Here is a 118,044-nt window from a genome sequence, read left to right on the forward strand (position 1 = left end):
ACAGACACATTTTCAGAATTAGGCAACTAACAAAAGATTTACTCGGTTGTGTAATTTCATACTTGTTGGGTGGGCAGGCACAACAGCGAACAACTGAAAGCATTACATCCTTGGCGGCGGTAACAAGGGTTCCCATGCGACTAAACTTCTTGTGTGAATGAGTCCATTTTCCTTACCCGTGTTTGATGCTGTTTATATACTGTATATAAACACAGAAGCCGCTTTTTCTCCCTCCGTCCTTGTCCCCCTCTTCTGTCATCTCTGTATTCGTAACGCCGTACATTGTGTTCTCATTTGGGAGGCTTTGAATTCATCCAGTCATGTGATGTGTTGTTAAGTCCTTTTTTGAAGGACTAGTGAATGTGTATCCTGTCAGCTGGTTTGTTGTGACACCTTCAGGCATTTACAAAAAAGAAAAAAGAGAGGGCTGCGGTCATTCATTGACACAAGGCTTGACCTGAACATGCCCCCGCAAGAGAGGGAGGAGAAAGTTATGCTGCATGCTAAGTCACAAGGCTAATTAGTGATTTGCACAGCCCGATGCAGTGAATCTTCCCTCTCAACTTAAATAACCTCTCACTTTTACTCTCACAAGCCGACTTCTCCTGTATTTTTGTGATATACTGTAATTTCTCGTCTATAATGTGCACCCATGTATAATACGCATCCCCCAAAGTTGACCAACATTCTGGAAAACTCTTCTACCTATGTATAATGCATTTTTACAATGCATGATTGTGCTTCTACTCATATGGTCAAAACATGAAGTATTTTCCGTATTTTATGAGGTTTTTTCAAAGAATTATTCTGAAGTTAAGCACTTAATTTGAACACGTAATCCTTTTTTTAATTCACTTGCTCTTATTTTGAAATTCACAGCCCTACTTTTTAAAACACACAGTTGTGCTCATATGTTTGATTACCCAGGCAGAATTTGTAAGATGGGTACAATTATTTAAACATGAAGAGCCAGGCGAAAGACATTTAATTTTATTTTAATGGGATTAAAATTAAACTGTCAAGCATTTAAGAAAAGCATTATCACTAAACAAAACATAACCATAAAGAAATGAATGATGGTTGCTGTTCAGTCATCAGGCATATTTAAAAAAACAATATTTCACAAATTCTGCCATTGTATGTAAACGTATGAGCTCAACTGTACATATATGCAGTCATACGAACCCCTGTCATATTGGAATGAAAGTGTAGGCTACACTTTTTTTATAACCACTAGGTGGCGGGGGCATTTTGGAATTAAAGTGTATAGCTTTTTCGTAACCACTAGATGGCAGCATATATTTATAAAATGTGGGGGGAAAAAATCCGTTTACCCCTATACTTATGGATAATGCGCACTATTGAGTTTTGACAATTTTTTTGGGGGGGGGGGAAATGCGCATTATACGTGATAAATTACGGTACTTCTTGCTGCATTTGACCAGACTCTGCCATTCTATACTGGAGCAATAATAATAATAATAATAATAATACATCACATTTCTAGAGCACTTTTCATGGTACTCAAAGGCACTTTCCATTGTGAGCGCTTATTGCTTTCGCGCAATACAAAACACCATCGACGCATGACAAAACTAGCGTTGATGTCTCTTCACTATAAACATTTAACCAATTAGACATTTGAAGACAAACAATAGCAACACATGCAGACTAAGAATACAAAAATACTCACAGGTAGGGCTGCACGATTATGGCCAAAATAATCATCACGATTATTTTGATCAATATTGTAATCAACAATTATCAATCACGATTATTCCTCACGTTTGGGGGAAAAACTAAATTTTTATTGCACTAAGTTTCAACAAACAATATGTAACAGTTTTAAGTGCCAAATTAATCTTTGAACAAGAATAAATGATAGCTAATAACACTTGTCACGTGTCCATCGGCCAGTTGTGCACGGTCACAAACTGCAGAGAACTCATCAGTTGTGATTTCCCCTCTCTATTTACTCGCAGCGTTTCGTTTTTTTTTTATTATTACTGCGGTCAGGCGAGGCAAAAAGTTGAAATCAAGGCAGCCGCTACAACGAGTGTAAAAAGTGTCGTACCGTGACTCTCCGCCAATGTGCGGAGAAAGCTAACTTCAAAATAAAAGCTTCATATATTACTACATTGGACATTAATGCCATTTTAAACTCTTATTTTGAAGTGGACCACGGAAGCCTTAACCACACATTCGCCCCCTAGTGGCTGGCTGCCTAGGTTGTGGGCACTGCGGCATATGAAGCACTTTTAATATGCAGCTTTGCCTGCATTTTAAATCTAAAAAATCACCTCCGATGAGGCTCATTTAACCATGGCAGCCAAATTTGCGATCACGATTAAAATTGAATCAATTTTGCAGCCCTACTCACAGGCATATATTCTTTATTCTCTGCAAAAAACGAATGATGACTGCAGTTTAGTTGAGACGATCATCTGTTACATAATCAAATCTACGTATCGTATTATACGGCCCCCTGGTGGCCACACAAGAACGAACAGCACAATGCTCATTGACTTACAGTGGACCCCTGCTTTTCGCTTGGGATATGGACGGATCGAGTTTGACCGAGACTCGTGACTGTCTCCAAATAATTGACGGTCCTTGTATTTTTTAGCACCAATAAGCGAGGGATCGTGTTTAAAAAAAAAAAAAAAAAAAAAAAAAAAAAAAAACTCAATTTAGCCCCCTAAAAAATCTATGTCTCAAAACATGAATATGCACAAACTTTGTATTTTCTTATTAAAATACACATTGCAGTATTGACCAAATCTATATCAACGGTATTTCCATTGTGGAAAATGAATGAATTTAGATACGGGTGTTTTGCATTATGAGCGTGATTGCGGATGGAACATATGAAACTTTGGAGTTAAGGCACCACTATACGTGAGGCCCGCTGTAGGGGAGCTGCCAGGCTGACTCGTTATGTAACACGAGGCTGCAGTTTATAGATGCTTATTGTGCGTCTGGTCTGTTTGGCCTGGATTTTTGGCTCACATGTCTGGTTTCTCGCAACAGTCAACATATATCACAGATATGAGCCTATGCCGTAAACAATGTTATGATTCAACAGATCATACTATACCCCTAGATGGGTAAGTTGTATTTTTCCATGTTATAGCTGCGCCATTTCTGAATAGATTTTAACACAATCATAGAAAAACGGCTACCCCACGTAGAAAACGATCCGATGTCATGTACTATATCGCAATTGACGAAATTTCCTTGATTGACTGTAGAGTGACTACACGCCCTCTCTGCTTTGTATAGTAGTGCGTCATCCAGTGATTGAGCGTCCAGGTAATTTGAAGTTAATCCTAATCTCTAATCGCATCGTACTAAACGCTCTCTGCCATCTGGCCCTGGCGAGACGACGAAACGCGCTGACACGCACCTCGGCCTGCCGGATGACATGCGAGAGGCTAATTGGGGGAGACGCTATTCAGGATCTCTCTTGACGTGCCCACTCACAATAATAATGACGATAATATTAATACTAATAGAGACGAAGCTCCAAAGTCCAATACTATCTGAGGGTGGCTGGGTGCCGTATGTGGGCGTAGTTTTGGTTGTGAGCGTGTTTTTGTGTTGTGTGTGTTTTTTGATTGTGTGTGTTTTGGGATATGTATGTGTTGGGGTGTGTGTTTTGTGTTTTTCAGTATGCATGTGTGTTTTTGCTGTGATTGTGTTGTGAGTATTTTAGGTTTTGCGAGTGTGTTTTTGTAATGCGTGTTTTGGGTTGTGTGTTTGTGTTTTGTAAACGTGTATTTGGTTGTGATTGAGTGCGTTTTTGGTTGTGTGGTTTTGCTTTCTTAGTATGTTTGTGGTTTTTTGTGTGTTTTGTTTGAATGTTTTGTGTGTGTGTGTATGTTGTTGTTTTATTTTGTGTATGCCTTTGTATTTTTTGTTTGCATTTGTGTGTAGTTTGTACTATACTCACCATTTGTTTTTGACATTCTCCCATTTACAACCTTTTAAATATTGATGTGCGTGTGTGTGTGTGTTTTGCAGTGTTATCAGGAACACAATTCGGAAGTTTCATAACTGCGCGGGAAACAACACTCTCAGGTGTGACTTACTCAGCCTTGCGTGTGGGCTTCCTTCACTGTTGGCATTATGGGTTACACACACACACACACACACCGATGTCTTTAAAATGTCCTGAAGTGTGACATACAGTCTCCAGCCAAGTGCAGGTTATCATTTATTGATGTGTGTGCGCGTTAGTTAGAGAAAGTGCTGCATGAACTCATTAAACCTCACGCGCGCGCACACACACACACACACACACACACACACACACACATTCTCCATCTCAGTGGTGTATAGTGGCCATAACAGATAAAAGTGTCATGGCGATGAGGAGAAGAAGAAATGTGATTAGATGAGGAAAGTCATTAAGTTTCATAGGTGCAGCGGACGCATGGTTGCTTATCGTCTCTCCCTGGTTGGCTCCAAGCCTCCTGGTCTCTGCTGCATATTTCCTCCTTGCTTATGTAATATGGGGCCGCTTGGTACTTTTTTCCTCCCTCTTCTCTCAGAGCATAACATGCCTGCCTGTTTTTTTTCCAGCCACCCAATGAACTGTTTTCCCAAGACACACAAACTCTCTCTCTCTCTCTCTCTCTCTCTCTCTCTCTCTCTCTCTCTCTCTGTCTCTCTCTGTCTCTCTCTCTCTCTCTCATCTCAGGTTGCTTATTTTAATGTGTATCTCATCTTTCTTTGTATCCACTATCACACCTCATATAGGATCTATGGTGTGTGTGTGTGTGTGTGTGTGTCTGCAAGTGAGACAAAGGAGGGAGAGTGTCTGGCTTTCCTCCTTTGTCGCGGGTGGGCGGCTGCCGACTCTTTTTCCCGCCAGTGCGGCGTTTTGTGGGAGTTTTTTTTTTTTTTTTTTTATGGGGCGGGGCGGCAACAAAGAGCCACAGCTTTCCCGCCTGATATGCAAATCTAGTCTGAGTGGGCGGGGCAGGGTGACTCCCCTTCCGCAGAGTTTAACGCATTCACTGCCGGCCACATCTAAGACGACAGTCTATTATTTTATTGTTTAAGTTAGAGATTTAAACCCACTTACCGCAGTATCCATGCACTGAAAGGCTATTTTAAGTGTTATGAGTTTAAAGGAGACATGCATTTTTTTTCTCAATATACAATAATTCACGGTAAAACCGTAGATTGTATTTTCACTCTTGGAGGCATCACTTCAGGCAACACTGTTCTCTGCATCCAACAAATTCAAACAAATTGTGGTGTGGCTGTCACTTGAAAATGGTAGATCATAACCCAGTTAGCTGCCAAGTGTGTCTACGACATTCCTTACCATAACAAACGGTGGCTAGCGGCTACTAATTAGCCCAAAGTGTGACAGTAAAGGCAGTGAATGCGTCAATTTTCAGTAGTGGATGCCGCACTTCAGGCAGCACTGTTCTGTACATCCAACAAAATTAAATGTAGACGATCGCAATGGCTTCAACGCATGAGTCAAGGTACCACTGGGCGTAATTGCTACAAGGTATGTTTTATTCATCCACGGGATCATGCTGAGTCGCCAGTGCTTTCTTCATAATGTTATTAGAATGTAGTCAAGAGTCTTGTCGCACGCACAATCGATATTTGTAGGAGAACGGGTCAAATACGCAAGGGGGCGTGTTAAAGAATCAATAGGATGTTGTGCAACTCTGGTGGATTGGATCAAATATCACACCTGTTGTAAGTCATTGTGTGATGCTGTTATCCAACTGTGTCTGTAATGGTCTCCATTTGTGTGAATATATGAGTTAAGTGTATGGGGAATGGAGGAGTTTCATTGTATGATGTATATTGGTCCCGCAGTCTGCCCCGCAGCTCAGCATGTCGGAGCACACACCTTCACATAATGCGGCCCTTTGTTGGAAACCAGGGTGATGAGAAAGTGCGCGCATGTGTGCCCGACAGCTGCAACCAGTCTCCATGGTGTCTGCTGTTACGACGGGTGTTGCGCAACACGCCTCAAACACGAGAAAGCCATGTGCCCTGGTTCAAAAACACAACTGGCAAAATGTACTGAGAGAGTACTTTATTGGGAATATATTAGGAGCAGCTCTCCTTATGAGGCAGTGCAGTTTGGAGGCACATTATGTTGTGTTCTCCATTTTTATGCATGTCAGATTTAAGTTGGAAAATTGAGTTTGATCCTTTCTGGGGATGTTTTCTTTTTGCATACAGTTCCCCCCCCCCCCCCCCATATTGTGTTTTTTAAAGTGATCTTTTTAAAAAAAAAAAAAAAAATTTATACTTACTACGCGGCAGGGATAAAAGGGTTAATGCCCTGGGAAAGGAGAGCCACAGTCACAGATGCACTTTTCAGCCCTTTATTGAACGCCGGGAGAATAACGGATTGAGCACTCATGCAGAAGCTGCTGTTGGCCACAGCGTACGCTCAGGCACTCACACGCAGACTTGCTGATGTCACGCGCCACCCCACCATGCCCCACCTCGGGTACATGCATCTAAAAAGAAGCTACAATATGTGTTTAAAAAGGTTTAAAGGTGCCATCATATCAATTTTTTTTCTCAATTTTTTATGTCCTGTTATTTGTTTCGCAAGATAATTTGGGTGGAAAATTCCCAGGATGGCCCTTTTCAAGCTATTCTAGTTGGTCTTTTACACCTGGCAATTGAGACGCCCAGATTTCTCCAAAGCTAGAACAAACTTAAAACATGTCACAGTCTCATTTTGACCTATGTTATGCATAAGACAGTAGAAAAAAACGTGGGAAGAGTAAAACTATTGAAAAAATATGTTTACTGTATTTTGTTTCTCATGTCTCTTCAGATAACTATCGATCTCAGGCAGGATTGATCATTAGTTTCCAAGATAAGCTCCCTTAAAGGAAAATTAGTTTACATTTTCACAGTTAATCATGGGGGGGGGGATCTTTCTGCTGATGAAAAGTGTGAAATAGTCTAATGCCAATCAATACTGTTAAAAAATGTAATCAAGTTAGTTCATTATGATAAAGACATTCAAGAAAGTTACTGTCAGGTATTAGAAGAGCAGCTGTTAAAAAGCCAGTGATGAGCAGCATTTCAAGCTGCCATTTTGTGGAATCTTGCGACCAAGGAACTATGTTGAAGTGAGTTCAAGAGCTTTATGTCGACAAAAGATGTGCTTTGCCACCACCTTGTTGGTATCTGAAGGCAATTCTGAACCCTTTTGGGGAGGCGTCAATTACCCGTAGATTTTTGTAAATAGTAGTGGGTCACCGTATGCCTACACCATCATCCCCCGACCTTAACCCTATTGAGAACTTGTGAATCATTCCTGAAAAGGAACCTCTATGAGAGTGGATGGCAGTACACATCCACACAGCATCTCAAAAAGGCAATTCAGTTGATTCGAGAAGTGTTTTTTTTCCCCCTTTTTGTTTCCTATGTCGACGGGTGCTTCAAATGTCATTCAGTGACAGGCGGGAAAGGGAACCTCCCTGAGGGAAACGGCTACGGACTGTTGATCAAATTAGGTGGTTCCCTCCTCCTCGGGGCGATCGGCGGTTAAAGTGGAACAAAGGGACGCTGCGGCAGCGCCACTCCGGGTGGCAGCACAGCTTCGGGGTTAGTGTGCAAAGCGTTTCAGTTGGACTTTTTTGAATAATTCAAAATAATATTGTGCTGCAGGCTTTTAACAATGCTTTCATTGCAGCCTACACTTTTTCCTCCGCACTTGTCTGTTATTGCTCCAGCCGATGAGGTTTTGTTAAGTTTTCTTGCCATTTGTTGGGCAGGTAGCATGACTAAACAAAAAATGTCATTTCCATGAGATTTTGTCAATAAGTGGCACATGCACAGCGTTTAAAACACTTCATTTATTAATGAGGCGCAGGCTAAGGAGAGAAAATATTGATGTCTTTGTATTTTCTCATCAATACTGTATCACTGTCAAATATTGATTATTTTAATGATGATGATGACAATTTTGACCTTTTAATGTGATGCCAATCTTAGTATTCTCCTTCACGCACTGTCACAACTGCTAAATGACCAATGACAACTGATGTTCTTATTAAATATTCATGTCATATTTTAAGCATAGGTCAGCTTAGATGCCATAAAATAAAATGACCACTTTTACTTGACATATATTGCAATGTACCATTATTATTGTTTGTCATTATTCCAATACTCTATTTGGACTGATGTGGTCGCCCCACCAAGTTTTGTGTGCAATTACATTCTCTCCACTTATCTTTGTCTTCAACTCCCTTTTCGCTTCACATATTGTTGTATACTGCTTCTGACATATGTTCAGTCCACAATGTTGTGTTCTGTTGAGTTCTCGCTCTGCATTTAATAGTCAATTTAGTTTTAAACGGCACTTTCACTTGACATATATTGTAACACAGTAATATTTTACCTTATTCGCAAAATGCATTTATCGGTAGACAAGCGGTCACTCCACAATTGTGTTCTCTTCGATGAATAACCATTTTTGTTTATCTTTATCTTAAACTCCACTTTCACTTCATATATCTTATTCTTACACACAAGCCCTTAAACTCACTTGATTACACTTACACTAGTGACCATGTTTTGCATCGCAGTTGCTTGCATGTGTGTATAAAGTGTGGTTTCATATTTTCCTGTGGGATGGAGGCGGTGTTTTCCATCTACAGAAGCACAGCTCACAAGTGTTTGTGTGCGTGTCCCCTTCCCTACTTTAACTTCTGTGGCATGTTAAAACCAACCGCAGCGATATCCCCCGAATATGATAAAATATAGTGTAAGGCGCCGATCCTCTCCAGCATTACTCATGAATTGATGTGTTGATCATGTTAAACTCTCACTGACTCCTCTGTGTGTGATGAGCAACTGAGAATCTGGAATCTTTTTCTAAAGTCCTTTGCTTCCATCTAGTGGCAAAAAGAATGAACGGAGCGAACTGTCCCTGGATCTTTTATTGTTATTATTTTTTTTTAATTTTTTTTTAAATCATCATACTTATTGTATTAATTTGAGGTTTGCTTTGAGCAAATGTGTGCATGTAAATGATCAGAGTTCATGTTTTGGTTCATAATTACAATAAGCGTTATTGTAATTAAATTTCCCTGGAGGGATTCAAATTAAGATAATACATTCAAAATATATCTACAAATACTACTCCTAATAGAAAAATCATTATACTCATATTGTACTCATAACAATTGTACATATTAAGTTCAACAGCACTGATGAGTGAATGGAAATTATACTGTACTATTAAAAATAGAAATATATAATATATGCATGTTTGTATCCAAAAAGCTAATAATAAAGGTTATTTATCAAATAAATGGCAAACGAAAAATATTCAAGGTAACCATGAGGTGAATTTAAAAATTGAATGACATGTAATAAATAAGTACTGTATGTATCAAAGCTCTATTTAAAAAAAGAAAATCTGGGTTCATAATCAAGATAATACATAAAAATCTTTATTAAAATAATAAAAATATTTTAGTGAAAAAAATTAAATTAAATTTAAATTAAATTAAACTAAATTAAAAATGTAAAATAATGAATGGTTTATGTACCATATAAATGTAAATTCAAAAACAATTATACAGTAACATAAAGGAGTCATTGAAATTATAAATTTATAAAAAGATGATGATTAACAAAATATTTAAGAAGCATAATATATAAAATAGTAAAATACGTATTGACTAATATAAAAAAATAACAACACAATAATATAATAATAGAGGATATATCTATCAAAGGCAAGGTATATCGAACATTTTAAATGTATCAGTAAAAGGTTCATAAAGATAATATATTTTATACATTAAAAATAAGAAACTTATTAAAATGGCAAATAATATAGAGCATTATATCAATAAAATGTGAATGTATAATAAATGTGTTTTTACTACTACAATAGGTTGTAATAACAGTGCAGCAACGGGTGAATGTAATAAATGACAAGTTTATTGTTGCACAAAATGTACAAAATAACAAGCAAATGGTCAGCCCCGCGCCCCCCTCACCCGCCCAGACACACACACGCACGCACACACCTGCACGCATACACTTTTTTCGCCCTTCCCCTTCCAGTTGATTTGCTATGATGAGAGCTGATTTCCAGAACAAAAAGAAAAAGAAAAAATCCCTACGACTACAGCAAGTCTGATGGTCCAATTAGGCAGACGGATGGTCAATGTGAGAGAGACGACACAATTCACCCATTTCAGCATCACTGAACAATTAAAAATGAATAAAAACACCTTATTTACACACGTTCGCTCAGACCTCGTATAACATGCCATCTACTTTATACAGACGATGCTGGTGCGCATACCCCTGTATTGGAAAAAAAAAACTCAATAAAATTGAAGCTCAAATCAATGGAGACTAAAAGCCTATAGACATCCAACGTACATCACTGCTTGAAATTATTTTTTGAACTCTCATTTTTCCCCCCTCAATTTTAGCTTGAATGTGCCTCTTATTGGCTGACTTTAAGCTGAAATAAATGAAAACAAAAATCTCTTAACTGACAATGTCCTTTTTTCTTGCAGCCATCGATGCCTGATGTCACATTTGATGAAGCATGTCTGCCCTTCGAAACCGGTGAGCGTGAATAATTTAATGATAATGACTTAACCCTCCTGTTATGTTGTGGGTCAAACTGACCCATTTTAAGTTTTTGGGGGGTTAAAAGTCGTTTTCCCCATGTAAAACTGTGGAATTGTTTTAACATGAATTGGAATTTTAACCAGTTAGGATATACTGTGGCATGCCATAATTTGAACGGGGTTGTGGTGTTTTAATTTTCAGTTTTTCCCTTAAATGCATTATATCAAATATAAATATGTGTGTGTGAACAAAACAGAAACGTGAATATTATACGAATTTGAGTTCATTAGTTTTGTATAAAATCCTACTAAATTAAAACTGGAAAAAAAATACATCAAAACTATTTCATAATAGTTAATAATTATAATACCTAATAATTAAACTTGTCCTGGGCCAATTTTACTCAGGCATGTTTTTGACATCATGATCTGTGAGAGGTAATTGAGAAAATCTTGATCACAATGGTTACTAATTCAATAAATGGGGAGCGATAACAAATGTTTGAGTTTTGTTTGTTTGTTTGTTTCCAGCACGTTTGGATAATTTAACATGTCCTGGGTCAAATTGACCCAGGAACATTTTAGACATTATGACCTGTCAGAGGTCTATCATGAAACATTTGATTGAAATTGTTGGTACGTAGTGAAGTTCATATGATCTGTGAGCGGTTAATCAATAAGTTTTTAGTTTTAGGAGGGGAGTTAATAATGAAATAGAAGCAATGTTTATTGGGGTTTTTGGTTTCGTTTCTGACATTTCTGGATAATTCAACCTGTCCTTGGGTCAAATCGACCCAGGAACATTATTGACATGATAAACTGTGAAAGGTAAATGATTAAACGTTGATTAAAATTGTTGTAGTAGAGGTAATATTGAGATAGAAACTTGTTTATTTTTTGACACTTTTGGATAATTCAACAAGTTCAGTGTCAAACAAGATTTTTGCAGGGTTTCTGACACTTTTGAACCTTTACAAACGCCCCAGGTCAAATGATTGCCGTCCCTGAGAACCGAATGTAACAGGAGGGTTAATACAGCGGTTGATGCATGTCCTCCTCGCAACTTTTCCGAAAAGGCAGAGAGCGTTGCTAAAGGCTTTAAACGAAAACCAGCACGTTGAAGAAAGGTTGAACAATGCAAAGTGCTCAGCTGGATGACGAGTAAGCACAGTGATAGCTAAAAGCACATTAGCACCCATGGAGAGAGAGACTCAACTAAGTTGTTCAAGTAAAAGCCTGCAACATGAAGGAATGGATTGAAAAGAACGAATGATTATATCCTTCCACTGCTCTGATCGTCAACACTCCAAATGTTGTAAAGCAATTCTCCGGAGAGCGTCCATCACATTGCTCCACTGTGCGTTTATGACATCAGCCCAGTGAAAGAACAAAAAGATGGTGTGCAAAATTACTTGTCAAGACTACTGCAGGAATTAAGTGTCAGCTTAGCATCGATCCACGCCTAAATTGGCAATAAAAGCGTCCTCTCTTGTCGTTAGTTCTACTTATTTTTCATCTGCGGCTTCTTTTTTTGTTTGTTTTTGTTTTTTTTAAATATATCTTATTTTCTGGCTTTTGTATCATCTCTATTTTCTTACTTTACAAAACAAGAGACAGAATGGTGGACAGCTGAGAATAAATATAATTCTTTTTCCTCTTCGAGTTATTATTCTGGTCATCCGGAGTTATTTGTCGTAAACAAATGTGCCCGTTTGTTGGCGTTCTGCACTCCTTTTTTTTTCTTTTTTCTTTTTGAAGTGCACGCCCATCCCCGGCTCCCTCGCTCATTGCAGCAGCGCCCGGATCTGTTTGGAGGTGCTGTCGTCGTTTAGATGTCGTGTCGTATACCTGAGGAGCACACGAAGAAACGCACGATTAACAGGATTGAGTACGTTTTTGAAAAAAATGATGTTAGGACTTATTTGATCATGTTATTTTGCCCCTCATAGAGTCATTGTCTTTCAAAAGCCCATTAGGACACATTGTGGTCGTCTCCAACCATTCATTTAGTGTATCGTCTGGTGTGCCATCATTTTGAAGGGTTATGATGTTTTAGGTTTAGTGATTTGTGTATATTGCAAAAAGATATGAAGAAATGAAAATATGTAAATATTTTACTAATTAGAGTGAATTTTCTGGATAAAATTCAACAAAATAATAATTGTCAAACAATTGTACTAAATGTAGAAGTATATACAGTATACATGTATATAATACTACTACTACTAATAATAATAATAATAACAACAACAACAACAAAAGTACAGTGTATTTTCTGTAGCATATCGTACTAAATATAAAGATAGTAGACTTAAATCCTACTCAATAAAAAACAAATACGAGATAAATTCCTAGTAAATAATAAATCATCATAATATCCCACTTAACTCTAAAAAATCTATATAAATTTGACTAAATTCTAAAATATTCTTATGATTTTAATACTGAATCCTGCTATATCCTTCAGAGATGCTTGTTTGATTAATTAAAAATGTTGTTTCATCTTATCATCCATTAAGATATGGTGAGCGATAAACTCACAGGGATGAACACTGCTGGCTCCTTTACCAGTATCACACACAGACACACACACACACACACACGGACGGACGGACGCACACCTCAGCGCATTGAGAAGTCCCTCCACACTGTTGGACGGTTGCTCTTTCAGTACCTTGATGCAGCCCTTCATCTGTGCGGGCACAAGGACAACACAGGCACTTAGAAAAGGTCAGCAATAATTCTTCCGATCCGCCACACTGCCAAGCAGCAGCCCAAACAATGACACAGCAAACGCTCGGCCCCGCCAGCACTTTGAGAAGCGTTCGGGGGTTGAAAAGCAACTCATTCAATTGTTGTGTCAAAACTTCAATGATTTGGAACAGATTTACGTTAAAAAAAATATTATTTTTAATGAAATACTAGTGAGGATAAGCGGTATGGAAAAGGAATGAATGAATACTCTTACGGGAAACAGGTTGACATAAAATTTTTATCTTGAATAGAGTATTAGAAAATAAACATTTCTGTAGTCACTGCTTCCTTGCTCAGGCCAAAGCAACACAAGTATTGTTATGTCGCCATCTTGGTGCCAAGGAACTAGATTGAAGTGAGTTGAGGAGCTTCATTTAGGCAAACATGTTGCTTTGCTCCCTTGTGGCTTCTGTAGGCAATTAGTTTCAGTGTTCCGCTATTCTCCGCAGTATTTTAAAACATGTTTTTAAGTAAAACATTTTTTTCCCATTTTATATTTTAACATTACTCAATATTGTTTTGGAGTTGATTACAAATATATGATGCACTTCAGTCAAGAATACAACCTTCTATTGTTTACCATTTTGCCTTCTATTATAATGAATTCTGTGTTCAGTAATTGAGTGTTATGTTAAAAAAGTAAATAAAACACCCACATCGATTTTGGAGGTCTTGGCGAACGCCCCGACGGGGTGGACGTGGTCGTAGAGGATGATGACGCCCACCATGACCCTCATGCAAAACAACATGGTGTCCGTGTTGGTGAACCGGCAGCGGTACTCCCTGAAAGACGCACACCATTAGTCCATTGCAGATAGGAGGACCAAAACCACCAAGGATATCAAATAAATGCTCAAACGGCTTGCTGTGTCTTAGAAGGCTTTTGTGTCCTAATAGGAACGACTTGAGGTACAGAAAAAAGTACTCACGGGGTCTCAAGCATGACACGACACACACAGGCCATGGTACTCAGACAGTCTGTGGTGTCCTCGATGGGTAAGGTCTTGTTCTGGAGAACACAAAGGTCACCATGGAGACTTGACACATTTATTTATTTAACGATTGTTAACAAAACCAACGACAACAAATGTTTCCAATTCTCAACACAAAGTGAAGACAAAGAGCAGAAACTCAAATCAAGCAATTTTACTGGATTATTTTACAAGTTACTAAAATACTAAAACATACACTCTCTGGCTACATGTTGGCTAATATTAGCAAACTAAACTCAAAGTGAACATAGACATTCAGAGGTAGTTATTGTTTGGATAATCAATGTAATACACACTCAGACAACAAAATACATTTGCTCGCTCTGGGTGCGTTTGTCCGAGTTTTGTCAGTTTTTATTTTGATCAGAAACATGACCCAAAAAAAATGTTTATTTGTTTTTGGCTACAAATGTAAAAAGACGCACACAATTTGGAGTTTGTTCCCCCCCACTGGATATTCGCTTTGATGAGAAATCATTGGGTACCTCTGAGACGAACTTGGTGGTGGCGTTGCTCAGGGTCTTCAGCATGGGCGTGGCCTCGGCGTAGAAAAGCGACATCCGGTTGGCCATCTCGTTGTTGACCTCATTTTCCGCTTCCAGCTGCGACACATTTGCCATCGTATAAAAGGGTTAGCGGCGATTACAGACATTTACATATTTGATAAAATATGAACAAAATAGAATTATGTCAAAGTTCTACTACTTACAGTTCATTTGCTATATAGTCCTATTAAATAAAAGGAAAATTTAAATAATTCAATCATTTTACTAAATTCTAAATAAACACAATAATAACAAAATCCTGCAAAATTCCAACTTTTTGAATTTAATGAATTTCAGATACAACAATAATAATAATTAATAATGCTACATTATTTTGTTAGAATGTTTTTAAACTAAGTTTGAAATGAATAAACGCAAAACATAATAACCTAATTAAAAAAATTAAAACCAATTAATAATCCTGAGTTACAAATAAATACAATTCATATTAACAATATTCCCACAAAATAAAAAAATATTTAAAATCCTACTAAATTTAAAAAAAAGTTTAATAATAACAATTAATAATCATACTAAAATCTAATAATATAGATTAAAACAAATGTATAATCCTATTAAATGTTAATTAAAATGAAGAATAATAACCCATATCTCTAATTGTTCAGAATTATTTTAAAAACGTATTTGGGAAAGAATTTGTTTTTTTATTACAGTGGCAAACTTAATTTTACATACGTACATCATTTTTATCTTTAAACAAAAACCCATTTTGTTGGAGAAAACAAAACCTTTTTGGGCTGCAACTATATTTTCACATTTAAATTCCATTTTGTAACTACAGTATATTAGCACACAAGATATGTACTAAGATGTATTCCATTTTACATTGACTGTTTTGGCAGTGTTGCATTGTTATTTTGCAAACTTTTGAAAACTGAGAGATATTGTATTTTTCTTACTAGCTTTCGCCACATGAGTGAACCAAAATATTAGGGACATCTCCGTATGTTAAAGTGCGCTTTACAAGGCCGTTACCTGCTGGTTGTTCAGCCTGTTCCTACTAATGGTCCTCCTGTAGTAGCTGAAGTCGTTCTGAATGGCTGGATTTGTCATCTGGATACAGACAGACAACAAATGTTTGTTCCAGAATGTTAAATGATGATCGTTTGTTGGTTTAGTGCTTTTGGGGCTTTTCATAGCTGTTCCTCAGTGAGGCTTATTTGTTATTAAAATTGCATGGCAGGCCCACAGGCCGTAGTATGCCCAACCCCTGTACTAGCCTAAGACAAAAAGTTGACATTTCTCACCTTGAGTTCATCAAAGCTGAGCGTAAAATGCAGAATCTCTGCAAACTGCTTGGCCAGGGCCTGCTCTCTTTCCAGGTGCTGCATGGGGGCGTAGGGCGGGCTCGTCAGCGCCTCCAGCAGGCTGCGCAGGGCGTTCTCTGCAAAAAAAAAAAAAAAAAAAGAACATGTAAATAATGTTCAGAAATGGAGCTGTAAGGATGCAGTAAACACGTTAATGTCCATCTGTGCAGGTGGGTGTAATACATTCTAATCTTGGTATGAAGTGTGTGTTTCAGACTTTGTGTCAGAATTGCACTTAATATTTGGGTGGGTAGCTTGGCTAGTTGACACAGTAGCGCAACCAAATAGGTAGGTAGGCCTAAGTGATAGTCGGTATGAAGCTAGTTAGTTGAAAAGATGGAGGTAACCAGATTTCTAACTAGCTAGCTGGGTAGATAGGCATGTTGCATTGCCTACCTATGTAGGGTGGTAAGTAGGCAGTTTGCTAGTTAGCTGGCTAGGTGATAGGATGGTAGGTGGGTGCTAACTACCTGGATAGCTCAGGAGGTAGATACAGTATAGCTCAGTAGCTGGCGCCAGGTGTTAGATAAAGTAAGTAGCTAGCTAGGTAGCGAGATGTTTGGGGCCTTGAATCTTAGGTGTACTTAATGGTCCGTCGCTCGCTTGTAACGAAATAAGGTCCTACTCGCTTATCAGTGACCGTGTGTGTCTCTGAAATCCAGCACCATTGAACCTTTGTAATGGGCTTGCTGCCTCAAAGGTCCTGAGAGGCTGTCTGTGTGGCTCATACAGAGAGAAAGAATCAAAGGGTCCCACCCGGTCCCCTCCATTAAAAATGTATAGGGGCCTTCTATAAATACAGGGTGAAGTGTTTCATCTAAAGGGCCCTCTCCCTCCTCCGACGTCCCTCGGCCATGATCGCTGAGAGACGCGCTACCTTCTTGTTTGCTGGAGCGTCACTCAAGAAGAAAAGGTTTGGGTAGGTAGGTTCTATCGATCCTTGATGAAATAAGGTCCAGCTAATTAGGTAAGGAGGTAGGTAACTAGGTTGGTAGGTACGTTGGTTGGTTGGTTGGTTGGTAGCCAGGCAGGTAGTATCTTACTAGCAAGGCGATAGGTAGATGGCGAGAGTAGACTAATTTGTCCCATGAGGGAAACCAACCATACGGAATCATGCATGGAAACATTAGCGCCAACACATTAGCATGAATTATTGGTGAGTGTTCGGGCGATACAATGGAAACAGGATGTTCACTGTTCACCGTGTTATTAGTAGGCAGAGCAGAGGAGGCAGGTGGGCAGGCTAACTCCTTCCCTCTGCTCTCTCACTGACACTGTTACTGTAGCAACTGAGAGTGTGTCTGTGTGTGAATGTGTCTTAGTGTGTGTGAGCATGCGTGTGTGTGTCACATTAAATGCATTTTCCTTACGTGAGCCCTTGCCTTTTTTGAATGCACGTCGACAACTAATTTCTTTTTCGCTTACCCAGGCGCAGTGAGAACTCGTAGAAGCGCTTCAGCTTGGCCACCAGGGGGCAGACTGCGTTCCAGGCCTTCTCCTGCAGAGCCAGGTCACCTGGGTTCTGAATGGCCTACAGGTGGATGTCAGGTACGTGTTATACGTCCACGCATTATCGTTTACAGTGTTATATACCAACACTGAGCCTTATTTGTCGTCCGTCGGCACTTACTTCTCGTATCTCCTGCCCGGCCCCGTTATAGGACTGCAGCTCGGCCAGAATCCCGTGGGCCTCCTCCAGTACGGCGCTGACCTGGTTCCACACGGCTGTCTCGGCCTCGGTGGGCTGGGCGTCTGAGACGAGATGAAGGAAAGGAGGACGGGGAGGAAGCGAAAAAAAAAAAAAAAAGATTTGTGTGAATAGAAAAAGATGAAAGGGTGATATCCCCTAAAGAGCAAGATAAAAGCCTTATTTGTCAAGACTTCACAGCATTCATACATACGGTATATCAAAACACACATAATTAGTATTTTACCCTGACAAGTGCATTAAAAATCCAATTATCATGCTCAGTCATTCTAATGTGAGAGGGAAATATTTCCTTTCTGTAACCAATGCAAGATGCATTGAGATGAATGGAAACAATTCACTAGTTATTGTGGAAGTCCACTTTGAATGCTTAAAACCGTACAAATTACATTTGTGGGACTAAATCTGTCCTTTTTTTCGAATGTTTTATGAATCAGTTAGATGTGAAATAGTTTCTTCTTGCACTTGTATTTAAAAAAACAAAAAAAGTTAACCGTCAGATCATATTTTTATGACAATAAGAGAGATAAGTGTAATTTTTATTTTCTTTTTATTATTTATTTGATGTATTGTTTTACTATGCGAGTATATATACAATTTATATTGTAAATGTATGTATTTATTCAGTCATGTATTATGTATTATTTATATATTTTTCAATCCATCCATCCATCCATTTTCTGAGCCGCTTCTCCTCACTAGGGTCGCGGGCGTGCTGGAGCCTATCCCAGCTGTCATCGGGCAGGAGGCGGGGTACACCCTGAACTGGTTGCCAGCCAATCGCAGGGCACATACAAACAGACAACCATTCGCACTCACAGTCACACCTACGGGCAATCTAGAGTCTCCAATTTATGCATGTTTTTTGGGATGTGGGAGGAAACCGGAGTGCCCGGAGAAAACCCACGCAGGCACGGGGAGAACATGCAAACTCCACACAGTCGGGGCCAGGGATTGACCCGGGTCCTCAGAACTGTGAGGCTGACTCTCTAACCAGTCGTCCACCGTGCCGCATATTTTTCAATATACATTTAAAATCTATATTTATATACCCGTTATACAGAATATATATTGTTTTATTGTGCAAGATGAATAGTGTAGTTTCTATTTTGATTTTATTTCATTTTAGGTATTTATTTCTGTATTTCCGACAGAAAATACCTTTTATTATGTATTTTATTAGTTTATTTTATTTTTAAAATATACTTATGTATGATGATAAATATTGTAAATAAAAAATATTTGTTATAGATATTTGTCAGCTTAATTTGCAAGAATAAAAGTGTAGTTTCTATTTTAATAAGTTTTCGTGTATTTAAAAAATTCATTGTGTTATGAATAGTTCTTACGTCATTATTTATAAATATTTTTTTGTATTTTCTTTAAAACAATTAAATATAATTATTTTTAATTAGGTTTCTATATTTACTTTTTAAAATATGTTTTAGTTCTCTGTTAATTTTTGAGAGATGTTTTATGTGCAAAAAAATATGATATGTGTTCCTTTTAAACTAATAGGTTTTTGATTTCCAATTACATCAGTCGGGGTGTATTTTGAGTTATTCTGTGATTCCCAGTTGTAGTAGTAGTAGCAGCCCCTCCTCCGGTACCCGTTTTAGAGTCCGTGTCTGGCAGCAATTTATTAGGTGTCATGTTTGTCATATATGCCAACTTGTTTTGCCTTACTCCTGCAAAACAAGAATTATGATGCCCTTAACGGTAAAGTTGCTATGCCCCGCTCGACTGCACTGGGTGTTATCTTAGCACATCCATCCTTTTCCTCTTGGTTTTAGTTCAGGTGAAGATAATGTTTATTTCACGTGAGCAGCACTCAAGCTGTTAACATCAGCTTTGTTCTCGCCGTGTTCCCATGTGGCCCGCTGCGTGCACACAGTGGTGTGTGGGAGGGGGTAAACATTTAAGGGAAACACATATAACAATGGATGAGGCCTCTTGAGTCATCCTGCTGTTTGTTTTCGCGCTTTCCCTCTGCTATCTGTGTCGCATGTGACTCAGGTAAAAATGAGGGTAGCCCATTTTCTTTCTTGCACCCTGCAGCTTTCCCCTCCCTGCTGAGGAATCCTAATATATGCTAATATACACAACAGCGTCACTGTTTTAACTGACTCATGAATGTGATGCCACTATTTTGTCGGGGTCTAATGGTGCGCCTAAAAAATGTGGTTCAGTATGTACCTTGGAATTGGTTCAGTTCACTTTGGGTAAAGGACACTACTCACAAAATGTTAGGGGCTTTGGCTGAAATATCAGGATGAACCTAAAATGCACCATAGCCTTTACAGGTTAAGTTCTCTAAACTTTTTAATATACATGTCCACCTATTTCATTACTTTTTGCACAACTTTCTGTTCTCCAGCAAGGAGCGGAATGGAAAAATTCACAACAGTTGTTTGAGCCATACATTTCCTGGTTCAGATAGAATTGGTATTTAAACAGCTTCACCATTCTGTTTACATTTTGATATCATGAGACCAAGGAGACGCCGGATATTGGATCAAACAGGATGTTCTCAGAGGGAAGGGGCCACTGAGCTTCGCGTTACAACGGAGATACAGAGGTACTGGAAGAGTCACCGAAAGGCAAAGAAGGTGACTTTCTTGGGACTTTAAAAAAGAAACCTGTGGCGATAATTGGAAATTCACTGTAATGTTTGATCCTTTGGGTATTTTGATAAATTATTTCTATTATATACAGTAGTACAATAATACAGTCGTACCTCGACTTACGAGTGACCGGACTTTTTAGTTTTTAAAGATATGAGCCGTCGTTCAACCAAATTTTTGTTTTGAGTTGTGAGCAAATAAATAAAATAAAAAATTGCGCTAGATGGTGCCAGTTAACTACCCAATAAGCAGCACTTTGGCTGATATTGAAAAAATGATAAAAAGAAGTGTCAATTGTTTATTGCCACTCCCAGTTGAAGTTAGCTGTAAAATTAATAACATTAGCATTAACATTAACATAAAACAAAGACCATTACACTTTGTGTACTGTATGTTAAACAAACCACATAACTGGCTTACTAATGTCTGCTAGCTTAATGCTAACGCACAATGCAATACGTCATAGATGGGCTAACAAAACTTGCATAAATTTTGCGGCGTTATAACCCTTTAAGTTATGAATACTTGAACACAAACAGTGCAGCAACACATGCAGACAGACAATATAACAATACTCAGAAGCACGAATTCTTTATCCTTTGTGAAAAACATCTAATATTACTGCATCTTACTGCGTTGATGTGGCCGTCTTCTTTGTGTATGGACGGATTATATAAAACACTGCCTCCTGGTGGCCATGGCGTGCACACCAGAAAGAGCCAGTTAATGTACCGGTATTAAAAGCATCAATTCATGATGTTTTATTTCTGTACATTATACTTAATTATGTTATTCTCGTATAATTTTATAAAGCGCTTACTTTTCTTGTTAGTGTTTTATGGGGGCTGCAACGGTATTTGTATTCATTTCATCAGGGAAAGATAATAAGAGGTACGAGCATGGTCATGGAAAGAATTAAACTCGTAAATCAAGGCACCACTGTATTCAGCTTAGAGAAAAAGTAAACATTTTAAAAACTTAGCAGAACCTCATTGAACATTTTGACTCCATTTTGAAATGACTGATAACAAGGACATTGTTTTGCGGATGTAGAGTTGAAAAGGCAACCCATCAAGGAAAAATGGGAAAAGGGAGGACAGAGGTGGTTTCATTTGCCCGCATCTTTGTTATTTTCTGTCATTCCGCTCACACACATTAATTAGCACAACACATATACACAGATTAGACACACACACACAGATGAGGAGGTGGGAGGATGCTGACGGACTCTTTTATGCTAAGCCAACGGCATCCCTGAGCAAGACAAACCCACACAGGACTGGCATTCGCTGCTCTTGTGTAACCTCATTGTTGTCTTGCCATTACGCTATTGTGCATCTGCCAACTTTTGTGACGTTTAGAACGAGAAAAAAATTCAAATACTGAAAGATTCGCAAATGCCAATCCTCGGTGGGAAAGAAAGAAGTGGTTTGAAGGCATAGATGGTCAGCTCATTTGGATGCATGATGTGGGGGAAAATTAAGAAAAAGCCGACAGAGAGTAAAAAGCGATCCAAATAAAAAAAAAAAACATAAGAAGCGGATGGTCTCACGTTCAAAGTCAAGGAAAACTATTGGGCCATGCTCAAGTTCGGCGCAAGCCAGCACTTTCAGGAGGTTTCCCATGAGCCCCCTGGAACAGAAAGAGGGGAGACATCGGTGGGTGATGAGGGGATGGGTGTCGGGGTGGTGTGCGCGCTTGTGTGTTTGTGTGTATGTGTGTGTGTGTGTGTGTGTACATACTGTATATATATGTGTGCGTGCGTGTATGTGTGTGTGTGTGTGTGGGAGCGGGATGAGTGAGCTGTTGGGATGGCATGGTGGGCGCATGGCAACATAGACACAGAACTTCTTTAATCCCACTCACATTTGAGTTATAGCTTGCTATCATACAGAGTAAAAGGTAGAAATAATTGTTTGTAATAAAAACGTATATAAATTTGCACACTTATGTACTGTATTAATTGATAGCCTCGGTTTTTGTTTTGGTCCATAATTCATTTATTTACCCACTTGATTTTTGGGGATTACAGCTTTAGCATCTTTAGCTGCATTGAAAATTTTAGAGGTAATTATTAGTTGTATTGATGTGCTTGTAGTTTGAAGTGCATCATCAATGATTTTGGTTAACTCATTAGGGAAGGGCGAGTACTGATACCAAGTAACGGCCTTATTTGAAAGTCATGTTTGTCTCTTTGTGCATGGGTCGGTCAATATGTCTAACTCTTTAGCCTTAAAAATGTAAAACAATATATATAACAGCACATATTAAAGTAAGAAAAGAATAAAAGTTTTTTTATGTTTTAACAGTTGAATGGGTAAATCACCCACTGAATGTTTACCCATGAGAAACATCATTATTGTAATATCGTCAAAAAAACAGATTTATTGAAAGATTATTATTTGTATTTTTTTTACCCATTTTTTGTTTTATTTTGTTTTTTTACTTTAGAAATATGTTTTCCTTTATTTTTTTAAACTTCAGAAGGGGTTGATTTGACCCGCACTGTAAGAGTAATGAAAACTGTCAAAAGTCAAAATCAAAATGTGTTATACGGTTCTTGTTGTGGGGCTCATCAGATTGAGCGGGTGTACCTAATATTGCGAGAGTGGGACTAGAGAGGGTCTTATAACAACAAACAACACCCACAACGACACTCCATCACACCATCAGCAACCCGGTAAAGTGCCTCCACCCTGCAGCCTCCCACAGTGCACCTCTACTCCACATAAACACACACACCACACACACATACAGTTTAAACACACCCACGTGCACTCGCATCCCAAGCATGCGCGCACACACCTCTTACTTACTTTCAAAGTCCAGGAAAAAATGAGGACAGTTCTCTAAATCCTTGCCAAGGACCTTAATGAGGTTCCCCATGGCTGGTGACCTGGACGGGAGGAAACAGCAAACAAAAACAAAAAATGCACACAATGCGCAAAAACCCGCTAGAAAATACAAAAATCACATTCTTATTTTCCAATCGTCTGTCTCTGGAAAAGGCCATAAATGATGTTGAGTTTGTGCCTAATAGTCCTATTTGATTAGGGGGTGGGGGGTCTGAATCCAGCAGTGAATCATTTAGCTCGCTCGCTGGGAGCTTTTAATCCGTTTACATGACTATAGTAACCTAATAACAGTCTTCTATGCACACTCTTGTCTCCCCCTCTAATGCTCCTCACTGTACATCAGTCTATAGATATTTCATAACAAGCACTGTACACTTAATACCCTGCGGTGATGTGCTAATGCTTTGTAACAAGCCAATAATATCAAGGCGTTGTTAGGCGTAATGGACCAGCAGACTGGGACACAAAATTAGGTACAAATGCACAATGGAATGAGACCGCATACAAGAAATGTGTCACAAATGTTCCCAGTATGAAGTTAGTAATACTCAGGTTATATGGTTAAATTAGCCATTGGTGGCTTTGAGCGAGCGCCATTCATTTGCAGTTTGGACATGGACAGTCTCAGTCTTCAGAAGTCTTTGATAACACCACAAGAAAACACTAGATACGATGTTGCTCATCTCTTTACTAAAGAGGTTGGAGAAGTTGCTGAAGTGGCAACACCCTAGCTCTTCCAAATCTAATGAGATGCAATACAAAACCTATATCACAAATTCTCCATTTACAAAGATAGTATTTAACTTAACTCAACTTTAGTAACTCAACTTTATTTTAGAGCACAAACGTCAACAAAGTTATATACCCTAAATAAAAATCTAACATAAAGGTTTTAAAAAAAACAACAACAATAAATTCAAAAACAATAAAAGCAAATAAAACACTAAAGCAAGAGCAGAGTCTCATGCTGAGCCGAAAGTCAAGCAATAAAAATGGGTTTCAAGGTGAGTTTTAAAAACTGTCCAACAGTGGCAGCAAATACAAAGAAAAAAAACAGGGCCCTAAAATTGAACCCTATGGAACCCCATAAGACAATGGAGGAGAGTGGGACTCAGAAATAATAATGTAATATAATAAAGTAAAAAACAAAAAGGACCTATTATGGAAAATTTACTTTTTGTTGGTATGGTATACAAATACTTGAGTCTATTGGAGTCCCTGCCCACCCGTCAAGTATGACATTAAACATCCGAGTAAAAAAGTTAAATTAGCTAGTGGTGGCTTCGCATAGGCGACATTTATTTGCAGTCAGGATTTGGAGTGAGTCTCTGAGTCTCCAGAAGTCCTATTACGCCACAAAAGTCATTATATTTGTTCAACTATTAACAAAAATTAAGCATTATCACCTTCGCAAAGGCAGCTCTTGAATTAAATATCATATTTGTGTGTGCCAGTGTACCATGGAAGAGACAATAAAGCATTACACATCAGCTATCACGCTCTGATGCAAACTGTAGTATGGACCCGGTGAGGAAATGAAACCGTCTGGTTCAGTTAAAAGAAAAAAGGAAAAAAGAACCAGAGATGCAAGTTGCTCTGACACTGACATTTAAGTCTAACTGTTGATTCACTGTTTTTTTAGTGAGTTGCATTGCACCAGGAAAAGGGATGGGCATTAGACTACATTTCCTTGATTGACAAAACTAAACAATAAGCAATACATTTTCTCAATATTATTCCTAATAGGATGGAAGAACCTACAGTATCTCTTAATGGTCTCCTGTTTCCATACCAACAGTTGTGCCATATAGTGGTTGGGGCTCAATTTCTTGTAGCTGATGTCATGTTTTTGCTTCTTTACACCGCAAACTTGTTGAGAATGGATCAACAGTAGTGCCTCCATTTTACCTCACTTGCATGTAGATATGATCAATTCCACACAATCTGCAGTGGTTCTCAAATGTTTGAAAATTAACACTGCACTTAAATGTAGTCATGAAAAAAAACTATACTTGAAAGATGATTCAATTAAAACGTAACGCACATACAGTGAAAGTTAAATCAGTTGTACCTAAATAAATGTTTGAAAACAAGCAATTCTAAAAGAAAAAATAAATAAATACGTGCAAATGTATTGTACTTAAGGTAAAGACAACTCAATTGTACTTAAAATGTAATTTACTGTACTTAAAATAAAGTTTAAGCCACTGTAACATTATGCACAGTTTGATTTAATTCAGTGATTCTTTCGCATACCAATAGAGGGAGCCCAGTTCAACACTTTTAGAATCACTGATGTAATGACTCGATTATTATGCCCATTCCTAGAAGGTGTACCTAATGGTTTGGCAATTGTATGTAACCTGCATCGTGAACATGCGGCAGAACAAAAATCCAGCCTCGTATGAACGATTACGAGACACCACAGCAGGGGCAGAGGCAGTTTACAATGCAGCACTTGGTGGACGATGAAGACGAGCAAGAGGAAAGAGTTGAGTTACACGGTCAGTTGCTGACACCGACTGCAGCGCTTTCATATCATTTCACATTGAAGTTCCGGCCTGCCTCGCGTGTTGTGCGTCCGCTTCTGTTGGACCGTGTTAGCGGGACGAGCTGAGCTGTACGAGCTGAATCACTCTTGCTTCACTTTCAATGAACTCTAAGGTAGTCACTGTGGTGGTCTTTTTGTGACTGACCGCCTACTTTGACCTCATGAATACATGAATAATCTATTTTTTTTACCCAACCTCACGAGATGATGGCATAGACCAGGTTCTTTTTGTATTGTCGCAAGGATAAATTTCTGGTCAGTTCGTGATGTACACCTGAACAGTCTAAAGAGATAATACTACTCAGATTGAACGTTTTAAGTTACTAATGTGTGTATTAATGCCTGCTTAATGTATATATTAAAGTCCTATTATAATGTAACTAAGAAGCCACATTTGGGTTACAGCATTCATATTGGATTGATAAGGGGTTATAGATGGAGGGATGGATGGATTATGTGTAAATGATGATAGAGGATGGCTAAAAAATGACAAATGATGGGTAAAAAAAGACGGATGATGGGTAAACGATGAAGTGTGATGGGTAAAGGATGAAGTATGGTGGGTAAAAGACAATGGGGAAAGGGTGATGGGTAATCGCTACAGGATGAAGTATGACTGGTAAAAGATAATGGATTATGGGTAAAGGATGAACTCTGATGGGTAAAATATAGATCAAAGATGTAGCGTGATGGTAAACAACGAAATATGACCGGGAAACAATAATGAATGATGGACAAAGGATGGAGTAAGATGGGTAAAAGATGCCGCTTTGTCACCTAAGTATGATGGTAAAGGACGATGATGATTGTTAAATAATATAGTATGATGGTAAAATTTAATTGATGATGGAAGGATGAAGTACTGTGGTAAAAAAAAAGGGTAAATAATAAAGTATGATGATAAAAGACAGTGAATAATGGGTAGAAAAATGAAGTAAGATTGGGTATAATATGAAGGGTAAACTGAAGTATGACGGGTAAAGGATGATGGCTGATGGGTAAAGAATGAAGTATAATGGGTAAAAGATGAAGTATGATGGTCAAAGATGACCAAAATATGTATTTCCGTGGTAGTAGTATCATACTCAAACCTCATTTAGCTTTATGAGAGGGTCAGAATATTTTTTAGACTTCTCTCGGTATGATGCAATGCACCACTACAAACCACACACACAATATTATACATAATAAATGACTACCTCTCTGACAAGCAACCAAAACTGAGCGTTAAAAAGCCACATTGTTATGCAAGTATACCTAATGTAGTGGCCAGTGAACGCACACTGACAGAGCAGCAGTATGCGGTCCAGGCTGAGAGCAGCGCTCGGCTTACGGTTGCCAGGTAACTGTTGGCCTGGTGATATGGTCCATTCGCCTCACAGCGAAGGATGCTGGAGTAATGAGGAAAAAAAAGTCTCCGGCATGTTCACGCTCACGCACTGCACACACTTACTTATCTGATAACGGCCATTTTTAATATTTGCCTTCTAAACACAAGCGCAAAAGCCACTTACCCTGTTTTTTTGTCCCTTTTAAGATGTCACCTCTTCTTCACTGGGAAGCTTTTAAGTCTCTCCCGTGTGTGTTATCCCACGGAATTGTGGTCTCTCGCTGGCATTAGTTTGTCACTCTTCTATTACTCAACACTAATAACGTCCACTCCTGCCTTGTTTCGCTTTGCGTCTCTGTGTGTCTCCTTCCACTTCACACTTCTTCTTTTCAGACATCTATTTAAAGACGTGGGTATTCTCTGGTGCTCTTTTTTTTCTCAAGTTTGCTTGTGAAAACCGAAGCTCTTGGGACACATTGATCCCAAATACAGTGAACCCCCGTTTATCGCAGGGGATACGTTCCAGACCTACCCGCATTAGGTGAATATCAGCAATATAGCGGGACCACATTTAAAAAAAACAAAACATAAATAAATACATACTTTTTTTTTAATAGTATAACCCCTCCCACGCAATTTAAACACTTATAAACTTATGAAAATACAATTTTGAAACACATTGTAAACTACAAGCATAAAATGTATATAAAATACTGTACATTTCATAGTTTTTGTGTGTTGGCATCGGTGAGTCTGTGTGTGAGTGTCTGAGCGTGAGCTGTGGCCGACGGCAGCTCCTGCGCAAGTGTGCTTATTGTGTTTTAGTGTTCCACTGTTCTGCCAGCGTTCCATAAATGGCTGAAAAGTGTATCAAAGACTGTGGCTGTCCTTTCCCGCACGTGAGGGCATGACAGTAAGTGAGCCGCTAATGATGAAACAAGAAAAAGCGAGCAAACACCGCATATTTACTACTATATCTACTTTTTCTGTTTTCCCTCCGCTATTCTTTTTTTGAAGCAAACACGTAAGCATCTCTCTTTCCTTTTTAAGCTGATGACAAAAAAATAAATAAATACCCTTCAGCTCGACTTCTCTATTTTAACTTCCCTCATGTTCTCGTGTTGTCACTGCGCATCTCCATCAAGCTGCTTTTTAGTCTCACTGGTGGCCCGGAGGTGCGAAAGCAATCCGAGTGGCAGAATGGAAATCGCCGTCCGTAATGCGTGTGACGTAAAGGTCATGGGGTGTGCGGTGTGTAAATGTGTTTGTGGGCCGTGTTGGCTTCCACAGCAGCCCTCATCTGCAGTCTGCTGAGAGAAAGCAGGCCTTCAGACAGCAATTGGGTTCCCACATGGCGGCTGAAAAGCAAAAAGCCGGGGCCCAGACAGGAAGCCAAGCGGCAAAAGCCACGCTCCCGGCCTCCTTTCAGCTCTCCCTGAAAGATCCCTCCTGTCACTGCCTCGGGGGCTGCATTTCAAACCAGTTCTGCTCGCCAACATGGCCACCGAGTCGAACCTCTAATCTCCATATGGGTCTCTCGCTACCTCCAAAGGATCCGAATCTGCATATGCATTTTTTCGATACATGTCAATCATCCTCCCTAAATTATCCATTATATTGATTCTTATTGCCCCCACCATATGTTCTGTTTCCTTATTTGACTACTTCCCTGCCCTTGTGTGTGCTTTTTACCTTTCGTTTGCGTCGACTCCCGCGGAACACTTCACTGCATCAACCAGGGCTTGTCGGCTCAACGCGACGGTCCGAACGTCAGCAGCCAGCACCTGATGACAACAACACGAACAGGAGAAGGATAGGTGAAGTGAGGCTGAGGAGGTGGTTTGAAGTCAGGGATACACGCGGTCATTTAGAGGGCAGGAGGAGGTACACGAGGGTCCAGGAAAACAGGATTTACCTTCAACTAAATTGTAAAGGGTCCGTGTCTATTGCTATCCTATGTTGATGATGATTAGCAAACCTACTACCAGGCTATTAGTACATCCTCCGAATGCAGTGCACAATTTTACTCTTACTAGACATTGCATTAGATACAACTGCACAATCTAAGGACAGCCAGTGTAAGATGTGTATGAAAACTGCATTGATAATTGATCAAATATGGTAGTCAAAATGACAATAGATGGATGGGTGGACAGTGGATGGATGATAGGTAAAGGGCCATATATGAAGTGACAGAGGATAGACAGATGGATGGATGATGAGCAAATGATGGTAGACAGAGAGGATGGATGCATGACTGACCAGTTATGATAGCGGATCATAGGCAATGTGATGGTTGATGGGTACAAGTGGATGGAAAATGGTAAGGGATGAGTTTGACAATTGAACCAAAGTTGACTTGATGATTGGTTATGAATGAAGAATGAGGGGTATAGATAGATGATGGGTGAAAGATGAAGGATGATGGGTAAACTATAAAGGATAATGTACGCTGTGCTGAGAATGATGAGTGAGTTAAGGATGAAGTACGGTGGGTAAATTATGATAGGTTAAATCAGGGTTGATGAATGATAAAGCATGAAAAAGTGATGAATTGGTGAATGCACTGCAAAAATCTACCAAAAATATTTGTCTTATTTCTAGTCAAAACGAATTCAAATAAGACCCGTCACGTTGAAAGTAACTTATTTTTAGTCAATTTTCATTTGTTTCAAGCCAATTTGTACTTAAAATAAGTAGACAAAAAATGGCAGCGGAATAAGAAAAAAAGTGGAGTCACTGGCATTCAAAAATTAGGTTCAAAGAAGTGATTTTTTTGTAGTTGATTCATCTTATTTTAAGAGTAACGAGATTGGTTTTGAGACATATGTTGAGAAATAAGACAAATATTCTTGGTCAGAATTTGAATTTCTTTCAGTGTGGGTGATAAGAACATTGGCAGAGTGTGGTTGGACAATTCTACTCTCTATAATCTCGCGGGTGTAGCCCTCTTTAACAGTGAACGTATTGCAGATTTAGATGCTCACTGATTTGTTTTGACTGTATCTCCTTCGAGTAAACCTTCTAATGCGTATTGATCTGTTCTGTCGGCTAAAGGCTAAAAGCCCAAAGGTCAAGTATTGCACAGGAGACAATGGCGGTGGCTCGAGATGAACACGTTGGGGGGGAATGGGCGTTGTACTTTTGAGCAAATGTAAGGTGAAGTGCACGACCTCTCTGCCTTCACTTATCGCACAAAAGACTAAACATCAATAGTGAAACGCCCACACAAACGCATACCCGTGAATGCAGCTAATGAAATGAAAAGAGCTGCTGTTGTCACAAATATTAATGGTCTCCTGTCAAGTCAAATTGAGAGCAGACATCTAATCTAATTGGACTCAAACCGCTTCAGGGCCCAACTGCACATTTTGATGGATTACTATTTTCAATTGTGCTCATTAATGCACTTCAAGCATTATGATTAAAGTTTCTCTTAACTCCGATGGAGTTCGCTTGTCTTATCAGTTTGGAAATTAGGACAACAATGTGAGAGAAAAGACCGGAAGGAGTTCTGAGTCGACTAAAAAGCTAGTCGGTGTAAATAGCAGGTTAGCGAGTGTTAGTGAAAGAAAAGAGGAAAGACGGATTATTTTCCATTGTGCTTCACTGAGACGTCATTTTTCACATGAACACAAAAAGATGGGGGGATCAACTGAGGCTTTATTCAGGCTCCTTTGGCATATAAAAAATGTGCTCTCTTTCAAAGCTTTCTATGCATTCATGCCTGTGCTACACTTTCATTTATTGGCTTGCAAATGTGTCTTATAGAGGAATTATTGCAAGCCTAATTCACTTAGAATGCCCTGCACCTTGTATTTCATGCAGGTATTAATATTTTAATGCCATTGTTTTGGATCCCATTCTGAGACAATAACTACAGTGTAAGAACACAGAACAAGAAGAGTCCGTTTCAAATAGGCATGATTTGTCTCAAAGCCAAAGCTGGAATACAAAAAAAATAATAATAATCTTTGCACAGTTTGTTAGACTGGGTACTAGACTACGTATACAAGAGTATTAACTGATCCCAATTCAGATTGTTATTGGTGATTAGCTGGAACACATTTTTGTAGGTTTAAAAAAAATACTAAAGACTGTCAAAAATGAGAAACGTAACATGAAGTCAGACCGCGAAACACAGTCAATGTAAGTATCCGTTTTGTTAGACTGGCATATACAGGTGTTTTTGCTCATTCCAGTCAGGATTGTTGTGGAGTGCTGATTATGTGGAGCACTTCTAGTTCAAACAGAGTAGTTTACCTAAAGACTGTTAAAAATGGAGCATGAGTCATGTCGTGAGACACGACCATAAAAACAGCAGAAAAACAGAAGCCTTAGTTTCAGGACAAGTTGGTTTTAGGTTATAACTAAATTAAATTCCAAGAGCATATAAAGCAATCATTTTCATGATTTGAAGGTGGACAGATGGTTTGCTAATTAGCAAGATTATGTAAAGAAAACGAAAATCTTTCCATGGTCGATGGAAGTACCCATTTTGTTAGACTGGCTGATATGGCAGGTTAGAACTACATTTAATAAATTAAATTAAATTCCAAGACATCCTAGGACAAGTGTGAGAGAAAAGGAATTGATGGATGGATGCATTCCAAGGCAATAACTACAGTTTGGACTTTGAGACATGATTTGAGGATGGACAATGGGGTATGTTCGTGTGAAGAAATACGCAAACTATAGATATAAAAAAATAAAATGTTTGGACAGTCCATGAAAGTACTTATTTTGTAAGACCGGCATTTCCAGGACATTTTGCATATCCCAATCAGTATTGTTATGGAGTGCTGTTTAGCTGGAGCACGGCAGCCGAAAATGACAAATTTAGCATATAAGTCATGCTGCGAGACAAATTTTTGTTTTTACGTGGAAATGCCCTTTTTGTTAACCTGGCATTTAAAAGTGTGTTGGCCGATCCATTGTAAGATCGTTATGGAGGGATCACCTGACTTTGCTGTAGACAATGTCGTTTCAGTTCCCATTCCATGACGGTGTGAATGTGATTGTGAATGGTTGTCCCTGTGATTAACTGGCAACCAGTTCAGAGTGTAGTGCGCCCATCACTCATCACAAAGTCGGCTAGGCTCCAGCTCCCCGCCACCCTGAACAGGATAAGCTGTATAGAAAATGGATGGATGGATTATTATGGTGTACTGCTTAGTTGGAGCCGTTCTTTGTAGGGTTAAACAGAATACCTAAGGAGCGTCACAAATGACAAACGTAGCGTGAAAGTCGCGCCGCAGAGAACAACTGAATAGGCGGACCTCTGACCGGGGCCTGACCTAGAATCTATATACGGCTCGAGGCGTCCAAGTCATACATCAGCCTGCGTGTTCCCGGAGGAGGCCACGCTGAGTCCCAGTGAGGTTTGAGTCCGATGGGAGTGGCAACATAACGTAAATAGGCACCGGTGGCAAAAGTACTCACATTCCTACTCAAGTCGATGTACGATACTAGACTGGCAAAATAGAAGTACTGATTCCTGGACCCAAAAACATAGGAACAGAATGACAATAGATTTTGGGGGTGGGGGGGTGGATATGTTGATGTTCTTGCTATTTTTATGATTTATTTATTTATTTATTTATTTATTTTGGTCGCTTCCTCATTGTCTGATGCCAAATGGCTCCACTCAGTCAACCCTCCCTGGCTCACACTGGGCTAATTAGTCAGGATGCGCGTCCGTTCATGTGCGCAGAAAGTGGAGGGGCGAATACACTGAACGCGCACCCCTGTCGATCTGGCACGCTACACTCAGGGAAACACAAACAACAACGACGCACAACAATCACTTGAATAGAGCAGATGGTGCAAAAAGACACTCCTAATGATGTCTAAATGGGTGTAAAAGTGATCTCTTGCCATGTGGAATGTTTTTACCTTGAACTTCGGCAACTAGACGCTTGATCTGGTGCTATTATAAGATCGCAGTGTGGCTGTTTGTAGCGATCTGGCTTTCTGCTCTTATTAGCCTGCTTCCAATTGGCTTTAACTAGCCTTTATATTGGGGTAATTGATCTCGCACAGGACCACAGGATGGAAATTTGGGCGATGGGTCGAAAATATATCCCATCGACAAATAAACTGAGTGCGATACTGTTGGAAGTACTCAAAGGAAGGATAGGTGGTAATCTGATCACACTTGGCTTCATATGCTAAAATGGAGACTGCAGTATTGTATGTACAGTATAATAGTATGTAGAAGAAGCTAGGCTAACTGTTAGCTCATCTGGAAGATCCATTGCAGTTTCAGATTTTGTCCTTGTCATTTGTATTGTGGTAAATGTCGAAGGATTAGCGTTGAGCGCTATTAATGCTTTTAATTTGAGAGGGTTTCTACTTTCTGTTGTCGTTGACATTTCGGCTAGCTTCGCAGGAGTTTTAGCTGGAGCTGACATTGACAAACTTTTTTCCAGACAAAATGACTTTGGTTTGGTTATTCTGACTGGTGTAATGTATTTGAGTCCATCTCCAACAAGGAATGCTGAGTGAAGATGTAGACTGTAGATGTTAGCTTCTGGCACTAGCTGGCATATGCACGCTTGCCACTACCATGTTTTGGTAGGATTCTACTTTCAGTCTTTCCCCATTCCTTTTGATTCCACAGGACTCCCAGCCGGTATTGACCAACTTTTTGTGAACAAAGGGACTTTGATTCGGTTCATCTGTGACTGGTGTTGTGCGTTTGAGTCCAGATGAAGATTGCTACGTTAGCGACAACCAGTTAGATGACATATAGCTAGCCTAGTAGCATAATTGCTTAATTCATTTGAACTTCCTCTTACCAAATCAATAAAAAAATACTAATGTGCTTGCTAAAAATGCTTTTTTCTTGTTTTCCAAAAACTTTCTATGACTTGCAACTATGCTATTAGGCTAACAATGTGTTGGTCAGCTGTGATCAGGACAGTAATGCAAACTTGTCTCCTTTTTATATTCAACTTTCTGAACCAAGCTGTGCATTATGAATAATCTCCTGGTATTTAAAGCCTCCCTCCATTTTGTCGGTGCATTCCGACCACCTCTCTGCATCTTCTGTCAGACCACCATGTGTCCCGGTAATGTGATCATCTTCCCTCTCAGGGATTTATCCCCGATTCCCGACACTACTGGGTTAAATTACACCATCAGGCAGTCAAGAAGGCTCATATGTCAATTTCCAATATTATTTCTACCCGGCCTACAATAATAAGCCCTGTAATCCGGCCCCTGAACGGCAAGGAGCACAAAAGGAGCATCATAAGCGCGACCCGAGTGGCAGATGTTCTTGATACACGGGTCGACCAGTCAACTAGATTAGGACGGATTAGATCTGACACAAATTGAACGAATTTGAGGAATTCCGCACAGACGAACATATGGGAGTTGTATTTTAATCACATTCTTACCACAGATGTGCCAATACTAGAACTGTAAAATTGTGGCTTCATTGGCAGCAATGACTCAGCTTTGAGTTTCTCCTGGCTAAAAGTCCCCCGCAATGTCCATTCGGGTGTCAAAATGTTTTGACGCAGAACTGTTCAGGCGTGAGCGAGACCGCCGTTTTCTGCGAACATTTCTTCTCCGCCTCGTGGCTGCAAATTCAGCATTGTTGCGTTCACTGACGGCTGGAGGAAATAATGATACATGCATTGTACATCTCGTCGTGTACTGTTTTGACAGTAACACTTCTCATGAGAATTTAGTCAGATTTTGTCCAAAAAAGTAATTGGTAGAGTCTCCCCATATGTTAATGTCAGTACACCTACATTGATACAAACACATCAAATTCCCCCAACATTTCAAACAATTCAGTTTTCAACCATGGTGTATTTTACCTCTCTCTATTTACTTTCCACCACTGCAAAAGCGATGCAGTGCTCAAGATTGCAGCAGACAAAAATCCACACACGTCTTTTCTTTACATTGCCTCCCTCCTCAATGGAAAGCCATTTGAGCATTTATTTGAAATCTTTGATATCCATCTTAAGGTCACGTATTAGAATGGCTGTGTCTTAGCAGTACATTTTTCCACTACTAGTGCCACTTTTAGCCTACTAGTACACAATGAAACCTTACTAGTAAACTTCTGTGCTGCACTAGTAACACTACTAGGCCCAACTAGTGGACATTAGTCACACATTATTAGCCTCCTGGACCCTACTATTAGCACTAAAATGCCCAATTGTATTTTTTTCCCCCCCGATAGGAACATGCCGCTATCTTACTCGTAAAATAAGTTGTCTGACTAAATGTCACACATTCATTCATCTTCCGCTCCACTTATCCTAACTAGGGTCGCGGGAGTGCTGGAGCCTATCCCAGCTATCTTCGGGCGAGAGGCGGGGTACAACCTGAACTGGTCGCCAGTCAATCGCAAGGCACATCTTTACTTGTAAGAGCACCCTAGTCGTTCTACTACTGCACAGATTTACTAAATATTAAAAAACTAAAACTAACTAAATAGCGTACTAGTACATGGACCTTAAGTTGAATATCAAGGATTCCTCACTAGTTGGACAACTTTGGCATACAAGCAGGACAACTACACGTTACTAGCAAAACTGTGGACTAGTTGACAACTGTGTGCTACTGGTACTGCTAGTGACATAAAATTCTATTAGTTAACATCTAGCACTTCAATAGTAGTTGAGTGTAGATGTAAGATAAGATAACCTTCATTAGTCCCACGATGGGGAAACTTACAATGTATCGTAGTGTAGAGCAGTTTTGCCTCACTAGTAAGATGTAGTTGTCCTACTAGTATGCCAAAATTGACCCCCCCCCATGTGCAAAAATGGCATACATTAGTGGGAAAAAACATTACATTCTGCTAGTGTACTGAATTGTCTTACTAGTGAGGACAGTCAAGCTGGATATCAAAGTATCGAATAAATAATTCCCAGCCTCCTGACATGTAGTAACTGGCACTCCATCTGTAGTGTGATCAAGGTTAAATGCTGCGAGATCACCACAATGCCACCAATGTCCCATCAAAACTGCATTGCAATAGACGCCGCAAGAAGGGAAAGCACCCCCAGCCCCCCTGAATTGTGTCTTCCGCCTCGTCGAGCCCGATAAAGCTGACACATGCGTGGCCCCGTTAATGCAATACTACACATCGTACAGACAAAAGGGGTGGAAAAAAACAACAACACTGATTTAGTGACTGTACATTTGGTGGAAAATTGCAGCTTGGGTGGACCGAAGTTATAGTATGATGGACAAGAAACATGGAAAGCCTTTTGAGCCTTTCGTCGATATCCTTGCTATCCACCTTAAGGTTCGTGTACTAGTATGCTTTGTCCTCACTAGTAAGACAAGTCAGTGTGCTTGTAGATTGTCTGTCTTACTAGTAATGGGTCCCCCCCCCCCCTTTCTACTTCAATAGGATATTTCTGTCAACTCGTAGGACAACTTTGGCATAGTAGTAGGGAAACTAAATGTTACGAGTGAGGCAAAACTGTGCACTACTAGTACTACTAGTGAAACACAAGATATTATCAAGTATAATTTTACAATGTCACAAATAGTGCTAGTGATACAGAATTGTCAACTGGTACACAGTTTTGCCTCTACTAGTATGCCGAAGTTGTCCTACTACTGAGGACAAAGAGCATACTAGTACACGGACCTTAAGCTTGATATCAAGGATAATATCAACTCTCAATTGTAAAAATTACAAAATAAATAAAATATTGAATAAATGCTCATACGGATTTATAGAAAGTCATTTAAGCATTTATTGATATTACTAGTCAAACAGTCATTCTACTAGTGAGGACAAAGAGCATACTAGTAACTTAGGTACTGAATAAATAAATGCTGAAACGACTTTCCATACGCGCATGTATATACATATATATAAAGAGAGAGATGGAGGAAAGAGGCAGCGTGATGTTTCTATGGGCGCTTGGAAAAGATTTGGAGGGCGATGGAATCTTGCATCACCGCCGCCAGCCAGCCAATCGGATGGCTCGGTTTCAACGTTCAAAGGGAGTGTCCTAGCAACAGCGGAGTAAATACCGTACCTTGGGGGGGGGGACTATACACACATAAACATTGATATCTTTTTAGATTGAAGAAGCTGCTTACTAAAACAATGTTTAATGTATATCCTTCATGTCGACAGTGATGGAATGCTTGGGGTGGGGGGGGGGAACCCACCTCGGATTGGTTGTCATGGTAACCATAGTAACAGGAACTGGTAATGGATTTGTTCATATGGATGGTTGAGAATGTACGTATTGACGCGTTCCCATATGTTGACGTCAGAACGTGAGAGTTGAGCGCTTGTATTTATTTATTTTTTTCAATCCAGTCCAGCATCGCTCGTCGCTCGTGTCGCACACCCAGCCTTTAACATTTATGGGGACCTCATTCATCCCTCCAACTGCTCCATTCAGATTTTCCTCCCTCGTACCTGCCTTGTTTTCCCTGCAGCCCCCCTCATTAGCCATGCTTTTGTTTTTAAGATCCTGTCCATAGGGGCATCTCACGCCTACAAAAAAACAACAACACTTTTTTGCTTTGCATTGTGCAAACTCGCGCAGTCCATTAATGTGATTTATGACGCGTGTGATGGTTCTAGGTCACATATGTACCACGAGTGCGCTGATCCATCCATCACTGGAAAGATGCACCCATTAACGCACATTAGTATCCGGTGCTCGCTGATGGATTTTAATCAGAGGAGGAATACTGTCGATCCTCACGCCACTTTTTGGCCTGAGCGCCGCAGTGCAAAGAGGTTTTACATAGTCAGGCCATGCAAGCTTCCTCCTCAACCCCAACATGCACCTTCCCACCTTCAAATCAGTCAGTAGACCATAACCTACATCCTCATCACATCACAGCAAAATACTCTGCTGGCTTACCGGCTGTGCAGGACGGATGCGCCTTCCTTTTTCCTTTCCCTCGAGGTGACACCGAGATACGGATGCGAGGGAACAAAAGAGGGAGGAGGGACAAAAGGGCAAATAAAAAGCGGCGTGAGGATGAAGTGGCGGGTGGATGACGGGAAGAGAGAGGAGTTGCAATGGGGGGAAGAAAAGAAGAAGTCCCTTTGGATTTTTTCCCTGCGTCTAGCTCAGAGGAGGCTTCTTTCTCCTTGTGGATCGGCTGTGGGGGCTGTGGATTGAACGCGGAGGAGCACGCACTGCCTCACGCCACTCGGCCCTCCCCTCCTCTGCCTCCCTGCACTAAAGACAGCAGCTGTTGGGCTAGGAGAAATAGAGCGCCATGCCCCCCCCCCCCCCACCTCCATGTCACCCCTTCTCCTCCCACCTCACAAAAGACCCCTCACCATACACACATCCTCACAACACCCCACTTACCCCCTTTTTTGACTCCACTGCTGGCAAACCTTGTGTGGTGATGTCTTTTTTTTTTAACTTCTTAATAGCAGTGGTTCTCAAACTGGGATTCGCAAACAATTTGCATAATTCTTTTTCGGGGGGTTATGTTATAACGAATTTCAAATACAGTAGTGGGGGGGGGGGGCTAAGTGAAAAAAAAAGCAGAGGTTTTGTTCCTAAAAAAATGTATATTTAATATTATTGAAAAGCCACTGTAACGTTGTGCACAGTTTGAACATGAACACAGCAAACACAAACATACTTCAATAATGATTAAATTCAAATGCACTGCACTTATCAGTTAGAACAAAAACATATGTAACTGCATAAAAACAAACTGTTCTTCAAGATTAAATGGAAATGTAAGTGCACTTTTTAGTTAGATACAACTGAATGTTTTCAGTCCTTAAGTGCCGTGTGTTAGGTTGTAATATCGTATTTGAGATGTGATGGATTCGTGTGTTCATTCCTAAGAAGTTCGCCACATACCACATACTGAGCATGCGCACCACACTTTTAGAATGACTGTTATAGAATTTTAAAAAGTGCAGACCTACTAATGGGAACCAGCATGCCAATTAAACAAACACATGAAACCAGGGGTGTCAGTTTTGTTTTGGTTGAAAATCAAGAAAAAAAATAAGATCAGAGGAAAAGGCTTATTTTTTTCAATCTACAGTCATATTTTTGTTAGTCCTGTGAAAGTTAAAGCGTTAACTCATGATTAATCACAAAAGATATTGCATTAATCATGTATTAACTCAGATTAATCACCCAAATTATTTTGACCACACACCCTCCTTTACCTTAACCGCGGATGGATATCTTAAAGGCGGCGCAGATCAGGTCAATGCTTATGCCAGTGCACAGATAATTGAGGAGACTCCGACTGTTCTGCTTGGTGGCAAATTATTGCTTCAAGACACCCCGATGGGACTTTAGAAGAAAAAAAAAAAAAGGTAATTTGCATATAGTGCAGTGCTGAAACTCTCTTTTCATCGAAGCATAAATTTCAAAAGAAAATAAGAATAATATTCTTATACGATTACAACTTTTTCTCCCTAATAAATAGGAATTTAACTGGTGTTAGGATTATGAGGGGGGTCCTATAGGAAAAACTTCTCCCTGGACCCAAAAGGTTTGCAAACTGCTGCTTTATAGCATTGTTTCGGACTTCCTGTGTGAAAGTGAATCACGATGATTCAGGGATGTATTTTTGCACACTGTGTGGGTGACTGCGAGCTATCACCCGGGAAAGTCACATCAACGGGCTCATGCTGACGAGTTTTGTGTTGTTGGGAACTATAAATTCTCAAAAATGACATTTATGAAGCATTGCAGGAAAAGGTCTTTCACTGTTTGCAGCTGTACAGTTAGTATGCTAAAGTGGACACATAGAAAGGTGCTCTTGGTGAACTCTATATGTGCATCTCAATAAATACAGTATGGTAGAAAGAAATGTTTATTTATTTTAGTAGTTTAATGCAAAAAGTGAAACTCGTACATTATTCGTATCCATTGAGAAATTACATTCACTTGCCAAAAAAATGGGACTGTTGAAATGTTCCTTCCCCCCCCCGCCAAAAAATACACATTTATTCTAGCAATAGTAGGATTTATTTTTTTCGAGATAGGACTATTTCTATAGTACACTATTTCCTCAAAAAGATTCGGGAGAATTCCCTAGTATAAGTACGAGCTCTGGAATTCCCCTAAACGGCTGCTTCAAACCAAAATGACTGACTTTCTGTTCAATTTCAGGCATGTCCAGGCCCCATAAAATGCACACAGTTAACCTAAAATGAAAAGTGAAAGCAAGAGTAAACCTTCCTCTTTTGACGACTGCTTTCCCATCGCAAAAAAAGTCCCTGCTAATAACCGGAAAAAAACAATATTTAGGTGTAGACGTGGCTGTTGCCTCAACATTATAATAGTCAGGACGAGTATTCACATAATTAATCTGTGCATGACGACATGAACTAAATCCTAAAATGTTACTTCATTTGTGATCAATTTCATACGTCATTTTATTCATGTCATGATTCAGCTCAGTTTCCCCAACATTTTCAGTTCAGGACTCAAATTATCAGTGAAACAAACTCCCCCGCCCAAAATGAGATAAAAGCCAATCTTACCATGCCCGACTATTATCTTTTGTTCAGCAAGTTCATATTGAGCTATGAATTATTTTAGCAGGCTCAAATTCATGTTTGTAAAATATGTGTCATTGGGTCATTGTTCCCCAGAATAATCTAAATGGATTTATAGCATTTTCTTGGGGAATCAGAATATGACGCAAAATGACTGTATTATATAATAACAGATTCTGTACATACAGGTATAAAGAAATGGTAAAAAAGCAAACAAACACAATATTAAATTGTATCTGCTTTACCATATATGGTCATAAACGACTGTGCAGATATGTTACCATTATTACCCTGGCCCACTGTTGTTGGTTGTAAAGCTCGGAACTCCAGAGGTGTTTGGATGCACTCCTGACACTATACACACTGGACCAGATGTTGTCTTTAAAGCGTATTTATGGCACGCACACAGGTGGGGGAGGTCAGTTTAAAGGTTTTTTTTTGTTTGTTGTTGTCTGTGAAAAAACGCTGACCTGAAACCTCACTCCATACCGATCTGACCAACTGTGGAGAACAAATCCATCCGTTCAGGTCACACCACGCTGTGAAAGCCAATCTGGACACATGATGGTCACATGACTCCTGAGATGGCAAAAATACTCCAACTCTCAGTAGAAATACAGACATGTGCGTAATGAAAGACTAAAGTATCATTAAAAATAGAAGTGCTATAGTGATTAACTCGTGTACTTAAATAAATATAAAAAGTACAGACTGAAATGTACTTCAGTACAAAAGTAAAAGGTAAACATTTATTTTTACTGTAAATTACATGCAATACACTGAAACCCTGCATATTCACGGTTCGGCATTCGCGAAGTCGCCTCGTCACTGTTTTCGTATTCGGGCAATCTTGGTGGCAAGGAATGATGTAGTGAATTGAGAAGCTTTATTTAATCAATAATAGTGCTTTGCCACCATCTTGTGGCATATTGGTGTCAAGAAACTATGTTGAAATGAATTGAGGAGTTTAATTTAGACAAAAGTAGTGCTTTGCCACCACGTTGTGGCATGTTGGTGCCAGTGAACTCTGTTGAAGTGAGTTATTGAGTTTCATTTAGACAAAAGTAGGACTTTGCTGACATCTTGTGGCATCCATAGGCAATTTACTCGATTGGTTTGCTATTCGTGAGGGATAGGTACTGAGACCTGCTGCGAATCGTGAAACAAAACTGTGTATGTTTTCTCTACACAGAAAAAAAGGTTTCCCTCTTTTATTACCTTACATAGTGCTCGTAGAAGATGAAAAAAATCAATCACCTTACATGTCACATGTTGTTGTTGAAGAGCTAGCTAGCGTAGCTCAACTTCTATCAAAACGTGTTGCCATAACTTTGCTAACGTTGTGAACTGAGTAGACATCCAAAATTAATTTACAATAACAACTCACAAAAGTACACTTGACTCTTTTTTTTTTTGGATAGATGGAGAGTTTTTGAATGACAGAAGCTGGTGGTTTTTAGGCTGGCGCAAGATAATGCAAGTACAGATACCTGAAAAAAAAAAAAACGTATTTTGTATGTTACGTATTTTATTTTGGCGGGGGTTTTGCATTGTAGAGGAGACCAAACTAAATGTGTGCATCCAAGAATACCTCATAAGGAAGTGACATTTGCATGAGATTAGAGATTGCCTCCAGAGATACTGTATATAGTCACAGCTCAGTGCATGCATAATTACGCAATTTGCTAATTCAAGGTCCCTATTTGCACACAGTTCTGCATAAAGCGCCATTGATCATATATGATGAAATGCCCTTAGAAACAAAGACACTGGCATGAGATTAAACTGAAATATTATTTCCATACAGAACAAGGTGGAGCACCTTGGATTATTCATACTGTCTGTGTGTGTGTTTCTTTTTTAGGTCAATTGTCCCTTTCTGTTTGACGTTGCATGAGTGGACAGACTACGTGACATGCGCGTTTGGTTTCTGTAAATACAAGATGAAATGAAGAAAAAAGGTAAGAAAATTACACTTTTTGGTGGAAAAAAACGAAGCTACATTAGAACTAAATGTGAGCTATAATTTTATCAACCCACAAGCCACAGATGCCTATTATTATTATTATTACTGCTACTACTACGATAAAACTAATTCTCCCTTCATTGCACTAATTTCTATTGGGTTTTTTTCTCTCTCCAAAAATACAAATACAAATCCATTTCCAAATAATGTTGGAAACCTTTTTCTCTTTTCACCGTTCTTGTTGCCGTACATTTTCCAGAAATGACTTTCTTCAGCTCTGATTGGCCAATATTTTTTTAAATGCCACCAGAGGGTTTATTTTTCTAATTATTATTTTTTTTTCCACCTTTGACCTCTGATAGCAATGAGATTAGGTTTATCTGGTCAAAGGTCCTTAAAGGACAAAACATCAAAAGGGTGGGCTGATCGCGTCACAACTAAAGTCCAACCCCCACCCCCCAACACACACACACGCACACGTGCGCGACCCTCACCGGCAACTGGTGAGTTGCAGACACCCTGACACCCCATCAAAAAAATTCCCGCTCAGCAACTGTTTATTTTTAGTGGGTGACTCGGAAGGTAAACGCAGCTTTGTCAAATAAAGCCTCACATTCACCTTCCCTCTTCGTGTCCTTCCTCCATCACCTCCTCCTCCACTTTGTACCTATTTCTGTCCTCCTCTTTGGAGTCATTGATAGAATTGAGCACCCCACCCACCACCCGTCCCCCTATACGCTTCCATCAGCTCTCCATCCGGGTTGTCACTGTCTCCATGGTCTCCATGGACCCCCGCGGAGCTCACACACTTAGTACGCTCTGCCTGGGCTCTCGCCTTATAAGGGCAAAATGCATTGATGGAGAGAGAGAGAGAGAGAGAGAGAGAGAGAAAGAGAGAGAGAGTGGTTAGGTTGGGGTGGGAGGGCATACTAGCGTGGGTAGGCAGGTGAGGGGGGGTGCAGCGGCTCTGATAGGGATGCGTTTGGGGTAGACGAGGCGGGGTGAGCCGTTTCAGCATTTATTGGATATTCTTAATATCCAGCTTAAAGGTCCATCCATGTACGAGTACGCTCTTTGTCCTCACTAATAAGAGCAGTAGTAGAACAACTGTGTCTTACTAATAATGTTTTTCTTCCACTAATGTAAGATATTTCTGAACATTAGTAGGACAACGACGACTACAAAAATACTAGAGGGCATTTTGGTGCTACTACTAGGGTACAGGAGGCATCTAGTGGGTGACACATGAGGACTACAGTCATTTACTAGTAAGGTTTTATTGTGTACTAGTTAGCAAAAAGTGGCACTAGTAGGGGAAAACGTTACTCGTTAGATACAGTCATTCTACTAGTGCACTGAATTGTCTTTTCGTGAGGTGTACTAGCACACGGAACAAATTAACATTGGACATTAACATTATCAAGAGTCCTGTAATATTTACTGCTTTAAATTAGTTGTTTCTCCCAAAATTTGGTTGTTGTTTTTCTCAATAATTTTCCATTAATTAGTCTAATTCAATAATCAATTAATTGTAAATAATGTAGTAAAAATACATGTAAACTAAACACGTTTAAATTTTAAAAAAGATTAATTGGTTAATTAACTATAATTAAATACACCGGCGTTTGAGTGAAGTGGAAAAAAAGTTGCTGATGAACTTTTAGGAGTTTATTGAATGGGGCAAACAGTCAAACACACAAATAGAAAGTGAACATCTTGAAATGCTAGCAAGGAGCATGGGGCACATGCTAAGACTGAATTAATCGCATAACTACAGCTCATGATGTCACTCACTAGGCCACGCCTCTTAAGGCACACATCAGCACACATTCTCGTATTCCATAACATGTCCCTCTTAAATGTTTTTTTTCCCCCAATAGTAAGCTTTTTTTTTTTTTTAAACCATTGACATGGCACATTTTAAATCTGCCATTCCGATGTCTTATGAGCAACACGGATTTAGTCTCGACAGGCAAAGTATTTTTGCAACTGCTCGCCTGTGATTCTGATTTTCTGCGCCAGAGCTTGAAATGGGACAAAACTAAGTTGCCCCCAATTTGAGCGTTTGTGTGTGTGTGTGTGTGTGTGTGTGTGTGTGTGTGCGTATGCGTATGCTTCCGTGTGTTTGTGAGTGGTGACTGTGTTAGTTCAGCTGCAGCAATTCTCAGCATCGCACCTCCTGTGCAGCAGGAGGCCCGGCTGGCCGGCCGGCCTGCCTGCGAGGAGCGAGCAGGTGCTAATTGGACTCCAATGAAAATCGGGGTTGCGCACGAGGAAAGCCTGGTGTGGTGTTTACTCAGTGTGCGCGCGTGCGTGTGTGTAAATTGTAGCGACACCTCTCTTCGAGCACAGCTACTTCACCTTGAGTTAAATAGATCGAATGTGCCAAAAGGACTCACGCGCTATAAGTTTAAGAAGTCTTAGCTTAAGTTAGAGAAGACAGAGATACCTGTGTACTCTGGTAAAATTAAAAGTACTGATTCAACTCCTTCTCACACTGCCCTTGACATCTGGATTTTGGCTTGCTTTATTTCAATTTCTCCAATCCATTTTAGTAAAAACATGGGTCAGGGTTTTGAACGCCATGGTTTTAAGCTTGCAAAAGACGAGGCATTTGCCACGAATCATTCTTGGAGGCGACAACGTCAAATAATTATTCTAAATAAGGCCATGGATGGGGACTATAACGCTTCTCTGAATCTGTGGCTGTCGTCGTTAATGTTCCCTGGTTCACATTCCTCTAGGTCCCTGTTGTCCCTGTAATTCCCCAAGATCTCACCCCATCAATCAAAATTATACCTCTCTATTTATGTCTATTTACACTATCATCTGTGAAGGTTAAAAAGTATTTCTGACAAAATAAGGAGTAGAAAGTACAGATACTGTCTCTTTGTGAAAATAAAAAGTTGTCAAAAAAACATATACTTAAGTTAGGCAGAGCTACCTAAAAAACCTACTCAAGTAGAGTATCAAAGTATTTTTACTTGGTTACTTCCCACCACGGAAATAGACATCTCACGGTGGTGCAGATTGGGAGAATGACACCCCTTTGAAAAGAGAGAGACGCAAATCCGTTTAGTCACAGTACCCCGAGTGGAGTGAAAGGCAGACGAGAGGCGTGTTAAGCCGACTGCTAAATGTGTCACTGAGAATGGAAAGAATGAGGTTTGCTTCAGCATTTTATCTCTTCGAAACATCTTTTTAATCTCTTCCGACCTTTAGGCAACACAAAGCCACCGAGAGCCCCCCACAATCTTAGATTTGGATTCATCTCTCGTCATCCCTCCGCTGTGTCTCCCAATCAGCTTCCTTTGAAAGTATGAGGGACAACATATGGGGCTCGATATTGTTCCCTGGTGTGTGCCTGAAATTATATAATGTGAGAGAGATGGTGGTGATTATTTGGCTATGTTGAAGGAGGAGTAAAGTTGCCTCTTTGGATTGTTGGTAGACTATACCCCAGAAAAAATGTTGGTTATACAATATTAGTTGCACACCCATTTTCATGGCAAATCCTCAAAATTATCATTAAATTTTGATGCCATGCTCCACCTGTAGGTAACAAAGGTTGGTAATCAATAAGTCATTCCAGTGTATGCATACAAGTATAGATAGAGATGTCATGTATTAAAAATAAGAGGAAATAAAAGGCATTATTATGTGTCACTGCTGATAGAAGGATGCTTGGGGGGTGGGGGGGTGTTTTGGCAACTACTCTGTCTCCCCTCCCCCCTATGTTTGGTTTAGTATTCAACTATAGAGGCATGGCAACATGTCTCCCCCCTTGGGTGCCCCTCCTCACAGTTTTACAACACCCCTCTTGGTTGTGATCCGCTATCAGTAGAAAACAGATCACCGATTACCATGGTTTTAGCATTTGGACTCTGGAGTCCACATAAAGACTGCATGCACATTAGGGTGTCATGAGACATAAGTAGATGTGCCATGGGAAATTGGCCGAAAATGTATTTAGTTCCTACAAATATTGTAGCTTCGTTCATCTATTTATGCCAGTGACATACGATGATAGGCAGAATAATTAAATGCTCTTTCACTAGATGGCCACTAGATGTGCCACCACAACAATGCATGTTGATGCCCAATGGGCCCAGTAGTATACAGTATACCGTGTACATGGGGGGAGGCTGCAGTCATAGACAAATGCATGCCAAACCTTTGTAGGCTAATGTAGGTGGAAAGGACAAGAGGGGCCCACAGGGGGTGTAAATAGGGATGCAGCGGTGGAGTTAATTTCCGGGGGGAAAAAATGTCAATGTCAAATGTCAATCTATGCTGGTGACCAGTCCGGGGAGTACCCCGCCTCGGGCCCAAAAGTCAGCTAGGATAGGCTCCAGCTCACCTCTGACCCTAATGGGCATGACCTTACAGAAAGTGGATGGATATTTAAGGCTTATATATGATATACAGGGGTGCATAGTGGGGGGGGGGAATGTCTTTTGGGAGAGTGGGGTCCCCCACATCAATGTCACTTATTGAAAATATATATTTATTAATAAATGGTGGCGCTGATACTACCAGAACCTATGGAAAGAAGAATGACCATAAAATTAAATTGACCGCAAAAGAAAATATCACGCTTTTTTTTTTTAATGATGTAGAACTATTGGTTATCAAGAAATCATTTTTTTTTAATGACGATGCAATACGGAAAGCATGGGCAACAGGTCACCACTTTGGCGCCATCTCGTGGAATATTTGCAACATTGCACTGATTTTCAGTGACAACGAACGTGAGTAACAAGTCAAAAGTAAAAAGCTAACTTCTGAGTATTAAAATAATTTGAATGCTTATGCGTAATTAACGCATAAAAAGACAGCACAAAACAATAACACATTTTCCCATTGATATCTGACTTTATTTTGACAAATGATTCCTTGATGATTGTTGAGCACCAAGAAACAAGTCCTTTGAGTGGAACTAAATGGAAAAACTTGATGAAACACAACAAAACAGAAGTTTAAAAATAGCAACCAAGTGAGTAAAAAAATATGACCAAAATGTCAATAAAATGAAATCAATATCTGTATTTTGTGGAGTAATCCTTGGGCGACACCACCAGACCTCGTCCTTTTCTTGCTCCCCGGTATACAGTCTCGACAATGTCTATCATCTCCTGCTTGTCCTCCATTGTCCAGTTGATCTTGTTATTGTTGCCAGTGCCCAAATCAATCATGATGTGCTTGTTTCTGGGGGTGGAAAAATGTTGACAGTAATTTTGAGACAGGGAGGAGTTTTAATACATTTATTTAAATAACATCAAATGATTAGGTGCTTTACCTGAAAAAGAACATGACAGTGCAGGGGTCGTACAACTCATACATCTTGTTGAAGTCGGGCACTTCTGTAATGTCCACCAGGTAGATGACGGCAAAGTTTTTCACCTAGTAGAGCACTAAAGTGGATTAGTGGAGAAAAATTAAGCCCCCCCCCCTAACAGTTCTCTGTGACACACTCGACTTCTAGAATTGCTGAAATTAGCTTGTTTTTAGAGGGCAGACCTGTCTCGAGCAACTGACTAACTGTTACCATGGTGACAGGAGGTGGAACTAGGGAGTTGCGAGTCATTGAGCAGCTTCTACTTTCTGAAGTAGAACCTAGTTTGTAGGTGGAAAAGAGAGTGTAAAGCGGGGAATACATTCCAGACTCACCCACAATTGGTAAAAATATTCACTATAAAAGTAGTTTTATCCATCCCAGACATGTAAACACGCTTTTTAAAGTTATCCTGCACGACTGTTCTCCAAATAAGGGCCAAAGCGAAGCGTGCTGGCTTCAAGCTGTTAATTTGTCCCTACCAGTGGAGGTTTAACTGGAAAACAGCGCATACAGTAATTATAAACCTTCGTACTGCTATTTTAACACACATGGAGCAGCAAGGCATACAAACAGCATAAAACAAAACTCACATGCATATAATATTATTCTCTCTGCTCTGCCGGCACAATGACTATGACTGGAGCTTTGTCTGGGGCCTTCTCTGCCTTTTCTTCTTGCCCTAATTACACCGCATCTCGTCCAGTATGACGTGGCATATTGCGGCACAACACTGACAGTTCACAACTGAAAATACAAGCACTTCAAAAGTCAATTGTCCATCATATGGCCCCTTTAAAATCTACAAACGTCCTATTGGACATGTTTTATTTACCTATGTCGCGCGAGCCGATGCTAAGGCAACACAAGAGTTTTACTAAAAGACTCCACGAACCTTTTCGGCGATGCTGTACAGAACCTCGTCCATTTTCATACACGTCGGGTCCCAGTCGTGTCCGAAGCGGATGACGAGCACTCGGTCCTCTTCGGACAGAATGGCTTGGTCGACCTGCCAGCCATTGTGGAGATGCGGTAGCATGTACGACATTTTCAAAAGTCGCCGTCGAACCCCCGCTCCTGAAATTGACAACAATATTGGTTGGATCCTACATATTTATAATTTTATTTTGCGTTCGTTTTGAAATTAGCAATGATGTGAAGGAAAGCGAGGTTATTGTGGCGATGTTAGCCCAATTGCTAATAAGCGCTCAGGACTACCTTTAGAAATACTGGTTTAAAACACAAAAAGCTGATCAACCGACTGTTTAAAATACTTTCAAAGTGAGACACCTACCTTAGTATATTGGCAAAATTTGTTATTCGGCGAAACGAGTGGTTTAAAGAAGCTAAATGAAGCGTGTTTACTACTATTCCAGACTAGCCTTTTGACGAGAACGGTGCTGTTGGGTTGTGACATCATCAACACGCGACGGTATCGCACGACGCTGACGTCAGTCGTTTTAATTCAACGCCGTGGACACAGAAAACAAGAGCATAGGGATAACAGGCGTGAAACTGTAATAACGTATTCACATTTCGAAATGATACAACAAAAACAATAGCGAGAAACGTCATAGATCCATAAGTGGCGCCAAACTGAGTGTCTGCCCGGCAGTGTCCTTAAAAATCTTTGTGGTGGGCTTTACCTCTCAAATTTGATGCATTTGGTGTCAATGAGTTGTTGAATGTGATTGGCATGTGTGCATGGAGTCAATGTAAGCATGGTGTTTTGCGCTGCCAAATAGGGAGGATACAAATTTCCTCTTTGGTTTGGTCAGACAATATTTATGACACTGAGTGGTGATACATTCAATGAGGTCCCCAGACACCCAGAGCAAAATATGAACCTTATTATTGTGGAGCAATACTTTATATAAGTATGTCTTTTTGAAGCGTTTTTTTTTTTTTTTTTTACTTGATAGCACATTAAGGGTTTTATTGCTTGAAATCCACATCCTATGCTGTAGAGACACAATGACAAAACATTTATTTTCTTGTGCAATTCATTACAGTACAAATAGAAATGACACTGAACAAAGAGCCAAAGGTTATAGGAAACTTTCCAGTCTATGACATAGCAGCATATTATGACACTCCTTTTCAAAGAGCGTACGAATCACCATTAAAAGATATGTCCGAGCCTATCGTCAAGTCCACTCTCTACATGCTACACAATTGCATGGATGTGGTTCAGAACAGCTGAGCGATTACCTTTTTCATGTTAAGACTATTTGGTCTATGACACATTTGTTTTAATATTGGAAAATAATAAACTACTGCCATCAACGCTAATCATCCCTTAAAGCTGATATAGGCATCTTGTATTCTGTATGGCTGTTTTTTTTGTTTTGTTTTGTTTTGTTTTTTCACATTACAGCCGGGACAGAACAGGCAATGATAACAACCAGAAAAATTTCTATTGAAATGTCACATTAGTCTCCCATCCCAACACAGTTCCTTCCACCGGATCCCAGTTTTTAGGGAAAGGCTCCAGCCAGCAGAGGGCCCGATGAACATTCACTTTGGAGACGCAAGCGGACTCCGCCAGTAGTTTCCCTCGCACATTCCACAACACACCGAACAAAAATAAAATAAAATCCATCGATGTCTCTCCTGCGAGGCAGCACGAATAATCCGCTACACAATCATGTTTTACAATCCCTGATGAGCACTTAAACATAATTACAACACTGGAACGTACAGTGTTAAAAATAAGGTCGGACAGAGTAGAATGATTCGCTGTACTCGTTGCTAGTTGGAGGGGTGTTCCGGACACGAGCGATTCACCTCAAACCACTCGTCTATACACCTGGAAACAAAAAAAGAAGAATTACATGGAAGTTTGAATTAAAGATGACACATTTCACTTTATGTTTATTCATGTTTATTATCCATACACATATAGTATGTTCCAGTACAATAATATCCTCACAATAATTGTCTATATGAAATATGAACTATTTTTAACCTGTCCCACATTGATAAATGGATGCTTCAGATTTAGTTAATGTTTCAGAGAAAAGGGAAAGTGTATTTGCATTTGCTAAATTGCAGGTACATGTTTCTGCGGGAAACTGCAAATGTGATGGTAACACAAACAGCTGTCAGGATCGTTTCAAGCTCCCTCTTAAACTGTTACCACTGGCCCATTAAAACAATACATACATGGCACGTGCAGTTTTTGGATTCCTACAATTACCAACGTTTTCCTTGATTTAACACACACTGGTAAATCTAAAATCCAATTTAGAAGACATGGGTCAAATTTGACCCAGAACAGTCTTTGTGTACTTGCTTAGTAGCACCTGTACAAAAGAATGCCATTTTAAAATATTTTAATTTATATGCATATTGGGTCACTTGACTAAAAGTAATCAAATTTCAGGGTTTAAAAAAATATATATATATATATTTAGGGTATTTTTATTCCTGTTAAATGTGTCAAGTTTGACACAAACAAAATACAGGATTAGCGGTTTGGAATGTGAATGTTTTCTTAAGCACTGACTCAATGTTTGCTTGCCAAGGGAAATAATAGTTTTCTTTTAATATGTGCCATCGCTTACAGCTATTGGAAAACAGGTCGGTCCAAAGTTAAATAGTTGTAGAGAAGGATATTTTTGAAATGACTGACTGAACTCTAAATTGACGGTCATATGGGGGAAGTATTTGTCAGCACTGCGCACTAGAGGTTAGCACCTCTGCCTCACAGTTCTGGGGTTTGTGGTTCGAATCTCAGTGCAGGATGTTCTCCCTGTGGTTGCATGGGTTTTCTCCAGGTAAACTGATTTCTTCCAACAATCTGAAAACATGATGTCTCTAAATTGTCCATAGGTGTGAATGTGACTGAACGGTTGCTTGTCTATATGTGCCCTGCGATTGGCTGGCCACCAGTCCAGGGTGTACCCAGCCTCTCACCAAATGCCGGCTGGGATAAGCTCTAGCTCACCGACGACCCTAATGAGTACAAGCGCTATAGAAAATGGGTGGATGGAATCATAATTAGAATTATTTGAATCATTATTTTGGAATGTATTTCACATCTTCCATTTCTGAAGTCCATATGTAGTCCACGCTGAGCAAGACTAAAGAGCTGTCAAATGATGTCTACGGCTGGAATGAGTTACAAAATCAGCAGCAAAAGGGATGGTGAGAACGGAACAACCACGGACACCATTGTAACGTGGAAAACGATGGTCATTGACGGCCCTTAATCTGGAGCTCCACGCGATATTTTGCCTCGTGGAGTGAGGATGATTATGTCAAAGGTAAGGGAGCAGCCTCAAAGTAGACATCAGAAACTATTTAATGATCTGAAATAGGCGTGCGCTGTTGTATATGTGGTAGGCGGCATAAATATGGCCTACTGTATATTGAATCTGAGTTTACCAATCAATCGCGATGCCGCTTGTCGGGGTCGTGTCTGCCTCAATATGAAAATGGTTTCAAGCACGTCTGACGTATGTACGTCTCTATCAAACATTCCCCCATCGTCCCTGCTTTCCTGGCTGCTCGGCACCTACCGAAGGGATGCTAGGTGCCAAGCGAACTTGCGCCGTACTGGCCACAAGCTGTGGCTCCTTTCTTCTAAATCACAAATCCTCGCCTCTATAGCGGCGAATAAGATACACTCCTGACAAGTATCATTATTATTAAAGGAGGATGAGGAGTAACTAACTGAGCATGTAACACATCGAGCAAGAACAGAGAAGACGACAGAGATAACTGCTACGATAATGTGAAATAGTAGCAAAACACTCGTGCTTACAGCGTAATCAACTATGAACAGCAAATTAGCAGGTTAATTAACAAGGGCATGGAGATAAAATAATGCAACAGCTACTTCAAAAATTGGAAATGAATCTGTACATTACTGCATACGTCAGCCAGGAGGAGGAGCCTATAAGGTCAAAAGTATATTAATATATGAAATATTGAGAATATCAGGAATGTTATTTGTTTGTTTGCACCATAGAGTGCCAAGTTTTAAATTTGAGTTTGGTCTGCACAATACATGTTCGAAATTTAGAAAATTTAATAGTTGTTATTTTATTTGTATTTTTTATCAATTTAGCTTTGCTAAGGAGTTATACAATCTATTCAGAAAGACTTGCATAATAATATTTGCAGTTACATATAAATCACAATAAACCCCCATTACGGTGAGGGGATTAAATTTATACCGTGATATGAATTTTATGCGGCGGCACGGTGACCGACTGGTTAGAGCGTCAGCCTCACAGTTCTGAGGACCCGGGTTCAATCCCCGGCCCCGCCTGTGTGGAGTTTGCATGTTCTCCCTGTGCCTGCGTGGGTTTTCTCCGGGCACTCCGGTTTCCTCCCACATCCCAAAAACATGCATTCATTGGAGACTCTAAATTGCTCGTAGGCATGACTGTGAGTGCGAATGGTTGTTTGTTTGTATGTGCCCTGCGATTGGCTGGCAACCAGTTCAGGGTGTACCCCGCCTCCTGCCCGATGACAGCTGGGATAGGCTCTAGCACGCCCGCGACCCTAGTGAGAAGAAGCGGCTCAGAAAATGGATGGATGGATGAATTTTATGCCATATCGCTACCCTTAATCTGAAGACAATCAGAACCTCTGTCACCAAGAAAATAGTTGATAACGTAACGGATGGAAGTCACATGTTCAGGCCTGCCTTAAGTTTGCCAGTGAACATCTAAATTATTCCGCAGAGGCTTGAAAGAAAGTGGTTAGATGAAACCAGAGCTTCTTGGCATCAATTGGACCTGCTGTGTTTGGAGGATGAACAAATCTTGAGTATGGCCCAGAGAAGACCATCCCCACAGTCAAGCATGGAGGTGGAAATGTTATGTTTGGGGGTCAAGGCGACTTCACAGAGCCCTGTACTGTCAAGTACTGGATGAAAACCGCCTTTCCTCATCAAGAACACTGAAGATGAGTCTTAGATGGATCTTCCAGCATGACAATGACCCAAAATATACAAATTTTGTTTATATATAAACCTAGGAGTGGCTCAAGAAAAAGCATATTAAGGTGGCCTACTCAGTCTCCAGACCTCACCCCAATAGAAACCTGTTAAGGGAGTTCAAACTTCGAGTTGTGGCAATTGTGTGAGTAAATTACCCTTTATGGTAGATACAGAGGCAGGGGAGTCTGGCAATGGTGTCGCCTTGCTCCAGCTCCTCTAAGCAGATGGCACATTCCCCAGAATCTCTGGACAGGATGTCCTCTGAAATGGAAAAACAAATAAAAAATACACAATCTTAGTATCAAATGTCAGATGAGTTACTGGAACTTGCATATTTGTAAACTGTAATAGAATTTCCATAGAAGCATCCTATAGAGAAAAAAAATCATTAATTGAACCATGTAGCGTCCTTCGCTATATTTTTAGCAGCGACAGGCCCACGTGTCAATACCGGGCTTGGGTGTAACGTGGCTGACTGGTAGCAATGTCATGCATGTATAGAAGATCTAACCTTGCATAGAGATAATAGCATCTTCATGGATGAAGAGAGGGATAAAGTGGATGTATGATGCATTGTTGATTTCCATTATGCATAGTGATGGTCATGAACAAGTGGCGGAGGAGCAATCACATAATTATATGATGCGTGTGATCATGTGCCAGTAGACTGAACTGGCGTTGGACTTTCTTAACTCTGATTTCAAGTCGTTTTGTTAATTTCAATTGCACACAGGAGTTATCATGAATAACTCTCAAGTGGAGCGATCCCATTAATTATAAGCACGGCCATGCACATGCGCCCGTGTATTTCAAGTAATTTACTTACGATGTTGGCGCATGCATTCTATGCCTGTATGCATATGACTGTGTATTTCTAGTACAACCCCAATTCCAATGAAGTTGGGAAGTTGTGTTAAACATAAATAAAAACAGAATACAATGATTTGCAAATCATGTTCAACCTATATTTAATTGAATACACTACAACGACAAGATATTTAATGTTCAAACTGATAAACTTTGTTTTTAGCAAATAATCATTAACTTGGAATTTTATGGCTGCAACACGTTCCAAAAAAGCTGGGACAGGTGGCAAAAAAGACTGAGAAAGTTGAGGAATGCTCATCAAACACCTGTTTGGAAAATCCCACAGGTGAACAGGCTAATTGGGGACAGGTGGTCATTCACAAGCAAAGATGGGGCGAGGTTCACCTCTTTGTGAACAAGAGAAAATAGTCAAACAGTTTAAGGACAACGTTCCTCAACGTACAATTGCAAGGAATTTAGGGATTTCATCATCTACGGTCCATATCTTCAAAAGGTTCAAAGAATCTGGAGAAATCACTCCATGTGAGCGGCAAGGCCGAAAACCAAACACTCAGGAACACTTCAGAAAACCAATGTCAGTAAATACAGTTCGGCGCTACATCCGTAAGTGCAACTTGAAACTCTACTATGCAAAGTAAAAGCCATTTATCAACAACACCCGGCTTCTCTGGGCCAAGCTCATCTAAGATGGACTGATGCAAAGTGGAAAAGTGTTCTGTGGTCCGACGAGTCCACATTTCAAATTGTTTTTGGAAATTGTGGACGTCTTGTCCTCCGGGCCAAAGAGGAAAAGAACCATCCGGACTGTTATGGACGCAAAGTTCAAAAGCCAACATCTGTGATGGTATGGGGCTGTATTAGTGCCAATGGCATGGGTAACTTACACATCTGTGAAGGCACCATGAATGCTGAAAGGTATTATACAGGTTTTGGAGAAACATATGCTGCCATCCAAGCAACGTCTTTTTCATGGACATCCCTGCTTATTCCAGCAAGAGAATGCCAAACCACATTATGCACGTGATACAACAGCATGGCTTTGGAGTAAAAGAGTGCGGGTACTAGACTGGCCTCTGTCTCCCATTGAAAATATGTGGCGCATTATGAAGCGTAAAATTCGACAACGGAGACCCCGGACTGTTGAACAGCTGAAGCTGTACATCAAGCAAGCATGGGAAAGAATTCCACCTACAAAGCTTCAACAATTAGTGTCCTCAGTTCCCAAACGTTCATTGAATGATGTTAAAAGAAAAGGTGATGTAACACAGTGGTAAACATGACCCTGTCCCAGCTTTTTTGGAACGTGATGCAGCCATAAAATTCTAAGTTAATGATTATTTGCTAAAAACAATCAAGTTTATCAGTTTGAACATTAAATATCTTCTCTTTCTAGTGTATTCAATTAAATATAGGTTGATCATGATTTGCAAATCATTGTATTCTGTTTTTATTTATGTTTAACACAACGTCCCAACTTCATAGGAATTGGGGTTGCAGATGTATCTATTTATATTATACAACGTGACTGTTATCATTAATGACTGGCATGGAGTGATCACATTACAGTAACTGTATGACAACTGCGCATTGCCTAGCATGAGTATGCCCTAAGACACTACCATAGAAAGTAGCTGAATACAAGTACACTATGTGCAATATTCACTTAAGGTCTGTTTATTTCTACATACTTACAGTACATCATAAAGCCCGTAAGCAGGTACGGTGTTAAAACAGCAAACTCCCACGATATGGGGGTTCATCATTTGCACTGTATCACAGTGCAAATGATGAGTGTTAAGACTGTTTTTTTTTGTTTTTTTTTGTTAAATGGGTTTTTACAGTGCACGGGTGATTCTGAATTTAGAGTTGGGTGCCTTCAGTGCCGTACCCCGTTGTGCCACAACAAACTGGGCAGCAGCACTTAGTTCTACTGGAAGAGATGCAACGTAATTAAGAGATTAAGAGTGAAAAGAAAGCGGAGGCTCCGTCAGTGTAACACAGCACAGTGCAACCCAGCTATACGCGTGGGCCGTGGACCGAGCCCGATTGCAAATAGCGAAAATCTGCCAATAATTGACGCTCCTTATAATTGCCCTGAAACAAAAAATCTTTATAAAGAAAAACAAATTAAGCGGTGGTTTTCTGCAAATAAGTGAGGATAGATCTATGGCACAGCGCATTAGATGTTAGCATTCAGCTAGCAGACATCTGTTAGACAAAATGATATGGCTTGGTTGACATTTTGGTGTTTTAGTATACAATGTTTTACATGCCACTTTTACAGTAAACTTTTAAAAACTGCATTTACATAAGTATAATGTGTTTATATCGCAGATTTTTATCCATCGTGAGTGGGTCTTGCACAAGGACCCCGATAAACGGGATTTCACTTCATGCACCAGCAGGTGACATGTAGTCATAAAAGCATAATGGTGTCAATCTTACTGTTGTAGGTGAGGCGCGATTTGCTGAAACACATGAGCAGATGTTTCTCTATATCATCCGACGCCATGAACTTGGAACACACGGGACAGTGGAAACCTGGGGAGGAGACGAACAAAAAGAGAGGAAGATGAAGAGGACCAAGATGTGGCAGGTACACGACTCAACACATACTTCTGGAAACTGTGACTAGTTTAGCATGCTGTGTAAACCGTGCACTTTTTGACTCGATTATCTGTAGCCATTTTGTTCATTTCAGTTGTGCAAGGTCATAATGTACTTCACAACACATTCTTCTGGAAAAACACTCCATGTGACTGAATGGTTTAGTGTTTAATCAAGTCATAATTTGAAGCTCATATACGTGGATTTGGAGCAGCTTCTCAGCCAGATTAACCGGGCAAGCGTCCACTAGCTAGAGTATGATGAAATGGCCTCCATTGCATCATAAGTGCACCATGTGTCCACGGGGGAGGCCAGGAAAGAGGAACAGGACGTGACAGAAGACCTGCTGGTCATTAATGATTGGACTTCCTGGTGAGGGAAATCACCACCACGGGGGGGGGGCATACCAGGAGAAGTCAGAATAAGGAAATGACATGGAAACACTATAAAAGCTTTGTTTCAGTTATATGATATGGGTATAAGTGAGATAATGACAGTTTTGATTAAATTCTGTTTTGTCTCGTTTAGGACACGCCCCACCAGGAAGTGTATGTTTGTGTGTGTGCGGCGCGTGCAAATGTGTAACCAGCAGGCAGTTCTTATCTGCTGACCTACATTATGCACTCTTCCCTCTCGCGCTCGCCGTGAAAAACAGGCCGGTTTTGCAAGACGGTTAAAGAGTGGGGAGGGGAGGGAAGGAGGAAGACTCTTAAAGCAAAACAGCCACCTGTGGCTGCAGTCACATGGCGACGGCTGTTATACTGTAAGTGCCATACGCCCCAGTGGAAAAATACAAGTAAAGCAAGTAAACCTGTGTTAAAAAACGCATTTGCTAAGCTCACATTCACTTTGTTAGGACACACGCATGGTAAAGTTAGGCCACGCTGGAGGTGGCGTGTTCTTCAGAGGGGAACAATGGATAGGCCAATAGCAGGTGGTGGTGGGAAACATGCAGCACATGGGCTATGTGCGGCCCCGTGAGGCATTCCATCTGGTCTGCTGTTCTATAAACAAATAAAGCCTTCAACTTCTATTTCAAAAAATAAAACAAAAACTCAAATCATAACAAATTTTGATCACCCGCCTCGAAAAGTTTATTTTCCATTTCTTGGTCGGGCCAGGGCTGCTGTTGTGTGTGTAGAAGGTTTGCAGGCACTAAAGGACCCTAGTGTGTTTTATTTTTATTATATATTTTTTTTTTTTACTTGAAAAAATTTGCAATTTTGCAATCTTGCTTGTCCTCATTCGGGATATGGTGCCTATCCCAGCGGACTTTGGGCAGATATGCAGGGGACACCTGGGACTGGTCGCCCAGCCAATAACAGGGCACATCTAGACAAACAACATTCACTCTCACATTTACACAAATGGACAATTTTTAATCTAAGAAGCATGTTTTGTTTTAAATGAATGCAATGTACGTTTCTTTTGAATACATGGAGAAAACCCACAGGAACGCCCGAGCTTGGATTCACTCCCAGAACTGTGAGGCCGATGCGTTCAGACCCACAACAAATAAATGCTCATCTATTTATTTTCTATTGCGCCTCTCCATTTTGGGTCATGGGTGAGCTTTTGCAGCACAGTACACCCTGAAATGGTCACCAAGCACATGTAGACAAACAACCGTTCACAATCACGTTCACACCAATGGACAATATATTCGCATTTACTTGCGCAGTGCTGCCAGACATGAAAAAAATGTGACCCCTAACTTGTCATAATGCGCATGAATTCACTTTGACCTCGAGCAACCTGATCTTGAGCTTACCTGTCAGCAGGCGGGGGGACAGATGAGCCGGTAGGGACCCTATTAGCAGCCTGTGGCCCTCGGGGGTCAGCTGGCCTTCGTCGTCACCATCTGTGCCGTCCAGACTTTGATTGAGAGCGTGAGAGCCCGGCCTGCCCCCTGCCGGTATGCTGAGGCCAGAGCTAGTGGGGCCCCCGCCCGTGTATCTGATCCGGGGCCCCTCTGGTCCATTGGTGTACCTGAAACCAGCGAACCTTTCCCCTCCGCCGGAATTCCCGGACGGCAGATCGGAGCTGGAATATGCCCGGGTTCTGCCGTCGTACGCGGAATTGCTTTGTTTGGCCCCCATGCTGTTTTTTGTTTGTTTGTTTTTTCCCCTATTGTTTTTGTGATCAGGGGCGAAGCTCGTCAAGCTCTTGAGTGCGGCTTAACACATGCTTACCGTCCTGACGACGTGACAGCAACAAAGGAGACGCAAGTCAAAGCGACATTGTAGCGTCGAGACAACATCTTAAAGTTCCATTGTCGTGCGTAAAAGTGCGGACTGGCTCACACGCAACTTTAATTTCCCAAACGACCGTTTTTGTTTGTTGTTGTTGTTTTTTTGTTGTTGTTGTTTTGAGGGGTTAGTTTGACAGAGCCCTTCGTTCGTTAACCCCCGTAATAAAACAAAGGTGCAATAAATGATAGAATCTCTTCAGCTGGAAGCCATCCGTCGATCCTCCTCCGGCGTGCAAACGTATGATTAAGAGTTGACAGGCGTCCCGCGTAGTTCAAGTTTGTTTTTGTTCTCGACTGTGGATCTTCTGGAGAGAAAAATAAAAGCAGGGATTGCCATCCTCCTCCCACCGGAAGCGTCTGTCAAGAGGAGAGTTTGTTGCCTTCAAAGTAAAAGCTAATGAGCGACTCCCCTCTCTCAAATAACCATTCGAGTTAAGATTTATCCTTTTTATGTTACATTTACGAGTTATAAGCAATATGCTTCCATTTTCTATTTATAAAGCAGTGTACTCGCTTACTTAAACCGCAATTGCCTTTTATTCTGAAGGCCACATTCATAGTCCCTCGTTTCCGACCCGTACCTGATTTACCAGTCGAGCGCTTGCGTCACGTCGCTCGTGACGTCACACCCAGTGAGTCCTGCTGCCTGTTGTTGGCTCAGGATTTGTTGCCAGTCAATCGCAGGGCACATGCAGATATACACCCATTAATTTTCACATTTACACTTATGGACAATATATTTATATTTACTTGCGAATCCTTTGTTGCAATAACTGCATCACCACAAGTCAATCAACAGACTCACCTTCACCTCTTTGGGCAATTTGGAGTCTTAAATAAATCTAACGTTCATGTTTTTGGAATGTGGGATTAAGCCGCAGTAGCCACGCAAGCACGAGAAGAAGATGCATACTCGACTCAGACCCAGAACCTGTTGACTGTGAGGCAGATGCGGTAACAACTCGTTCACTGTGATCAAATCAAAACACATTCAGAAAAAGTGGCAATTTAGTGATTGCTGTGGTCCTGACCAAATGGATTAAAAATCAACCCACAAAATAATTTCTTGATTTATTATACATTATTTTTCCATTACAGGTTCGGGCCATGGCGCCTGGTGTGTGTGCGTGAGAAAGGATTTCTGATGCTCAAGGACATAAAAGGAAAAAAAAAAAAACAATCTTGCAACGACTGTGACCCTGACGAAACGGAAGACAATGTGTGTGTGTGTGTGTGTGTGTGTGTGTGTGTGTGCGCCTGTGTGGGTGTGTGCGCCCATGTGTGTGTGTAGCTTTCCCAGCACCTGAGGACCCAAAAGTGTGTGTTTTTACCAACTTGAAAAACTGGCAATTTTGCGACAGCAAAAAATCGACCCCCTGAAAATTGTTACTTTGTTGGCATTTCTGGATCGTACCAGGACCATGTTTTTGTGTGTTGAGGGTTTCCCGGTGATCGAGGACATGCGTTTTTTTTTTGTTTTTGTTTTTTAAACAACCTGAAAAATTAGCAGTTTTGCGACAGTAAAAAGAACAGAACAACGAAATGGATCAACATTGACCCCCTCGGCAAATTCCTTTTTTTGCCTTTTCTGTCTGATTGGTGGCCCTGGTGTGTGTGGACATTTTCCTGGTGCTCGAGAAAGTCATTTCTACAAACTTGAAAAATGAAGCGATTTTGAAAAGCGGAAGAAAATCAACCCCTCTGAAATAGACACAACAACCAAAAAGTGGGTTCACACCCTTTATTGGAACAATTGCACACACACATACACGCTTTCACGTGCGTCTCGGGGACAAACGCAATAAAGATACACTGCATGAGGAACATTGGAAGAGGCCTAGAATGACACAAACACAGGCTAAAGATGAACCATCTCTGTGGTGAAGGCGGTGGTGGGTGGCAGCGTGGCTCCAAGCGCCAAATAGCAACAGAAATCAGATTTACACTGTTGTAAAAAAAGAGGTGTACAACCAGAGTCCCTTTCTGTGCCTCTACGTACAATACAGTGTAAATGCTTATGTACTGTACCTGTGATTGTTGGAGGTAACGTTGTACCTTTTCCAGGACCAAATATGTACATACTACCCCTATAATGAGTGTACGCTGCCATTTGGGTATGCATTTTATTAAAGTACGCCTAAGTGAAACGTATGTGAACGGCTTGTGCTGGGAGAGGCAAGGCAACAACTAGGAAGACCACATTTAAGAGATAGAGAAGATAAACGAGGGTGTCATGTGACACTGGAACCAGGAAGAGCGAACTCTGCAGCACAGGGCCTTTTGTTGTGACAGTCACAAGATAGCAAAAGGATGGAAAAAAAAAATGTCCATGTACGGTGATGTAATACGAGTAATTCTCCATGCCCCTCGTGATAAGGAAATGCGTAAAATGCTTTTTTGCGATCACAGTCAAAACACTTGAGATTCGCCTAATACCACAAATGGAAAAATCTGCCTCGCCTCATCTCGTATTTTTTTCCCACCCATCCGTTCTCCTCCCTGGTGTTTGCATGTTGTCACCGGGCGAGCGTAGAAAGTGGGTTAACGGTCACATTCGTCTCCCGGGAAGTAGTGCGTGTTGCCGTAACCGATGCCATGCCGTGGAACGTTAACCAAAAACAGTGAAAGATTATGAAACTTGCGCGGTGGCGTAGGTCCCATAGCCCTGTTATGTTTCTGTGTATGGGGTGGGGGGGGGGGGGGGGGGGGGCGCATTTAGAAAGCAAAGCAACATTCAAGAACATGGTGGTGCATTTTCTTAGTAAGTTGGCCCTGTGTGTGTGTGTGTGTGTGTGTATCAGTAGTGAGGCCCCCAGGACCTCTGGCCAGCTTCCTCCCTCCTCTCTGGTGTGTGTGTGTGGGGTGTGGGGTGTGGGGGGTGCTTGTCACTGCTGGCTGACCCCCATCTGCTGGTGGTCAGGCCCCGGCTCGCCCTCCACGTCGGCGTGGTAGTGCTCAAACGTCTCGTCTTCTATGTCAGGGAGCCCCAGCAGCTAGCGGGAGGAGACGGAAAACATTGAGTTTGAACACTCTTGGGAGTGTATGGCTTGTGCGTGCGTCAGTATAGCCCCAATACTCAGTGCTTTGCAGCCTTTTTAATTAGTTGAGTAAAGCGGTAGGAGTAAGTCACATACAGTATGTTCAATTCTCAACTTACCGTGGCAAAAGTCAAGTCGAGTCCTGACGAAATGTCAAGCAAGTCAAGTGATTACTTTGATCAAGTGATTATAAATCAAGTCATACAGTCTTGCTCGGTTACAACATATTCACACATTAGCCACTTTGCACTGTATTTGTAGTCTTCATATAGTCTATTGCAGTGATTCTCAATCTTAACATCTAAATAAATACTTAGCTCGCCAAGTACAACCAAGATTACAATATTACAGTAGCGTAGTCGGTCTTAAGTATTCATCAAAAAAAAAAGAAACAGGTTTTATTCCCACAAAGTATCTTTATTAGCATTGTAAGCCACTGCAAAATTATGCACAGGCTAAGAAAATTGAAAAAAAAAAAAAACTGTACTTAAAGGCTTAAAGGGGAGTTTCAGCATGACCTGAAAGTAGTACATGAGGAGAATTATCTTTGGAAAAAAAATCTGCCCTTCCTGTCTCCATCTTTTTTTCTTTTTAATAAACACGTGTAAAAACAACCAATCAGAAACAGAAGGCATTACTGACGGGGTGTCAATCATTCCCCATGACTTTGTGCTGGTATTCTGTTACCCGTTACGTTGGGCTTGAGGAGGTTTGCTAAAACTATGATAGAATGTCCACCTCCGGTTGGCAACAATAGTTAAAAAGCAGTATTGGACACATCCGGAGACAAAATAAGGATGAACAGCCTTTCAGAGGTAGAGGGGCCAAAGGCAGCACAGAGAATTCAGAGCTGGTGCAAAATTATTATTTCTGTTCGGCAGGTAAATTTACCACCTTTTTTTTTTCTGTACATTCCCAAAAGATAAAACTTCAAACCGATAACATTTAGTGTTACAGTAACACTCCGTAACGAATAACATCGCAGCCGTGGCTAACGTGGGCTTGTTTACAGCGCACGTCGAGTGCAAGTCAGGGCGGGCGTAGCTTTGGTCAGAGACGCAAGGGTGGAGGCATTAGTGAAGTGAGGCTAAGTTCAAATCTTGCTAGCAGTTTTATAACTGCAAACTCCCCCTTTCAATAATGATTCGATTAAAATGGATTGCACGTAAATGAATGTTTAAAAACAGATCTGAAAGATTAAATCCAAATGTATTGAACTTAAAAGTTAAATGCAATTAAACTGTACTTATGCAGTAATTCTCTCGCATACCACACTTGGAAAATCAATTGTCTATTACTTTATTGTCTTCTCAATGAAACGCATAAAAGGCATGAAGCGTCGTTAATGTTTGACCAGCTATCGGTGAGCTTAACTATGAAGTTAACATAGCTTACCTGTCTTTGTGGGTTTTATAGTGACTGATGAAGTTAGTTGTCATAGTTGTTGTGTCTCTCACCTTTCAAGCCAGAGGATACGCATTCAAAACATTTAACTCAAAACTGAGCAGGTCTATGAGTAATTCAGGGTTGTTTATCTATTCCAGTGTTGAGAGAGACGCCAACACAGCATTCAGAGGTCACTGTGTATGTGGGAGTGTGTGTTAAAAAGCAACATTGTTTATCTTACAGGCCTGAAGGACGTGAAGACCTTCTGCAGCACCTCCAGCAGGGTCTTCTTGCCACAGGACGAGATGTAATCCTGAGCCAGCTGTAAGAATGGTAGGCAGTCCTCGCTCTCGCTCCACACATGCTGTACAAACACAAAATTCATTATAAACATAAAAAAAATATATATTCAGGAGGCGAAGTCAGCTATCTGGCTCCAGTTTGCGGCCTAAGCATTTTCCTGGGTCGGGGCCAACGCAACCGAAGGAAAGTAGAACAGAGCAATCAGACCAGATAAAGGTGTGGACTGAGCACAAATAAGATAATTATCATCGGAATGGGAAAACTGAGCAAAAAATGGTGAATCCCCCATATGAAACTCAAGCTTTGATGCAGTGCAATAGATGGCCTCGGTTTAAAAAAAAAAAAAAGCTTAGCAATTTAGCATCACTCACTGGGGCCTATTGTGGTAAATCCTTGAGTTCCTCCAGTGGCAGTTTCTGGCATGTGCATTATGTGTGGTCACACATGGCAACATTGCTAGGCGGTGGCAGTGCAACCCCCCCCCCCCCCCCACAAACGAAAAAAAATGGTATTGGTGATGTGGATGTATGACCTTGCACCCTCTCGTGGAGTCTCCCTTTTTAGAAGAGATGCAGGGTGATGGACCATCCCTCAGTAAGTAATCTGAAGTGAAGCACTGAACAACTTTTGAATCAACTAACATCAGTGAATCAGTACAGTAAAAATAACTGCCGTGGCATTTCCATGGAGGTTTGTGTCAATTGGTGCAACTTGTGTCAAGGAATAATTTTTTTTTTTACTTTCCAGAGGGCGCTACACGATAATTATTTTTTTTTTGGGGGGGGGGGGTCGTGTTCATGACCCCTAAGATTTTCACATGTTCACCAGGAACACCAGGATACACATGCTTGCAAAAATGTAGTTTTCAGGCATGCTGAAGCGCCCCAAAAGGCAATAAACCAGCGATTCTAAGAGGGCCAGAGTAAAATGACCGATTCTGTCACCCTAAAGCAGGGGTGTCAAACTCATTTTTGTCGCCGGCCATATTGTAGTTACGGTTTCCCTCAGCGGGCCGTTATGACTGTGAAACCATAAAAATCTTTAATCGCCTCATCATATTTACACACGAAATTTATGAACTCGTTTTGGAATCAGAAATCAAGGGTAATGGGTTTTTCAACTATTGTTCATGTTTGGTAACACATAAATGCTTGCAGTATCTCAACATTATCCATCCATCCATTTTCTGAGCCGCTAATCGTCACAAGGGTTGCGGGAGTGCTGGAGCCTATACCAGCTATCTTCGGGCAGGAGGCGCGGTACACCCTGAACTGGTTGCCAGCCAATCGCAGTGCACATACAAACAAACAACCACCCGCACTCACATTCACACCGACGGGCAATTTAGCAGAAAGCGGAGTGCCCGGAGAAAACCCACATAGGCACGGGGAGAACATGCAAACTCCACACAGGCGGGGCTGGGGATTGAACCCCGGTCCTCAGTGGACCGTCTGTGAGGCAGATGCTCGAACCAGTCATCCACCGTGCCGCCTCAACATTATCATTTATGATATATGACTATTTGAAATTTCGGTGCAGATTTGAAGAAGAATCATGACAGTTGACACACATGATTTGCCTTCGCGGGCCACATAAAATCCAGTGGCGGGCCGGATCTGGCGTTGAGTTTGACACCTGTGCCCTAAATGAATAGACTGATCACTGTTTTAAAGCAATTTGACCACAAGGGATTAGGAGGTGCTATTAGGAAATTATAATATCTCCACACTTTTTCCTCGGGTCCATAATCAAACTGTGTTGGCTGACTTCCCAAGCTGCTGAGAGAGCTCTTTGTCCTGAAGCATTTGCATGTATATGGCCAATAAAAGTGTGTTGAATGACGGTAATATGTCATCAGGTCCACTTCCTCATTACAGCGCAGAAAATGAAAACTAATTTATGCACTTATTAGGGAGAACACCATTGGCTCTACTTGCTTTTTAGTGTTGTTTAACTGGAGTCCAAAGGCCATAGAGTTACAGATTTACAAGATTGGTCAAAACAGTTGGTCCAAAAATGATTGTTTATGGACTAAAAATAATTTATCTTTGTTCATCTATCTATGCCAGCAGTGTATAACGACAGGTAGAACAATTAAATGCTCTTAATTATTTAACCAACCAACTAAGCAAATAACCTGTGAAGCCACCTGTTCCCATTTATACAACATAATAATTGTGTTCAACTAAACAGGCGCGGATTTTCCACTAATTACATTTGTGAGCAAATTGTGATGAGATCGTCATTATTTCAGTATATATACTGTACTTTTTGTTTTGTTGGTGTCAATCAAGACCATTACAATAGCTGTATCAAATATTAGTCCTTTCCACAAAAAAAAAAAGCGGAATCACTGTGGATTTTTAAAATTTTTTTTTTTAGATAAATGTATTTGGGGGCCTCAGTGTGCCCGAAAACTCACCAAGCTCCCCGAAAATCACTCAGCGTCCTGCAAAGTTAGGAAAATTTTGCCCCCGACACCAGTTTTACCCATCAACAAAAACTTCACTGGATATGTCTTTCATCCCAGAATGCATTCGCAAAAATGTCTAAATAGCTGAAAGGTGGTGATTGAATAAAACAACAAAGGGAGCTGATTTGAATATGTTATCACATTGTTTATTATGTTAAAGGACACCCAAAGTGTTTGTTTTTAATCAGCATCTCCACCTTGTGTCAGATACACCCTGGTGTGGGAGTAATGCGAAGAGATGGCCGACAATGTTAATGTCGCGGTGGGTTGACGCTGATCCCTTGTGCAAACCGTGCTTGAACAAGGCAGCGAAAGCCTCGATTTGAATCACTATTGAGAAGTGAAACATCTACAAGGTTAGATGTGGTATCATATGACTTATTTGAATGGGAGTGCGCTTTGTGTTGCAGCGTCCTCTAGTGCGCTGTTTCCTAACCTTTATTAAACCAAGGCACATATTTTACATGAGAAAATTCTAACAACACACCACCAAACAAAAAAAGGTGCAGAAGGTACATACTAAAAGAATGATGTGTCCTCAATTTACTCCCACATTTACTTACGAAGTGTGGAATCTGGACCTGTTTAGTTGAACAAAAAGTTATTCTGTTGTACACGCATACACAGGTTAATTGTACCTTCTGACATCTAGTAGAAGAGCATTTAATTGTTTTGCTCGTCACTATACATCGCTGGCATAAAAAATGACCAATGATAACATTTTTTTAAATAAATAAATAATAGTTTTCAACTAACATTGCTGCATCATGTTTTTTCCCCCCATTCTTTTGTACTGTAGCCCTTGAAGGCATTTTTAGTGCGAAATGTTTGGTTGATTGGGAGTGCTTGGTGCTAAAGAGTTCCATCGAGACAGTGATTGTAGCTGAAGTGTGTGTCTGTGTGTGTGTGTGTGCGCGCGCGCATGCATGGGCCTGCAGCGATTGGCTTGTGTTATATGAGAATGCGGCGTTACACTGCAAACTAGAGCAGGAGAAAAAGACGATTAAGGGAGAGATGGATGGATGCAGTGAGATAATAAAATCTCATCGTAATGTAGTCACTTCTTGCATACAGTACTGCAAGACAGCTCCCTGACCACAACGTTAGGTACACCTGCACGCATCTTCATGCTGAGTATCATGCGTGTGTAAGAGAATAGGCCATTTGATTGACTTGTCAATTTTTTAATCAGCTTACCTGTTTAAATGAAAAAAAAGAAAATTTTTATCATCTTTTTGTTGACTGAAACTTCAAAAATTCAAAATATGGCGGCAGAGAAGAAGGCTAATTTCATCATTCAAGGCATTCACACTGTTTTCTCAATTGCTCCGCCTTGGTCAAATCACATGTAAGGGGTTGTTTACCAATACTTGTGACATCATGGTGACTTATCCTATAGCTGTTTCTAAGTAATTTAGCTCTATTAGAGGGACTACATATTTGAAACAACATCCATCCATCCATCCATCCATTTTCTGAGCCGCTTCTCCTCACTAGGGTCACGGGCGTGCTGGAGCCTATCCCAGCTGTCATCGGGCAGGAGGCAGGGGTACGCCCTGAACTGGCTTGCCAGCCAATCGCAGAGCACATACAAACAAACAACCATTCGCACTCACAGTCACACCTACGGGCAATTTTAAGAGTCTCCAATTAATGCATGTTTTTGGGATGTGGGAGGAAACCGGAGTGCCCGGAGAAAACCCACGCAGGCACGGGGAGAACATGCAAACTCCACACAGGTGGGCCCGGGAATTGAACCCGGGTCCTCAGAACTGTGAGGCTGACGCTCTAACCAGTCGTTCACCGTGCCGCCTGAAACAACATTGAAATCTATAAAAAATAAATAACAAAATAAAGGTTTTGATTTCGATTGGATTTGGCTGTACCTAATGTTGTGTCCTGGTAAGATGGATGCTCTTTTATACTCTGTCACCACAACCCACTGGGTTGCCACACAAGGCCTCTTTCTCTGTCAACATAGAGGTCTGTATATACTGGATAATGGCGACCGCTGTGTCATTGCGTGTGTTATCAAGTGCGGAGGGCCTCATGGGTCATCTCCATCTGGCCCCTGTCATTATGAAAGCTGGGTCGGGTTGAGAGGGAGGGGAGCGACAGAGAGAAGGCAGGTCTGCAACAGCACTGATATGATGATGATGGATGATGATGATACTGATATGTGGTCATCTGTGAACATTCAAGTGTTTTTGACCAGTGTTTTTGGCGGCCGGACCAATAGAGGGCACTAGGGCGCCGTCCCCACCATCGACACATTACCTTGAATCAGACGTGAAAAAATGTCGGGCCAAAAACTCCCATTTCTAAATTTGGACAATTTCCTATTTTTACACAAATTGATAATATTGGTCAGTCCACATGTTGGCATGTTCTTTTTTTTTTTTTTTTTACAAATGACTGACCAGTCTAAAGTGTTGCAAATGGCTTGCTCTCCTGGACAAAACAATGTGAATGGGTCAACAAACATGCCGTTTTTGTGATTTTGCTGAAAAGTGATGGTTTTGTAGATGCAAGGTTTCCGCCAGCGATTAAATTTTTTTAGATGAGTAGGATGAAAATTGTGTCGTTAATGAACAGTCAAGTTGTTTTATTTATCTGTGTTGTATGATTGGTGCCGGCGTTCCGCCCTGGGGCGCAAAAAAGCGTTACCCATAGACTGTCGTTAAAAGTTGATTTACGTTGGACCGGCCTCCCGCCTGGGGTCGACGTCACGTCCGTCTGCCATAAAGTAGCTTCGGCTGATTGACGGGTCGAGCCAGGGGGGTTGGAGACAGTCGGATATGGATACAAAATGGAGGAAGATGAATAAAAAAATAAAAAAAAATCAGTGAAGTCACTTAAGACAGCACCTTTTGAGAAGAGAATATCATGAGAAGTTTGATGTGAAAGAGCAGCGAACCTGTTTCGCTGAGCAAATAATCAGCAGTCAATACACCTTTGTCCAGGACTTGCTATAGCAACAAGGCTCGCCTATCTGCATGTAGCGAGGCCTTATGCCTTATTCTGCTTTCCCCGTATCTCCCTTTTCAAACGTCAGGATTTGACCCAGCATTGAATAAGACACATATGACTGATGTATATATTAACTCCACCAGCCGCCACTGTTATGTGACTGGCCTTTTCTGCCCGGCATCAACCTTGGAGATGATGGTGCAAGTCTGCGTTGCTGCATGATTGCATAATATGACACTGCAGCGACCGGAATGTGACTAGTAATGCATCATAATCCAACCAGGGGGTGCTTTATATGAGGGGGTGGGGTGTGTGGGTACATGACATCATCTATTCCTTCCTCCGTGTCCATGGGGACCCCGCCTATGTTAGAACCCACACACACACGCGCGCGCACACGCAGCATGTATAGTATATGTTTATAGAGAGAGGAGGGACAGGCCCACTCACGAAAGTGTCGGTTCCGCCGGGGCACAGCACGTAGAAGGAGACGCCGGGCTCCGCGTAGAAGTCCAGCCGCCTCTCGTCGTCCTCCTCGGCGAAGATTAGCTCGAACGGGTTCCCCGAGCACCACTTCTCGGCCGCCTCCACCAGATGCTTGAACTCCATCCTCGGTTAGCCCCCTCTCGCTGCCTCGCTGCCTCCCTTCCTCCTTCTTCTTCTGCTTCTGCCTCCCCCCAAAAGGTGCTCCTCGATGCGGATGTTGAAGAGAGACAAAGAGGAGCCGAGCTGGTGGTCGCATCAGCAGCCCCCTTTCGGTCTGCGCATCTCCTCTTTAGAAAGACGTCAGTAGTAAGAGAGCGCCATTCCGCTCCGTTATGAAAGCAGTCCGGCGGGCGAGTGAGTGCATGATGCACACGCAAAGGGGGGACGCTGGAAAAAAAAAAGGAAAAAAAAAAAAAAAAAAAAAAACGCGCGATGACGAACGCTGAATCCAGGCAGGCGTCCATGTTGGAGCGTCCGGCTTTTTCCTCTGTGCGTGCTGCGCATTTTCCGTCATATTGAGCAGCAAAATACAAGAGCTTCAATAATGGAAGACGCCACTTGATGTTAAAAAAATACACTTCAAATCAACCACGTGGCGCCGTATTGTTGAGAAATACGCCCACTGGTCACTTCATTGTAGGTACACCTGCATTATCTCAATAAAGTGTGTTTGTATTTTTTTAAAATAAATGGTATGTGTATTTATTGCATTAATCCTTCAAATAAACCAATAATAGCAATAATTATTATAATTTGATTTGCAATTGAATTTGAAAATTAAAAGTTAGTTTAAAAAAAAAAAACGTCGCAAGCTACACCTACATCTTATATTTTCTAATTCAATATAAAACTAAATTAATCAATATATAACATTTACAAAATAAATAATTTGGTCAACCTTTAAAAACAGTAGGAACTCTACATCACTACACTACATCTTAGTATGCACTTTTTAAAATTTTTATTTTGTAATGTACATCTACAGATAACTTCAAATACACAAATCCACAAGAAATTATTCAAAACAAAATACTGTAGGTACACTGTACACTGCATCGTCTTTATTTTCCCCGCCTTGCAGTATTGATTATCGCCACTAGAGAACGTGCGACGCTAGGTTTCGAGTCCCTGTGATTGGCGTTGGGTCAAGTTCCACGTGAACCTTTTCTCAAGCCAGAAACACGAGTTGAGCGTGTGCTGAAAATAAATGCACGACAATTAAATCACGTTCAGTAACCTTTATTTTGAAAATGAAGACCGGAAGTTTGTGTGCATCACACGTCAGGTAACTGTACTAATTTCTCCCTGCTGTCTACTTCGGTCCCTGAGGTTGTGATCCGCGGCAGTGTGTCGGTTGTCTCCCCCGCGGCCAGACCGGCGTCCAGGGACACCCTACGGCCACTCGGAGACTTTGCAGCGTCCAAAGAGCCTGAAGCGCGCAATGTGGCCGCGTGTGTTTGGAGGGTGAGGACCGACGGGGGTTCATCACTGGCGGACACCCCCAATACCCACCAGCCCATACAACCGTGTGTCTAACCGGGGGTCTGGCTTTGTGTGAGCTGAGGACAGTCCCAGTGACAATGGACCCTTTACAAAATGGTACTGACTCCGAGGAAGACTGCCACGGTGCTGAGGAGGAAGAGGAGGTGGACCCAAGAATCCAGGTGAGATGACTCTTGGGTCCGATTATGGAAAATCCATTTTTAAATGGCTTGTACAGATAGTCGGGTCTCCAGACTGGAGTGCATTCTCACCCATCAAGTGTGAAAGTAAACAAGCAAGTTAAATATTTGTCTGTATTTTCCCGGACTGAGATGTAAAAGTGTGGCTAATTTCCATGACACCGCCTCCACGCCAAGTTTCTCCACCAATGACTTTGAGGTTAGGCTGGGAGAAGATCCTACAGAAAGCTGTGTGAGCATTCATTCGATATCCAGCTGCAGCTCCATGTACTCGTGCGCTCTTTGTCCTCACTAGTAAGACAATCCAGTGCACGTGTAGAAAGACTATGACACATCAGTAAGGTACAATCCAACTTGTATGCCAAAGTTGTCCTATTAGTCAACAAAGTTAACAAAGATCCAACGTGTACGTGTACCATAAACTTGACGTAATAACTGTTCAAAACTGACAGTGTCATTCGGCGTCACTGTGATGAAATGCTGCCTCTACGAATGAAACGAACTTCACATCTTAATGGGCCCAGGTCGCAAGACACTTGCTCCGCCCATGGTCGTCATGGTAACAAAAGCTGCCGAGAACGGTGTCATGTATAATGCATCCTTAATCCTTGGAGTATTTTGATGGAAGTATGTGACATACATGTTATTAGACACCAGGGAACTTTTATATTGTGAAGAAATCGCAAAATGTCTCCTTTAAAAGGTTGAGTTAGGTGTGACAATGTGTGTTTTCATGCCACACCCACTGCACTCTGCTAATTTAATCAACAGAAACCCCTTTTAACCCAAATCCAATATATATGTGTGTGTGTCCATGCATGTTTACTGCAAACAGGGAGAGTTGGAGACGTTAAACCAGTCCACAGATGACATCAACCGCTGGGAGAGTGAGCTGGAGGTAAAACAAAGCAAAAAAAACAGAAAGTTTCTCTTTCTCTGCTGTCACAGTGCAGTTTTTCATCCTACCCTAAACACGTTTAGAGCTCCTCCCTACAAGAAGGAGAGATAATTCTTCTCATTTGGTTTAATGGTTCAGAAAATTGCCTAGCAACGTGAACTGTACCTCGAAATAGTTCCTTGGTGAATGCGTTGCAAAGATGTGTGTGAAAAAAAATCTAGGGTTGCCTCTATTGGAAAAGATCTAAAGCAGTCATATCGAGCTAAAATGTAGTGTATGGATCAATGCTAAAAGAGCAATGCACTCTTTTTTTTATTTTATTCATAAAACGCACTGCATTATACAGTGGTGCCTGGAGATACGAGTGGGACCATAAGAATTTTATAACTCATTATTAACTCCTACTACTAGAGATGAAATGGTATGAAAATTTCACATCATCATCATGACGACAGAAGTTACCACGATTATCGCTCTTATCATGAAGTTCCTAAAAGTACCGTACACAACATAAATTTAAAAAAAAACAACAACATACACACACTGACAGCTTTGCAACATGTTTGATTTTGAATACAAAATGTAAAATCCACAACCCTATGTATTTTTTCCACATTGGAAATGGCAAACATCCAAATTGTGTTTTCATGCAAGCAGTTGTACTTGAAGTGACCAAGTGATACATTTAGTAGTGGTGGGACTATTGACAAAATCATCCAACAAACATGAACATAAAACACAAAATTTTTCCACGAGTCTACTTCATAGAAAGTCAGATGAGCGTAATTTATCAGAATAGATGACAATATTTTTTACAGTGATCCCTTTAAAAGGTCAGCTCAAGCGCTTTTATCTCGTTGCCGTTCCTGGTTGAGGCTCCAAGATATTCTCGTTGTGAGTTTGTCCGCAGATCCTTCTTTTGTTTATTGTTGTAATCAGCAGGCCGTCTGGAACGACTCCTGCTCTGCCTGCATCTGGGAGGGAGTCTGGGTCCTCCCAAATCTTCTTTAACAAAAGGAAAAGTCGCAATATTTGTCGCTTGTTTAAAAAATGAGATTTGGCGACAAACTCACTCTCCAAAAGCAGATCACATTCCACAATTTTTTGTTGTTTTTTTTTTTTTTTTTTTTTTTTTTTTTTTACTACTACTTTCATTACTGCTACTTTTTTAAATTTTAAAATGGGCCAATATGACTCACAACTTAATGGGAGGGTTAACACCACAAACCACCAATTAATAGTAAACATACAGTCAAAACTGAGCGTTTCCATCTTTGCAACGGTATAATAATATTTGACACAACTCTTGCATTGGATTTTAAAAGGATGACTGTATTAACTTTATTTGGGACACTTTAGGGAATCCCAAGTGCTGGCCTTGTTTTCCGCAAGCATCCCTGACCTTCCCTGTAAAAACAAACCAAAGACCCAAGATGGATGCCACACATTTTTAGTTTTCAGGGCCATTCTTGTTTTTAGCTGTGTGGTAGGGTGGAATTAGTCCCTGGCAAAATAGTCAGGAGACTGCGGTTTTCCTTCTACACTGTATTCTTATTGCAGCTCTACTCACTTCCAACATGTTATAAATTCAACATTGACAAACAAGTCAATGTTCATGCACAAGCTCTGACATAAATTTCTATGTGGTCACAAAGTAGAGTTTAGGCATTCATTTGTCAACAGTAGTTTGAGGTCTAACTGTTCAATGTTGCTACCCTTTGTGTAATTCTTAAGAGTTTTGCTTCTTTTACTGCACACGTTTTAACCAACATGAGTCCTTATCATTAGCATAAAACATCCATTAATTTACGTTTTCAACCCTTTTAATTCCAGTTTGTTTGCACAATGTGCAGGTTGGAAAACAAACCGAAAAAAAATACATTTGTATGTACAGTATTCTCAGTCCCGCCTTATTTTTTTATTGCTAAAAGTACATTCTGTCTTTTTTCCCGAGAGCAAGCCACCTCTTTAATTAATATGTAATTCTTTTCCATGGTCAGTAGAGGATATCTACATTTCTTCAACTCAAAATGGCGTTATTCATTTGCTCCATGGAGTGCAGTACACCATTAAACGCCTCTTTCAGAAACTAAGAATATTACATGAAATTGCTCCCTTGTCCAAAAATTGATGACGGATGCAAGCTGGGAGAAAATGTAAAAAAGAAAAAAAATGTTCAAGTGTTGCATCGCAAATGAAACTCATTTAAACCAAATTGTATGATTCAACCCAGTAATAAAAACAAGGAATGAAAAAAATGTGGTTTTCATGGGTTTTAATTGGCCATGAATGCAGTAGTTTGTGTAAAATGGGTTCACGATTGTTTACATGCTAGCTACATGCATGGCGTTGATGCTTTATGATCCTCTCCATTTCAAGTGCTTTGCCGCCTTCTTGTGGCATTTGTACACAATTACAAACCCAGTTACAGTGGGAGTCAATTATTTGCAGTTTTATGTGATAGCGGGTTTTTACTTTATATATTTAAAAAGCTGAAGTTGGAAATTACAAAATAAGGGAAAAATCCCTCCCCTTGGAAAGTTTCATTCCATTTGCTATCACACAGCTAAAATGGTTCAAAAAAGGAAGCAAGGCAGACCCAAATGGCAAGCATAAGGCAACGCAGGAAGTGGGGAAACACTATGATGTCATAGGGAAACACGCTTCCTGTGACGCCTATTCCGCCCTTTAGCTCCCTTGTAGGTCACTTTTATGAACAGGATGCAGGTGCCGCCGCCATTCATTTTCGCAACTGAACACATGTCAGCAGAAGGCCTGCCGCTGCATCACTGCATTGCATCTATTGGATTCCACCACACACATGTAAATGCATAGATGCTGTCTCGCTCTTAGCATTGCAGCCAAATCCTGCTGCGCACATGTTTTAAACGGCTTAGTGATGACTTGAATTAGGAGAGCTGCTTCGTCGGCTGAATTGCAAAGGAAGTGAAATGGTTAGGAACAGACACTTTTTGTGCGTTTTTCTTATTTTTTATTTCTAATGTATTAGATTTGGTTTCAGGGGTATTCATTTCAATTTCGTCTCAATTCAATCCAGTTTTCCCCTCTTTAAAATTCAAAATGATGGTTTAAAGTAACGACAACAACATGGTATATACTGTATACATTATGCCATTGGTAAAGCTTGTAAAGGGTGCAGTCCGCCTCCAGATCAAGTAGTCTTTCTTTCTGTCACATGCAGAATTTTATAATGCAGAGAAGCGATTCAATTGTGACTAAGCTTCTGCCTTTTTAAATTACATTGAACTCCCTCCAAGAGTTGCTTGGCTGCCTTAATAAAAATAAAAATAAAAACACAACCACACTGGCCTCATGACAGCGCTTAGAGGGATTTAGGAATCATTCTGTCTCATCTTCAGATACTTTGGGCCACTTCTACCTCAACTAATGCGTGTGTGTATTCGCAGGAATTCCGCCACCGGTTCCGCGCAGTGCTCGTGGAAGCCACCGTGAAGCTGGACGAGCAGGTGAAAAAGATTGGGCGGGCCGTGGATGACTCCAAGCCTTACTGGGAGGCCCGCAAAGTGGCTAGACAGGTACACGCGCGCACACGTACACGCACACACTGAATGAGGGTGAGTTGGAAAGTGCAAGGCTTACTGAGGATTAACAAGGAGACGCTTGAAAGGGTTTAGCTCATATCCACTTAAAAGGCGCGCGCACACGTGATATCTATTTTTAAACCACCTCTGTATGCTAAACTGCTGTCAACCACACACACGCACACACATATATATTGATAATTCCTAGAAGAAGTAAAGGTACAATGATAACGTGCGCAAGTGTTCCGTGTGCCAAGTGCTCCGGCTCTGACTCCGGTGAGTCGGGTCCCCTGTCGCCTGCCGCCGCTTTGTCCAATCGGCAGCGAGCTCATGAGTCACACGTCAAAAAGAGGCTGACATTTCTGTGTCCTTGCAGTGCTGTCAAAACATAAATAGATGGTGTATTTTGACACATGTGTGTTATTGCCATTTTGCCCCCAGTATTGCAAACTACCTGACAGTGTTTGCTGCATGCGCATTGCTGGAGGTTTTTGCATTGGGATGGGACCAATGTGCACATGAGGGGGATCAGAATGGGTGTGTGTGTCTGTCTCTGTTTGTGTGTGCGTGTTCCTGAAAGGGGCTTAACTACAGAGCAAAGCAGATGAAGGCCTCAGGGTTAAACTGGCACATTGTCCAGTCATAATTTATAGAGGGGAACTTTTAATATTTAAAACATGACCCACTTCCAGGAGGATCCAAATGCCTCCATGACCGTGTCCCACGTGCACGCTTGCACACTTTATTTTCCACCACCCAATCCTCCAGTGAGCCAGCTGCAGGCCCCTCCCGCACTTTCATGGAACCATGTTTTTCCACTTACATTCCAACAAATTTGGCAAGGGGGTGTGGCGATTTGAAAATCTGACTGAGCTTTCTTCTCTTTTCTCTTCTCCAACACTGCCTGCCTGTCTGTCTGTCTGTTGCATGTACCGTACCGTAAAAAACAAACAAACAAAAAGGACTGGCTAAGAATCAGAGGTAGTCAGAAGAGCTAAATATTGTGCTCAAGTAGGAGTACCGTTACTTTAGAATAATATTACTCAAAAATAAAAAGTAGTCCTCCAAATAATTACATAATTGAGCAAGCGTAAGAGTAAGCAGTGAAAAAAAAAAAAAACGATGTACTGAGTAACTGGTGAGTAACATCTGATTTATTGATGTTTTAAACAGTGCATGAAAGTCAAAAAGACAGAAATATAAAATAGGAATATACAAATTTAAATATTGTCCAACAACATCACTATTAAACTATATTTTGAACAGAATAACTAAGGCAAACTCAGTTACAATACATGGTCTTAATTAACTTTGTTTGTTTTCTTCCCCATATGAAACAGCATAATACGGTCACGAGGCAGAGTTGATTAATTATGTAATTATGTATAATTTGATTATATTGAACTTCAACAGGTGAACATCTATTTTATTACTCAAGCGCTATATACTGTAAGTTCTGCTAACTTACATCTTTATTTTCCATTTGTATTCCTGCACAGTAGTTGAGCTGCTGGTTTTAATCTACAGAGCATTTAGATGACATTTAAAATGTATCCAAAAAGTTACTTATATAAATGTATTGGAGTAGATGAGGTTAGTTACTAGCCATCTGTGCCTAGGATAATTTGACATACGCCACACAGAGCATGTAAAGTTTCTAATACAGAGTAACGATTCAATTGCCAGGACAATAGACCCTCGGATATTCACGATGATTTCAGTCTGCGTGTTTAAAATAATTTGGAGATGGCATATAAAAATTATGTCGCCATCGAATCCATGAATCCTGCCCAGCAACAAGTGACATGACTGTTATTAAAAAAAAAAAAAATCCAAGCATTTATGTTTGCTTCTGCTAGATTGTGCTAGACATTTAATCATGAATACAAATAGGGTTTTTTTGGTCTGTGAGATTTATTATTATTATCGCAATAATGTGAGTTTTTGGCAAGGCTGACTTGGGAGCTGCCACGTGTTTAATTAACTGTTTGTGTCACAGTGTGACGTAACCCAGCATGGGAAAGAAAGTGTCCCGTTTTTCATTTTACAATGATGTCTTGTGAGCAGTTAGCACGTTTTTTTTTTATCTCCACCATGACAAAACTTGATTATGTTGTCCTCACACCATTAATTATCTTGCCTGTAGGACGCATGGGAATTGGGTCACACGGAGCCATGTAATCTGTTTGTTTGTAATGCCGACCAAATTACACGCAAACCGCTATCTCCGCACTCCTTCCCTCCGTCGTATCACTTTGGATATCATGACACTGACAAGACAGGTGGTGTCACCTTTCAACCTGCTGACATCATTACTGGGGGGACTTTATCTTCCGCGGGCATGACCCCGACTGGTAGTCGTGAGACGAGATGCTGAGGATTGGCGTGGGGGGCCATGGGAAACAAATGTTACACAGCTTTAAAAACCTCCCACTGATTTTGTTGCAAGCAGTCATGGAAGCTAATTTTATTTTTTATTTTTTTCAAAAACATTCAGGTATAAAATGTTACGTAAAATGCTTTGATATTATTTTCCAATATTCTCAAAATATTGTATGTAATTCTTTAAAACGTGTTAATTTGATTCACAAAATAATAGGAGGATTATTAGGATTTGTTTTTGACTATGCGCTGAAGTAAATTCTCCAAAACCACATATCGGCTTTATTTTTAATGACAATAAATGAAAAATAAAGTAGAAATGCATGGCTGTAACAGGCACTTCTTATACATTTTAGCATAAAAACACAACTAAAAGTGTAATTTCTCTACCTAGTTAACTCCAATTTCATTAACCTTCAATCATTGAGAAAATTAGTCATAAATATATCAAAACATATTCATATTTTATAACTATTTTTGCCCTAAATAAAACTGTGGCCTTTGTTTTAAGCATATCTAATCTGACTGACCATTTTAAATCTATGATATTTCCATTGTTGTTGCAGCTTGTTGTCGTGTCAGCCATATACAGCAGTGATGCGGCCCAATACGCAACATTAAAACATGAATGCAGCATTCTAATGGCATTGTTTTTGCAGACACTTTCAACCAATAATGCATTCAAAAACTCAATTTCACCCTTTTTCTACTTATTTAAATACCCTTAAAGGTGAGGCAGTCCCTGTATGATGGGGCAAAATATTAGAAAACAGCTCCCAGTGTAGAATTTTGGATAAAGCTCTTGTATTGGACCTGATTAGATGATGCAGATATGAATGCAGGTGGTGGGCTCTATGGCATGGTGAGAATAACAGTCCTATTGACAGTGAGCGTGAGCTGGAGGAGCCCACTGACAAAATGTCTTCAGTGACAAAAGTGCCATTTGTGCCTTTCTGTGTGCGTGTGCAAATTCCCTTCAGAAACCCAATTTGTATTAAACGCATAGGAGCTAATGTAATGCTACTTCATTCCAAACCTCCTTCTTTAGGCCCAGGTTGAAGCCCAGAAAGCCACCCAGGAGTTCCAGCGGGCGGTAGAGATCCTGCGGGCCGCCAAGGAGACCATCGCCCTGGCCGAGGAGAGGCTGCTCGAGGAGGACAGCCGCCAGTTCGACTCGGCCTGGCAGGAAATGCTCAACCACGCCACGCAGAGGGTGGGCGCGCAAAAGTGATCTTAACGTTCCAAAATCTAATGTTGCGTTTTGGTTGAAATATTGATACACTCTTTGCATTTGTCCATGAACTGCTTGTTCTCGTCAGGGTCACAGGTGAGCTGGAGCTTGTCCTATCTAAACATTGCCGATAAAGACGGGGTTTACCCTGCCTCTCATCCTGACCACCCCGTTATGTTGTGGGTCAAATTGACCTGTTTTATCCATCCATCCGTGTCGAATTCATACAATTTCTTTCTTGGCAAATATTATACACTAATTCCCACTATGTTTAATATATCATAAACATGTTATTTCACCTTAATTTACAGCAGGTCACCGCCGATAAAACAGATGGACAGATGTGAATATGGTTTGCATCTATGTGACGTCTGTCCGTGTTTGTGCAGGTGATGGAGGCCGAGCAGGCCCGAATGCGCAGCGAGGCCGAGCACAAGAAGACGGCGGCCAACTACACGTCCTGCATCGGCCACATGAAGCAACTGGAAAAGAAGCTCAAACGCTCCATCAACAAATCAAAGTCGGTTCCCCTTTTTTTCCTTTTAAAAGCCTCTTCTGTAGCCTTCTTGTGTGAACTTTGTGAGGAATAGCAAAGCGGGGCTCTGTTGATGAAGTCCAGATGTTTTTCTTCTTGCTTCTTGTTGGGGTGTAACTCCCTTTTGTAATAGCCCAAGAATGCCAGTGGTCAGAGTGGAGTTTAGATTTTTTTCCCCCTCCCCCTCTTACTCTTTGCCCTTTTTGTCTCCCCCTGCAGGCCGTATTTTGAGTTAAAAGCAAAGTACTATCTCCAGCTTGAGGTACGTGCGCTGCAACACACAGTCTGTTCAATTTTCAACTTCTGTATTATGCAAATTGTGTTTACACTCACCTTACTGTTTAATTTCTAATTGGCTAGATCAGGGGTGGGCAAAGTATGTACTTGAATCAGGTGCACTGACCATTTACATCATCAAGTGTCCAGACTTCAGACATTTTTTACGGAAATTGGTAAATTAAAATGTGTTCATAATTATATATGTTATTCGCCTATCTCATTAAATAATTCATTAATTGATGTATTTTATACTTTCAAAACAATTAGTAAAATAAACAATTTGACATATACATTAAACAAAGCTATTTTATTTAAATAAATGTTGAATTAAATAAATTCTATATAATAAAGTAAGCATATAACAATAGGATTATTCTCACTGAAAAGTTTGGAAGGAAATGACTCGACAATAATTAAATGTGCTGTGAAATTTGGGTTAAATATTCACTTTTCTTCAAAACAGCCATGCATTGATTAACTTTGCTGATAACACCATGTTGTTTGTGACACCCAGCTGAAGTTTACTGTTAATGTGACACATAAAACAAAAGAGAATTAAATTTTGTATAGTTAAACACCAAAATCACCATTTTGTCGAACGAAAGTCCGCTAGCTTAATGCTAACTTATAATGGCAAACACCATGGACAGGCTAACGGAAGCATTAGCATAGATGATACGATAATTCTAAACTTTCAAACAACTGCTACTTTATTACAGTGGAGCAGCAACACATAGAAAAAGGAACATACAACTATATTCGCAGGCATATGTTCTCTCTGCTCTGTGGGAACAATGACAGTCTCTTCTTACTTGTTCTAATTTTGCTGCATCCTTTCCAGTAGACCTCAGTGCTTGCCAGAAACTCTCAATTCGGACTTGCCTGTGACTGTAAAAGCCAATAAAAAATGATTGCTTAAAAATATGTGATTGGCAGGGCTGCGTAAGACAAATTGCGATATAGAGATAGAACAAGGCTCGAATTAAGCGGTATCAAATCGCAGTTTGCGAGTTAAAATTCTGTACACACTGTAGCGAGTATTTCTGTGACACACAAAAAGTAATTAAGTTCCACAAGATTTGCGGTATCGTAGGGGAACACTGGACAAGCAGTTAAAAAGTCAATTTTTCCATTAAATGTCCCGCAAATTCATTTTAGCAACTGAAGCGGCAGGTGGACGAGCGCCAGGCCAAGCTGGTGGTGGCGAAGGCCGAGTACCGTGCCGCCCTTCGCCGCCTGGAAAGCATCTCCGAAGAGATCCACGCGCAGCGCCGCTCTGTCGGAACTCGAGGGCGGGGCGTGGGGGCTGAACTCGACAGCGGCGGTGACGGAGAGGACGTCACAGGTTTCGCCATGGATTGCGACGGTCTGTCAAGTGAGTGTCGTTATCTTAATCAAGTTTGCTTTATGCTGGATTTGTGTACACCTCTCTCACTTTGTTTGAGCCATGTTAGCTATGTTCATGCATATGTGTTGAAAATGAAATTGTAACGCCAAAGTAGACGAGTAGATTAATAGCTGCATCAGGAGAGAAGCAGCTAATATACTCAAAGTGTGACTTTTGACTGTGCATGAGGTGCATTCATGAACTCCAAAGTATGCACATTTGTGAAAGTTTTATTTTTCAATTAAAATTATTTTACATTTAAATTTTGGATACATTTTCTACAAGATTACTCAAGTTTTGGTTAAAAAAGGTGGTATTGAGAATATATATATATATATATATATATATATATATATATTTATATACCTTTTTTTTAATATATATATATATATATATATATATATACTGTATATGTTAGTTAAAAACACATTATGCAGTATAAGATGCAAAAAAAATACAGACTGTCTGTACATGGCCAAAAATGGCCACAAACAAGCTAAAAGGGTCATTAAAGCTGAAAGGGTAATTAAGTCCTCATTGTTAATTAAAAACGGTTGACATCATGTCTATGTTCCTCACGTGCATGTTTCATGTGCATGCAGTGGTGTCGGTGTCTATTGACGACGATTTGGAAGAAGACGCTCAATCCGCCTCATCCACTCCAACGACCCTCGACATGCCCTCACCGCCATCACCGACCTCCTTGCGCCACACGCCCCCCTCTCCATCCTCCTCTTTCTCCTCCTGCCCCGGTGCACTGGAGGTAGCCAGCCCGTGCAGCTCTCCTGGCTCAGACTCGGTGTGCGGTTCTGGGCATGGCTCGCCTCTGCTGGGCCCTCGGAGCCAGTGCAGTGGAGCCTCCTCACCGGACTGTGACCAGGAAAGAGGTCTGTGTGTCCGTGTGTGTGTGTGTTTTTGTGTGTGTTTGTGTGTATGCATGTGTTTGTGTGTCCATCACATTACTGTGTACACTTGTGGGTTACTTCTAATCACTTATGTTCAAAGACCCTCTTGTTTTCTGACACAAAATGACCTTTCACAAACAAATGATGATGCTAGGAAACATTACCTTTACCAATGAATTTCTTAAAGTTCAACCTCCATTTTTACATCGTTTTCAAATACCAGGATGATGGCTAGTCTTCAAAGGATTCTGCCATACAATTTTTGGGACAATTCACACAGTCATGTAAAAAAAAAAAAAAAAAAAAAAAAAAAAAGTTTTAAAATAAGCCATTTTAAAAAATACTTTCAAATGAGTCTTTATTTCCCCTTACCATTAAAATTAGCTAAATACGACCCCAGTGAGGATAAGCGGGGAAGAAAATGGATGGATGATCAAATATAATCTAAAAATTTTTAAATTAGACAATTTCTAAATTAAATATGATTGTATTTATTTATTTATTTTTTACAATTTATTTGCATTCAATTTTCAATAATATTTTAAAGTGGGCCCATTATTTAGTTAACAATTATACTGTGCCAATGTTGCTTTTAAAAACATTGCTTGTTAGCCTCTACCTGTGTCGACTCATCATCATCATTCAGTCATTTACAAATAAGCAACCTCACGTTTGTTACGCTCTCCTTTTGGCCTGCAGGTGACCGAGCAGAAGGTGCCGAGGCCACGTTAGAAGGCGGCCTGATCAGGCTGAACTTGACCATTGCACAAACGCAACAAGACGACGACGACGCGGAGGATGAAAAAGTGACAGAATGCACAAGCAATGAACTCCCCTCTACGTCCAACATTCTCCTACTCTAACCGTGACGACTGCAACCTCCGTGAAATTGCCATAAACATCAGTGAAGCAATGTGAATCCATGGTGATGTACAGTGAACAAACAAGCACACAAAAGTTGCTCATCAAAGGACTTCATCTCCCATAATCCTCCTCACTTCAAGAGTTGTTACTCTTCTTGTGTGCCATCCAGTGTCTTTGTGTTGTACTGCAATCTGATCGCGTCAAAGACTGCAAAATATGATGTAAATAGACCCAAAATAAGGAGTTTACAGACTAAACCAAACAAAGGTGAGAGTGAATGTTTTTTTTTTAATTATGCGTGGATTTTTTAATGCGCAAATAGCCTCGATTCGATTGAATTGAATTGAAATAGCACCCTGTAGTGTAGATTGTCCTATATTTATACTCCTATATTCTTGTATTTGAACATTTGGTGTTGTTCATGTTTAACAAAAAAATAAGCAATAAATGTGTACTTTACATGACATCGTTTTCAATCTATAGGTGACTTCAATGTTGTATTTTATATTAGACATATGCATACATTTTTGATTAAGGAATGGTTCTTCTGTCTGAAAACACATTTGATTATTTTTTCTATGATAATTACAATTTTTTAAAATTAGTTTTGTATTTATTTAATTATTGAAATAAACATTCAAATATAACTATTATGAAAAAGGAAAAATGCTAATTATTTAGATTTTAATTTAAATGTTGATCTCAACTGTTTTATTTTAATAGAGTTAAAAAAATAATTTATTGTTAGAATTTAAATACATTTAATTGTTAATATGTCATTATTTTAATATTTTTTGTTTTAAATTATATTCATTTATTTTAATATTTAAATAAAGTTATCTTTATTTATTTTTTTTAATTTGTTTTTATTTAATTTTTATTTTTACTTAGGTAAGTTAGGAAGTGGTGATCACATGACTAAAAATCACATGATGCCTTTTTAACAAAAGTCTGCCCTCTGTCCATCTGATTGGGCAACAACGCTTCCGGACTCTGTTGCGATTGGAGAGAAATAATATTTGGCCTTATATGACAGTTTTTGTTTACGTTTTGTAGTGAGTCACACAGTTTGTAGAGCCATGGGTTTTGTTTTAATGTAGTTTCCCTGTTTTTATTCGAAACATTTAATTCAGTGCGAAAGGTAGAACATGACGCGGTCGTGGTTCGTCGCCGCTGTTTTGCTGTGGATTGTCTGCGGTAAGGTTAACGTTTTGTTTGGAAATAGCTTGGCTATAAAAGAAGCTAACATGTTCTTTTTATTGCATTATTAGACGATAGTCAACGTTATGATGAATTGGTTTGGACTTAAATGCCGTTTTATTAACAGGAGCGCGTATTGGTGCATGTTGTGCTAGCGAAAAACAACAACAAAACCATAACCGTCTTAGAAATCTGTCAATTTAAAGTTTGCTTGCTCAACAGAAAATGATGAATATATCAATATGTTTTGACCCCCAAAGTGCATGTATGATATGATCATGTTATACGTCAATCATAGGCCAACAACAACCGACACAAAGTCATTTGAATAGTGAAGTGGGTGATTGTTGGTTAATTCTCTACAGAAGTCGTCTATTCCTTCTATTCTGCTCTGGAATGAATGACAACAAGATTAATGTAATCTTATTAGAGTATGATAGAAAGCATTGGCACAGTTATTACACATCTTACTTTCTCTTTCAAATATGAAATCATCTTAAAAAAAAAAAAATCAGTTTTCCTTTGTTTGCAGGTTTTGAAGCCAAAGCGGTGCCTTCGTGTCCAGATTTTGGGACTACTTATCATGTGAAAGGTGAGCAAAACGATGAGTTTAAATGTTTGTTTTTGGTGTCCCCACTTTATGTCATGAGTGTTTCTTTGCAGGAGTGATTTCTTTGCCCTACGCTGAGATCAGGGAACCCTTTGAGGCCTGGTTTGACCTGAAGGCAAAGTCCAGCCGTATAGACTACTACCATGGTGAGAAGCCCTTCTACATTCTCACTTTTTTCTCCATGCTCGGCGGCTTGTGAAACTGAGAAGCCGCTGTATCATATCCAAACGACTCGAGCGGAACAGAAACACTCATCTGCTCATGGTTTTGCACGCTCATGTGATTTTCTTCCTTTTACATGAGTGTGAGCAAGTGAAATATGAACAACTTTGTGTATATAGTTTCTCTTTTTTTTTTTTCCTTCTTATCATCTTTACTCGAGCAAAGTATTGGAATCTCACTAGTCAGCAGAGATAGGTTATTACACTGATGCAGTACACCAGAAATCTTCTTTCCATGAAAAGGAAAAATAATTTAAGTTGCTCTAATAATATTTCCTTTAATTTGGTGTCTTTCTCCAGTTCTGTGTACAGTTAAGGCCAAAATGTTTAATACCCTGGCCTGACCACATATTGCGTAAAGCAATTCTTCTGGGGAGGTGAACTGAATATTGAATCATAGCTGTAAGTGTTGAAGAGTCTATATTTATTTATTTTTTTGAATTGATTATTTTTGTTACATCATTTTAGATTTAAATCATGTTTTTCAATTATTAGACAGACTTATTTTCAGTTTTTTATTTATAGATATAGAAGATAGAAAATGGATGGATGGATGGATGGATATTACATATCAGTAATAATTCCAAAAAAAAGTCTAATTAGGTCATTTTTATTATGGTGACCATTTATTTAGACATTTTTGATGAATCAAATTTAAAGTTATTTTACTTTTTGTATATTTATAATTTATTTCAAGATATATAATTCATCTAAAATATGTTTTCATTTTTATTTATTGTGCTGTACAATATAGCGTTAATTATTTAGATATTTCATAATCTTTTAATGTTTTTACTTTATTTCTATTTTGTTCTATTATGCCTCATGTATTTATTTAAATTATTTTAAAATTACATCATATTTATTTATTATACTATAAGTCTGTCCAATGTTTTAAAGTAACCATCTGATACACAATTTAACAATATAAATAAATCAAATTTTGCACTTAATACTTAAGGCCACTTGGACTGTTAATTAGAATGCTCTAGTAGATTTACTGGTAAACTAGAAGTTACCTGGATCCTCAGGATTGATGCAAAGTGTTCAAATTGTCAGAAATATTTTATAAATGTAAAAAAGAATAACTTTTTCTATATTTGTAATAATGTCTCTTTAGCTTCTTAAAATTTATTTATTTTTTTACACACAAAAATACCCACTCTAGTTCAACATTTAATCCAACTGAAGAGCTGGTGTAAAAATTCTACTTTTCTGCCTTATCTGTTCCAACAGGACAAGTGTCAACATATCAGTTGGGGGCCGAGCAGCCGTGGGGGGCTTCCTACAAGATCACCCCCGAGACCACCGAGGACCAGCTGAACGTGATGAAGTGCTTCCAGGTCAACGGAACCAAGGATGAACCCGTCGCGACGCAAGCCGCCCTCCCCGACGTGCAGGGCTTCCAGGTCATTATCGCTGGTTTCTAATCAGTGTGCAGTTAACTCCCACTATATTGTGATTCATCGTTAGTGCCGCCGCTATATTGTGGATTTAACAATCCCTGCTAATTTTTAATTAATTAGCTCATCTATGGTGTTTCACATTCGTTAGACAAAAGTATGTGGTTTGGTTGGAACATTTTTGTGTTTAAATATACTGTGAACCACCGCTATTCGTCGGGGATAGGGCCCAAGCCTTGCCGCGAAAAGCAAGAATCCACCAATAATCGATGTCGTCCCCCCCCAAAAGCGGTTTTAATTATGTAGAGATGCCACCAGAAGGCAACAAAGTAAACCGAGAAGATTGTAAAGCATCAACGCCATGCTTATAGCATGTACACAATCATGTACACATGTTACATAAGCTGCATTCAGTAGTTCAATTGTTCAACACAAACAAACCACCTTCACAGGAGGCTCATCAATAGACACGGAGTTAAAATGACATTATCTACTTATTTACTTACTTATGTATATCCACACGCCTCTGCTTTTCTATTTTGTCTCTTCTTTGTCCCTGGATATGTGTTAAATTTCTATTTAATTTTCGTTAATCTTTTTTTAAATTTTATTGTAATTTGTATGTACAATCTGTGTTTCATAAATACATGGAAAAAAGAAAAGAGATTCATTTGACGTAATTTTAAGGAAAATGAAATACTATATTGGGATATAAAATGATCAATATCGGGATACAAAATGTTGTCCTTATCACAGGGCACCAGTGGGAGGAGTGAAACGTTTTTTTTTATTTTTTTTTTTTTTATAAATACATATATAGTCTCGCTTTTTTATCTCAGATTTTCACCTATTGCAGGTCGGTCTGGAACGCAATAAACAGGTGTTCACTGTGAACACATTGGATCATCATTGATGGCTTAATTTCCGCAACAGTTCCTAAGGATGGAGTACTACGGAGGCTCCCTGTGCGAAGTGTGGCAGAATGTGACCACCGTGGGCTACAAGAAGAACACCTACACGTTGTGGGTGACCCGCTCGGAGAAGCGCGCCGACGGCCGGACGGATCCGGCCACACCGCTGCACTACGAGATGATGGGCTACAACACGCTGCTGGGCTCCCACTTTGACAAATACTTGGTGGACTACAAGGAGTTCTCCCCCCAAGTGGACCCCGTAGCGTTTTCCCTTCCTGAAGGTTTGTCACCAAAAAAAACAAACAATAAACAAACAGAGGTAATATAAATGAAAAAAACAAAGCATTGTCGTACAGGTATGAGCTGCGGACGATTCCCCGGTCCAGGAGTGGAGCATCACATCCTGGCAAATCCCATGAAAGATCTCATCCACACTTCATCTTCGGGCCACTCGCGGCGCATCTTCGACCATTTCAAGGAGACGTTTCAGCGTAACTACAGCGACCAGAGGGAGCACGAGGAGCGAGAGCACGCATTTCTCCACAATCTCAGGTGAGCGGTGCATGGAATGGAAGAGGCGTGCCTTTAAAAAAAGATTTTTTCAAAACATGGTAAGATGTAGCTCAGTTTATGGCAATATTTTTTTAATTGTATTTGATATTTTTGTATTGTATGTCTCATGCGTGTCTAATATTATGGTCTAATAGTTTATACATATATTTGATCTATTTTTGTCTATTTTTCCTAATGTGTTTTTATTCTTCTATCCATCCATTTTTATTATTATGCTCCCGATAGATATGTCCACTCCAAGAACAGAGCGGGGTTATCCTTCACGCTGGCCCTCAACTCCCTGTCGGATCGCACCATGTCGGAGATGGCCGCCATGAGGGGACGCAAGCGCGGAAAAAACACCAACCGAGGCCGCGCCTTCCCTTCCCAAATGTACAAAGGAGTCGAAGTCCCCGAGTCGCTTGACTGGCGCCTTTACGGTATATCCACATCACCTGAAAGGCTTTTTGCTCTTTTCTCTACTCCAACTTTTTACTCTTTCATTTACAGGCGCTGTAACACCAGTGAAGGACCAGGCCATCTGCGGCTCCTGCTGGAGCTTTGCCACCACTGGAGCGTTAGAGGGGGCTCTCTTTTTGAAGGTGACAATAACAACTTGTTCCAGGGCTCACAATTTGAATGTGGAATATGGATTTTTACAGGAATTATTCATTATTATTATTATTATTTATACATATGATAACAGAACGGCACGGTGAATGACTGTTTAGCACATTTGCCTCACAGTTCTGAGGACCGGGGTTCAAATCCCGGCCCCGCCTGTGTGGAGTTTGCATGTTCTCCCCGTGCCTGCGTGGGTTTTCTCCGGGAAATCCGGTTTCCTCCCACGCCCCAAAAACATGCATGGTAGGTTAATTGAAGACTCTAAATTGCCCGTAGGTGTGAATGTGAGTGCGAATGGTTGTTTGTTTCTATGTGCCCTGCGATTGGCTGGCGACCGGTTCAGGGTGTACCCCGCCTCTCGCCCGAAGATAGCTGGGATAGGCTCCAGCATGCCCGCGACCCTAATGAGGATGAGCGGAACGGAAGATGAAGGAATTAATGAATAAATGAGATGGTTCAAACCACATGTGAAATAAATGTTTTGTTTGTTTTATTTGCATTGGTCATTAAAATTTTGTAAATTCATTATAATATTATATTTTATGTAAATTGTATTGTCTTTTGCTGATGATTTTTTCTTCCACCCCCCTCAGACGGGTTCCCTGCAGGTGCTCTCCCAGCAGATGCTGGTGGACTGCACGTGGGGCTTCGGCAACAACGGCTGCGACGGCGGTGAAGAGTGGCGAGCGTACGAGTGGATCATGAAACACGGAGGCATCGCCACCACCGAGACGTACGGAGCTTATATGGGAATGGTGAGATTCATCTGATACATACAGTAAACAGATAAAGTCAATAGAAAGCTAGATATGCTGTTAACTACACATTGAGAATGATGCTCCTATCTTAATATTTAATAATAATGAGAGAATAAGAATAATTGACTTTCTAGTCTTGTGAAGAAGATTCGTATTCGGCATTAGATGTGTTTTTTATGTGGAGAAGATTAGCTTAATTATGTGTTACTCATTCAAAAACACTAGATATTAATACGTAATTTTTGCAAATAGAATATTGTAGCATTTATTGATAAATTATGTTGAGTAAAATTATTGTATTCTAAATCACAATGTATTTTATGATTTTTATTAATGACATACATTTAATTGTATTCATTTAAGTACTCTTCAGGCTGTATTATATTTACTCAGTGTAAATGTAGACTATAAATATGAAAAATATTTCTAAATATATTCCAAATATTAATATAATTAAGTCAACTAAAGAATTTTTAAAAACTAAGCATATTTATTATGATACTATATGTCAAATAAAAAGCATGTTTTGAGTTGTTTTTTTATTGTTTTTATTTTTTCATTAAAAAAACAATTTTACAATGTAATATAATACACATACCATTTTGCTAAACATACTTTTTGAATCAGTTCTACTATACTTGATTTATAAAAAATAAATATTACTATTCGGTGTTTGGAGATCACTAACACACATTAGAATCAAGCTTTTTTCCACATCATGTATTAAAAAATTTACCTCGTAAAAGTAACTTTGTATGTCATAGTATAGACTGTAGTATAGTCTTGTATGGTATAATTCTTTCTTTTATTATTGTTTTTGTGGAGCGTCCTTGGGAAACCTCGAAAGACGCTTATAAATGAAACGTGTTATTTTTATTACTTTGCACCGCATGATGAATGAAAGCTCCTATGGGCACACAGAACGGATTTTGCCACGCCAACGCATCGCAGCTGACGGCACACGTCCACAGCTACACTAACGTGACGTCGGGCGACGCCGAGGCACTGAGATTGGCGCTGTTCAAGAACGGTCCCGTGGCTGTCAGCATCGACGCCGGCCACAGATCCTTCGTCTTCTACAGCCACGGCGTCTACTACGAGCCCGCTTGTGGTACGTTCACAAACTGTGCACACAGGCATACATGTCACATTCATTTTTTTGCTTGTAATAATTTATTCAGACTCAATCAAAATATTTTTTCTGTTTCTGTCATGGTTCATTCATACAACAGTATGTGGAAGGTCTCAAACCAAAAATGATATTTTAATATATATATTTAAAATATTATTATTATTATTGTGATACAAACCTGAACAAAATGTGTAAATCATGATACATTGTTGGCATAGATAGATGAACAAAGGTACATTATTTGTAGTAAATAATCATTTTTGGTCCGATTAATTATCTAGTGTTTTACAAAGATATTGTAGGAGGATACTCCACACATGCTGCTGCACGATTAACCGGATAATTGTGGTCAAATACAATTCATGTATTATTTTAATTACAGACAATGCAAAATAAATCAACGCATTAGCAACACAAGTTTTACATCCAGTTTCCATATTCCTCAGGTAACACCACCGACTCGTTGGACCACGCCGTGCTCGCCGTGGGATACGGCACCCTAAATGGAGAGCCATACTGGTTAGTCAAGAACTCGTGGTCCACCTACTGGGGCAACGACGGCTACATCCTCATGTCCACCAAAGATAACAACTGCGGCGTCACCACCGATGCCACCTACGTCACACTGGCCTAGACACGCCCTGGGCCATTTCTGTCGCAAGCATAAGAAAAAAAAAAAAAATCCAATATATGTGCTTATGGTGAAAGGAATCAATGGAGTTTCCAGTGATGGTCATTTGACTTTAAACCACAATGTGATGCTGGAATGTACATTTTTTTGTTGTTGTACTTTTAAATGCCACTATTTGAGTGCCTGTGAATGAGTGGGTGTCAAGATTAATGAGCTGCTGAATTAAACAAAACAAATTTAAAAAGTGTCATTTTAAATTATTTTGTTGGTTTTGACAAATGTATCGCCGGTCACATAAACACAGACACAAGTCATAAAACATAATTTGTTTATATTTAGTTTTAAAGTAACTTTCGACTGGGAGCAGCAAGTCACTCACTCATTCATATACGTCGAGGTCTGTCATGTTTATAGAAATGAGAATTGAGATTACATTTTATTTAATCATACATTTGTCTGTGGTATGCAATTCAGAATGTAGTACTTTTATTTGTTTAATGTAACAAAGGATGAAAGTCTTTTGTTCTTTTTATAATACATATTAAAAATAGATAGCTTTCCATTGGCTTCCTATATTTTCATTTCAATGATATATTAAAGATTCACCTGACAGTGACACAAGGGACCAAAAAGAGGGCAAAAATGTTGAATAATTTAATTTGCAATAATTGTATTTGAATATTTGATATACTAAATTTATCGTAAAATATTTATATGCATACCATTTATTTTATAAAAACATTTTAATATTAATTTGTATTGCTTCCATTTGATTTAAGAACAAAAACATATTTCAAATATGTAAATTGTCATTTTGTTTCTATAATGTTTAATTGCATTTCATATTGTTCATAAGTGACATTGTACATGAGTGAACGCGCTGCTCCTGTGTTAGCAGTTCACGAAAGAAACAAGGTAGTAATTGGATCAATCCACAGCAGGTGGCACCATTGCAACCTTCTCACTGCTCGCCTTCTCATCCGGGGGAACGAAAACGGAAGTTACTTTAATGGTGAAACTCGTTGCCGGATGTCGAGTTTGCATTACGGCGAATTTCACATTCGCGCGGGCTCACCTCGATTTTTTTTTTATTTATTTATTTTTTTTCCTCCACGTTTGCGTTACCACTAAATTCACTCACTCTCTCGCTGGGTGAACGAACGCGACATTCTGGGCTTCTGTTTCACATTCCGGTCTCGTCCGTGTCGTGGAAACTTTCGAAATGGTCGCGGGACTATGTGGAATTAGCAGCTTGTCTGTAGAAATGTTTAATTGAAGGTAAGTGATTATTTTTTATTTTAATTTTTTTGGGACGTCGTAACTAGGCGCCGCTCGTGTGCCAGCTGACCCAATAGCATGCACGGCTGCACAATTTATTGTTTCGTGAAATGAATAAAGTTATATTTAAAAAAAAAACTATTTAATTGAACTAACCTTTAACAAGTCGACACTGTAATTCTAAACTTTGAGACGCTTCACAACGGTAATGTGTAGTGCTAAAAGGGGCTGTATTTTTTTTTAATGATTTTCAACCTTTGATGTGTTTAAAATGGTTGCCCACTTATTTCTAAAAGTCAGAATACAGGATATACAGTAAAATACATGGGGGGAAACTACACTTCTGTTTCTCAGGAATTGCAATAATGTCCCTGGGTCAATTTGACCCATTATCTAAAAGTGTCAAATCCTAATAATGAGAATTATTAACTCCATCAGTCATTATACTCCTTTGCTCTGACAATTGAAAGCAGTGTTAAGTACAAAAATGAAGTCTTGTCACCCTGAAATTGGACTTTTCCCGAAGTAAGAATAAATAATGTTTGTGTACACTGAGGCTGTTTCAGGTCAAATTTTACCTGTCACTGTGTCTGCTAAAATGGATTTTTAGCTGTACCAGTATGCGTGAAATCAAGCACAATGGTGGCAATCTTGAAGCCGTGAAACTGTACATGCCACGAATGTGTGTATTTTTCATGGAGCACAGTGTTTAGTTTTCAAAAGGGAGCTTCAAACAGTCCCGAGAACTGTCTGTGTTCCACCACATCGCTGCAAGTTCCTACAGAAACATGCATCTGTTGGTCTTTAGCTCTCCTGTTGTTTGTTTCTTTGGTACCCCCAAAACTCTCCACGTGTCGGTGTGACCCCGCTGCATGTTAAACCGTACAAAAACACATTTTCCTAAAGAACGTAAATTAGACATTTCTGCCCTTATTTAAGCTCCTCGTGGCATTTTGGTGCCAAGGAACTTTGTTGAAGTCAGTTGAGGAGCTTCATTTAGGCAAAAGTGGTGCTTTGCTACCATCTTGTGGCATCTATAGGCAATTATAAATCTTTTAGGGGGGATGTCAACTACTCATGGATTTTTGCTGTTCACGGCAGGGCTCGGTCCCTATCGCCTGTGAATAGCGGAGGTTCACTGGACACCCAAAAAAAATGTTATGGGTGAAAGTGACCCGCTGTGTGTTTAAATACCAAAAATAGAATAATACAAAAATAACTGAACAAACCACAACATTACATTACTAACTCGTCAGTCAATATTTAGTGCACCAACAACTAAAACCAAAAATAATTATTTTTTTTGTGTGTGACTGTGTATATATATTTTTAACACAAGCATTTTTTTCCTTCAAAGTGTGACGTAAAACATGTATTAAAATATTTATAACATACAATAAAAAGAAGAAAAGAGCACAGTTAAAGACTGCAGAAGTGTTATCCTAAAATGTTTGAAATGGATCAGTTTGACCCACAACATATGAATGTTTTTAAATATGCTTTCACTTTGTCCACCACTTCCATGTGGGACTTCTTCAGCTTGTCAGCAGTGTTACTTCAGTTCTTTAAAAACACCTGATGTGAAGATATGAGGCCAAACTTGTTTTGTTCCTGTCGCTCCGACTATGCTTAGCTTTATTGCTATGAGTTTGTGGTTAAAAACCTAAGTATCTGTGAATTCTGTGTGTGGGTTGATACAGAAACACAAGTTCTGTAATGTACAACGGCGCATAACAGCTAAGTCCTTTACACGAAAATCATTTTAAATAAAGTTTTTACATTTTAAATATGATTTCGTCTCGTTGTTCGAGTCAGCACTCGGGCCGCGTCCTTGAAAATGAAAAACAGGAAAATGTAGTAACCGTCCATCATCGCAGAAGTAAACCTTAGAAATAAGGAATGTCGTAACTTCCTTTCATCACTGAAATTCTTAAAAAAAAAAAAAAAAAAAAATTAACTGTGTTGAGTCAATCATGACTGAAAATCATCCCTGACCATAAGATTTATCAAAGAAAAAGTTTTAAAATTTGCTCTTAACCCCCTTGTTATGTGGCAGGTCAAGTAGATCCATTGTAAAGGTTAATAAATACCATAAAACATGACTTAAAAGTAATGTTTTTTGGGGGGGGGATATGAATGAAACTACTTCTGCTTTGCTGCTCCAGTTCTTTATCGGTGAGGAGTAGGATTTTTAAATTCAATTCTCCATAAGTTTTTTGTTGGAAGCCAGTGCAGCACAGCAAGCAGAGGGGGGACATCGTGTATCATTTCTTCTCCTCATTGTAGTCAGCACTCGAGTCACTGCTGGAGAGTTTTTACGACTTGCTGGAGCAAGCAAGCAACTAACCGCTATTTCTTTCAACATCACATCTGCATTTTGTTAAGGATTTTTATTTTGCTGCCTTGTTCCCACAAACCCTTTTACCAACATCATGGGGGGTGGTTTAAGTGTGTGTTTCCATGACACAGTCAGCTGGAGGCCGGAATGGCCTAAAGAGAAACACTTTTTAAAGGTTAAATAAGGAAAAGGCAGAGAAGATGACACAAGCGAGGTTTTGAGTTTAGAAAGAAAAAGAGGGATGAAATGAAAGCCTGTGTTTTAAAGTGATTTTTGCTTGTAGTTGTAACTAATTCAAGTCAGATGTTTGGCTAATATGGAAACGCTTAGCTGCCTTACAGTGCACACAACATAGAGGATAGAGTGGAACCTCTGTCAAAGACAAAGTTGGATATTTGATTTTGTTCAAAACAAATTGCAAATTCCCCCCTAGGAAATTCTGGAAGTGAAAAAAAAAAAGCCGAAGCACTTTAAATTCCTGTATTGAACAAACGGTAATAAAAGAAACGCGTAATAAGCACATTCATACACGAGCTGCTGGATCTACAAGTGACGCCCAGGGTCTCAACGCGCAGACTGGCTAACCTGAGCAAACAAAAGCTAACTGCACACGCACGTCACCTATTCAAGCAAAACCTTCAAAGTCACAGATACTACAGTGTAGCATGTGAGGATGGTAACCCCCAAGTGGACACAAATAATGCCTACACCTCACATACATGTTTTGTATTGGTATTGTTTAATAATGCAAAATATTTTTTATGTGATTACTTAATTAATCGATGGGATATTCGGTCCACTAAGAGGAAGAGAGTAATCAAGCCCTACTGAAAAGCACAGTTTCTTGTGGCGTACTCCACTAACGATGCCTGGATGGTGATACATCTTTTGGAAAAAAGTGTGGCAAAATTCCAAGGAAACATCAAATGCAGACCGCGAGTGTAACTTGCACGCTGAGCTGAGGTCTCGTGCTCGTCTGATCGGTGCCGCATTGAAAGCGTTTTCCCGAAAATGTCAAGCCTCGGCCTAAAACTACTGTGTTGAATGTCTGAGTTCATCTGGAGGGAGTTTCACAACGGGATGCAGTATACATATTTATCTAGAAGCGCATGTGTCACCACATCATGGGGGAATTCTGCTGGCTTTTATTTGGTTGTTGCTGCTACCTCACCCCCTTTGCTTTGGAGCCCCTCATCTACACACATTACTGGAAACGTGAGTGAGTCATGTTTCTATCATCACACACACACACACACACACACACACACACACACACACACACACACACACACTATTCAGGGAGGTCTATTAGGTCCATGTCGGGATACAGTAAATTTGGACAAACTATTACTATGATGTCATCTCCCCTTAACCCATGTCCATTTTTTTCCTTTCAGTGTGTTGTTACAATGGCAGAACTGCCCTCTGGACTGTTGGAGACATGCGTGGTGGTTGGAGCCTCCAGCGATAAGCTCAGAGATGTATACCAGGTATCCATAGTTTTAAAAAATCATATTTTGTCAAAGCTCTGCATTTTCTTTCCTCAGGCTCTACTCGAATACTATTGAATGCTATATACTGTACTATTGCCTGATGGAGGGCTTCAGTTGCTTGTTTATTTTCAAACTGCCTGTAGTGAGTGATGTCATGAACGCTGTGATCTCAACATCTCTTGAATCTGGCGCGCTTATAATGGTCAAAGGAGACTCGCATCTCTCTCATCTACTAACAGTTAAGCGTTTAGTAAAGGGAGCAACGGTGCATTTTGACTGGAGAATATTTTGTTTCATTATTATTATTATTGTATTGTTTTGTTGTATGTACAGTGTGTGTACATCACATTGTACAGTTTGCACCAAACCTGTATACGTCTTAATTTGTATTTGCTTTTATTTTCCATTGTTTTACTCTGCTGTCTGTGGCCAGATCGGCATTACAAAAGATAAACTGTTCTTTGCTATGGACACTGCAATATGATGGGCCACAGTCTCCAATTTGCTGCAGCGGCCCATTTTCTTGCTGCCCTCGGCCTCCTTTTGAATAAAATCTGAAATGGCAAAAATAATCACACATGCTAACTTGAGTTTACCCTGTTGCTGTGCTTTTTCCATGGCTGCTGTTGTGCTATACTCCAGTCACCACTATGCTGCATCGGCCCATAGAGTTTCTCTTTCCTCTAACATTAAGGAGCATTGTTTTGTGTTTTTAACCATCAACTACACATTTTAAAAAAATATGTTCTCCTTATTTTTGACCAGCTTCATCAACAAAATAAGTTTGTGGAAATTCCCTTACTGGAGGCAGAGGTGCTGCAGGTCCATGTCCCGCCTTTTGTCTCCAAGGAGACCAATTCCAGTCATGTGATTGGTCCCACCTTTAGCCGTGTGCAGCGGCGGAGAAGTTTCATCAGGAAGGTATTTTGTAATTTGGGACCTGTTAAGGGACATTTTTTGTGAAAGGTTTACAATTGTTTGGAACTTGTTGACCGTTCTTGTAGAAGAGGCGAGACCGTGCTCCAGACGCACGGCATAACGGGGAAGCCGCCAATCAGTCGGAGGTATCCTTGACAACGGAGGACATCAGCGTTCCGAAGGATCTGGACCTTATCGCATTGCCCCAGCTCTGTTTTCCCGGTATGTCTGTCTGATCCTTGGCATGTCTTATTGGAATTTGGTTAAAAACTTGAATATTTCACCTATTTGTGCTGGTCAGGTGGTCTTCAGATGGCCAATGAGCAGAGAGAAGATACTTATCACTTCTTGGTTTTTACCGACCTGTTTGGGAACCGAACTCATGGAGTTGTAGCGCAGTACTACAGATCTTTGCAGGTGGGTTTGTCTTTCAAGACGACCTTCTTTTTTAACAAGCGTTTTTACATAGTCGTTTCTGATTGGCTCTTTTTGTATTCCTGTCAGGAAGCTGCCTTCCAGAACGGCCATCGGTGGATTTCTTCAAAATATCGTCTTTTCACGCCCTTCGCCGTGTGTGTCATCTCCAAGTTCCCCTACTACAACGCCTTGAGGGACTGCTTGTCATGGTAATACTTTGGAGTGTTCACGTTTTTGAAAGGCAGCCAATTGGTGCGTCTTCCTTCTCCTCTTTTAGTTTGCTGGTCCAGTTGCGGCCCACGAGACAAACCGACTTTGCGGAAGCCATGAAGGAGTTTTCTGCCAAGTTGTCCCTCGTCCCTTTACCGCCTCCCGGACAACTACACGTGGTCAGAAAACTCTCATACTTCCTCATGTTGAATGTATTTCGGAATATGATCCTTTACTCAACTAGAGATTATTTTTTGGTATAATTTATGACAAGTGAAACATGTTTAAAGGGTAGACATTATGTAAAATCGACTTTTCAATTTCTTGTTTGCAAATAGTTGCGTCTTTGCAGTGCCTATCAACAACTAAGTAAATCATTTGTTAGCTGCCAACAGTATTTCTGAAAATGAGTCTGTGAGCTGAAAGACTTTATGTCCCACAGAAGGCATTGCTGTTTTGGTTAGCAACACATTTGAAATTGACTGCTATTTGAGAAAATACAGCATGTTTTTAGTTCCTCTCCATACTCAATTTGGCTCTGTGTGTAGTCCTTTAGCCTCCGTCCCCTGCAAGTGGTTCTTCCATCCAGGGAGGACCAGGATGGCCCCATTATCGACGTGGACTTGCACCTGCCTTTACTGTGTTTCTCGTATACAACACTCCTCCAGGTATTGCTCCCGAACATTTGCCAATCTTTTTACACTGCGGTTGTGCAACACAAAAGTAGACCAGCATGTCGCTGTGTTTGTTTATGCATGACTGACCTGGAGTTTGAACTTAAACGTAGCACTCCCCAACAGGGAAATCTAGCGATGTGCAGCTGACTAAATTGTGTTGTTGTTTTTTTCCCCCTTAAATGTTCTGATCTCCTGTTTCACCACTGGTGTCATATCAATCAGAATAATGCCACTTCACTTGTCAAAGGCAGCGGTATTGTCTAAACAGGACATGCAGGATTTGCAATTGCCTTTCACAGCATGCCATGTATAAAACTGCATTAAAAGATAAGGACATATGCAAAATGCTTATAGCAGTCAAATACAATATATATTTTATATAAAACATACGAGAGTAATACTGCGGTGCCTTGAGATACGGGTGAGCCAACTTTTTTTAGTTTTTTTATATGCGAGCCGTCATTGGGACGATTGTTTTTGCTTTGACTTGTGAACATGACATACAAGCGCTGTGTGGTGGCGATAAACTCAATTCGGCACACGTCACAATAAGCAGCAGTTTGGGAAATGTTGAACATATCATCAGAACACATGCCACTTTGTTGAAGTTTACTGTCAAACTAAACATAAAGCAAAAAGAGTTACACGTATATTTAAAACAACCAAACTATGTTGCCTTAAGAATGCCCCCCGCTTGCTTAATGCTAACATAATTGAAAATCCCATTGATATGCTGATGGTTACCATCTATAGTTGAGGTTTTACGACCCGTCAAGCAATGCATATTTGAACACAAATGGTGGCACAACACATGTAGACGGACAACAATGTGGCTGAAAAGGATTAATGGCATTTCCATTCATTTCAATGGGGAAAAATAATGTTTTATGTCAGAATCCTCGCATCTCCAAAACCATTCTTTTTCAGGAATTAAAAAAACAGCACATTTTTTTGAGTTATTATATATTGCATTAAAGTTCTTTAGCTATTTTCAACACTTTTGATTGGTTAATAGTTTGTAAAAAAAAAACAACTAAATAAATGTCAATTTGTCAATAACAGTTGGCTTGCTAGTGCAAAAACATGTAAATTATGAGTACTATACGCCATCTTTCCGATCTAATCGTAAAAAAATGAGTACATATTAAAAACAAACATCGCCTTCCCTCCTTTTAGATTTTGTCTTACCTTCTTCAAGAACAACGGCTGGTCTTCTTCTCATCCGACTGGGCCAGACTCACTCTGGTTGCAGAATGCCTGCTGCTCTATCTAAAGGTCGGTAACTGAGAAACGCCATGCCGGCGTCATCTTTGGAATGGTTTCTCCTTTCTCTGTATCTTATCTTTCTTCTTTTCCTGTCCCGATGCAGCCTCTCACCTGGCAGCACCCCTACGTTCCTGTGCTGTCTCGAGGAATGCTGGACTTCCTAATGGCGCCCACAGCCTTCCTAATGGGCTGCCACATTAGTCATTTTGAAGAAGTCGCTGCAGTGAGTACACAAATTTGTCATCAAGACAACATATGAACTTTATTGTGACATATTTTTGAATATAATCTCTTTGTTTAATTCCAGGAGACAGAAGATCTCATCCTGGTGAATATTGACGATGGCATTATTCAGTCATCCTGTGCGGATGTCATCGACTTAGCCACCATTCCTCTGACTGCGGCTGAGTGCTTTATTTCTAGGTAACAACATAATAATGTATTAATGTACAGCTGGTTGATCGTAAAATGGCTTTGTGCGTGGGCGGATGTGCAGAGCTGAGTCGCTCCAACTTCACTATGACTTGGAGCTGTGTCACCTGGGATCGGCCACCGAAGCCAATGCTTTCCGAGCTCAGCGGCGAGACTGGCAGACACGACTCAACAAGCAGATACAAAACATCTGCCTGGAATTGCTGGTCAATATCTTCAGGCAAGTGTGTACTGTGTGTGCGTGCGTGCGTGTGGTTAAGTACAGAAAACGAAAGGATTTCATCGGCCCAGGTTTCCTTTGCTTGTACAGGATTTAAAGGGGACATATAGTATTTGGGGTAAATACTTTTATATAAATAGTTGGGTCTCTGTAATTTTTGGACTAACTGACGTCAACTGTGAAATTAAACAACCAAATAAATCTTTATCTGGCTATTTGAAAAAGTGTGCAAGTGAGCCATTCAGAATTTTGCAAATTGTGGCGTCACAATTTGGCAATTTGCATAGTTGCCTCCACACTGAGTTCCAAAGGTCCACCAGTTTCAAGTGGCGGCCTATGTCAAAGCCCAAAGGTGAGCAGAGCTGCATTAAGTTTTGTTCGATGCACAGATTACCCTTGGAAAAAATGACCTCAAAACAACAAAAATATTAAAAACGACATTTTGTCCCTAAAATAATCCGATAAATCTACCAATAAAATTAGTATGATTTGACTTGATAAGATTCTTAAAATTGGAAATTTAAAAGAAGTATTTTTGTCCTGCAAAAAAAAAAAAGACAACTGTCTTAAAGAAAGTACAGTAAGATGTTTCACTCGAAACAAGATAAATTCACTAGGCAAGATTTTTTTCATGTTTGCAGTGAACTTTCAGCTCACACTGTTAGGGTCTGATAAGTGGTATATACTTGATTGCTCTGTGTCGACGATATTGACATGGTTGGTGCGGTGAGGGTATTTGTGTTTGCCCGTGTCTTCTCTTCATGCACCACATGCATGGATCGGCACTGTTTTTTTTTGTTTTTGTTTTTTTGGTCACAACCCCCTAGCTCCTCCCCTGGTCGTCATGGTAATGGCTGTTGGCCCTGCAGTATATTGGTCAGGTACTCACTTGTCTTTTAGACAGTTCCACGGCACCTCAAAGCAAAAGAGAAGACAAGAAAAAGTATGTGTTGTAATGCTTGCTCCTTGGGGTATTTTTACAAAAGCATGCCACAGACATGTTATTAAAACACCCGGAAACTGTTTTAGAGCGTGGGGGGAAAAAATTCATATTTTTCCTTTATTATAAAATCCACATTATGAATGTCATTAAAATGATCAAGTAAACATCAACCCTAAATAAAAAAAGTAAATACTCACCCTAGTAGCATTTTAGATGTTGAAAATGTATACATTTCAGATGCCATTTTGATTTGGAGTGTTCTTAAAGTGATTAAAATGTCCATCATGTGTCTTCTATCAGAGGGGTCCAGGACTTTCTCAACCACGAGCACAGAGTTTTTAACAGTGAGGAGTTTTTGAGGACCAGGGAGCCAGCGGACCAGCCCTTTTACAAGAAGGTAAACTATGAATTACATGCGTGTCACATGAATACCAAATGCCTGAACTGACCCTTGGTGTTTTTTGTTTGTTCGCCCTCAGGTATTAGACACTCACATCTTTCACTCATTCCTGCGAGACAGGCTCAACAGGAAACAGGACAGCTTTAGCCGCATGGAGCAGAACACGCGCAACCTAACGCACAGGTGTGTTCTGCAAACTCTTTGCATGTAATTTTTGCTTCTCAAAGTCACAGACAGGCTCAGGAAACGTGCGCGTGTCCTGCTCGCTGTTCAAAAATTTAGCTTCCTATTTTGGAAATGATTTAGTCGTGAGCTTTTTGTCAACTTCCTGACTGCATGTTGTAGATAAAACCATGTGGGAGGTGCTAATGTGGAGTCCCATTCCAGGGGTAGGGAACCTTTTTTCCGATCAAGTTTTTATGAAGTCCTCTGAGGGCCATACTGATTTCATGAGAAACGATGACACAATGTAGCAATGGAACATTTGTATTTAATTACATATTGTGTTCTTTATGGATTAAATGTTTTGGGGACTTTTCAGTAAAAGTTCCTCTGAGGTTTACGTTTTTTTAGAACTGCATGAGGGGCCAGATAAAATCGACTCGACTGTGTCTTTAGATCAAACTGTCGCAACCTTTATGTTGGCTGTCGGCTATTCCACCAGAGAGGGCTGTTGGTAGTCTTGAGGTGTATGAAGTTGTGGTTAGATTCCCCAGAAGAGGGAGTGAAGGGAGACACACATGCACCCTTCACATAAAAGATAACTATATATATAATAACACTATCATAAAAATATACATATAATGTGTAAACATTTTATGGTCAGGGGTCCATCGGTTCCTCACTGTCACTTCTTTCAGGGCATTGCGATTTGACATGTAAAATAAAAAACTGTGTTAAGCAGCATTCGGTAAAATTCTTCATCACAGTAGATCGCTGTTTGACTGCCAGTGTCGTCGTTCTGCAGGAATCGCGGCGTGACTGATTCCCCCCGGCGTCCACCCATGTCAGAACTGTCCCGGAACGGCTACAACAGCTACACCAGCCCGGACAACCGACTGAGCAAGCGCCTGGGAGCCAGCATGCCCAACCTGGACCAGTCGCTCCACGAAACTCACACCGGCATCAGTCCCGTGAGGCCGGCCTCTCTCCGGAAAATGGCCCCCGACATTGGTGTGTTTTGTAGACTGGAAGAGTTTTGTCAATTCAAGTCAAATAATGAATTTTCCTCATTTATCCTATTCCAGGCTTGAAGTTTCCTCAGAAGGTTGTCAAGGTTTTTCGCCTCCCTGAATTCCCCCCTCCTTTGGCATATCAATACGTTCAGAACTATTATTCGGAAATGGTTGCGAGCCTAGGCAAGGCTATTAGCGCTACTCCTCCTGATGAATCGGCTCTGCTGGCGAGGTACTGAGGAAGTGCAAAGAACTATTTAAACATTTTTGTAATTCCAATGAACCCTCATTTGTCCAGGTATCACTACCTACGTGGTTTGGTCAACACAGTGTCAAATAGACGTCTGGACGCTTTGGAGGACTTCCAGAGTCTTTATAAGACCGACTCCGACATCTTTCCTTTGCAGATGGTTAAATCTCTGGTGGACTCCCTGCCAGAAGCTGACTGTGTACAGGTTTTTATTTTATCCAAAACTGTTGATGTTATGCAGTCATTAAAAGAGACGTATTACTATTTTTTTCCACAATTTGTAAGTTCCCAAGTGTCTTTTTCTTTTTTTTAAAAGGTCTCTGACATTGTTCAGACAAATAATCAAAAGATAAAGACTTGTATAGCACACTGAACATCCACTTGTAACGCTCTGTCTCTTGAAAATGAACCACCAATAGGCTTTTGTTACCCTGACAGCCAGGGCCCGAGCTAGGGCATTGTAATTAGACAGTGGCCACAGTCTTATGAAAAAAGTGATGCCCCTTAACAACATACTAAATGCATTATTTGTATTTTAGCATGTGGAGGCAGCATTTCATCAACAAGCTGCCTTATTACTCATTGTCAATTAGTGTATTAGTTGATCTGTGCATGTGGCACATGCAGCAGACATTACCAAACACAAATACCCCATGTCCCCACATCAGCAACTTCCCTGACCATTTGAGTATATGCTGTTTATCAGAAGGTAAAGCTGTTAGTTAAGGCTTGCTTGTGCTATCACTGCAGCGCTGCTTACATTTGGGCTTTGACATGATAAAAACGGTGGCTCTTTATCCAGCCTTGCTGCCTAGTCATGGGTCGGGTAACTTGGTGGAGGGATGGTTCTTATGTAGATTAGTCCCCCAGTTACATCACAGTGGAAGGAAAATTCAGTATGGCTTGTTCACAGACACATTTATGGAGATGGGCAACTTTCAAAATTTTCTATATAGAATTTAATATTATCATATAGCACTTGATCGGTAGGCAGGCACTCTAGCGACCCAACTATTTGTATACGAGCGATTAAAAAGTAAAGTTTCAGTAATATGTCCCCCTAAGTAATACTAACTGACTGGGAATGCATTTGTTGTAGGCGGACAGGCGGCCAGAACTGAAGCGTCTCATCAGCCGCCTCAAGCGGGACCAGGAGCGCGAGTCGCACGACGACGAGCAGGAGGAAGGCGCCGTAAAACGCTTCCAGCTGCCGAAAAAGTACATGCAGTTGGAGGAGTTTGTGAAGTGTGTCCAGGAATCCGGGATGGTGAAAGACCAGGGGACAATAAATAGGCTTTTTGATGCTCTTACTGTTGGTAAGTACGACATAAAAGATCTCACTTTACCCTCTCGTAGACACTACACCCCAATTAGTCGCCATCCAATAGACAAATACACTCTTCCCTATGGATGTAACCGTATTTCTCTCAGTTCAAAGAGGCTATTGTCAGCACACGGGCATTAAAAAGTTAACTGGCGAACCTATTAAGACCTTGTTGCCAACTAAAACAGCAGCATCAAAGGACAAAACCCGTCACTCAGATGAAAAAAAGTGTGGCCACTTATTCCTGCTATAGTATTAAATATATGATCTTACGTGATGTGAAGACATTTAGCTCTCTAGTTGACTGGCAGGGGGTCGCTCCACAGTGTTGTGTGCATCGATGTACTTGTATATGTTCCAGGGGCCAATGCTAATTTTCTATGTAAACTCCACTTTTATTTGACATAAAGTGTATTACCGTATACTGGTAACATTGTTTAAATGATATTATTCTGAAAATGCACAAATAAAGGCCTCCCCTCATCTGGAGGTGAAGAAAAAATAAATTCCTCAGGCCATTATTTGGGGTATACTTAAGGTTTCTCCCACAACTTCTCAAAATGTTCCTACCACAGCACATACGACTTTCTCAGGTTAATGATTTGCTCAAATTCTTGAAGAAAAGGAGGCTCTTCGCAGGCCCTGTGGAGGCCAATATCGACTCCTGTAATGAATATAGCCACCTTTATAATAACAGACTGATGTCTGTTCTCGGGGGGGATGTTTCTCTTTATTTTCTTTACACTACATTACACAAGAAAGACTTGGATGTGTTTCATACATTGTAAAGAGCTGCCTCTGTGACCTGGCAGCATTCCTGTGAGTGATTAGAACAAGGCGAGAATGAGAGATAAGACAGTCCTGGAGAGGGTAAATATTATTCTACCTTGGGGGAGCCAGAAACAATTAAACATTGCTGTAACTCTTTTCCTCTTTTTCTTTGTATCCTGTTCATTTGATGTGTCCATTAAGCTGCAATTGATTGCTTTTTTCCGCTGTAATTTATCATCGGGATGTCAGCTGCTGCATGCATGAACAGAAATGGCTGTCCTGGACTTATTTTTGAAATTGTATTGTAGTGGTTTGTTGCAGTATGGCAAACCTTTTCCACTAAGTGATCCTCCTCCTCCATTATGTTATGATACAGGTTTAGTGATGACGCAATTAAAATACAAAACAAAAAGAAATGAGATATGAGAAGGATGTTTTTGCTGTTGTTATTCATTTCAGGGCATCAGAAGCAGGTTGGACCCGAGTTGTTTCGTGTTTTCTACACCATCTGGAAAGAGACTGAGGCTGAGGCACAAGAGGTGTGTATGCACCTTTAGAGGAGACAACTTTCCATTTATTTTTTTCCACCATTTAAAACACTTCTCAGGTGTCTTAAACAATATCTGCCATTCGTGGGTCACAATAGACAAAGGATAAAGAATTACAGAGAGGTAATTGTTTCCAATTTAGCAGATTTGTTGCTATATTTAGCAGATTTTCCGACCCTGTTAGCATTTATGTAAAATGGAAATGACTAGTGACTAATCCAGTGACTTTTTGTGGTGTTATTTGAGCCTTTTGGAGACTCTGAGACTCCCTCCACAGCAGGAGACATTCACCCCTCCGCGTCCAATATTAAGCCAGTAGTGACTTTTCTGACTGAGGATGTGGCAACACTGGCTACTAGTAATCCAGCGTGTGAAGAAAAAAAAAAAAAAAAGATTTGATTTGTAGTTTCAATCATGGAGGATGGACTTAATCACCAAGCTGCCTAGTTATACTTGTCAAATAATGGTGCAGTTCTGTGCATGCAGCTGACACCGCGCGTTAGCTTTGCTGAACATCGAGAGTATATGCCAGCTATCAGAATTCAGTGCTGATAATGCTAATTCCTGCGAACACTGCAGCTGTTTTGCTTTTGGCTTTGACATGATGGCCGTGGTTCGAAAATGGAAGATCGTTACCCCGGTGTTGTGCTCTTTGTTATTTGAGGTATGCTTGCCTGCGTCTGTGTTGGAGCACATCGAACCCAGCGAGTGCGTCTTCAAGCTGTCCTCCTCGGTCAAGACGAGCCGCGGCGTGGGCAAGATCGCAATGACCCAGCGGCGGCTTTTCCTGCTGACGGAGGGGCGTCCGGGCTACGTGGAGGTGGCGCAGTACAGAGATTTAGAGGTAAGAGGAAAAATTATAACAGCGATGTAACAATGCTCCACATGCTTAGCTTCTCCTGATTTTCTCTACAGGAAGTAAAAGTGTCCTCGGCTCCTTTCCTGCTCCTGCGAATCCCCAGCTTGAAGTTGCGCGTGCGGGGCAGAAAGGAGGCCTTCGAAGCTAATTTAAAGACAGAGACAGAACTCTGGAACCTAATGGTGAAAGAGATGTGGGCTGGACGCGACATGGCTGACCAGCACAAGGTAACATCAACTGAGGGAGTGTATACAGTATAATAAATAGACTGAGGCCTTCCTTTGTGAAGCCACATGTACAGTGGATATAAAAACTCAACACACTCCTTTTCCAATGCCAGAAGAATTGCAACTGCCTCGTGCTCTAGCAGCATACCTAGACTGTAAACAAACACAGTGCAGCTTAGCTTCTGGCTACTGACATCATGGCCAGAGATATGCTTTTGGCAAAACGTTAAGTCATTTGAAATGGCATCACGTGAATGTGAATATCAGAGCGACACAGAAAAATAAACAGCTTCTCTCAGGCTCTTAGGATTGAACAAAAGTAATAACAAATATCGTTATTAGTCTTTTCATAGCTGAATAGTTCACTGTTCAAACTGTCACTGTTGCACTTGTCTGCATCCTTAATTTCCTAAAAAGAAGACAAACTATTAGGGTTGCACTTTCCTCGAAAGACAAGATTTAAGATGTTGTCTCATTTACAGTACCAGACTTTTGCATGTGATTGTAGCAACCAGTGGTTGTTTGTTTCCAGGACCCCCATTACATGCAGCAGGCCCTGACCAATGCCTTGCTGATGGACGCGGTGGTGGGCAGCCTTCAGAGCAGCAAGGCCACTTACGCCGCTTCCAAGCTCGCTCACTTTGACCGGATCAAGATGGAAGGTAAACCACAAACAAACTGTCATCTAGTTTACTTTACAGTGGAAAACAACAATGTTTTCCCATAGGAAATAATATATGTGATCTAATTGCAGAGAGCTGCAGTCTAGCTTGTTTTGTTAAATTTTGTCGGTATTTTATTCCGGAAATTGCTGTTTGAACCCCAAATTGTACCACTCCCCCGCACCTCCAAGTTTCCACATTTTTGCATTGTGTTTTTCCATGGGTTGGTTTGTGTATCTCCAGTGCCAATGATGGTTCCCAGGACAACCGCGGAGACGCTGAAGCACAAGATTAACCCTTCCTTGGAACTCGCCGCGCCTCGTGCCATTGACGTTCTTCTCTACACGCCAGGTAACCAATACAAAACACAGTGGATCTTTATCATCTTATCACATGTAGACACTTCTTCCAAAGCTGACTGTGTCGCCATCTGTTATAAAGACGCCCATAAACATTCTCAGCTCTTCTGGTGTCCTCTGCTTGAACACACCTAAAAAGGACGCATGGGCAACTACGGCAATTATTCAAAAGCAATAGCTTGTATAAACATTGCAACCTGGATCACGTTGGTAAAGCAAAGCAAAGCAAATTTATTTATATAGCGCATTTCATACACAAGGTAACTCAGTAGTAGTAGTCTCATTAGCTTACCTTTGCTGGCTAAGCTTGCTAGCACCATGGATAGCGACAAGGCCTCACATTAGTAGCATAACAATAGCATCTTTGGTTGATTGTTCGCGTTTAACTTAATGTATTATTTACGAGGTTTGTCGTTTCATATACCAAACAAGGAGTGAACCACCTCCATACTAATTTAACCCTCCTGTTATTTTTCAGAACAAATTGACCCGATTGTAAAAATTTAGAAAAATATTTTTTAATTTTTTAATTATTCAATTACATATATTGTTTTAAAAAAACAGGATAAAACTTATTCCTCCTAATTTTTGCTCTTAGGTTTTTGCAAAGTAAAAAATAAAAATAAGTTGACTAAATAGCAGTGGGTCACAGAAACAAACGGGAAGGATGGAGTTTCATATACCAAACCAACTCCATACTGATGTAAAATTCCTGTTGACCTGTTGTAAAAAATCTACAAAAGCTTTTTGAAAGATTTATAACATAAATAAATAAATAAATATGTTTTCAATGGCCATACAACAAGCCATATGTGTATGGCTGATATTACCAACATTTTGACACCTCTTACTTGTAAAAGCGCATGCACCAGCAAATTATTAAGGCCACTCTCTGGAAACGAAACTAAAGTTTGATACCACTCCTTCAATATTGCTTTGTACCAGAGAGTGGGAAATTATGTCATTATTCATCGTAAAGGAGCAAAGGTTCTGAACTGCATAATAAAATACCCCATTGGTGATGCATGTAGGTATCTGAATACCTGAGGATGTACTTCCAGTGGGCATCTGGTGCCACTGAATACCTCCTTCTTGGAGCAGGCTGACTCAGCGACTTCCTTCTTCCTGTCGCCTCTTTGCAGTTGTGTGGGTGAAAAGAACAAACATGACCATTCAGATGGCTGTCAGGCTCCTCTCGCTCCGCTCTCGTTTGAATGTAGGTCACTGAGTTGAATTCCTGGCACTTGGCCACAGCGCTCCCTCTTCGCCTGTCAAATAGCTTCCGTTCACTCCCCTCGACGTCATGCCTCCACCTTGTTTTTGAAAATAAACACCTCTGGCGTCTGAGTACTTGAATCTGACCGTTAGCTGAAGCCGGGTGGGGTTGTGTTTCCATTCGTTCCTGAAGGAGGACATTTTTACAATTCAAAAGTGGTTAGGTCTATCTGTGGTGGTGGTTCAAACTCCTTGTTTGGTATACGAAACGAAAACTCATAACCCTCTTGGTATGTTTTTTTTTTTTTTTTTTGGGTACATCAAAAATGTGTCATATTCAAACCTTGCAAATTCCAAGAGAATTAAAAATGTAAGATATAATACAAAGAAAAACACACAAAATAAGGCCAGCAGACTATAGTGGATCCACGCATACTCGCAGTTCGGCACTCACAGATTCACCTATTCGCAGATATATTTCTAGATTTCTTTTTTTCTTTCCTTTTTATCTTTAATTTTTTTTAGGTGGGGAACCAACTCCAAAAATGCTTATTGACTGGTTACCTCTGCTTATTCAAGAATTTTGGGGGTTTAAAAAAAAAAAAAGTTTTTATTTTCTTCCCAGTACAATTATAATGTGCATCAATTATCTGCAGATTTTTGTTAATTCGCGGTCCGGCCCAGTTCCTATCCCCCGCTAATAGCGGGTGTCCACCGTACATCTTATCTGAATCATTTTGTTAGTTTGTTTTCGACCTTTTAAAATTTCTATACATGAATAAAACATTATAGATGGTTTAAATCAGTTTGGAGCTGGTTCACTCCTTCTTTGGTATGTGAAACAAAAACTCTCCTATGTTAAGTTTATCTCTGTTGTCCACCAAACATGTTCATGGGTTAATGTGACCTGATGTTAATAAGTTTTATCCAGCGGCACGGTGGACGACTGGTTAGAGCGTCTGCCTCGAAGTTCTGAGGACCGGGGTTCAATCCTCGGCCCGTGTGGAGTTAGCATGTTATATATATGTGCGTGTGTGTGTACACACACACACACACACACGCACACAACCACCACCACAGATAGACCTAAGCGCGCGTGTGTGTGTGTGTGTGTATGTGTGTGTGTGTATATATATATATATATATATATATATATATATATATATATATATATATATATATATATATATATATAAAACCCTGACAGTTGTTGGTCACACCTTGATGATAAAAGTATTAGCGAAATAACTGTGTGTGCGCGCGCTTGTGTGTTTCAGGTCAGTTGTGGGTGTCGGTAAGCGGAGGCAAGGTGATGGTGTTCGATGCCTCCAGCTGGTCCCTGACGCACACTTGTCAAGTCGGGAATGCAAGACTGGTAAAAAGAAAATGCACAAAGTGAACAAAAACTACAGTGGCCTGGAAGCATACACACAAGTTACAGCAAGCACACTTCCCAGGTCCAAAACACATAGCAAATCGAGCGTATTCTCCATTTACGAAATTGCTAATGTTGTCTTGCCTCCATCTGTACAGAATACACACCGGTAACACTACCTTGTGTTACCGGGCAAACCATCCATCCATCCATTTTCTGAGCCACTTCTCCTCACTAAGGTCGCGGGCGTGCTGGAGCATATCCCAGCTATCATCGGGCAGGAGGCGAGGTACACCCTGAACTGGTTGCCAGCCAATTGCAGGGGACGCATAAACAAACAACCATTCGCACTCACATTCACACCTAGGGGCAATTTAGAGACATCAATTAACCTACCATGCATGTTTTTGGGATGTGGGAGGAAACCGGAGTGCCCGGATAAAACCCATGCAGGCACGGGGAGAACATGCAAACTCCACACAGGCGGGGCTGGGGATTGAACCCCGGTCCTCAGAACTGTGAGGCAGGCGCTCTAACCAGTCGTCCACCGTGCCGCCCCGGGCAAATGCATGACACTGACATCAGCCACATAAACATGTTTTCCTCCCATTAACATTGGCTCCTTTGCTGGCCTCTCTCTCAAACGGTTTTTATGTCTCCGCCGTGTTCATCAGTGAGCCATCTCGCTGACCTTCAGTCACATGAAATCGGTTAACTTGGCTATTTCCCACACGGTTACGTTTGAATGACACCTCATTATACTGGAAAGTAGATCATTCTTCTGTGTTTCAGTTGAGTAATTTTATAGACCAGGTATGTCCAAAGTCCGTTAAGCCACGTTTAACCCTCCTGTTATATAGCGGGCCAAAGTGACCAGCTTTAGTTAAAAAAGTGTGTGTGTGTGTGTATAAATTGTTGAATGAAATGGTTATTATTGGAGCTAAGAAGACATAAACAATGTTTTTTTTTTTTTTTTTTTTTTAGTTTCTGACACGTTTGGATAATCAAACACCTCCTGGGGTTAGCTCAGCGCGTTGTCCATCAACCCATTTGTTGTGTATGTGATGCTGCGGTGCAATCTGACTGTGCAGCAGAATTGCAAATTGTTAAATTCGGGGGTGTCTAAACTTGTGACGGCATCTCTGCGCATCTAGTCTGAGAGATGCTGACAAATTGATTTCTGAGTGAACCGCAAGAGATTTTGGCGTAGTTGTACAGTGATAGCAAATTGTATAGTAATAGTATATTGATTTTTTTTTCTTCTTCTAGTTTTTGTTTTTCAAACGGCTCAATTTGGCCAGCAACATCTCAAGGGGGGTTCATTTAAATTGTGACTGCTCAGTCATGAACTGAGGCAGTTGTTGGGTACACATTGGTGATCAAGGTATGAGGAAATAACTGATTGACTACTTTATGAATGTATTATTAATAATTTCGCTGATATTGTAAAGTCTGTGATTTATCATTCTGAATTCATTTTCAACACTAAAAAAGACCAGCCGGATTAGATTGATTTTTTTAATGTAATAATGTTCCTGGGTCGGTTTGACCCGAGCCTGTCTCATTATTAACTAACCGTGCATATACATGAAATGAACCATTATAAGGTATTGTCTATGTTGATCAAACAAATTTTCAACATCAAATGGGTAAATGTTTCCTGCTATATCATAAGGCTTGAAAATTGGCCTGTGCTTAGACATGTTGAATGACTCTGCACCCGCTAAATTGTCGTGGAACATGTTTGCCTTCTAGTGGAGATATCGGGGTAGTACACAATGAGCTACCATCGACCACTAAATTCAGGTCCCAGTTATATATATTGCGAGCCTCATCATTCCCTTCCTTCCGTTTGTTTAGAACTGCATGCTGGAAGTAGACAAAGACCAAGTGTGGATGGGTTCAGATGATTCTGTCATCTACATCATCAGCATGGTGGCCATGGTCTGCAACAGGCAGCTGACGGAACATAGGTCTGAGGTCACCGGACTCGCTCTTGACACTGACAAATACAGGTGAACCATTGCAGGCAACACAGTATTTGGGGAAAATTACTCAAAATATAGCATTGCTAACAAAATAACAATATATAAATCTCAATAGTGATGACAGTGGCTTTGAATTGTAATCTTAAAGCATGAATTGTAATCTTAAAGCATGATCATTTGGAGCATTGAGTGTATATATAAAGTGTCTTGCATTGGTAATGAAGTGGTACATGTTACTGCCTTACATGCATACAGCACGGGTTCGATTCCCGGGCAGTCCCCCAATACGCATCCACTGTCGGTCCCAAGTCTGAATAAATAGGAATGGTTTCTTGTTGTCACCTTTGATCCAAACTAATTTCTCAATTTGAATGTACCTAAGTTTCACTAATTCAAACAGGATTTGACCAAGGGCTTTTGTATGATATACGTAAATGTACACTCTGAATCAGTTCTGGATTAAATTTCACTGCTTCTAATTCAGAAATAGTTTTCACCCACACTATTTCATTTCTTTTGTACATTTTCGCCCATGATGACATCATTGTATTTTCTTTCAGTCAGAAGGTGGCGTACTCCTGCAGCGCAGAGGGAACCGTCATGGCGTGGGACGTGTCCACATTGCAGGTCAGTATTAATTGCAGAAAACGTGTACATTTATTTTTCAGCCATGGTTATTTACTTTCCTGTGGAACACTTGCCAGCTGTTTTGAAGGCTGTGTGAAGCGACACACAGACACACACAGATTTTTAAAATGTTTTATTTTTATTTTTTTTGTCCGCGAAACCACTCTTGATGAGAGGAAAAAATCACCACGTTTAGGTGTTTCTTCTGCATTCTGTGTCACCCCCTCAGGTGAAGAAGAACTTTCGTCTCTCCTGTGACCGCCTGCACTCAGTGCACAGTTGCAACGTGACACTGTGGTGCTGTAGGTGTCTCGTGTCAGTTTTATATGCTCCACAAAAGCCACCACAGAAATCAATTTAACTGGCTGTTCTTTCTCTTTCCTTCCAGGTTCCAGGGACAGCATCATGGAAGTGTGGCGGAACGGCTCTTTAAAGCATCGTCTGCACCTGCCCGAGCAACACAAAGGCTCTGCGGCGACATTCAGCTCTGTTCTCTTATTGCTTGAGGTAACACACACACACACACACACACGCTTACAGAGGACAGAGGAAGTGGCTGGTTGACTTCCAAGTAAAGTGAATTTGTTTCATGCTCGGACTGTCACCAATGTAAAATATTTATGATTTATGTATGCAATGTTTTAAGTAACATTTAATAGCTGTGATATAAGTTCAAAACTAAGTTAACCAATGCATAACAAAACAAAAGTAAGTGAAATGATTTATTTTTTAGGTCGATCCTATTGTGTAGTATTGGAGGTTTACCAGTGCATGTAGAAGGGGTAGGGTTAGGTTTGAACCACATGTTGGTTTATTCGTGTGTGTGTGTGTGTCTGTGTGTGTGTGTGTGTGTGTGTCAGAGGGAGGAGGTGTGGAGCATATGCGCTGATTCCGGAGACGTATGCATTTGGCACACGAAAGACACGTCAGAGCCCTACCACCGCGTGGCGCTACAGGACTGCACCGGATGCCACTGCATGATTAAAGTGAAAAACCAGGTGAACACATACACAAGTACACTAATAAAGTTTACTCTTGTAAGAAACAGTTTTTTAAGCATATGTTGTTTCTCATGTCTATTCAGATCACTGACATCAATATTTCACATTAGATAATTAGTTTGCCAGGTAAGCCTAACTACAGGAGCACTACATATACACGTGAAATGGTAGTTTCAAACTGACCATTTACTGTCCTGGTCAAAAAAAAAAAAAAGCTTAAGAGATGTGGTAAAATAGTGTTAATTTAAGACAACACTTCACCACAGGCTGCAACAAAATACAGTTGAAGCTGTGGACGCTAAGTGTATAAAAGGGGGGAAAACCCATGTTGTGGCTATCTGCCAAACTGCTGATCGTTGTGAAGTGAGCTGAAATGAGTTCACTGTTACCATACTCTACCTTTTGCGTGCAAGTCAAAGCAAAAAAATCAGCCGAAGAACAGCTCATGTCATGAAATATTTGTAAGGTGGTCACTCAAGGCACCACTGCTTCGATAAACGGCACCTATTGAGCACTCTTTGATCTACTGTAAGTATCCGGTGGTTGTGGTCATCTCGGCAGTGACACACAATTGCTTCTCTTTGTAGGTGTGGGTCGGCGGAGTTGGCCGCACCTCCACCAAAGGGAAGGTCTACATACTGGACGTGGACCGCCGTCTGGTACTCAAGGAACTCCACGGCCACAGCGACAAGGTGACGGCGTTGTGCTCGGCCGAGGACCGCTACATCCTCAGCGGCGCCGCCAAGCACGACGGGAAGATCGCCATCTGGAAGGTGGAGTAGGAGGTAGTGTTGTTTACAATCGGCGTCATCTACCTGGACGGCTCCTCACAGGATGTATTCACTTGCGCACACCTGTGGAGGAAAAATGGAGACTTGATGCAGAAAAGCAGTTTCTCCTTCACCTTATACCCTCAGTATCGAAAGAAGTATTATGTTTTTTTGCTTTTGTAAGCCAGCCTGGCCTCCAGCTGTGAATTCAGTTTATTGAAACTTTTTATTCTGCCTGGGAGTTTTGCTTTAATGGCACCTCTTGGGAGAAGTGGCCATAAAGACGTTAAAAGACACTATAACCCTTGCATGAACCCAGTCATGAGCTTACACAAGTTATTTACCGGTAAGAAGTACCATAATTTCACTTTATTGCTGCTCTGTATCAACTGCTTTGACACGAAATACAGGGATGAACTCGACCTGGCAACTTTACACTCGGAGAGCCTTAACAGACCCATGTTAAAGCAGACATTTTTCTGTCTCGCTGTTTTTCTATAAAGGGCACTAACACGAAATTTGGAGACGGCGTCGACACGGCAATTGTACAGCTTTGTAAAAGCAGCCATTTTTCAGCCTTTTTCCCCACCGCTATTCTGTATAAACTGCACCAACGCAGAATGTGGAGATGAAATTGACCTGGCAATTTAAAGATTTTGGATGTTGTATAAGCAGTAACAGAGGCTGGCATTTTCTGACTTTTTTCCATGTCTCTGTTCTGTAAAAAGGGCACTGACATAGAATCCATGGATAGATTTGACCCAGCAATTTTCTGCCATGGGAGTATCAGAACTGCAACAAACGTATGTTAAAGCAAGCATTTTTCCGTCTTGCTGTTTTTCTTTTAATGGCACCGACACGGAATGACGGGGACGGAATTGACACGGCAATTTTACATCTTTGAATGAATTCCGAGATCCCAGGAAGTCATTGTGAATTTAACACCCCACACTCACGTCTCCTGCCCCGTTGTGTTGAAAGCAATTGTCAACCGCCCGAGACACTGGCATTTTTTGTCAAATAATTGTGGCAATAATCCCATTTTTGCTGGGTTTTGTATAAAACTCTGTTTACAGCTACTATACAGCAATTTTGAGGGATCTCTGTATAAAATGGTACAGCATACTCTGTGGTGTACATCCTGGTCACTTATTGTTGCCTTTGCCATATTGTACCAAGTAGCCTGGACAGAAGATGCCTGTAGTTCAAAAAGTTAGTTTTTGATTCCCGTCCTAATATGACAGAAGTCAAATTATTCAAATTAAAACAAGAAAAATAAGGCCAGGAGATGCCTCAAACATATTTATATATCTCTATTTAATCTGTGCACTGTAGATCAATAGGCATTTTTACTGTGTATCTGTACATTGTATTGTTAATTTCAATATAATGGCACGTTCTGTTGCGAAGGAAGAAACTTACCAACTTTGTACTGTAGTATTTTTTTTTTAATGTGATGCTTTGTATGAAACAAGACTTGAGATTTTTAACAGTAAACACAATGTGCAAAAGTCGACACTTTTTAAAACGTGTATTTGTTTTTTGTCCACCAAATTCAGTTCCCACTTTCTACCAGAGGAGGGCGCTGTTAGTGCTTGTAAGTGGCAACAAATAATGTGATGCACTTCCTACTGGAGGAAAACATTGGAGTCTGTCCATGGGGCTTTTTATGCGTTTGCTGTTCTCTTTCTTATTAGTTCATGTAAAGTACATGGCAATGCATTATCTTTTTTTCAAGGGGACATATGTAAAGTGGATCTTTTAATTGTTTGTATCCAAATACTGTAGCTTGGTTTCTAGAGTGCTTGCCGACCCATCAAATGTGAAATTTAACCACCAAGTAAAACTTTGATCTTCCTCTTTCCCAAAATGTGTCCATGAGTGAGTTCTCGTCACAATTCGAGAAATTAATATAATACTACCCTCATATGACTTTCTTCACCCATGATTTGGCAGCTAAGCTAGGTGAAGTTCCACCAGTTTCGATCAACTGCTTGACTACAGTCTAAAACAGTACCATGTCAAAGCCAACAGGTAAGCAGAACTGAATTGACAAGTGTATGAAGTGCTGCCTTCATGAGTGATATTGCGTTAATTGCTTTTACCCTGCTGTTTTCACGTTTCACACCTCCCTTTCCG

The 118,044-nt window shown here is 40.4% G+C and overlaps 7 protein-coding genes across 11 annotated transcripts; 3 read left to right on the top strand and 4 right to left on the bottom strand.

Annotated features, from left to right (window-relative positions):
- Positions 1 to 10,024: 10,024 nt before the first annotated feature.
- fam49al (family with sequence similarity 49 member A, like) lies at positions 10,025 to 38,466 on the bottom strand. Of its 4 annotated transcripts, XM_061664298.1 has the most exons (12): positions 38,166 to 38,466; positions 28,987 to 29,078; positions 23,375 to 23,454; positions 17,857 to 17,978; positions 17,652 to 17,757; positions 16,167 to 16,303; positions 15,895 to 15,972; positions 14,839 to 14,955; positions 14,291 to 14,370; positions 14,018 to 14,144; positions 13,229 to 13,299; positions 10,025 to 12,455 (listed from the first exon to the last, which is right to left on the bottom strand). In XM_061664298.1, exons 3-12 carry the CDS (start codon positions 23,442 to 23,444, stop codon positions 12,392 to 12,394), a joined length of 972 nt encoding a protein of 323 aa, XP_061520282.1. In that variant the 5' UTR covers positions 23,445 to 23,454; positions 28,987 to 29,078; positions 38,166 to 38,466; the 3' UTR covers positions 10,025 to 12,391. The 4 variants fall into 4 exon arrangements, with proteins under 4 accessions (XP_061520282.1, XP_061520281.1, XP_061520283.1 ...); XM_061664297.1 differs by lacking the exons at positions 23,375 to 23,454; positions 28,987 to 29,078; positions 38,166 to 38,466 and adding exons at positions 22,111 to 22,190; positions 27,479 to 27,634; XM_061664299.1 differs by lacking the exons at positions 28,987 to 29,078; positions 38,166 to 38,466 and adding an exon at positions 27,479 to 27,634.
- Positions 38,467 to 47,624: 9,158 nt separating this feature from the next.
- txnl4a (thioredoxin-like 4A) lies at positions 47,625 to 49,512 on the bottom strand. Its single transcript, XM_061664900.1, has 4 exons — positions 49,391 to 49,512; positions 48,992 to 49,173; positions 48,061 to 48,164; positions 47,625 to 47,969 (listed from the first exon to the last, which is right to left on the bottom strand). The coding sequence occupies exons 2-4, from the start codon at positions 49,142 to 49,144 to the stop codon at positions 47,798 to 47,800; spliced, it is 429 nt and encodes a 142-aa protein (XP_061520884.1). The 5' UTR covers positions 49,145 to 49,173; positions 49,391 to 49,512; the 3' UTR covers positions 47,625 to 47,797.
- A 546-nt stretch (positions 49,513 to 50,058) lies between these two features.
- LOC133395965 (E3 ubiquitin-protein ligase ZNRF2-like) lies at positions 50,059 to 60,072 on the bottom strand. The gene is made up of 4 exons (XM_061665315.1): positions 59,256 to 60,072; positions 57,323 to 57,418; positions 54,205 to 54,310; positions 50,059 to 50,905 (listed from the first exon to the last, which is right to left on the bottom strand). Exons 1-4 carry the CDS (start codon positions 59,581 to 59,583, stop codon positions 50,848 to 50,850), a joined length of 588 nt encoding a protein of 195 aa, XP_061521299.1. The 5' UTR covers positions 59,584 to 60,072; the 3' UTR covers positions 50,059 to 50,847.
- A 1,395-nt stretch (positions 60,073 to 61,467) lies between these two features.
- On the bottom strand, positions 61,468 to 70,773 carry mturn (maturin, neural progenitor differentiation regulator homolog (Xenopus)). Its single transcript, XM_061664799.1, has 3 exons — positions 70,356 to 70,773; positions 64,401 to 64,523; positions 61,468 to 62,728 (listed from the first exon to the last, which is right to left on the bottom strand). The coding sequence occupies exons 1-3, from the start codon at positions 70,512 to 70,514 to the stop codon at positions 62,621 to 62,623; spliced, it is 390 nt and encodes a 129-aa protein (XP_061520783.1). The 5' UTR covers positions 70,515 to 70,773; the 3' UTR covers positions 61,468 to 62,620.
- A 939-nt stretch (positions 70,774 to 71,712) lies between these two features.
- sh3bp5a (SH3-domain binding protein 5a (BTK-associated)) lies at positions 71,713 to 84,575 on the top strand. Its single transcript, XM_061665344.1, has 9 exons — positions 71,713 to 72,055; positions 72,909 to 72,971; positions 76,400 to 76,528; positions 79,965 to 80,129; positions 80,537 to 80,667; positions 80,902 to 80,944; positions 82,120 to 82,336; positions 82,951 to 83,235; positions 83,953 to 84,575. Exons 1-9 carry the CDS (start codon positions 71,972 to 71,974, stop codon positions 84,114 to 84,116), a joined length of 1,281 nt encoding a protein of 426 aa, XP_061521328.1. The 5' UTR covers positions 71,713 to 71,971; the 3' UTR covers positions 84,117 to 84,575.
- Positions 84,576 to 85,117: 542 nt separating this feature from the next.
- LOC133395567 (digestive cysteine proteinase 1-like) lies at positions 85,118 to 92,238 on the top strand. The gene is made up of 11 exons (XM_061664590.1): positions 85,118 to 85,314; positions 85,850 to 85,909; positions 85,981 to 86,073; positions 87,385 to 87,557; positions 88,485 to 88,746; positions 88,822 to 89,017; positions 89,264 to 89,457; positions 89,528 to 89,619; positions 90,235 to 90,396; positions 91,321 to 91,510; positions 91,978 to 92,238. The coding sequence occupies exons 1-11, from the start codon at positions 85,266 to 85,268 to the stop codon at positions 92,163 to 92,165; spliced, it is 1,659 nt and encodes a 552-aa protein (XP_061520574.1). The 5' UTR covers positions 85,118 to 85,265; the 3' UTR covers positions 92,166 to 92,238.
- A 963-nt stretch (positions 92,239 to 93,201) lies between these two features.
- Positions 93,202 to 117,733, top strand: dennd3a (DENN/MADD domain containing 3a). Of its 2 annotated transcripts, none has more exons than XM_061665129.1 (30): positions 93,202 to 93,440; positions 97,176 to 97,268; positions 98,037 to 98,192; positions 98,276 to 98,411; positions 98,491 to 98,606; positions 98,694 to 98,815; positions 98,884 to 98,995; positions 99,365 to 99,484; positions 100,670 to 100,768; positions 100,863 to 100,982; positions 101,067 to 101,182; positions 101,256 to 101,411; positions 102,655 to 102,751; positions 102,834 to 102,937; positions 103,722 to 103,927; positions 104,002 to 104,161; positions 104,228 to 104,384; positions 105,279 to 105,495; positions 106,734 to 106,813; positions 107,487 to 107,666; positions 107,738 to 107,908; positions 108,441 to 108,570; positions 108,814 to 108,921; positions 111,422 to 111,519; positions 113,380 to 113,534; positions 114,068 to 114,134; positions 114,364 to 114,436; positions 114,523 to 114,641; positions 114,995 to 115,132; positions 115,723 to 117,733. In XM_061665129.1, the coding sequence occupies exons 2-30, from the start codon at positions 97,188 to 97,190 to the stop codon at positions 115,915 to 115,917; spliced, it is 3,789 nt and encodes a 1,262-aa protein (XP_061521113.1). In that variant the 5' UTR covers positions 93,202 to 93,440; positions 97,176 to 97,187; the 3' UTR covers positions 115,918 to 117,733. The 2 variants fall into 2 exon arrangements, with proteins under 2 accessions (XP_061521113.1, XP_061521114.1); XM_061665130.1 differs by having other exon boundaries at positions 104,228 to 104,378.
- The last annotated feature ends 311 nt before the right edge of the window (positions 117,734 to 118,044 follow it).

This window comes from Phycodurus eques, chromosome 20 (genome assembly GCF_024500275.1).
Source record: "Phycodurus eques isolate BA_2022a chromosome 20, UOR_Pequ_1.1, whole genome shotgun sequence".
In the NCBI taxonomy this organism is placed as follows: Eukaryota; Metazoa; Chordata; class Actinopteri; order Syngnathiformes; family Syngnathidae; genus Phycodurus; species Phycodurus eques.

Bases quoted from the DNA above. Each gene is read 5' to 3' on its own strand.
- fam49al (XM_061664297.1), bottom strand. From the start codon at position 22,183: ATGGGAAACCTCCTGAAAGTGCTGGCTTGCGCCGAACTTGAGCATGGC. The intron at 17,979-22,110 runs GTGAGACCATCC...ATCTCGTCTCAG, and splicing joins AGTTTTCCTTGACTTTGAAC to ACGCCCAGCCCACCGAGGCC. The intron at 16,304-17,651 runs GTAAGCGAAAAA...TTTTTTTTGCAG, and splicing joins CGAGTTCTCACTGCGCCTGG to AGAACGCCCTGCGCAGCCTG.
- txnl4a (XM_061664900.1), bottom strand. From the start codon at position 49,144: ATGTCGTACATGCTACCGCATCTCCACAATGGCTGGCAGGTCGACCAA. The intron at 48,165-48,991 runs GTTCGTGGAGTC...GTGCTCTACTAG, and splicing joins TGTACAGCATCGCCGAAAAG to GTGAAAAACTTTGCCGTCAT. The intron at 47,970-48,060 runs GTAAAGCACCTA...TTCCACCCCCAG, and splicing joins ACTGTCATGTTCTTTTTCAG to AAACAAGCACATCATGATTG.
- LOC133395965 (XM_061665315.1), bottom strand. From the start codon at position 59,583: ATGGGGGCCAAACAAAGCAATTCCGCGTACGACGGCAGAACCCGGGCA. The intron at 57,419-59,255 runs GTAAGCTCAAGA...TCTCCTCCCCAG, and splicing joins GTCCCCCCGCCTGCTGACAG to GTTTCCACTGTCCCGTGTGT. The intron at 50,906-54,204 runs GTAATTTACTCA...TTTTGTTTCCAG, and splicing joins CTCTGTATCTACCATAAAGG to GTGTATAGACGAGTGGTTTG.
- mturn (XM_061664799.1), bottom strand. From the start codon at position 70,514: ATGGAGTTCAAGCATCTGGTGGAGGCGGCCGAGAAGTGGTGCTCGGGG. The intron at 64,524-70,355 runs GTGAGTGGGCCT...GTGTTTGTACAG, and splicing joins CCGGCGGAACCGACACTTTC to CATGTGTGGAGCGAGAGCGA. The intron at 62,729-64,400 runs GTAAGATAAACA...TCCTCCCGCTAG, and splicing joins TCTTCACGTCCTTCAGGCCT to CTGCTGGGGCTCCCTGACAT.
- sh3bp5a (XM_061665344.1), top strand. From the start codon at position 71,972: ATGGACCCTTTACAAAATGGTACTGACTCCGAGGAAGACTGCCACGGT. The intron at 72,972-76,399 runs GTAAAACAAAGC...GTGTATTCGCAG, and splicing joins GCTGGGAGAGTGAGCTGGAG to GAATTCCGCCACCGGTTCCG. The intron at 76,529-79,964 runs GTACACGCGCGC...CTCCTTCTTTAG, and splicing joins CCCGCAAAGTGGCTAGACAG to GCCCAGGTTGAAGCCCAGAA.
- LOC133395567 (XM_061664590.1), top strand. From the start codon at position 85,266: ATGACGCGGTCGTGGTTCGTCGCCGCTGTTTTGCTGTGGATTGTCTGC. The intron at 85,910-85,980 runs GTGAGCAAAACG...GTTTCTTTGCAG, and splicing joins GACTACTTATCATGTGAAAG to GAGTGATTTCTTTGCCCTAC. The intron at 86,074-87,384 runs GTGAGAAGCCCT...CTGTTCCAACAG, and splicing joins CCGTATAGACTACTACCATG to GACAAGTGTCAACATATCAG.
- dennd3a (XM_061665129.1), top strand. From the start codon at position 97,188: ATGGCAGAACTGCCCTCTGGACTGTTGGAGACATGCGTGGTGGTTGGA. The intron at 98,816-98,883 runs GTAATACTTTGG...CTCCTCTTTTAG, and splicing joins TTGAGGGACTGCTTGTCATG to TTTGCTGGTCCAGTTGCGGC. The intron at 101,412-102,654 runs GCAAGTGTGTAC...GTCTTCTATCAG, and splicing joins TTGCTGGTCAATATCTTCAG to AGGGGTCCAGGACTTTCTCA.